This window comes from Pteronotus mesoamericanus, unplaced genomic scaffold, assembly GCF_021234165.1.
Source record: "Pteronotus mesoamericanus isolate MK-2021 breed Mesoamerican mustached bat unplaced genomic scaffold, CSHL_Meso_final scaffold_507, whole genome shotgun sequence".
In the NCBI taxonomy this organism is placed as follows: domain Eukaryota; kingdom Metazoa; phylum Chordata; class Mammalia; order Chiroptera; family Mormoopidae; genus Pteronotus; species Pteronotus mesoamericanus.
In genome coordinates, this window is record NW_026555319.1 from 1,800,533 (window position 1) to 1,941,347 (window position 140,815).

The following is a 140,815-nucleotide window of genomic DNA, read 5'->3' on the forward strand; positions in this document are numbered from 1 at the left end:
TACCGCGTCCCCGCTGGCGATGGCGGCCTTAAAAATAAACGTTATTTTACCAGCCAAAATGGGCTTATTCAGGAAGAGCAAAGAATCGCAACTGGAACACGTGAACTAAGGCAAAACCGGGCACGTCCAGAGAACGAAGGAGAAGGATGCTCTTTCTCGGGGAGAAAGGGGGCGCTGGGGGGAGCTGTCGTCGACCGAGAGCCCTGGGAGGAAGCTGGGCGTTCCCGGCCGCCTGGCTCTGCGCTGGCTGGGCTGTTGGCGGCGGAGGAGGAAATCTTCCTCCCTCGCGCCGGGTGAGCGGAAGGGCGTGAGAGAGCCTGGGCAGACCCTCCGGCTCCGGTCTGGGTCGAGGGCTCCTTTATTACTGATTTTCACGACGCTCAAAGCCTTCCCCCAGGGCCCCTGTGGGGTGAGGGCAGAGGCCGGGGGTCCTGGGGCCCCACGGGCCCTTGTCACCTGGAAAGGCCACCCGAACCGATGAGTCATCGGCGTGGCCGGCCTGGCTTCGGAGTCAGAGGACTGAGGCTCGCTGCTGCCACTGACCCTCCCCGGGGAAAGGCATGTGAGGGCGCTCCCGTCTGGGCGGAGGTGACAGCACCGCCCTGTGGGAGGACCGGTGGCCACGGGGCCACGAGCACCGCCGCGTCCCTGAAGTGCGCGTCTCAAAATGGTACAAAATGGCAGCATTAGAGTGTTCACACAGTGAGAGTTATCACCGGAGGCCGCCCGCCCCGCGCGCCGGCCGCTGGTGTCTGCGGGTGAGGCCGCCGCCCTGTCCACCCCCAGGCCTGGCACGCGCTCCCCACGGCGGCGGGTCGGCCAGGGCTGGGGACTGGGATCAGGGAGCAGAACATCACAGTGCGCCCTCCGCCGTGCAGCCGTAAAAATAGTCACATGGCAAAAAATCTTACCTTCCTCGAATCAAAATGTGCACAAAAACACTAGTGTCTCCCCGCCCCAAGCTGAACCGGTGCAGCCGTCACGACCGGCTACGGCACTGGGACGGGATTATTTCCTTATCGAACACAATGCGTCTACAGTCTTCCCCTTGCTCTCTCTCAGGCTCGGGTCTTGCCACAGACCAAGGAAGCCGCGGGCTGCGCGAGGGTTCCCGGGGCCCCTGACAGGGGCCTGGGGGCCGTGGCGCGGGGTTTCTAAGCACTAATAGTCAGGACCCCCGAATGTACTCATTCCTGGAGGCCAGGAGTTTCAGCCGCCCCCTGGGGCGCTGGGGAGCCAGCCTGCTGTGCGCGAGGACTGGGCGCCCGAGACGCAGGAGCCTGGGCCATTCCCGGGGCTTCGGCAGCCGCCCCCGACCTCCGGGGCAGCTCCGCTCTCAGTGGCGGGGGTGCACGCTGCCTGGGCCCGGGACTATCGAGCCGGGAGGGGAACTAACTTGCTGGCTTGTGCAAGGGGAACGGGGGCCGGTAAGGGCGAAGGTGAGAGGTCAGGGAGGTGCCACCGTGGTGGCTGAGTTCCAGACAACTCTCGCCTCACCCAAGGGAGCACCAGGGGCACGAGGGAGTCGGGAGCTGAATTCAAAGGGAGTGTCTGTGGGACCAGGGAAGCCAGTGGTAGCCCGTGTGACTGTGGCTCGGTAGTGGTTCCACGGGTTGGGACTCGGCGTGTCCGTAGGAGACACAATCTGATGCCCAGGATGAGGGCACACGCCCCGCCCCCCCGCCCAGCTAGAGACGAGCCTGAGCTGCAGACCACACCGGCCGACGGCCGCGGTCCAGGCGGCCCAGGCGCGCGCTGGCACGTGACGCGGGCGCAGGAGAAACAGAAGAAGAAACCCTCTAAAATATCCAGGGAGTTGACTTTGTGATGGGAGAGAAGCCTATGGATACTTTTTTAAACATGAGTCTGTTGGAGTTCATTAGTTCATTGTTTGTTTGTTTGTTTGTTTGTTTTTAAGTCTGGGAATGGTGCCAACGTTGAGGAGAATGATCCCAGAATGGAGAAGGAGAAAGTGAACGTACTCTGGGCTTTCTGTTCATTACAAAGCCTCGTGAACAAAATCGAGTCTATTTTTCCAGTGCCTGCACTCAACGCGCAGAAGAAACCCCAGGGGATGCGTGGTTGACTGAGTCCAACAGCGCTCCGCGCTCAGGTTCTTGTTTGTAGCAGAGAACGCGCGGGCTGAAAACGCTGGAAGGTGGAAAAATAAAAGGTAAATTGTGGTGTTTGGGCTTTTACTAGGCTCAAATGTATTTATTAAATGGAAAAGAAGTGTCCGGCTCCTGCTAACAACCAGCGCGGTCACGTCGGCTTCCGGTGCGCCCCGCGGTGAGTGGCGATTAATCGCACAGCAATAACTTTCCTGTCGGAACGAAGTGGAGATGTAGGCGGATGTTCTCACGGAGACAAGCGCCGCCAACATGATGACCAACGAGCAGAAAGGAGGTAAAATGCCCCGGGTCTGTGCCAGACGGGTGACGGATCCCCGTCCATCACGGAAACAGGCTCACCCCCGAGAGGGGACAGGCGAGAGCCAGGTTGTGAGCTCCGGGGGGACGGGCCCCCGTGGGGCGCTCGGGAGGTGCCTTTCCAGCTTCCCCCCTTAACTCTCCCTGCCGCCTTTGGTAGAATTACTCTCTACTCCTCAAACCGCCTTGCAGCAGACCCTGAGCTGGAGGCCCGCCACTGCGAGCTCCCTTGCCTTCGGGGGACGTCCAGAGGCCTCGGAGAGGCGGGCTCTGCCCCCGCGGCGGCAGCTGCCACCATCGCAGTAAGACACACGCACACACGCGCGTGTGCAAACTTGGGTGCGCACACACAATGCTCACACGTGGGCACACACATGCACGCACACTCACACAACAGGCGCCCCGTGCCCCTGTGCCTGGCGGGACCTAACGCTGCGCGCCCTGGTATCGGTCCACTCCCGAACACGCTCTTGGTTCGACCTGACTGTGTGCACCACGGGGGACTGTGGGTGACCCAGAGCGCGGGGCGGGTCCCGTCTCAGCTCCTGGGGAACACACAGCCCGAAACACACAAATGGGTCTCTCTGTCCCTGCCGGACTCTGACCGCCGGCATCGGGCCGTCCCTCCCCCCAGACCGGCCGGACTGGAGGCGGGGCGACGGCTGCCGCGTCCGTCGCCGAGGGCGCCGCGGAGGCCCGGCGGGCCAGGCGCGCGGTCAGCTCAGGGCCGAGCTGCACAGGGTCCGGAGGCGGCACGAGCCCGGAGCGCGGGGTCCGACTCCCCTCCCCTCCCGCCGGCCGGGAGCCGAGGCGCGTGCAGACACGTGACGCCAGCATCGCTGAGGCCAGCCCTCGGGAAGACAGAGTTAGGCAGCGATGGAAGTGCGGTCATCATCCTGTGAGGGTGGCTCTTGCTCTCCGCCTGCCTGGCGCCTCTTCGAGGGCCCCGTGTCCCCGCTCCCCACAGAGCGAGCCTGTGCGCCGGGAGGAGCGGGCGAGCCCCCGGGGTGTGACCGGAACGTCGGTCCTTCTCTCCCTCCCCTGCCCGTCCTCACCACCCCCGCTTCTGACCCGGGGTCACGGGGCGGCCCCTAAGACAGCCGACTACATTGAGTTTTCACAGAAATTACACCTCTTTAGAATAAGCACGTCTCAACTATGGCTTTGGTTGTGCTTTTATTAAAGTTATTGATTATTTATGTGACATTTAAACGTATTGATTCCTTATCTGACATTTACTTTCACGAGGCCCCTGCATGTGAGTCCGGGAAACCTACCAGCCCCCCCCCCGCGCCCCCCGCTTCCGCGAGGTGAGAGCCCGGTGTCCCTGCGGTCGTCCCTGTCTCACGCTCCCGTAAGAGTGGCGTGCGGGGGAGGTTTGAAATAATTTCTTCCTACAAGTATTATTGTGTCTCTAGTCCCAAAAGGGGAAAAAAAAATCAAACTATAAAGTTAATGCTTATTCCAAATGCCCGATGCGAAATTGTATTCATTTCCTTTAATAAATGCCACTTTGAAGCCTGGAATTTATGAGGAGGTCATATATGTTTTAAAAGCCCTGATGTTCCAATGCAGGGTGTGATGTTTCCAACCTCGAGAATTGAAACTTGGACAGAAAAAGACGAAGGACGGGCCCCTGCGGCGCGCGGGGGCGTCGCCGGCGTTCGGGGAGGGCGTTTTCCGGAGGACCGGGATTTGGGGGAAACAGCGGGACATTTGGGGGCTTTTCCGCACCTTCAGCACCTTGACAGTTTTAAAAGGTTTCTGAAGTTGCAAAATTGTATTGAAAGATACAATCAGATTCATAGCGGGCGAAGCCAGTGCAGGAGGCCCCCCCCCCCCGGCCATGGAAATACAGCCCAGTGTGAGGGACCAGGCTCACATCCATCATGGTATTAAGAGCATGAAAGTGAATTATTTTCCTGCTGAAATGAATAGAATTACAAAGTCTTCCTCTCAACTTCCCCCCTACAACACGGAAGGAAAAGATCGGCGTCCCAGGGGGGCGGAAGGCACGGCGGCCTCTGTGCTTTCTCCTGAGATAAACCCCCCTTGGCCACATCTGCGTCGGCTAATGACCAGGGAAAGGCCACTGGCCCCGCTGAGCGGGGATGTCCTGGGGCCGCGCGCACACGGCGCAGCCCCGCAGGGCTCCAGGAGGGCGGCGGGCAAAGACAGCGCGGGTCCGGGGGGAGTGTGCGGCTGGCCTGTTGGAGGGGCGTGTCCTCGTCGTCCGGCCGCACAGCGGAGCCCTGGGGAGGTGCCCGCCCGGCCCCGGCGTGGGTTGCGGTGAGACGCGTCTTCCAGAGCAGAGGGCGAGCCACCCGCACGACGCCCTGCGCCCCCCGGCGAGAGGCTCCCCGAGCACAGGAGCCCTTCCTCCGACCAGCCCCTCTCAGGCGGCCTTTCCGGGCTCCGTGCCAGCTCAGGTTCATCACGAGTTCGCTCCAAGATAACAATGTGTGACTCGATGATTTGCGCCCACTTTGACAAACCCAATCACCAAACTGCTCCAAATGCTGAAACATCAGTGTCACAGAGACATAAAACAAAGTGCACGGAGGGCAGAGGGTTGACGGCCTCGTCAGGGCGGCCCGCCGCCCCCTGCGCGGAGCCCTGCTGCACCTCGGCGGGCGTCGTCCGGGACACGGCGTTCTCCGACACCAGAGCTGTAAAGATAATTATTATTGGAAATTATTCAAGTGGAAGACCAAGCTGCCTGGCTTCTTCCTATGCCGTAGGACTCCGTAGAGACACTATTGTACAAACAGCCATGCAGCAGTTTAGGTTTAAGCTTTGCACGGCTTATTTGGCGTCCTAAATGGAAGCGTTGTCTCAGAGGAGACAAAGAATGGGTGATGGAGTGAAAGATCTAACCGCTGGCTGCACGAGAGCCAATGCTTTGAGTGACAAGACATCGGGGCCAGGGAGGGCGACTTTCTTTGGAACGCCAATCAGACCAGGAGGACAGCGGACTAAGGTCCTCAAGAACCATCCTGAGACAGGACAGAGTCCGGGCTTCTCTTACGCCGGGGGAGCAGGGAGGCTGGAAGCGGGTCGTGACCGCAGACATCAGGACGCCAGCCCGCGCCAAGGAGGGCGGGGAAACTCCCTTGCTTTCGATCAACAAACTCCCGCAGCTGTGGTCCCGGCCACGAGGCTCCTAGAAATCTTTTCGCAAACACTTATTTTTGTACATGGCTTCCTCATCTCCTTGGCGTGGGGCTTTCGAGCAGAGAGGCGGTTTCCGTCAATCCTGGGCATTGGTGTGGGTCCTCCAGGAATTAGCGGGTCTACATAGAAGACAGAGCAGAAGCCGCGGGACTGGGCAGGCTTAGCGAGAAGGAGTCAGAACTATTGTTGCAAAAATACGTGCACAGGGGCCTTCTGTAAGGCAGCTCTGGAGTCAGCCGCAAGGCCAGGCTTCACCGGCGGGACGGCGGAGAGGAGGAGGAACAGAAGGCGCAGCGACACAGCGAGCACGGGCCTCAGAAGACAGGAGGCCCGCACCTACCAGGAGCTCAGCGGAGCCCGCACGGTGCCCCCGCCCCGAGGGAGGTCGCCCGGCCTCCCGGGGGTCGCGAGTGCCGCAGCGCAGAAGGCAGGCCGTCAGGCAGGAGAAGCCATTCCGGTGGGCCTCCGATTCGCAGGTCCCCCGGCCTGGCTGCCCCCGACGCCTCAGCTACATAACGTGCAGCTGTCTGTTGTTTGCGTTGACCGACCTGAAGGGGGTTTTCTGTTACTTGCAAATGCAAGAGGCCACAGGGACACATTCCATAAACTCAGGACCACGGCTGGCTAGTCTGGGCCTTGCTTCCTTGTAACACCGCGGCCACCGTCGAGCAGACACCAAGGAAGCGGGGGAAGGCGGCAGTTAGAATGCAGCTCGTAGCTGAGAGGCCCGCCTCGGACCCAGGAAAGCTGCCGCTTGGTCTTGTGGTCTTCACACAAAAGCGTGCCTTTGTGACCCAGGTGGTCTCATTCATACCATAAAATGCTCAGTTAGGCTCAGCTGTCCCTCCTGGTGCTTTGTAACTAAATAACCACCTTTAAAATGTTTGGGAAAAAGTAAATGCGGCCACTGTGGCTGGACAGTGACTTGCACGGCCAGCGGACTCTGACCGCTCAGCCCGTGTCTGAGTGGACACGGCAGCCACCGCATTTCCGTGACAGCCCGTGCGCAGCGGGTTGCCGCGTGCCCTGCTTGGGACCCGGGGGTAAAATGACCCCACAAAGATGACCCTCCCTGGGGACCCCAGAAGAGAAGGCCATAGCTCCCACGCCCCTCAGAAAACGAGGCTTCAAGAGGGGTCGGAGGTCCACAAAAGTCACACTCGCAGCTTCCAGAGCTCCTTCTTCCTGGGCGACGGGCCGTTGGTGCCTCTGCGAGGACATGCACACGAGAAACGAAGGGCTCGGCTCAGAGCCCACGGGGCCCGCGTGCCCCGCAGCCACACCCACCAACAAAGGGCGAGGGCTTGGAAGCAGCTCTGCCTTCACGAGACGATGCCACATTGGCAAGACATACTCTACTCCTGGCACCTTAGGGGATGTGCTTCCGTCTCATGCAACTGTGTTCTGTTAATACCCACCGGCACCAGCCCGGGCCGGGGCGGCTCGGTGGCTTGGGCGCCACCCAGCAAAGCGAGAGGCCACTGGTTCTGCCCAGTCCACGGGCCTGGGCTGCGGACTCGGTCCTGGTTGTGGCGTGTGGGAGAAGCAACTGATGGCTGTTTCTCTCTTGCACTGATGTTCGCCTCCTTCCCTCTCTCCCTCCCTGCCCCTCTCTCTAAAAATAAATACTAATATCTTCTTAAAAATAATCCACAAGACTCACCGCCCAAGGCTGGGCCGCGCTGGCTGTTACGGTGAATCGTGTCCACGAAACTCAGATCTTGGCACCTAAGTCCTAAGCGTGGCCCCAATACAATATGACCGGCGCCCTTATAAGGAGAGGGGGGGCCCTCCAGGGTGTGCACGCGCAGAGGAGAGTCCCCGTGAGGACGCAGGAGGGCGGCCGCGATAGCCAAGGAGAGAGGCCTCAAGAGGGGCCGTGCTGCCGCGCCCGGCCCTCGGACTGACAGCCCCCGGAAGTGTGGGAGGCCCCCCATCCGTCCTCCAAGTCCCCGGGGGGGCAGTCGCTGGGGCGGCCTGAGCCGGCAGTCGGCCGACGGGCGCCTGTACCCCCAGCCTGGTGGGGGCTCTGCGCGGTCACTCAGGGCCCCGGGCTCCCTCCGTCCCCTGCCGGGCTCTGCATCCTCCCAGCTGACGCCGGGGTCCACTCCAGCTGCCCACACGAGTAGGGAGACCACGGGGACCGGGGCTAGAGATGCACACGTGCCATTGGCCAGCACTCGGTCTGGGGACGCTGAAAAGGTCCCTGCGCTCGCTGTCCAGGAGATGAGAGCAATGTCCGGGCACCAGGCAGCCCGCCGCGGCCACCGCACGTCCCCGGCGCTGGGGCGCCCGAGGGGGACAGGGTGCGGGCAGCGCTGAGCCCGCCCGGCTCGTGGCCTCTTAGGCGTCCGCTGTTTTTCCAGCAGGCGCACGAGTTCGAACCTGAACGTATCTGCCAGCTCTCGGCACAAGGTCAGAGGCACAATAAGCATTTGTTATCATGATTATCTTTTCATTATTTCAGAAAATGTTTACAGGAGCCCCTTTCTGCAAAGCCAGCGAGCCAGGAGCAGCATGAAAATGTTCCTCCTGGAAAGGAAAATGCCTGTAAAATTGCTCGATGTCATTTTTCTGCAGACAAATGGGTAAGAAAACGTGCCATGTGCGGCGTCCTCCGAACTCACGGAGGGGCTGCCAGCCAGGGCTCCCTCTTTCCCGCAAAGCCCTCGGCGTCTCTGCGGGCTTGGGCGAAACACGCCCTGATTTGCGGAGGACAAAGAATCCCAACCAGGTGCTGGGGGCCTCGGGGTACCAGGGCGCCCCTTCCTCCGGCTCTCAGAGAGGGGAGGGCAGTGACGCTGGCTGTGACCGCCTGGAGCCATCGGCGGACACAGATTAGAAAAACCGCACATTTTGATTCATCAGCTTTGATCCCAGGTCTTTATTACAGCGAACAGTGGTTATTAGATCAAGCTGCCCGCGCGTCTTCAGTAAAGAACGACGGTGCTTTCAACCCATTTGGGCTGCTTCGGCTCTCATGGATTAAAAGCCTTTTAATAACACCTGCTGAGGCGCGTCTCTCTCCCAACACAAAGCAGTAACGAAACGCCATTGTGCGGCCCTTCCTCCACGCGGGGACCAGAAAGAGAACAGCCGCTCTGGGAAGTCAGGGGGCAGACAGGGGGCAGACAGGGGGCACCCTGGAGCGCGGGCGGGGCCCTCTGTCCCAGGTGGTTATCTGGATCCGGGACCGGCAGGGGCGCTCCCGGGGCGCGGCTTCCTTCCCTCTGGGACCCAGGGACACGGCGGGGGGGGGGAGAGGGGTGACGGCCCCCCTTGGGGGACACAGGTGGCAGCAGAGACCAGAGGGTGACGGCCCTGCCTTCAAGTGAGACAAGCCCTCCCACCACAGCACCCCGAGCCGCCCTGTCTCGGGGACGCCGCAGGACACCCGAGTGGATGTTGCCCTGTGTCCCCGGGGCCAGGTGGTCAAGCTCTGCGCGGCTTTGTCCCCTGCCCGGAGCCTGGTCCACAGCCGGGCGCCTGCAGGAACACAGCCCTTCCCCGCCGAATCAGCCTCCACATCATTCGGTGACTTTGCCTTAAAGATTCCTTAAGTAATAACACTCCCAGGGGGCGGGGCCATGGGAGGGGCCCGGGGACCGCTGGGACAGCGGGGAGGGCCGAGAAGACGCAGGGCGGGCCGGGCGCAGAGCCCAAAGCAGAGAGCGTCGCCCGGGCCGCCGGCCTCGCAGGAGCGCTGCCGGGGTCGCCGGGGTCGCCGGGGGCCGGTGCGCACGGGCAGGAGAGGCGGCCGGGGGCGGCCGGCCCGCGGCGGGAGCTGGAAAGGCGAGGGCAGCGTGGGGCTGAGAGCAAGGAGCCAGAGAGCAGCCGGCAGGCTGAAAAGGGGAGGGTCGTCCTCTGTCATTTCCATAGGTTGCTAAGTGACAACGGACCCCGGAAGTCCGCTTCCTCCCCTCCAACCAGCACCTCCTGCCCTGCAGGGCGACCGTCCCGGCCGGGGTGTGTGTGGACAGGCACCGGTGGCTGTGTCACCGGCGAATGCCATGGAGCACGTGCCATCGATCGCCGCCACAGCCCCGTCATCCCTGGAAAGACAAGCTGAAGTACGTGCGGCCGTGAATCAACACGCATGCACTTGTGTCCCAAAATTTAGAATTATAGTGACAGAGGACGCCCCGAGCTGATGTATTTATGTCGGTGCTCTGTGATTTGTCTTCAGATGATGTGTTTGGAGTTAAAGGAAAATGCTAACTTGCACAAATCAGTATGAGCTGGCGGGCAGCGGCGGGTGGGTTTTGAACGCATCACGGGGGGGCGCTGGACCGGTTGACGCCTGGGGAGGGCGGAGCCCCCGGGAGCCCCAGGGCCAAGCAGGGCTCAGTAACGGGCGGTGCTCACCTCGCCTCTCCCGGCTCCATGGGACCCGCCGGGCGCTCCCCGGCGGGTGCAGGGCCTCTTTGGTCCCCGCAGGCCCCCTGGCTCTACAGCGCATCCGGAGGGTGCGGGGAACTTGCCACGGGCGTCCCAAATGAAGCACAATAAGCAGGGAAGCTCGTCTTCTGCGGCCAGAGGGGCCAGCGCGCCCTCAGCTCCCCGTCCACACAACATCTTGTGAGGAGTTTTTGGATCTAAGACCTGAGTTTTTGAGCAGGAGGGGGAGGATGGATTGTTCTGGAAAAGATGACAGATCCCAGGAAAGCAACATGTGACAAGTGCCAGCTCTGTGAAAACAAGTTCCAACTTCCTGTTGTGAATATTCATTTTCTCTTCTTCAAAAGAGACTGTTGGGTGCTGGGAGGAGAGAAACATCAAAACCTCTTCAGTCCTACCCTTGAGTCTGCATTAGTCAGAAGTTTAAGGGATGAGAAATGCGGAAAAGACATACAATGTTATTGCTATCAAATTCATGTGGAGGATACTTTAAATAAAAACACCTAGCCTCGGCCGCGGTGGATAAACAGTAACGAATTGTTTGCACAGTATTGGACGCTTGTAAACTGTGGGCCTGAGAATTTTGTCACTGTGTGGTTTTTTGTTTTTGTTTTTGTTTTTTGCATTTGCATCTGCAATGATCCTGGTCATCGCTCATAGTTACAACAGTAACTTGGGCACTTTTTCTTGGCTCACCAGATGTTTTCTTAATACCCTTTCAAGGGGCTCATTCCGATGACCGTGACTTAGAAGGTCAGGGGGCAGGAGCACGGGGCTCGCGGGGTTCCATGCGGACAGGTCAGCCGCACCGACGGGAAACCACAGAGAGGATTTTCTGAGTTGCATGTCAGGAAAAACGGAACCAGCTCTCAGGCTGCCTCCATTTGTCGTGGAAGAGACAATCACCATCTCGTTTAAAGTCCCCTGGTTCAGCCTCAGTGCCTGTCACTGACCCAAGGTGGCGTTAGAATCCCAAAGAAACGGAGGTTGTATTTGTGAAATGCCGAGACCCACGGTCAGTGTCTGAAGAATGTTTTCTGGGATCAGAGTGTCCCTCCCCAAAGCTCTAACGACATGAAACGCGCCGCCCTGCGTGAGTCTCTTGGGAATGGGACTCCCTGGGGCACACCATCCTGTCCGTTCCAGGAGAGTCCCGATGCTGTTCCCTGCCTCCGCCAGTCTGTCCGGCGCCAAGGGGGGTCCTCGCGCTGCTGCTGGTGGAGACGGCGTCCTCGCCGTGTCCCGAGAACAGCATGGCGGCGACCACGCAGGCCGCGGGCCCGGCCCCACGCCCCGACGCCCACGGAGCCGCCGCCGCTGTGCGGAGACCCTGACGGCCCGTCCTGGTGCAGGACACACAGAGCTCCCCACACACAGGCGCAGGGGCCGCCCATCGCCCGCCCGGCGCTGGGCGGGGAGGCGCAGCCGAAGCTCCCGTCGGGCCGGGTGTGTGTGCTGCAGGGAACAGCATTCACAGGAAGGCTCGGGCCCCACATTCATAACAGTTTTCACATTGCACTTCTAAAGGTTTTGTCCCAAACGCCAGATGGTGTGGCTCAGTGGACTGAGCGCCAGCCTGCAAACCAGAGAGTCCCGGGTTCGATGCCCAGTCAGGGCGCAGGCCCGGGTTGTGGGCCAGGGCCCCAGTAGGGGGCGCAAGAGAGGCAACCACACGGTGATGTTCCTCTCCCTTTCTCCCTCCCCTCACCCCTCTAAAAATAAATAAACATAGTCTTTCAAAAACAAACAAAGGAGTTTTTTCCCCCCAAGAAAGCGGCATGTGTCCACCGCAGAGCCAGGCTTGCGCAAGACACGCCCGCGGCCCTGCCCCCATTCCGGCACCGCCAGGGAGGGCTGTGCCAGCCTCGGAAGCATCCTGCGGGCTGGCCGTTAAAGCCATTTGCTTATTCAGATGCGAGCCCTGAAATCACGCCCCCTGCTTGGGACCGCCGGTGCCGACTTTATATATTTAGATTGAAGGAGTCTGGGGGCGGGAACGAAAGGGCCAGGCTGTCCTCTGCAAGGGCGGCCCTGCCGGGAACGCGGGCCTGGGAGCCGCGGAAACCTGCCACACCTGCGTTCAGTAGAAGGGGCGGGGGAGGGCAGGACAAGAAAAGAAAGAGCGGGAAAGGAAAGGGGCAGACGCGGGCGGGAAGGCCGCGCCGTGAGGCCCGGGCTTGTTTGCAAGCACCCAGGTGCGCCCCACCTGCAGGACCTGGTGCCGCGCGGCGCGCTCTCGCTCACCGGCGCTAGAGGACGCGCCTGCGCATGCGGCCGCCCCGGAGACTGGCGCTGATCCGCAGCCTCCAAGGGCCAGCAGGAGGCGCTGTAACGGGGCGCGGGCGGGGGGGTGGGAGGGCCCAACGCGGCGCTGCCGTTGGGCCACCTGACCCTCAGTCCCATCCAGCCCTAAGGTGGAGATAACGGCCGGGCCAGGTCACAGGGCTGGAAAGAATTAAACGAGGCCCTGCACCAGCAGGTGCCCAGAACACCTGGTGCACACTCGGCGCGCGCCTTGGACGCCTGCGCGAGGGCGCGCAGCGACCCTGTGAACAGGTGCTGCTCCTGGAGAGAAATGTGCGCGTCCCCTTGGAGCGAATAATGGCTTTTACCGTGGCCTGTCAGCCCGAGCCTCGCTCCATTATTTGTTCGTGATTCTATCTGGCCCGCGATCCTATGTCCAGGTGTTTGCAATCACAGGCTCCAGCCCCGAGCTGAGCGGGCGTGTGCTCGGCCGCTCCAACAAGCCGCCCGGCGGCGGCGACCCCTGGCGAGGGCCCGGGCTCCTCGCAGCGGGCCCCAGGCGCGCCAGAAGCTGCAGCCGCGGCGGCGGCAGAGATCCCACCGCCCCCACGCCCTGGGTGACCACCGATGTCATCGCAGCCCGCAGAGTGTGGGCCCAGCGGAATGCGACAGTGGGATTCCAGGCCCACCCGAAAGCTGTCTCTTAAACAGGGCCGGGTACTCGCAGTGTGAATTTCACGATCTCCGAGCACCTTATCATTGTAAATCGACACCTCCACTCAGAATACACGTGCGCGCGGAAAGACTCCACCGCCATCGTCTCTCCGGCGCCGAGGGCTGTTGGTTTGCCATCCAAACGCTGGCGTCCCCTCTCGGGAACAGCAGCGACAGGGCGCGTTTCTGCACCGGAGCTGACACACCCGACACAGAGGCTGGAAGGGCCGGCAGCCCGCGCGCATCCTGCCTCCGCGGACCGCACAGCCTCACCCCTCGGGCGGCCCAGCTTGTCAGCAGCAGGGGGTGGGGGGTCCACACCGGTAGCAGCAGGAGCGCTGAGGACGGCCACCTGAAGGGATGTTCTCAGGTTGGTGGCGCTGTGCTCCTTTTATCTGCATTGTTGTCGGGAAATGCACGTGCGCCCCCATCGCGACCTCAGGATGACGCCACAGGTCACGGAATATTCCGGGTCCCACCCCCGCAATGCGGGCGGCGCATTCGTCCGAGCCGGGGAGAGCGCGGGGCTGGGCGCGCGGGGACGCGCTGGGAAGGGCGGGGATCGGCGAGGGTCCCGGCGCCCAGGGCTCCCTGGCCTCGCGCGAGAGCCGAGCGCCCGGCCAGGCCTCCGCGGGCATCTGCTCGCGCCTCCAGAGTCAGGCTCGCGCCTCCAGCTCAGCGCCGCGCAGTCGCGGCCCCTCCGTCCGGAGCCTCGCTGCTCCCTGCTAGCCCATGGCCTACCCGCCACGGCCCTTAGGTCGCGGTTGGTGGGTCCCTGTCAACTTCCAGCCCCTCCCCTGCTGTTCTCTGCGCTGTTATCCTCCATTTACTTGCGGGTTAGCTCATTGCCTGGCTCCTGCCTCAGAAATGCGACTCCGCTTACCCTCGCACCGCCGACGCCCGCAGCGATGCCCGGCCGGAGCGGGCGCTCCGGGAACACTGGCTGGAAGAAGGAACGAGTCGGTGTCCACCGCGCACACCCAGCCCACGGGCCAGCCGTGACCTGGCCACCTCTGCTCGGCCCAAACCTGTGTTTGGAGTTGCATTCCATTCCCATATTTGCGCGAGAAGCTAGGAAATTTGATTCTTTGAAATGCAAAGCCTAGTTTTTCGCGTTCAGCCATCCACTGTACAGCACACAAACAATCGCGACGAGGCCACACAGCGCTGCCCCAGCCGCTCCCCCCGCCTGTCCCCGCCCAGAGCCGCTTCGCAGAGAGGGTTCCTGGTGAGCGGCATCTGTCATGCTGACAAGGAGGGGGCGAGCCGGTGGGAGGTCTTGTCCCCTGGGCACGGGCCCCGACCTGCGGCCTCACAGCTGAGTCACCCCCAAGCGGGCGGCCACGGTGTGCCTTACACCTGGGATGTCACCTCCGTGAACTTCCATTTCTCTGTCATAAATGAGCATCGCAAACGCCCGCGTGGCTGGCTGGCAGGGCTGCTGACCGGAGCTGCCACTGCTCACAAGACGGGCAGGCAGCTGCGTGGGATAGGCAGGACAGTGGTCGTTCTTGTCTCTCGGCACCCACGGAAGCCCCCGGGCAGGCGTGGGGGCGGGTGTCTTCTGTGCAGGGACCTAGGCTCGCGTCGACGGCCGTCCGCCTGTCGCTGGGGACAGAGGAAGGGCTGGCCGGGGCCTGGGCGCCAGTCCGCGTCTCTCCACCCATTCGAGGCAGCTGCGTTCCCTCCCTGTGCCGGGCACCACCTGGAGCTGGGGAAACAGTGGTGACCGAGACAGGGACCAGCCCTCAGAAGGCTGACAGTCTAGGGGGGGAGACTGAGAACAGACACGTAGGAGGCACATCGAATGGTGTGTGAGGTGACACTGGGCATGAAAGGAGACCAGGGAAGGGGGACGGCCTGCAGGGGGCGCAAGGAACGGGAGCAGCGGCCTCGGGGCTGAGGGGGCCGCGGCGGCAGCGGGGGGTGCGCAGCCGCAGGCGGAGGGAGCGGCGAGCGCAGAGGCCCTGAGGCGACGGGGAGGGCGGTGGCTGAGGGGCAGTGGGCGCGGTGGGCACCGCCAGCCTCGTCCTACCCTTCGTCGCCGCCGCACCGTCATCGCTGAACGTCACCGCCGTCTCCGGCATCACTGTCATCGTCATCATCTCCGCCGCCCGCGCCATCACCTCCCCATTCCTGCGTGACAGGCACCGCAGAGATCGCCGGGGCAGGCACGAACGTGCAGGGCGCAGTCCCTCCCACGGGGCCGGAAAGCCAAGGCGCCACAGGGAAGCCAGCGGCAGTGTGGTTCTGTCCCCTCGGGAAACACAGGGCAGACGTGGCGCGTGCGGGCGAGCGGGCGGGCCGCTGAGGTTGAACCCGGCAGCCACAGGCACGGGGACGGGCCCGCACAGCGCCGGCTTCCTCCCGCAGAGAGTGAATCGCCCTGCAGCCGATAAATATGTATTTCAGATCAAATATCAACGTCACGCAGTCAACAAGTGATAAAACCGGCATCCGGTGCTGGCGTGAGGCGGGGAAACACCTGCGAGTCGCCCTGAGACCGAAGGTGCCGCAGCAGAGCCCGCGAGCCGGCAAGGCCGCCGCCGTCTGTGCCCGGAGCTGCAGGGCGACGCCGCGCTCTCCGTTGCAAGGATTCCTGGGTAATTTAGGGCGAACTCCCCCCTCCTTTTTTCCAGAGGTGAACAGAATTGTCCATTTGTTAAAGCAAATCGATTTTGTTGTTGTTTTGTTTCTTCACTCGTTGTTTCTGGCCTGTTTGGTGCCCCGTGTTTGACCGCACGGATGAGTGACAGCCCACAGCCAGCTGGCGCGGAGCCGGCGCCCAGCCACACGAGTGCGTGGACACCAGCCACGTGCACCTTCCACAAACTGCTGGCCCGTTTCACATCTAGGAGCCTCGCTGGGCAGGGGTTGCCGCACAACACAGAGATAATATACAAACATCTTGCTCTTAAGATGTTAATTTTCCCTGCCCTCAACTCCAACATCAAATAAAAAGGAAATGGCATAAAATAAGTCTACAAATTACTTTCATTCACGATGGCATTTTTCTATTGAGTCTGGGCAGTGCAGGGAGGAAATAAACGTAGTCATTTGCTTGGCCGCAGCTCCTGCTTCAGGACCCTGCTGCGGTCTGTGCGGGGAACGGCGGGGCCGTAAGAACCTTTTGAAGACTTAGACTTAAGTCGCTGCAGCTAACTCTTGGGTGTTGCGTACACGTGTTTTCCCTGAGTCCCCGGGCTTCCTCTCAGGGCACCTGCCCACTCCTGAGCCGTCAGGCCCTCACGTGAACCGGCTGCGGTCGCAGAGAGCACTCCTGCCGCGATTCCTCTCCTGCCAAGGGGTCCGACTGGTTTCCTCCCCCCGCACTCTGGGCAGCTCTTCTCTGACCGCCGCGGTCAGTCTTCCTTGTGTAATTTCCCATGGGGTTTCCTCCTGGGCTGCATTTTAATTTTCTACTGCAGCACAAAGTGTTCGCTTTCGGGCTGCATCTTCCGACTGTGGAGACGTGAGTTCGGTTCAGAGAGTTTAACTGGATGCCGAGTGCTTTGTGCATTTGGTTTTCTTCCAGCAGCTTCTGTTTCCTAACTTCTCCCTGCACTTGGCAGGGCGGCATCGGTCAGTGTCTGCAAAGCAGCTTGGACGTGCAGGTGCAGGGGTCTCCTGGGTCTGGCTCCCTCTCCACGGTCAATTCCCAGGTGCCACTCGCCCTGTGGCTTCTCGGGCCGCGGCGAATCCTCGCTGCCCTGCGGGTTTCCACGGGAGACGCTCCGGGCCCACGCCCACACTGCTCTCTGCCCCCTTCCCCTCCCCGCCCCACCTGCTCCCTGTGAAGCAGGCGCTTTCCTGGAGGCTGGCCCTCCCCACCACCATCCACAGGTGACACGGGAAGCTGTCGTGTCTCATCAAAGGATCTACAGATCTTTGGGGTGGGGGGAGTTTCGCTCACCTGAGGCTGAGGCCGCCTGTGTGTGAGGACGTGCGCTGTCCTGGAATGGGGGCCACGCACGGTCCCAACGGAAGGTCAGTGGGCTTCTCGGTTCCCTGGGAAGGATCGCTCCCTCCTCAGTGGGACGGACTAGATCAGTGAGGGTCTCTCACTCGCTCAAAGCCATCGCTTCAGTCAAAGGAGACCTAGGTCCCCCTCAGCTGTGTCATTGAGCTACGCTTGTTATGAATTTTATGTTTCAACATGCGCAAAAAACCTTTGGGCTACCGTTTTTCCCTCCTGAAAATACTTTGCGTGTTTCGTGTAAAGGCCACCAGCAGCGCTGGCCCCCTGGCTCCCGAGGAAACCGGCCCGCGCTGCTCAGGGCCCCAGAAGCCCCACGGAGCCCCGCCGGCGTCTGCGGCTCCGGCCGGGGCCGCCGTCCCACCCCGACCCCGGCGACGGGTGAACTTATTCCGGGCCACCGAAGGGCGCGCTTTCAATGCATGACGCGTGCAGCACGGGAACTGTGTCTCAGTGCAGCCGTTACAGGCAAACATCGGGGAACGCGGAGCGGCCCAGCCGGCGGGGTTCGGCGGCCAGGCGGGAAGTCCGCCGGTGCCCGGGCAGGGCACGTGCCTGGGCTGCAGGTTTGGGCTCCCGGGCGGGGTGTGTACAACAGGCAGCCGGTCGATGTTTCTCTCTCGCATCCGTGTTTCTCTCCCTCTCTCTTTCCCTCCCCCTCTAAATAAAGAAAATCTTTTTTAAAAAGTGAGGAACAGTAGCTGCCTTCAGTAGCTGACATGTTTGGGACCATGGGAGACGAGGCGGCTCTTTATAAAGCACGTGCCTTGTCACCTCGCTTAGTCTCCGGGCTGAGCAGCCCCCACCGCCCACCTCCCGAGGGTCCGACCAGGCCGGGCCCCGAGCATCACCAACCGCGCACCTGTGTTCATGCACAGCAGGAGACAGGTAGGGGGGCGGGGGGCGCGGCTGGTCCGAGACCCCGCAGCATCCGCTACGCGGCCGCTCCCCTTATCCCCTAAAACACTGCCGGGGTGTCAGCAACGGAGAACACGCCCTCTGGGTGGCATCGAGGGAAAGTCCCCCCCCGCCCCGCCCCCAGTCCTCCGAGTGCGCGATGCCCCTTGTCCGGGCTTTAATCCATTTCAAACAAACATGAGCAACTCACACATCCATGAAGAATTCATTGATTAAAATGGGAAAAATAAACCAAAGACGTGACAATCCTCCCACGGACGGGGGCCTGCCCACCTGGGAGGGGGCGCCGGGGTCCCCTCGGAGCTGCTCCTGCCCACATGCGACGTCACAGGACGCATCGTGACGAGCTACGCTTCGCCCTTTTCATCCTAGGAGCCAGGGCGGCATTTGTCCAAAGGCCCGAGAGGAGGCAGCAGCGTCTGAGGTGCCCCCCACCCCCCGCCCCGGCCGCCTCCAGCGGAGGCGCCACGTCCCCTTCCCGGCCGGAGCCCCATGGCCTGCATTGACCTCGTGTCCCCCAAGCGCTGCCTGCGCTGGGCCCGCGGCGCCCAGGCCTGACCCTCTCCAGCTCCCGGCCCCAAGACAGACACCCGGGTGAGCCACCCACAAGGAGAGACCAGAAAGGACGCAGAGGTCAGGCCCACCACGCCCTCACACCAGCCCTGAGCGCGGCCTGGCCGATCCCAGGGAGGGGGGGGCGCAGCCCTGCCGCCTCCTCGCAAGCCACCCGGTGGGGGGGCACCCCAGCGCTGGGAGGTCCCACGCGACACACAGTCAAGTCGCACACATGCTGCAGGCGAAGGGGAGCCTGCAGCTGCAATAATGAAACAAGCGAAGAGGGTTCATATGTTTTATTTCCAGGTTAAAAAGGACGCGCTACCCTGTGGTTAGAATATATTTTATGCTGGAAAATGAAGTCACTTTATTTCTGAAATATTTCCAGGGAAAAAGAAAAAGAAAAAGGGGGAAAAATTCCAAAGCAACGACGAGTGAGATTAAAACGTCTGGCAGGTTCCCCGTACAACCCCCGCGGCGGGCCGCGCCCCTCCCGCCCCTTCCCGGGCGCGCCGCGCGGTGCCAGGCCCCAGGCCCCAGGTTTCCCGCCGCCGGTGTGGACGCGGAGTGGGACGACTGTACACTGAAAAGCTACAGGTTTTCATGCTTTTATTTTAAACAACGTATTTATCCTGATGCACCGCCCGGTGCTCCAGCATATTGCCTATGTCACATACAAAAATACCTGCGCTCCGTGTGTTAGCACAACTTGGCCACCGCGGTCCTTTCGCACGACACACGGGTCGCAGCACCCATGCGAGTGTCCGACGGGGGCCGGCTGCCGGGGGGCCAGCCGTGGCGTCACAGACAGGGACTGCGATGGAGAACAGAGACAGCTCTTGAGGTGATTGGAGTGGAAGACCCAACGGGGCCCATGACACGGCGGAAGTGGAGGACAGCCCTCGCTGTGGCCGCTGACGACAGACCGCGTGTCCTCCGTGGCAGACGGCGGGCCGCGGTCCCACCAGGCCGACGTGAGGGCACTTTTCTGGAACAGTGGACGAGACGGCTGACCAAGACACACAAGACACCTGTCTACAGACGTGGCCGTGGGACGGACGTCGGCCGTCTTCCCTGCGTTCCTGTTTACGGTGGAGCCTCTGCCCCAGCTGAAGGCCGTTGCCACCTGGGAGCTGGCGCTGGCGGCGCAGGAGGCACGACGCAGCGAGGGGGTTGGGCTGCCTCGCCCGGGCGCGCGTGGCTTTCCGGGGTTTGCTGGGGGCGTTCCTTCGAGGGAAGGTTTGGGGGGATATTGCCTGTGTCTCTTCTTCTCCCTCTCTCTCGTTGCCACCTTCCCGTGCCATCTGGGTCCCCGGGCCCTCCCGGAGCACCTGGCCCCCCCCGCGACCCAGAGCTCGCAGCCTGGAGGCCCCTCCTGGGAGTGCGGGCATCTGCCCGGGGGAGCCGGGGCGCCTCGTGGGCATGCGGGGCCTCCGCCAGCCGTGTTTCTTCCATGTTATCAACCCCAATCACATGGGCTCACTCCTCACTCAGCCGTAAAAGCCTGGACATCCAGGCAAATGCACAGCCCCTGGGATGTTGTGTTTTGAGGCTTAATAATTCATGTCATTCCCCTGTCTTCGGTCCAATATTTCGGGGTGTTACTTTCCGGTTCATTCCAAATGGAGCGGCTGGAAAACGAGCAGGCGTGACCCGCGCTCCCGGCCAACTGCGGGGCTTAGGGCGGCAAGAACCGCGGTGCGTCTCTGTCAGGGCACGCGCTGCCCGCGCCAGCAGGCGCTCACCACTGATTTATTCGTGCTCATTGCTGTGTTCCGTGGCTCTCCGCTGTTCACGCACCCACACACGGGTGCCCGTGCACGTGTGCACATACACGTGTGCCGTGTGGCGCAGGGCCCCTCTGTGACCGGGCGCTTGACCTTAGTCTTGTACTGAGTTTCAGCACAAACCAGGAAGGAAGGTGACTGTGTGGAGGCTGCGTCACCCGGGGTGGCTCTGGTGGATCCGCAGGTGACATCTCCTGGCGGCCGTCCGCCCCCAGCTCGGCTGTGGGACCCGGGCAGCCCCGAGCTCCCCAGCGCGTGCCCAGGCCCCGCCCAGCCCTCTGAGCAGGGGGGTCGGACCTGGATGCCCCCAAGCCCCTGAAAGGCGGCTCGTCCCAGGGCCCCACGAGGTGTCGGCTGTCTCTTCACAAACAGCCGGTGCCTGGGTCCCGCCTCCCCGGCCTTGGTCCCTGACCCCGACGTTAAGGGGGCTCAGACCTGCGTCACCAGTCACGTCTGCGCCACGCGGGATCCGTGGGCCCAACACAGGCAGGACCTGGCGGCTGCCACGTCACGGCTGGGCGACCGTCCCGCGCACACGGGTTCCGTGAGGGAGCGCCCACGGCGCCTCTGTGGGACGCCAGGCTCCGGCCGGCTGGGCCCGGGCCGGCCCGTGACCCCTGCCTGCGGCCGGCGCACCGCCCCGGCCTCCCACGCCCCGTCTCTCCGGACGCCGGGGCCCGGGGAGGCCGGGGCGAGGCGTCGGCCGCCGGCAGCCCAGCCCCACGCACGGAATCGTCGCCGCGGCCCTGAGCGGGGAGTCTCGGTCTGCTCCACACAGGGCACGCTGCTCTTTGAAGAACGCTGGTATTTAAAAATTACGCAGGAGGCGTGCGTCCCTCTCCCCCCTCGCGCCCCCCTTCGATTCTCCAGTAGCTCTGGGTGTCACCACAGCTGCTCCCTGGGCTCTGGAGTAGCCGCTTATTTTTACAAACTTGGGGCTGAAAACTCATTGCCCCGCTCCCTCGGGCCGCATCCTCTGCGGGTGTTATCGCTGCCAGAGCCCTGGCAGGGTGTTCTTGGGGGGTGGGAGGGGCCCGGTGTGGGTGGATTTCCACATATTGCGAAGTTAAACCATCACTCTATTTTTTAAAAATTTGTTGTTCTTGTAAGATGGAAAGTTTGTTCGGATGCTATTCCCTATGGGGTTGCCTCTCTGTGTGTCCGTTTCACATTTAGGTTCCGGTTTGGGTACTGAGCTGGGGGAGCGCGAAGCACTGGTATAAACGCAGCTGTTTGGGGATCCTTTGCCCTGGAAGTGCGTTCCGGGGGTCCCCGCGACCTCCAACACGCAGGAGATCGAACAGGTGCGTGCAGGTCACCACTCTGCTCCAGAGTTGGTAAGTTTCACGTAGAAAACTGTAAAGAAATGCCCCCCTCACAGCATATTCATATTTTAAGTAAAACCCCATGACCCCGTCTGACACGAGACAGTTCAACAACAGAAAGGGGGAAGACGAGTGAGGGGCAGCTTCCGCAACGTCGCCCCGAAAGCGTGAAGCATGTGAGCAAGAGAGAACCGACTTCCCGAAACGACGAGACGCAGAGAACCTCGTGTCCGCCCCACGGGGAAGGACGCAACGCGACCGACACATGTGACAACACGTCGCAGAGGAAAGACGGACACTGCTTGTCTTCACGTTTCCAAGGGGCCGAGAGGTCGGAGGAAGCGGGCACAAACGCGTATAAAAATCAACGAGCAGTTTCGTCCCGAAGGGCGGCTACATTCAGCATCTTCCGTGCATGTCCAGTCTCAGGCCAAGGGCGAGGAACGCCCGCTGTGCTTTAGAAGGTCTAGGAATAGAAAAACCAACACGAGTGTTTTCCAACGCTGCACGGCCGCTTGCCGCGAGGTGGCGCCCGGCGCCTGTGGGGTCAGGTCCACTCTGCTGGGACCAAGCGCACCCTGGGCCGCCGGCCGAACTTGTGTTGGGACGCGCCCGGGGCTGCGGAGAGGCGCTCCCGGCCCGCAAGGCCGCTGAGCCGGTCGAGGACAGGGACCCCGGGCCCCCCGACCCAGGCCTTGTCACGCCACCCCTATTGCTAACCACGCTCGCCGCGCCACCGCTGCGAAAACAGAAGGCATAAAGGTGAATACGAAGGTCGGAAAGCGGCTCACATCTGCTCCTGCAGGCTTCCCATGTAGTCTCTGAAGTCTGGCGAGCCCGCCAGCCCCACGTCCTGGCAGACCCACTTGATGCTGTCGTCACTGTCGAACAGGATGGAGTTGGTATACGGGCCCCCGTCCTCCGGCAGGATGGTGGTGTAGGAGGTGAATTTGACCCTCTTCCGCTTGGGGCCCGACGGCGTGACGGGCTCGTTCTGCATCTCCTTCTCGTAGACGTAGTCGGCCGGCCGGAGCAGGTGGCTGTGGAAGACCTTCTGGGAGCCGCCGCTGAGGAGGAAGTTCCTCTCCTCGAACTGCAGCCCCCGGTCGATCACGGTCGTGCACTCCTCCGATGGCAGCGAGACATCCACGGGGTTCTCCAGGAGCTCCGCCTCGTTCCCGAGCCAAACCCAGTCGTGGGAGTGGGGGACGGGGCCCTGCTCGCTCACGGCGAGCCGCTTGTGCCGGTACTTCCAGGCAAAGGCCACGCAGTTGGAGAGGAAGACCAGGATGGCCAGGCAGAAGACGCCCAGCAGCGCGTACATGCCGATCTCCAGGTCGCTCAGGCCCCGGGGGGCCACGGTGAGGTCCCTCGGGTGCTTGGGCTCCCGGGACTCCCCCCGAGCGGGGAAGCTCGTGAAGGCGTCTGGCCCACCGCTCCTGAGGAGCCCCTTGTCCCTCCTCTCCCCAGGGGGCGGTGGGGCAGTGCTGCCATTGGTCCTTCCGTCCGGGCTGACGGCGGCGCCGCGTGGCGGCCACTCCGGCGCCGCCCTCCCCTGGTGTCCCTCGCGCGCGATGGCATTGCTGAGGGGGTCCATGGAGCCCCGACTTATGCCCTCGATGTCGTTGCTGCCTCCGTGGTGTCGGCCGATGTTTGGGTCGAACTTGACCTTGACGTGTCCCCTGCCCGTGGCGAGCACACTCCTCCTCTTGGTCTTCTGGCAGGGCTCGCTGATCATCATCTCCAGCTTGATCAGGGGCCCCTGGCCCTCGCCCTGTGCAGCCACGACCGGCCACTTGGGCGGAAGGCTCTCCCGGACGGACACCACCATCTCGTCCAGCGAGGAGAGCGACACAGAGAAGTCCTCGGGGTCGTAGATGTCCAAGGGCGTCGCCGAACCATCACTGAACAAAATCCAGGAGCTGATTATGGCTTCCTGAGAGAAACAAACCAAAGTGTTACATTGTGACTGGGTCCCCTCCAACTTGCAAGTGCACAGAGGATTTCCTGCCTGAGGTTCCTCAAATGTGAACATCAAGGCAAAAAAACTTCTACGTCTGACCACCATGAGCAGCTCCTAGCGTGGCCGGAACTGGCCTCCACAATCAACACTGCCCACCGACGTGAGGAACAACTACACTTTAATAAACACATGGGAGTTCATGTCAATGTACCGCACGCCATGCTGCACGCTCGGATGCTGACCTTTCTGAAGGCCCTTTGAAAAGACCAGGCATTTTACTGGATCAAATCCAGGCGCGCCTATTGGCCTTAGGCTGCACGCAGCCTCGCTTGGAGCCTGCTTTCCTGGGACCCCCGTGCCGATGAAGTGAGCAATGCACTGGCGGGAAGGGCGGGGAAGATGCCTCGGGACGCTCACAGAGCCCTGCCGTCCTTATAAATGGCGTGTGACAGTTTAAGGATGGAGGAGAGTTTTAGCAGTGAAAACAAAGACGTAATAAAAAGTAGCCCTTTGGTGCCTGTTAGTCATGCTACCGTGGGATTTCCAAGCATCAAAAGCTTGTGCTTTGGCAAAAGCGAATGTGGGACCCTGAGGTCACGGGCCAGCAGCAGACGGGCACACAGTCGAGGGACAGATGCGCACGAGGACTGTCTCTAAGCCCCTCGGCCCCTGGAGACAGGACAGACGGGGCGAGACGCAGGAACCCCCGCCGCAGCTCGGAGAGCTCCGCCCCCAGCTCTGCAGAGCCTCAGCCAGAGGCCTCCACTGGCCGAGGCCCCAGGACCCCGGAACCTTACCTGCTGCGGGGCCTGGAGGACGTCCTGGGCCGTCACTGTGGACACGATGGCCCTTCTGTCCCCCCCGTGAGGCCTCAGGGAGAGGGACAAGCCGGCCACGAGCTGCACGCCCAGGTCAGCGACGGTGACGCGGTCCTCCAGGACGGTGACCGTCTTCTCAGCCAGGATGGAGTCCGAGAGAGGCGACAGGACCTTCCAAGGAAGCGACAGAGGTCCGGTCTCTGCCCCGCGCACCATCTGGAACTCCTCAGGGCCCCCAGCCCTCCGCCCGCTGAAGGCGTTCGGGAACCTGCGGGGCCCCGCGCCGGCCGCGGCACCCACAGCACCCGGTCCGGGATGACAGCGGCGCGCTTCCCAAGAAGAGCGCGATCGAATTTAGAGGCAACAGCCACGCTCGGGCTGCCTGGGTGCCCGCGCGCCCCGGGGGCGTCTCCCGTCCACCGACCCTCGGGGCGACACGCGTGGGGGCCGCGCGCTCCTCCCGGGGCACTCGGACGCCACTGAGGGTGAGAACGCAGCAGGGAGAGGGAGCCTGAGCGGGGGCGCAGCCACCCCTCCGCCTTCCCCGTCTCGTTTGGACCCTGGGTGGCTAACCAACGGGGAGAACTACCCGGCAGGCAGAGCTCTGGGCGCCGTCCCTCCAGGGTGGGGGTCCCGCCGCCTCCCGCACGCCCATAACTGGGATGAGCAGCCGCTCTTGGGACGATGCTGCACTCCCACGGCACAGGCGGCCTCAACGCCCGGGGCCGTGCCGGGGCCTCCAGGAGCGCCCAGTGCTGGCGCGGGAGCCCACGGAGGCAGAAGGCCCTCCGCGGCCGCAGGTGGGCGCCGGAGAGGTCCCCGGTGCCAGGAGGACCCGGTGAGGCGCGGCGGGCAAAGCCGGGCCCAGTGAGGAGGAGCAGCCTGAGCCGCGGGGAGCTCCCCCGAAGACGCCGCCAGCTGGCCAGCCACCGCCGTGGGTGCAGCCCCGCGGCGCCCTGAGCGCAGAGCCCTGCCACCCAGACCCCTGAGGACCAGCGGCGCCTTACAGCTGCTGAGTCCCTGGTGACCTGTTACACAGCAACAGAAAAGCAATGCATGAACGGACATGTTTAATTCAGCTCTGTCAAAATGTGACTTTGGTAACACCTAAAATGACTGAGCTATGAGCAGTAACATTTGACATCTTTATTAAAACTCGGTGGCGCCATCTCTGCCTAATTACCCTATCAACTGGCTAAAAAATGGTTTTGCTATTACTCTAATAGAGGGCAGCACTTAACTGCAGATGCTTAAACTAGTTTTAATGAGAACACATGCTTTTTAAATAATTTCCCCCCCTATTATTCAAGGTGCAGTGCGTCTGGACAGCCACGCCTCTGGGCCGGGCGAGGGGCACAGAGTCAGCCTTCCGGCCGCGCCCCGGGGCAGCTGGGCTCGGGAAGAGGCCGCTTCCGCTGCGGGTCCGATTTAGCTTGGGCCAAAGAACTTCAGGGTTTTCCCTAAATCTCTCTAAAATGCAAAAACCGACTCGGATTTCGATGCTGAACAGCGGGGTCTCTGCGGATGCAGCCCGTGACCATCGCCGCCGCCCCCCCAGCCCGCCCCGGGCGCCCCGTGTCTCCGCCGCGCCCTCACCGAGGCCCCAGCACCCACAGTACCTGCACAGCGGTGATGCCCGGCTCCCGGCCCACCAGGGTCCGGCCGGCCTCCAGCTGGGCGACCCTCGGCTCCTCCACAGTCACGAACTCCGCCACAAGGTCGGTGATGTCGAGCTGCCAGTCGGGGCCCAGCAGGTAGCTGGGTGGGCCCGCGCCCGGCGCCTCGGCCACAAACTGCGCTAGCACACGCACCGCGGCACGCTGGTACTGCAGGGCGCACCCGCGGCCGCGCCGCTCCTCGTCCTCCTCATCCTCGCTCTCCCGCGTGGGCCTGGGGACAGACAGACCGCACGGGCGTCACTGTCCCGTGGGGAGGCGGCCGCACGCCTTGAGGCCGCCTTGAATCCTGGGCCCCCAACAGCGTGCGGACGGAGCCGGGCCCGTGTGTGTGTGTGTGTGTGTGTGTGTGTGTACGTACACGTGTGTACACACACACACACACACACACACACAGCCCCCCCCCCTTCTCTCTGCTCTGGGCTCTGGAAACCTGCGATTTTAGAACGACACCCAGTCAGGAATGACGCAGACCCTCGGTCGGCTCAGGGGCCAGAGTCTTGGGCAGGAAGTTTGGGGGCCTGTCCCACCCCTCCCTGTTGGCCTTGAGCTTCACCCGCGACAGGCCCTGTCCGCTCGCCTGCACGGCCGCTGCCCGGCACCTCACCTCCTGTTGGGGGCCACGGGGACCCGCCAGCCTTTGACCTGGCTCAGCTCCGTGTCCGAGACCTCGATCTGCAGGGGCAGCCGGGGCGCCCATACGGTGACCTCCAGCTGCGCGGCGAAGTGCTGGTGGGTGAAGCTCACAGTGGTGCCCACTCTGCCCCTCATCTCCTTGCCGTTCACGAACACGGAGTCGCAGCCGTCAGACACCTGGGCGGGGGGCGGGAAGCGCGTGATGTACCAGCTGGAAGGGCGGCGGCGAAGGCCGGCCGCCCGGGCACCCGCATGAGCGGGATCTGAGCGCAAGGCAATTTGCAGGCGCTAATTAGTGACAGATACTGATGAGGACACCCGGGAAGACCATTTCGATTATGGAACACTGGCAAGTAAAACCGTAAACGTAATTTAATGGCATTACATAACCTCCGTTGCCTATTTTTGTGGTTTTTTTCATTACCTTATACTTTTTTATGTACTCAAACCACCACTAATCAAACCCCAGGTGCGATATATTTCACTCAGCGCCGTAGCTGAAGCAGCATAAAGTAACCATACGTTACTAAAAGAAAAAATACAACAATACACACACACACTTTATTCAAGCCATAAAGAGGATCTTATTTGAAAAACCAAGAGAGCTTTGCATTAGATTAAAATCCTGGAAGGAAAATAATCACAAAACTCACTAAGACGTGGATATAATTATTTTTGCCCCATTAACCTCTAATTGTGCAGAATGGGAGTGAGGAAGTCGCACGCTGTGCTGCCTCCAGCGCAGCGCACGCGCGGGGCGGGCGGGGAGCGGAGCCCTTTTAACGTGCAAGCATTAGCCTCTCACGTGTTAGACCATCTGCTCCTCCATTCACTTCACACCTTCCAAATACGCAAGTAAAATATCAGTGACTGTCCCTCCGGGACCATCAGGAAAATGTTCTGTCTGTGTCCACGTGTGGGGGGGACACCAAGGGTCGCTTCGTGCATGGCAGACCCCAAGTCGACAGCCAGCGCACCGCACACTCACACTGCAAGGGGCCCACGGGCCGCCTTCACTGTAGAGCCCGAGGCCCGTGGCGGGCAGACGCTGTGCAGGGGGCCCACAGGGCTGCTGGTGGGGTCCCCACGCCCCAGGGTGCCACCAGGTCGTAAGTGTGGACTGCGGCGGCCCACAAAAATCACCTCACCTAAAGCCCGCCACATAGTAGGTGCTCAAAGACAACACATTTTATACGAACAGCATCACTAACTGTCATGATCAAAGTGGACAAAGCCAGCCACCATGCGACGTCACAGGACCTACCCGGGATGCGCCGCAGTCGGGCAGGGCAGCCAGACAGCGAGTGTCTCTGAGGGCCGACCGCGCATCCAGTGCTTCGTGCCACACACACAAGCGTTCCCAGCGTGAACAACCCGCTGGCCCCACGCCGACGCCAAACTCACCAAACACCCACTATGAGTCGGGATACTGGGGTCTGAGGAGAAAGTAGTTGCCTGTCAATCAAACAAAATCTAGCTTCCTGAATGACCAATGGAAGCCACCGATAGAACACCGCCACCTCCCAACCAAATACCTGGAATGTATCAAGATAGGAAGGAGATGGAAACGGGCCTTCTCTACCGTAAAAGTTACCAAAACAGGCAACAGACAAAACTCAACACAGACAGAAGTGAGTGAACTTAGTGCGAGCAGGCGGGAACGCAGAGCGAAGGCTTTTTCAAAGCAGAAAGGATAATCGGGCGAAGTTTCCCAGGCCCAAGCGGAAGATGAGTGAGGAATTTGCTTACGCACAGGGTGGGCAAAGGCAGGTTTACAGCTGTGAGTACGCAAACCAGTTTGCTCCTGTGTTCCTACTCATATTTATTAATCATTGTATTGTTTTCCCTGCAAACAGCTGCAAACCTACTGTGCCTCGCCCTGTACTTCTGACCTCTCCCCCTGAGACTGCCGGTGGGTGTGGGTGGGAGGCGCAAGTAGGGCAGGTCTTTAAAGATGAAACTTAACACCTACAGCAGCTCACAGCTTAGAAGGCACCTTAGGGTCCCACCCTCCCGGCCGGCCGCTGCCCTGCGGTGGATTTCGAAATGGAACCCCACCCCCTCCCCTTTGCCATGTGACTTTGGCGGCCCCACCCACCCCAGGGTCAAAATATACTTTCTTATTTCAGTAAGGGCGATTCTGGGACAATGACTTGCCTTGTCTAGTAGATTTTCAGGCCAAAAGTGTGATGATAAAACACTTGAGCTGCAGTTAAAGAATCGGGGTTTGCCCACGGCGGGCACGGCTGGCGCCGCTGGTGCTGAGACGCGGGAACGGCGGCCGCGACGCAGGAACGGCTAAGCGGGGTGCTCTGCAACACATGTCTCACCGGTGCCCCGAGTCTCGTCCCATGGCAGGCAGCGCGCCTTGCCTGGTGACCGGTGCGCAAAAAGCGCGCGGGCGGACTCGAGAGCTGCTCGGGAGCGGCCCGAGCGGCGCTGCGTGCGAGTCCCGCTGAACCTTCCGGCCCCTTCCAGGCGCACCCCTTCCATTGCTGTCTCCAAAATGCTGGTGAGATCCCATTAAAAAAAACGGCCCTTAGTTTCAGAAACCCCTGCCCTGAGCCCTGTGGGAAGACGACTCCTCAGCCCGTCTCGCGGGCGAGGACAGTCAGGCCCAGCTCCGAGCCCTGCGCCTCGTGGAGAGCTGGCGTTCCCGGCTGCATGTTCCGACCCATGGCAGCCCCTCCAGGGGGCACGCAGGAGCTGTAGTGACCGCCCCCCTCTCTAGGTTCGGTTCATCATCAGCTTCTCCTGGAAGTGTCCTTCAGATGGGGCGCCGGGGGTCTTCTCGGCCCGATAACGCCCAGAGGCCGAACCTAGTCTGCCGGCTTCCAAGTCGGTCGGCGAGCAGCCAGTGTCCCCCAGCACGTCCGTCCCTCCCTGCACGGGAGAAGCTGCGCTCCTGCCCACGGGAGCGCCAACCGTGCCTGCCGGGCAGCGCACTGCCTGGGGCCGGGGAGGGAGCGGGGCGGGGGGGGGCAGGCCGGCAGGGCCACAGGCATCAGGCACTTGTTTCCCTGGGGTGGAAGCCGCCGGCGGCGGCGGACAAGCCCGCAGGACGGACAGACGCAACCGTTTTCACTGGCTCGCTGATGGCAGAGGCGGCTCGCATGAGAGGCGCCGGGGCAAAGGCTCAGGGTTCTAACGCACTTCCCTGCACCCCACCCCCGCCAAGGCCAAAGGCAAGTCATTTCAGGACCAGCGCCTGCCCGGCTGCCCCTCCTGCAGCCCCGGTCATGGCAGGCGGCTGGGCCGAGGGGGATGTGCGGGGCGTGCGGGGCCAACGAGGGAGGGGGTGTCTGCTCACCGCCCGGCACAGTGACTGGCAGATCTTGGGGCCCCTCTCCTCTGCCCTCCACAAGCCCCTCATCAACACAGGAAGCCCCTCCGAGCCCCTCTCTCCAACGGGGACCCCCTGATCCAGCCAGGCGGCATCTGCTCACGACGCACTGCCCTCGCTCGCTCACGTTCCCAGGGCGTGGCGAGGCGGGCGGCCCGGCCTCTGCGGTCAGACCGTGGCTGTGCCGTTTCTTGTCTCCCCTCCCGTCATGGACGGACCATTCAGGCCTCCCGGCAGTGGCCTTCCAAGTGGCCAGAACAGAGACCACAGGGTCTCTCCCTTCCTGTCTCATCCATGACACACGCCTTCGTCAGATGATCTTTGGGTCTCGGCGCCGACAAACACCTCAGAGGCCGCTGGGGGTGCACCCCCGGGGAGACGCACCCCGCAGGGGGCGGCGCGTGTCTCAAAGACCTGGAGAGGCCACTCGGCCGATGTCCGGGAAGGGGCGGAGCCGAGCCCAGACAGCCCTCTGTATCCAGCTTTGCCTGCAGTCATCATGCATGAGTATGTGTCCCCCCACTTTTTTGGCCTTTAAGGCAGTTGGATTTGTGTTTTTATTACTTGCAACCAAAAGAAAAAAACTCACCAGTTCTGGGTTTCACCGCAGGCCTGCCAGATGCCGTGGCCAGCAGCCCGTCCCGTCCCCTCCCCTCCGCCGGAAGAGTGACATCCACGTATGGGATGCACCCGCCTCCCACGTCACCTTCTCTGTGAAGCCACCGCCATGGAGAAGGTGGGCGTCGCATTTTGCAGGTGCTGCGTAGCCACCCAGGGGCTGCAGCTCCATCAAAGAGCTGCTGGTGGCCTTCGCAGGCGGCGTCGAGCTCTGTTAGGGACGAGCTCCCGACACGGCTCAGAAAGGGGCAGACAACTGTGTGTTTCCTGACATCACCTCCACCGCCTTCCCCTCCCCCTCACAGACCACGCTGGGAAACGGGCCTTCCCGGGGACGGAGTAGATGTTCGAACGTTCATGCCCTTTTACGAGGCCTTTAGCATCTCATTATTGCGAGCCCAGCTGATTCCTGGAGCCTGGAAGCTCAATGAGTGCAGCCACACGGCGCCATTGGCAAGAGCAGCGTGACTCCCGCGGAGTCTTCGACGAGGTGAGCATGTCCCTCCCCTGCTGTCGACGGATGACCGGCTTCCGCGGCGCTGGAGACCACAACTCATTAGCAAGCGGCATAATTACCGACACATAAAGACATGAGGTCTGTCACTTAGTCAGAGAGACACATCCAAGGACTGAATCCTAATTACAACATCAAGACTACGTTTTTCTTCCTTATGCTGAAGACCTTGGAAGAAACTCAGCAAAGAAAATAAAATATGCTGATTAGACCGCATGCAGCCTCCGAAAGATATCCGGAAGTGCGCCGCGCCCCAGGGCCTCCAAACGCGTTCCCTTCCCCGGGTAGTGGGTTGAACTACGGCTCCAAGGCAAGATGCCAGTTTCTGGCCCTGGGACCTGGGCACATGACCTTATTTGGAAGTAGAGTCTTTCCGGACTTTTTGAAGTTAAGGAACTTGAGATGAGATCATTCTGCATGAGGGTGGCCCCTCCTCCCGATGACAAGTGTCCTTGTAAGAGAAGGACACACAGAGACGCACGGGTGGGACCGCGGGAAGATGAAGCAAAGATCAGGGAGACGCGGCCACCAGCCAATGATCCCTGGGGACACCAGGAGCTGGTGGCGGCAGGAAGGCCCCCCAGCTTCCGAGGGACTGTAGCAGGTGCCAACACCTTGACGGCAGGCGCCTGGCCTCCAGCCTGGGGGAGAGTAAATGTTGGTTATTTTCAGCCGCTGAGCGTGTGGTAACGCCCCGCGGAGGAGGCTGCAGGGCCCTAACCCCGTGCGGATGCAACTGAGAGACAGGCCCGAGACGAAAGGCCCACCCCAGCCAGTGGCCTCACGCAGCCACGCGGTCCTCACCAGAGGGGCAGGAGGAGCAGCGTCGGGGGAGTCTAATCATCATTCATGTTAATCCTTATTAACAAAAATATAGTGCGTCAGGCTCACAGGTTGTCCTGTCTCATAATGAAGCTGGATTGGTACTTCAGTTTGAGAAATGGAGGCATTTAAAGAAAACATGCCAAGTAACTCGTGTCCTCCGACCCAGCAGTGCCTGCGAAGGGGACAGGCAGGGGGCCAAAACGTGGGAGCGCTGTCCTGTGAGCGAAGGGAGGGACGGAAGTCGCTTCTGCTCCAGGCGGGGGCAGGGCCCCGGGCTGCACGCTCAGTGGCCCGTTCCTCGGTGGGCCACCCCGGAGTGGGCCCCTCGGGCCTGAGCTGCTGCTCAGGCAGAACCAGACCCGGGGACAGAGGAAGGGGCCCTCAAAAGGGCTGGGCACGCGGGGGACCAGAGTTGAAGCTGCCGTACCTTAATGACGTCTTCATCCGCAGACTTGCATTCCAGGGACTCCGACACGTCCACCACGGAGCCGTCCTCCTGAACGGCCACGACCTTGACGGGGACCGAGACGACCTTCCCAGTGAGCACGGCCGTGTTCAGCATCTCCGTGTCCTGCGCAGGAGGGAAGGGGGTGCGGGTCAATGGCGGGCACACCCCGAGGGCGGCGGACGGCGGCTGGGGAGGCTGACCGGGCACCCCGAGGTCTTGCTCAGCCACGTCCAACCGTCCGCGGGTCCTATGGGCATGTCCTCTCTGAGGCCTGTCAAATCAGGGCCCAACGCCCACGGGGCCAGCAGCTGCCCGTTCTCAGAGCTTATTAACACAGTGACCACAGTCTTCACGCTCGTTTCAAATGAGGACAGACAACAGCCCAGAAGACAGGAGAACGGGCCACAGAACACACACCCCTGCCCTCGTGGGCTGGCCGCCACACCCGCGCTCCCCCGGCCTCCGAGCACCCTGAGGCACCCCGCCAGCCAGGACCTGTGAGACACTGGCGTCCGGCCGGTCCCTGTCTCCCTCTGGCGGCCCCCAGAGTCCCACAGTTCGGCCTTCACCACGTATCTCCGACCTGCCCATCTTCCCGCCGCCGCCTCCACCGAGGGAGCATCCTCTCACCTGGAGGACTACAACTGCCGGGTCGGACACTGGCTAAGCCTCGGGTTCAGGGACAATCACGTGGGTCTGCCGCCACAGAAAACCCGAGTCAAGAGAATAACCCAACAAAGGGTTACGTCCTTCCTGCGCAACCCAAAGTCTGGAGGAGCTCTGGGCCGGGGACTTAGCGCGGTCAGGGCTGTGTCCCTGCGGCCCTCAAGGTAGCAAAGTGGCGGCCAGCACACCAGCCACCTCTCCCACTGTCCAAACGGCAGGGAGGCTCCGGGGGGCGGGGGGAGCACACCTGCCGCACATGCTTCTTTTCACCGAATGTCTGAAGCTCGTTACGTGGCCACGCCACCTGCAAAGCAGGCTGGGAACGTGGCTTCTGTAATGGAGGCAGCCGTGGAGCAGGGGGCTGTAAATGCCTTTTCTAGTCTATTACCAGCATCTACCTCTGCAAGTCACTCCTCCCTGGGCCAGGGTCCCCTGGTCTAGGATATGGGGCTCCTGAGGATACCTGCTGTGTGCGGACTCCACGAACGTCACGGATCGACCTACAAACAAAGCTCAGAACAGAACCAGGACACAGGGAAGGACGAGAGCTGGTGAATACAGCCATTACGGCAGACGCTTCCACGTACAGGCTCGGAGCCTGAGCTGAGGACCTGCTGAGCGGCCGCGGGGCCCCCGGGGGAGGCTGTGCCTGCCCCTGGCCAAGGGGGAAGCACCCCTACCAAAGCTGCAGTCACACGGGCGGCCCAGCTCACCAGGGGGAGCCTCCGAACGCTCCGTAACGGCCCCCCAGAACTGACCAAGGTAATAATTATTTCAGTAGGCGCCACCCTCAACTTTGGAAATCAGCCCCTCGCTCCCCACCCAGACCTGGGAAGGGAAGAGAGAGAGTCAACAAATAATAATGAGGAGGGGGAGGGGAGGGAGGAGGAGAGTTCTATGTACCTTATATGCATTATTAATTAATTGCTTACTCGGTTTTCTCTACAACACTCCCAAGGCGGCTCCTAGTATCATTCCCAGTTTGTAGATTATTTGTTTTGCATTGATTCCAACCATAAAATAATAGCTATTGTCAATAGAAAACATGAACTTTGTAATGAATATTTGAAAACAATGCCAACCCAATCTAAAAAGATAAAAAAGAAGTTTTTGAAAAAAATATCCTTTCCTCGGGGAGATAAATCCAGAAGAGCAGACCACAGCCCACGCCGCGAGCACCCCGTCCTCGCCGGGGCTGAAGCGTGCGCACCTGTGCATTGCCGGCAAGGCGAGGGGGCAGAAAGCACCATGGCAGCGGCGTGGCTGGGGAGTGACCCCGCATGCGCGCAGAGAACAGAGGTCGCTGCACGGCTCCAGGCCAAACCGCTAAGTTCAGCTCATGGCGCAGCTGAAAGACACCCGTGTGGGCGCCTCTGACCACGAGGGGTTGACGCCCATCCTGCCCGGTGAGCCCCCCCGGATGGGGATGCCCATCCCTCGTGCCTCTATTTAGTGACGTGTCGTTTTCCTCAGTGTCATCCACTCTGCTATCAGTGAGTGGCGCTGGCCCCGGGCCACCAATTCAGGTTTCACGGGTGGGCACACAGACCAAAAGTGGCTGCCAAGGCATTCCAGCCTCGCGTCCGCAAGGGCCGACTCAAGGGAAGCCCAGACAGAGGAAGCTGGGGACAAGGACAGGAGAAAGACACACTCCTGGGCAAGTTTCTGGGTCCCTAAACCCAGCTACGTCTGTGTCCGCTATATCTTTGTAAATTTGGGTACATGACACACACCTTTTTTATTTAAGCCAGTTTCAACTGCGTTTTTTGTCACTCGCCACCAAACGTCTTGACTCACATGCATGAGATCAGGCAGCCTGCGAGGCTCTGGGGATGAGAAAGGACTAAGGTAAACCTCGACCTCTGCCCCGGGGGACTTCCTGCCTTCAAAGAAGACGCTGCAGTAACTTTCCCACGTGGAATGTCAACACAGATGACTTCATTTTCTTTTCTTTTTTTAAAGATTTATTTATTTATTTATTTTTAGAGAGGAGAAGGGAGGGAGAGAGGGAGAGAAACATCCACATGTGGTTGCCGCTCATGCGCCCCCTGCTGGGGACCTGGCCTGCAACCCAGGCCTGTGCCTTGACAGGGAATCAAACCTGCGACCCTTTGCAGGCTAGTGTTCAATTCACTGAGCCACACCTGCCAGGGAAAACGACTTCATTTTCCACAACTCACAGCTGATCCAAACTTGTGCTTCTATTTTAAATGCCTTTTTAACCACGTTTCCATGTGTGGCTGGGACTTTTGCAACCATGTTTCCATGCATGGCTGGGACTTGTGCAACCGTGTTTTCCAGCATCCATCCAACAGCCTCTCAAAAACCCCAAAGGCAATATCTACCTGCCTCTGGCACAGTAAGAAAGCAACTTGTCACATTAAAGATTACATTTTAATCATCCGCTGGTGCCAGAAATGGCTAAAACTTCACCATCTAGCAGCACACGAGCCTGTTTATGCTCCTCCTGTCTGTGCCAGCGCTGGGTTTCATGTCTCAAAGGCGTATTTCTACTTCTTTGTGAAGAAGAGACGAGCTTCCTCCAGTGCAGAACCCGCGGTGGCACCAGTGACCTCGGCAGGGCGAGGACATCCAAAATCCTCTTCTCCGTAAAAGCAATGACAGAACTGGCACAAAAAAGTCAAAATAGACTCCTGCAGAATTCCGGAAATAAAACAAAGGTTTGTGCAGCCAAGAGGGCACTTATTCAAGATAAATGGCAGGATCTTGGAAAAACGGAGAACTCCGTGGCGTTTTACCTTGACTTCCTCCCAGCCCGATGCTCCAGCTCCGCATTTGCCTTGAAAAATAATGGCCCACGTTCACAGGACAAACCAACAGGCCGGGAGCCCCCGGGAGGGCAGGTCCGGTTTGGAGAACTTTCCAAACCACATCCCCAAGTATTGCCATCATGTGAGCCACCTGGGAGCCCCTCCAAGATCCCACGTTCATGGCTGTCGGCTCTGGGCCCGACTCCAAGCTCCCCCTACGCGGACAGCTTTCCCCTCGAGGTATTCGTCAAAAGCAATTCCTTCTCGCGTGACCCAAAGACCGCTCCGCTGCGTTCCTTCAAGAGACAGCACCCGCCCGCACAACGGCCTCCACGGCACCGCCTTCCTCACCGCCGACGCAGGAACAGCCCGAGTGGCCGCCAGCGGGTGAAGGAGCAAGCCAACGGCGGGCGCGCCCGTACCACAGAATGTTATTCAGCCATAAAAAGTGGTGGCTCTTTGACACCTGTTACATGAGCGAACCTCGAAACCATGAGGCCGAGCAGAAGAATGCGGTCACAAAAGGGCACGTACTGTAGGGGCCCGTTTCTAGGAAGTGTCCGGACAGGCACCCCCAAGAGACAGGACCAGGGAGGGGCTGGGGGGCTGGGGCGGGGCGGAAGACACCGCGACCGGCACGCGTACACGCCATACACCACGCGACAGGGCGAACTGCGGACTGGGAGCACGTGCTGGTTAATAGGCGGGAGTGCATCCGTCTCCTCACCGGTACAAAGAGGAACTTTTTCAAAGAATTTATAAGGATGACATCAGATTAATAAGGCACATCCTCTTTGGGGACACCTCATTTGGTGGCATTTCACTGTCCCCTTGACCTTGGGTGTGGCCGTGTGACATGACTGGCCAATGAAACGGGAGTGTGATGACGTGCTCGCCTCCGGCCGGAAGCTCTGAGAGGGCAGGGCCCCAGGCTCTCCCCTTGCTGCCACAGTGGCCGGGGCTGCTGCGTGGGCCCCACGCGTCATCCTGGGTCGCGGGGCCAGGCCACAGCGGGCACAAAGCCCCGGGCATGCAGGGCGAGCAGGGACAGGCCTCCGCGGTTTTAAACTGTTAAATGGAGTCACACGTAACGTTTCCACATATTATTTTGACTGTGTGTCTCAGGCTAAAGATAAAAATATCTGGAAACATACTGAATTCGAGCTACGTTTGCGTTTCACAGCCGTACGGGGTTAGCAAGTCCAAAAATACTCCAGCTAATTCTAGGCCCGAGCAGAGAGCGCAGGAGGGGGCGCCAGGTCCGCGGAGAGAAGGGCCGCAGGCACGGGGCTCCCGAGTCGGGATCGGAGGCCTGGGAGCGAACGCGGGGGACGGGGCCGCACGCATGGCTACCTGTGCGTGCCTGTGGCTGCGGACGCGGGTGCGGACAGCCCCGCCCTAGTCCCGTTCGCCCAGAGGGCCCAGACACAGGCCGCGACAGGGCCAGCACCCGGTTTGAGTCCGGACGCCATCCTCCCGGGGGAAGCGGCGAGTCCAGGGCGCCGGTGCAGGGAGCACAGGATAGCAAGTCCCAGTGTGCCCTGAGCCAGGTGACGAGGGGCTGGGGAAAGTGCCACAGGCCCAGGAGCCAGGCTGAGGCAGCCCCCGCTGGCCAATCTGGGACAATTCAACCACTGCAAGCAACCGGTGCGGCCTACTGTAGTGGCAGATTGTGCGCAGGCAATGCATCGTTTGTATGTGGGTCATGTATCATCTGTGGTATCTATTATGTCTATTACACATAAAGTAAGCTCTTGAGTCCATACTGATAGAAACGGGAGAAGGGAAACTGCATCCCCAGAGTAGCATCCCGACAGGTAAAAGCGCACAGAACGACGAAATTAGAACCCACCACTGGTCACACCCCCCGTTTCAGGCGACAGTCCTCACGGCTACCAGTGATTTAAAGTCTGAGAAGAAACAGGGTCCTCATCTGGTGTCGAGGTGTCTTGGCGCAAGAGACTCAGTCGCTCCAAGGGCAGAAACAGCGGCTTTACGGAACCACAGCCCCAGGACACATCGCATTTGCCTCACGACCCAAGGGCGTCACTAGGACTGGGACAAACAGGCACCGCTTGCCCTGCAAAAGGACATAACAACACTTCTGGAAAAAGTGCATCTCCTAGCGAGGACACGCCGGACAAACCCAAGCTACGGGGCCCCCTGCAGAAGAGCGGTCCTGCGCGTTCCCGGCGCATCCCAGGCCGAGAGGCAAAGGCCGGCAAGCTCCCCGACTGGAAAGACTGGGAGACAAAGAAACACGTGTGCGATTCTCAACTGCGTCCTCACACAGGAAAAAAAAAGTTTTCTCTTTTGCTGTTACAAATGTGATGGAATCTGAATGAGGTCTTGGGGTAAGATTATTCCCTGTCACGATACTGGTTTCCTGATATTGGTAAGTTCACTCTACTTACGTAAGCATTTTGAGGAAATCCACATGGACGTTCCTACAGCTAAAGGATCGTCATGGTGTAGCTTTCTCTCAAACATGTGATAAAAATAATAACAATGTGTGTGTGGAGACAGGGCAGGGAATTCTGATGTAGGAATTTGGGAAATGCATTTATTCAGACTCGTAGGAAATTTTAAAATAACACAAGTAATAGGAAGAACCAGCCCTGGCTGGGCCACTCGGCTGGCTGAGCATCATCCCAGCCCGTCAACAGCGCAGGTTCCATCCCTGTCACAGCGCACATAGGCACCACCCAACGACGCAGGGGGAGAGAAACAGCAAACGGGTGTCTCTCTCTCTCTCAAATCAATGTGCAAAGAAAATAATATGAAGAAGCAAAGGAACAAACAAAAATAAAAGCAAATCAATGAATCAACCCATAAAGGTACAGGATGTGGTAAAGACACTTAGCAAAATGCCAGGCGCTGTGCTATGCAATTCACACGCATCGCCTGTTAAGAATGACGCGGATCCATGCCAGCACGCAGGACAGCGTGCACTGACACCTGACAACAGAGACAGCACTGAGGACCAGTGCCCGGTACCTCGTAAGTACTTGGTAAATATTAACAGGTCTTATTAATACCTCAAACATCTCTACTGAACGGTGACTATTTTCAACCTCAGTTCACAAGCGAGGGACCCAAAGCTGCCAAGGGTCCCGCCCCGGGGCCGGCGCCACTGTTGCCCAGGGCTCACCGGGAGGGGACTGGAGGCAGAGGCATGGCCCGCGGCCCTGGCGGGGCCTCCTCCCGGCTCCTCGCCCGGAGCGTGCACCCGGGAACCCACGTCCGCGCCTCGCTCGGGCGCTTCGAGGGAAGCAGGGAGATCTGTTGAGGCTTTGATTTAAAAACCTGGAAACAGATGTGTTACAAGTGAGAAGCTTAAGTTTTAAGCTTTGGGGACAAGGAGCCCAAAGCCCCAAGCCATGGCCCTGCGGGCCTGGGGTCTGCCCATCCCGGCCTCTGCCCCGGCCTGCGATGTCCCGCACCCAGCGGCCCCCACCCTCCGGCCATCTCAGTGCTCGGCCGGGCAGCACAGCCCGGCCCGCGGCAGCCGCCCGGCTGGTCAGGCGCCGCCCTCCGACTCCCCGCACCCCACCTCCCCCGCCGGGGAAGCTGCCCCGCCCGCGCGACATCCCAAGAGGCGTCCTCTGCTGGTTCCCGGAGACTCTCACACCACAGTGCGGGGGTCTCCAGTGAAATTTTAAGGCACAATAAAATTAATAAAATACGGTAATGAGGCCGCTGTCTAGGAGTTTATTCACACCGTCAGGCTAAACCGCTGCCCACAAAGCAGGCACAGTGACTCTCAGGGAGCAGTAAGAATGACATCCTAAGAACGTCCCTAATTTGGTGAAGGAAATAGACATGCACATCCAGGAAGCACAGAGAGTTTCCCAACACGAAGGACGCAGAGGCCCACCCCAACGCACATCACAGTCAAAATGCCAAAGGCTGAAGATAAGGAGAGAACCTTAAAAGCAACAGGAAACAAGTCAGTCACCTACAGGGGAGCTCCCCTAAGACTGTCAGCTGATTTCTCAAAAGAGACTTTACAGGCCCCAAGGGAGCGGCGAGACGTGTTTCAAAGTCAGAAAACGCAGGGACCCACAGCCTAGATCGCGTATCCAGCCAAGCTGCTTTTAGAACCGAAGGGCAGATGCAGAGCTTCCGGGACAAGGAAAGACTACAGGTCATCGCCACCAAAGCATTAGTACATGGAACGTTACGGGGGCTTATTTTAGAGAAAGAACACGAAAACCAGGAACAATAAGATGGCAATAAACACAGGCCTATCGAGAGTTAAATCTGAAGAACAAACTACGCGAACGAGCAGAACAGAGACAGATGAGATCGTGGATGCGGCCGAGAGCGTCTCGAGGGCGGCGCGACGGGAGGGGGAGGGGCGAGGGGACGAGGAGGGGCCCGGAGGCCGCGCGGGAGCGGGGACGGGCGGCCGAAGAACTCCCACGCGGGCCCGTGGCCGGGAACAGGGCGGGGTCGGGGCTGAGCGGGAAGAGCCCGGGCAACTCTAATAGCATAATCGATAACAGATCACTCGAAAAGGGAGCTCCCCAAAACTTCGGAGAACTGTTTCTGGGTACAAAGCCTTTGCCGATGTCACCCACGCCAAGGACGGAGTCCCCTCAGCCCTCCTGGCCCCCCCCCCCGCGGCCCTAACACGTGGGACCTGCGTCCCCGCCCCTCGAGGCCTCCGGGAACGGAGACCCACGGAGGAAGGAGCGGCCTCGGCGACAAGGGACCCCGGCCCAGGCCTGCGGGAGCGGTGCTGGGAGGGAAGCAGCGACGCTCACCGGGAGCCGGCAGGCGGACTGAGGCGGACGCAAAGGCGTCGCAGCCCGGCCCGGACGGCGCAAAACTGCTGCGGGCGACGCCTCGCGGCCGAGCGGCGGAAGAGCCGGAAAGCGCTGTCACCGCCCCGTCCCGGCGGCGCCGCCCGGCGCCCGACGCCCGAGGGGCGGTCCGCGGCGCGAGGACCGTCCGCCCCGCGGGGACCGACCGGAAACCGCATCCCACGTGAACTCGGTTTCAGGTAAACAGACTCGGGGAGCGGCCACGGCACCGGGCAGCTCGGGCGCTGTACCGTCTGACGCCTGGGCCCGTGGTCGCCGAAGCAGCGTCCGCGACGGCCGCGCGAGGGAAGCCGCCCCGACGCGTCAGCGAGCGGACGGACCCGGACGACGCGGTTGGTCAGGAGAAACTCCCGCCGTTCGCACAACACGGACGAGTCTGGAGGACGCGCGACCGCGTGAGGTCGGCCAGACGCAGGGAGGCAAACGCCACAGGGTCTCATCCGGAAGCGGGACCGAAACGGCCCGGCGCTGGGACGGGGGCGGGGCCGGTCCGGGCGGGGCGGGGCCGGGCGGGGGCGGGGCCAGGCGAGGCGGGGGCGGGGCCAGGCGGGGGCGTGTCAAGGGCGCCCGGTTCCCGTTTTGCAGGATGAATGAGTTCAGCGGGGTCTGATGCGCAGCCGGGCGGCCTCAGCGGACAAGCCCGTGCTGCACACCTGGAACCCGAGGACACGTGGGCACTGTCTGCCCCCCTACACACACACACACAGGGGCACAAAACGGTAACTGCGTGAGGTGACGGACACGCCACCTCGCTCAGTTGTGACCATGATCCCACGTCGGCGTCTGTAAACACGGCGCATTGTTCACCCTAAATATAGGCCATTTCTGTTTGTCAATAATACCCCAATAAAGATGGAAAGTCGTTTTAAAGCTATAAAAATCCCCCTTTTTTTAAGAAACGATGGTATACCAACATAAACTGCGGGCATCGAACGACCGAGCTCCGCGGCGGCAGCCACGAGGCCACGTCCGGAATCATCCACACGAGCGGCTCGGCCCTTGACTCGCGTGCACCCCGAACCTCGCCGGGTCGTGCAGAGTGTCCTCAGACCGGCGGCTCTGGCTGCGACTCGTGTTTCCCGACGTCCAGACATTTCGGGCCAGACCTTCGTCTTCTCTGAGCGGAAGTGACAGCGGACGGAAGGCCTAAGGAGCGGCGCGCGGAGCGCGGCCTCGCTGTCGGCCTCAGCGTCCGAGGCCCGTCTGCTCCGTCGGCCCAGCCGTGCGCGTGGCGCCGCTACGCTGGACGGTGGCTCCATGATGTCCCAGAGGTCCTGTCGGGGTGCGGGGAGCTTTGTTTTTCCCTCGGCTGTCTAACATTTTATAATGAACGTGCGTCCTTTGAAATAAAGACGACCGAGCCTTTCAAAGAAAAGAGCCGCGCTCAGGCGCCCATCCAGCCGCAGGGCCGGCGGGGGCCCGCGCTGAGCCGCCGCACCTCTCCAGCCGCCAGGAGCTGCGCGGGCGCTGCGCGGGGCTGCGGGGCCGCCTCCACGCCTCACACCTGGGGAGACCGGGGTCCCAGGTGGACGAAGGGCAGTCCGAGGAGCTGTCCCTTAACTGGGGCCAGGACGGCCGCGGGCAGGCGGCTGTCCAGGGAGCTTCTGGGGGAGGGGCGCGCAGGGCAAGTGCGGCCACAAGCCGGTGTGCGAGCGCCACCTAGTGGGCACCCCGGGGGCCGTCGCCCGGAAGTCCCTGCTCAGGGAAAGGGAAGTTGGAGCCCATCAGAGACTCCGCCTCCGCCTTCGGTAGAACCACAGCTGGTCGAGAAAGGTGCGCCGCCAGGGCAGGGGCATCGCGACCCTTCCTGCGTGTCTCCCAGCGGGGCGGGCGCACAGCTGCTGTGACAGCCGGGGACAGGGGACCGCAATGACTGACAGGCTGCCCGGGCCCCAGCTGCTCGGGGGCCGCCCGCTGTGCAACAGCTTGGATTTCACCTCCACTCGCAGCCGCCTCCCTCCGAAGCTCACCGGCTGCCGCCGAGCCTGAGCCGCGGACACACGTCGCACACGTGCGTGTGACCAGCACGGTGCGCTGCGGCGTCCTTCCGTCTGTCCGCCCGCCACCTCGGCCAGGCCGCTCCAGGGGACCAGGCCGCGCCTTTCGCAGACGGGACGGCCGGAGCGCCCCAGCCGGCCGTGGGGGGCGGGGAGGGGGGGACGCAAAGCTGGAGTGGGCGGCCTGCCGAGGGGACCAGGCGGCTCGGACTTTCTCAGGCCCGCCTGGCGCCTCCCCGGCGCGGACGGGGCTGTGCCTTTCCTGACCAGGACACAGGTGACAACGTCATCGCGCTGGCCAGGACTCTGCGGCACTTGCAGACAGGCGTCTCCGCGGGAGGAGGCACCTGGGGTCTCGGGATCACAGATCAGGTGACGCGCCCCACACAACCAGCGCAGCCCGGGGAAAGGCGGCTGCGCGGGGAGAGAACGGCCATCGGAGAGCCAGGCCGCTGGCGGGCTGGCCGGCCGGGGGCGCAGAAGGGGAGCGCGAAGCCTCAGGCGCTCGGGGCGCATCGCCCCGGAACGCAGACCGTTCTCGGGCCGTGAGCACTCACGGGGGTGACAGCGCCTCGCCCGCCCTGTTCCTGCGGCCGCAGAAACACGGGTCCCCTCACCCTGCTCCTCCGCCCACAGCCGCCGGCTTCTGCCAGGAGCCTGTTTCCTGGGTCTGTGTTTCCCCTTCACCTTCAGAAATTAGGCATCAGCAAAGCACCCCCTCTCCCCAGCAGACACAGGTCAACGAAACACGTTCCCCGTTTTTCACTTTTCCTTTTCCACTCAGCCGACATCAGCTCCCTCTCCAAGGGCAACGCTTTCTAGAGCGTTGCATCTCGAAGGAAAGGGGAAGCGACCCAACGTCTGGGTCCAGAGCCAGGGCCACGGCGGCTCTCAAGAAATGCACGGCTCTAACCTCACCCGACAGAGTCCTCTCTGGTCGCCTGGAAAGTGTGGCCGCCGAACACAGTTCCTGACACCTTCAAACTGCTCCTTTCAGCGCGCGCGGCCGGGTCGATCAGGGGAAGCCGCGAGCGCGTAACCAAGGACACTGAGGGGCGAGGGGCGTCGGGCTCCTTCTCAAACAGGAGAGGACCTGAGAGGCAGAAGTGCACTCGGGCTGTGTGGGACGCCTGTTCGAGGGGCCACGTGCCGTCCCCAGCGGGTGGCTGTGCCGGCAAACGCGCTTGGATGGCAGGGGCGGCTCACGGGCCTTCTGGGCGGACTTGCGAAGTCAGAGTTCAAGTGTAAACCCCCCCAGAGACCCCAGAGCCTCTCTTCGTCCCGCCGAGTCTCGTCGACGGCCAGCGCGGGTCTTCTGTAGCTGCGTCAACGAAGAGCTAAGCCCCGTCGCGCTGTCCTCCGTAGCGTCGGTCTCCCCAGGGTGCGGGGTGTTGCGGGTGTGGGGCGGGCCACATGTGTCACCAACTCCTGCTTCCTGCACCGCGATGGGTGGCACAGTGCCTCCCCCACCCACAGTCCCGTCCACCGGGACCTCCACACGCGACCTTATTTGGAGGCAGGGCCTTTGCACATAGAGTTGGTTAACATGAGGTCGCACCAGATAAGGGTGGGTTCTAAGCCCAATGACTGGTGTCCTCGTAAAGAAAGGACACAAAGACTGACAGACACTCCCTCGTGATGACAGAAGCACGGAGTGGAGGGAGGGGCCACACACGAGCAGATGCTGGGGCCACCAGGGGCCCGCGGGGGCGGGAAGGCCCTGGACCCCCGGAGCCTCCGGAGGGAGCGCGGCCCTGCCGGCACCTCGCTGTCGGACCTCCAGCCTCCGGAGCTGGGCGAGGGTACCTGCCTGCTGTTTCAGGCCTCCCGGTCGGGAGCCCCTGCAAATTGACCCAGCACTCAGAACAGGCCAGCGGCTGGTGGCCGTCCCCGCTGCCGCCGCACACGGCAGAGCTCCCAGGGTGGCTGGGTCCCAAGCCTTCCATCTCCCTGAGAGCCCTCCTACCTACGGGGGCAGATGCCGGGGGCCCCCGGGCCCCCTGCGGACCCTCCTTGGGCGGGAACGCCCTGGCCAGAGCTGGAGGCTCCCGGACAAAGGCTGCCCTGCTCAGTCCCAGCCACACAGAGCAGATGAACAAAGGACAGATGCCAACCAAGGGAAGCGGGGAGAGAGCCCACTGACAGGAAGGAGTTTCCCAAGGTCAAGTCCCCTGGTGGTTCGGGGCCGTCAGGCACAATCATCCCAGGAAATACGGGCCCCGGGGCCCTGGGAGTTTTGCTGTGACAAGGGGGTGACAGCTGCCCGGACACGTGGGGCAAGGGAGGGTGCTGGCATCACAGCGCCAGCACAGCAGCAACAGTGTCACCGGATCAGTTTCTTTGATGTGCAGGAGGAGAAAGGAAAAGACAGAGGCCTTTTGGGGACACAGCGCCTGGCCCCCAGCGAGCGCCTGAGCCCCAGCCGCGCTGTGGCATCTCGGGGTGCGGCGGTCGTCTCCTGCTTTTCCCCAGCTGAGCCCGTGCGCCCCGTCCCCTGGACACTCGCCAAGGGGGCTGGTTTGCAGATCCCTCCCTTGTGGAGGGAAAGGATGAGGTGTTTTCAATCGGCGCGGGCTTTTCGCCCGCAGCACTGGCTTGAACGACCGGCTGCTGCCCTAGGCTCCGCGCCACCATGGAGATCAGCCAGAGCCCAGAGCTCGGCAGCGACACCGGAAATGGCAGAGATGTGGCAGAGGGTGAAGGAACACAGGGCGGGGGACACGGGAAAGCGTGCTTTCACAGAAAAATGGGGGAGAAGAAAAGAAACAACGGCGAGCACTTCTCAGCCACACAAAAGCGCTTGTGGCTGCGGCACAAAAAGCGCTTTTAAATTTTAGAATTTAATCCTCACGTGAGGACATCCATCTAAGAAACATCAATCGGACGCCTTCCGTACCAGTGCCCAGCTGGGGACCGAACCCACAGCCTCTGGTGCGCAGGACGACGCTCCAAGCAGCTGAGCCACTGCCGGCTACGGTCAAACCTCAGGTTTCAGAGGCGATGCAGAATACAGCGCTAGCGCCCTGGGATGCGACCCTCCTCTCGCTCGGCTGCCCTTTCTGAGATGGCGTTTTTGAAGTTCTCACCATCTGTGCTGCTCTGCCAGAAATGGAAACATTAGACACGAGTGGTTTCCGAGGCCCTGCTATTTCAACCGCAAAATTTCCACCAATTCCACTTTCCCCTTTCCATTCACCAAGAAGGAATGGATGTAGCACAATGTGAGCTCCATAGATGTCTGTTGCATAGCAACTGACCAGGCGGGTGGGTGGATGGGTAGATGGACGGCTGAATGGATGGACAGATGGGGACGTGACCGTGGCCCTTCTGCCTGGCCTGCTGCATCAGCCCCCGTGCCTGGGGTCGCCCCCCGTCCTGGCCAGCGTCCCCCGAAGCTGCACGCCGACCTTCACAAAGGAGAGGCCAGTGGCTGCCCACGAGCCACCAGCAGCGCTCAGCCGAGGCCAGAGCCGCCCAACTCGGCAGCCGAGTTCTGAATCTTGGGCCTGTGGTGAATCCCAGGGAACAGGACCCGTTTTCTATTTGTGCGTGTCGCGGGCAGGACACTAGCACCCTCGGCCCGTGCAGAAGTCATCCGGGGCTCATTGCCACGAGGAGGAGGAAAGGAGGGGAGGACGTTCAGGACGGCGCTTCCACTCTAAGCACAGGACACAGGTCCGCCCAAAAGCTACCTTCAGCGGTTACAGGTTGGAAAAGAAGTTATAATGCCTGATTATTAAATAAAGAGAAACTGTGAACTTTGGTTCTGCTGCAAACTCTACTAACAGCTCAGGGCCCTTGGAGCCATTTGAGAGCTTCCCTTCTCAGTGATCCAGGAGTTACATTGTATACACAACTCCATTCAACAAGACCAAGAGTTACATTGTGATACATGACCCCCACTCAACTAAGAGTGACATTGTAACACAAGACTCCTCCCAACCAACCCAAGAGTTTCACTGTGATAAGTGACCCCACTCAAACATCCAACCCCTGCACTTTCCCAGCAACGGGAATTAAAGCCAAATGCAAGAAACCACCCCAAGTGAAGCTCCGCAGCCAAAGAGACACTAACAGTCAGAGGCGCGCGCTGTGCACAACCCAGGTCACCCGCCTTCTAGAGAAGCAAGAGGCTCAGACAGCACAGCGGATCCCGGGGCACAGGGTTTCGTTTGCAACACCCTTAACCCCGGCATCCAACTTGAGTGTGCCTGATAAATGCTCCCACAGGCTGTCCTAGAACGTCTGCACGAGTCAGAACGGTGCAGAGCAGTGCATCTGAGTATCTCCAGTGTGGAAAAGGGCACCAGGCTTATCGCCCCTGGGACCCACCAGCACCCTGCTAAGTCCCAGAATGTTGTCCTGTTCTCCGACGGGGCCCTGGAGACTGGTCGTGAAGGGAGCCACCGCCCCAGCTCCCGTGAGACCCCTGGGCCCTCCAGGCCAACGAAAGAAAAACACAAGGCGGTTTGATGGACTCCGGGACCCCGCCCAGGCCCAGGGGGCCGGTCCCCAGCAAGACTCTGTGGGTCCGTCTGCATTTTGAAGTGCGCCCATCGAAGCTCCCTGGGAACCCTCAGGGCAGAGCTGGTGGCTGGCGGCTGGTCACTCAGCACAGAGAGCCACTGTCCCCTCCATGTGCACTGCCCGCCCCCCTCCCCACCCCCGATGCCTTTCCCTGAAACCATCTTCGCTCGGTGCCGCACTGGGTCTGACACAGACATAGACAAAGACGACGAGAACAGGACCGCCCTGGGAACCAGTTCGGCAATATCCACAAAGAGGGATTCACACCGTTGACCCTAAGCAGTGTCCAAGGAGGCGCACGGAAAGTAGCTAAACCAACGCCATTCAAGTCTGTTTTCCTGTATAAACACAAGTATGGGGCGCACGGGAAGGAGCAGGCTCCAAAACGCCACGTGTTCGCGGACCCGGACCGCACTCCGAAGGGACGCCCCTCCCGGCGCCTTCCCCGCAGCCGGGCCCCTCACCATCGCCAGCGGGACGATGCCCACAAAGCTGGTCTGGCTGACGAAGATCTCGGAGACGGCCAGCTCGCTCATGGACTCCGCCGCCGGGTACTCCACCTGCCACGTGATCGCCTGGGCCCCGGCCAGCTCGCTGCTGTTGTCCACGCCGAAGTCCACTTGCAGGATCTCGGAGACGGAGCCGTTCGCTCTGGAAAACAAACACACATCGAAGGGTAACTTCAAACCCGAGGCTCAGCAGAAGGTCGAGAGCACCGTGAACGGCCACACTCCTCTTTGTCCACCAGAAGGAGCATCGCCAAGCTCGACAGGACCCACGGCAGCGCCGGCACAGCCCAACCCCCAGGCTGCCCGTGCGGGCTGGCGGGAGGCAGGCCGCCTTCTCTGAAGGACGAGGTCGGACGGCGCCTCCCCTCCACGCACCCTGCAGAGCGGTCCCCTTCCCCGTGCGCGCGCAGGCCACCCTCCCGGCGCCACCCCCAGCACTGCCCCTGAGCCCCCACCCCGCTCGGCCGTCACTCCAGCCGTGAGGCGCACCCCGGGTTCCAGCTCCTTCTACTTCTACGGGGGCTGTGCACTGACGGGCCTGTGGGTCAAACTCTCTGACCGTCAGGGTTTGGAGAGAACAGCGCTGACCTCGTGGGCCTCGTGAAACCAAGGACGCCAAGGGACCTCATAAACCATGAGTGACAAGAGAAAGTGTAATACTCGAGTCTTCATTTCGCCAGCTTGGCCCGCAGTGAGACGCAAGGTAAGAACCCCCCGCCTCGGCCCACGGAGCGTGGTCTGCAGGTGGGCCTGAGGGGTCTGAGGTGGGTGGGGCACACGGGGGTGAAAGAAGGCAAGGGTCACCGCTCTCGGGATTTTGACATACCGGGGCCTCTTGCTGTTGACGCAGACTTGGGAACCGAGGCTACCGCGGTGACGGGAGACACTGCAGGGCGTGGACGTAAAGCAAGCAGCCGCCCGGCAGGGGACTTGAGAACCGCCCTGTGCGGTCACCCTGTCTCCGTCACCCTGAACCCGGCTTTCCCCGGGCCCGAGGATTGTCACGGCACATTGACCACGTGGGCCGCGGCTCCCGGGGCCCGGCCGCGCTACCGGGCCTGCGCCCTCACCCCCAGCGGGCAGGTCTGCCTGGTCTGACACGGCACGGAGGCCGGCCCCGCCGCTGGGGCCCGGGCAGGGTCAGCAGTTCTGACCCCCCACTCTCAGCCGCGAGGAAAGAGCTTCGAAAAAGCGCCTGCTGCCTGCCCGACGGCCACGCCCTTCCACGGACAGCTCCCTCCCGCAGGGTCTCAGGGCCGGCGGGCACCCACGCCCGGCTGCCGCCTGGCTTCCGCCAACAGGCGCCCAGACAGCGACGGCGCGGCAGACCTGGCCTCCCGGGACTGAATTCCATGCAAAACAGACCCACGCCGGGCTCCCTACAGAAGCAGCAAGTCCAGCCTTTGCCCGCTTAGTGGAGCTTTTGGGAAACTTAGGTACCACCCGGTCCAATGCAATAGCCCCAAACCCCAAGTGGCTCTTTGCCTTCAAATGACATTTACTAAAAATTAAGTCAAATTAAAACTCAGTTCCTCCGTGGCACCAGCCGCATTTCAAGTGCCCAAGAGCCACACGGCGCTGTGGCAGCCACTTGGAGAGGGCAGGCGGACTGCGGGCTGAACTCACCCCGCGCCAGTCACCGCACCTCTCCCGCCTCGGCCTCCTCACCTGGGAAGCGTGGGCGACCACCTGCCCGCCTTCAGGGCACCGCGAGGATCACGCGAGGGAGCGGGTGTGCGCCTGCTCCACGCGTTGCTGAGAGCTGTGGACACAGGCTGTGACGATGCCGAAATCACGGCTCTGGAATATTCCACGGGCCCCCGCGGGCAAACGCAGCCAGGGGCCACCAGCTCCCGGGTGCGGGGGCGCGGCAGCCCGGCGTCCTCACGGGATGATCTGCGATGCCATTTTGCACGGGAAGAACATGTGTGCCGATAAGGTCCTGGCCTTGTGAGAGGACAGATGGGCGCAGGGGACCCCAACCAGGGGACCCCAGGGAACCTGGGCATCTTCAGTGAAAAGGCCGAGACGAGCTTAAGGGCTGGATGCTGCATTGTGAGGGCATTTCAGGACCGCCCGAGGGGCTTAGGCACTCAGGTCTCAGCTCCGGTCACCCGCTTCCCATCGGGCACCCTCTGAGGGCCCCTGTGTGGTCTCAGGAACCCCCTCACGGCCGCCTGCTGGGTCTCCTACAGAGGGCGCTCTTTCCTGTCAGGTCAGATCCGTGACTTCCCCTCGGGCGGGCGAGGCCCTGAGGGAAGGACGGGCAGCTCCCTCTGGCGTCCGCAGCCGGTCCCGCTCAGTCCGCCCTCTCTCGCGGGCCTAGGGCCGCCCGGTTCGGGGCGGAGGGGGCGGGGCCTGCGTGAAGCCCCTCCCCCCGCCTTCCAGGCCGCGAGCGGGGCCACCTGCAGGGCCTTGCCCAGCGCGGCGGTGGCAGCGGGATAACCGTCACGTCGGTGTCACTTTTATGTGTAAGGTTTTATTTCAAGTCATTTCCCTCAAACTGAGGCTGCGGGCCGTTACGTGTAGGCGGTTGGCATGCGTGCTAATGAGTCCATTTCTATGGAAATGGGCTTATAATCATTAACTCTACTTGTTCTCCATCTATACCTGGTATGCCTTTCAATCTTACAAAAGAGCTTCATTCTCTCGATGTGACAATGACCGAGCGAGGGTCGGGGTTCGGCCATGAGAGGCACGTCACCGCCAGACACCCCCCCAAGGTGGGGAAATGCGTGCGTGTCGCACACGCGTGTGCATGTGTCTGCACATGTGTGTGTGTTAGCAGGTGTCAGCTCGTCCCCTCTCAAGCCAGACACACAGCCTCCTCCCGAAAGGCCCTGCTTCCCGGCAGCCCTGGCCGTTAATCAACGCTGAGCCTCCCTCGGGGCCCCGGGACCCTGGGCCTGGGGCTCCAACGGCTTAGATGTGTCAGCAAGGATGGGGGTCGGAGGGAGGACCCAGCCCAGCGGCTCCTCCCCGGGAGCCACGTCCGGCAGCGTCTTAGGAGGCCGTGGCAGTTAACAGTGGATCTGAGGGATTTGGGGGGGGGGGTGATAGGGAGGGCGGAGGGAGGGAGAAATAAGGGGAAAAGGAGCAGAGAGTCCAAACACGTGGACTGTTCTCCAAGAAGCTGCTCCTTGGACGCAGGTTATTGTTCTCCCCACACGAGTCTCCTTCTAGAAATGAAGCGAGAGAGGCCATCTCCAGCCTCTGTTTTAGTTATGAGCCTATTTCTGGGCATTATTTTCAAAGGGACCGGAAACCAAGGTAAACACTGAGCGATGGTGACATCAGGCAATCGCCCCAGGACAGGACGGCTGGTGGCTCTCGGCAAATACCTGAGGCCGAGCTGGGCCGCGTCCCCGGCCCTGCGCGCTCTGGCAGACATGCTGCGCCTGCGCGGCAGCGGCTGGCACGGAGCCTGGAAAATGCCGAGCACAACGCGCATTTGCTGAACTCACTGACCCTGCTCCAGAGGGCGAGCCGGGCACCCTGCAAATTCGGGGCTGCTGTCCGCATTCTGGGAGACAAGAAGCCTGGCAGCTGAGCTGCGAGCCGCACCCTTCCATCCGGCTGCTGGGTGCCCGCCCTTGCTTTCTGCTCTGAGGAGGCGTTATCTGTCTCCGTACCAGACGGCCGTTCCGTTCTTTTTTGTAAAGGTTTCATTTTCCAGGGCGTTTTGGGTTCGCAGCAGAACTGAGGGGGAGGTGCGGAGGTGTCCCCGTCCCCGGGCTCCCCCCGCCCTCCGCGCAGCCCCCGCCGCCAGCGTCCCCACCGGACGGTGCACGTGGTGCCGCCGAGGCGCCCTCACGCACACGTCAGCGTCACGCAGGGCCCGCGGCGGACGCGGCGGCCCGGGCCTGGTGCCGGCCCCCTGCGCGCTGGCCGCACGGAGCGCGGCGGCCGTCCGTCGCCACGGCCCCCCCGGGAGAGCTCTCACTGCGCCAGGCCGCCTCTGCGCTCCGCCGGCGCGCCCCCCACCCCGCGCCCCGGCAACCCCGGAGCTCTGTGCTGGCCCCATAGCTCTGCCTGTTCCCGGTCGTCCCGCAGCCGGAGCCAGCCGCACGCGGCCACGCCGGGTGGCGTCCTTCGCGGGGCGGTGCGCGTCGACGGCCCCCCGCGCCCCTTCGTGGCTCGGTAGCTCGTTGCCGTCTAGCGCCCGATCACAAACGCTCCGTGGTCGGAGGGGACGGCGGCTCCTTTGTCCCTCACCTGCTGAAGGGCGTCTGGGTGTGTGGGAATAAGTGTTCAATTCCTCTGGGCAAGTGCCAGGGGGTACGACTGCTGGATAGGGGAACCTGAGCCCTTCAAAGGCCAAGGGCCGCTCAGCCCCATGGGGCGACTGTCCCCAAGACTCTCGGTGAGGCGTGGCGTCTACTGGGCGTCGTCAGGTGCTGGGCACGGAGAGTTCATGAGCGGTCACGGCAGAGGAGACCCTCTCCAGTCAGTCAGGCAAATAAGGTAGGTAGGTCCCGGTCAAGACCAAACTACCCTAGAAGTGAGAGAGAGGGATTATGTTTCTCTTTAAAAAGCTGAATAAACTTTTTCAATTTTTAAAAGTTGAAAAACAGTCTCCGGCTATTGCACCCTGAACAAGCCCGATCTAGTCTAAAAATTAAAAAACTATGTCTAAAATTTCAAATTGTCAATTCCAATTTGAAATAGGACATGAGTTGCCATGGAGACCGGGAAAGGGAGTGGAGGCGGCTGCAAGGAGCTGGCCTCTGGGCTGAGCCCTGAAGGCGCAGGAAGCCAGCAGGTCCCCCGCCAACATCTGTTTGCCTGTTTGCCGTGACAGGAGCCCATCTACCTGAAGCTTTAGAAAGACTCCCACGAGAGGTTTGCCCCAGGCCACCAGCAGGAACACAAGGTGCTCGGGACAAGAGCATTCACCCAGCGAGCGTCCTCTGCCCTCCCCGCTCAGAGTCCCCCCACTGAGAGCCCCCCCCACCCCGGGGCAGCGCTCTGACCAGGGCCCCGCCCGAGGTTTCCAGAGCTTTCTCCCGCTGACCGCGGAGGGAGGGGTGATGGCGGTGATCTTCGCCGGCCCTCCCTCCCTCCCTCCCTCCCTCTCTCCAGAAAGGAAGGCGGGGCCTCCACCGGTTTTGTTCACTACTGCGTGCCCAGCACTTACAACACTGTCTAGGACGGAGTTGTTTTTGTTGAATTTCTGTCGAACGGATCCATGAGCATCGGACAACAGTCCGAGCGAGGTCCCGGATGAACCCGGGCTTCGGGAAGCCCGCGGCCACGGCGCGCGTGCGGAGGAGGGAGAAACCGGCACCCCAGGGCGCCAGCGGATGGGAAGGGAGAGTCCAGACGTAAGCCCCACATTCACGATGAATCGACTGTCAACGAGGATGCCCCGACAGTTCAATGGGGGAAAACGTCTTTTCAACAAATGGTGTTGGAACAATTGAACATCCACAGAAAAAGAGTGACTTTGGAACCCTACGTCCTGTACGAAAATTATCCTGCAGTGGGTCAGAGACCTCAGAGCACGAGCTAAAGTTGCGAACGTCTTAGGAAGTTCGTGCCGCGGCCTTGGTTAGGCAGCGGCCCCTCACGCAGAGCTCCGCAAGCGCACGCACACGCGCACGCGGGGAAGGGACTGGGTCTCCGCAACACGCAAAGTCTCGGCGCCTCAAAGGACAGCACCAATAATATAAAAAAGACAAACCACAGAATGGAAGAAAAGATTTGCAAAGCGTATGTCCAATAAAAGATGAGCATCCAGAATACACAAAGAACTTTTATAACAATGACAAAACTATTAAAATTAGGCTATTTGAATAGACACTAAGGAAATGCACATCTAGACCACAATTAGATACTTCAGAACATTAGGGTGGCTATAATTAAAACAAAAAAAACACGCTGTCAAGGAAGGAACTGCGACCCCCGTGCACAGCTGGAGAAAATGGGAAGCAGCACAGCCGGTGCGGGGGCAGCGGGGGCAGAGAGCACATGCAGCATTGCCGTGTGACCCCGAAATGTCCCTCAAGAGACGCGACAGCATGTGTCCCCATAAAAAGCTGTGCACAAAGGTCCACGGCAGCACGCTTCGTAACAGCCGAAAAGTCAAACCACCCAAGTGGCCATCAGTGGATGAACTGATACACAAAACGCATCTCTACACAATAGGACATTATTTGCCATTTAAAAACAAAAAAACAAACAAACAAAAAACAAGGCACTGATCACATAGATGAGCCTTAAAGACCTGATGCTGAGGGAGGGAAGCCAGATGCGAAAGACGGTACAATGTACAATTCCGTTCAAAGGAAGCGCCCAAGACGGGCAGACCCCCGCAGGCCGGGGCAGGTCGCGGCTGCTCGGACCGGGAGCGGGGGTCATGGGCCGTGGACACCGGGTCCTGGAATTAGAGAACGGAGACGATTCCACGACTTCATGAAGACATGAAAAACACCTTAAAAGGGTGAATTTTATGGTATGGTCATTTTATCTCAGTTTTTTTAACACACAAAGGAGACTATGCATGATGCGACCCTTTTTACAGGAGCGGTAGCCACACGTGCCACCGTTCTTTGTGCCATTACTATAGAAATTACAAAGGCAGGCGTGGCGATGGGGTCGACCTCACAGAGTGGAGGGAACGGAACAGCAGGAGGCATGGAAGGGCTCCCGTCACACCTGGAATTTTTTTTTTTTATTTGCTGAAAATAAAGCCAGGTATTACGAGTTAAAGTTGAGGGTGGGTGAAGGAATGTGTGTCATACTATTTTTCATATTTTTTTCCTAATCCAGAAACATTTTCCTTCAAGGTAGAAAGCTGCCATTGCGAACCCTCTCCTGCTTGGTTTTCCACCACAAAGCCTCCCAGGAGCCCTCGTCTGGCGCCCGAACCGGCTGGTGAGGCACAGCCGACCCACTGCCCCGCTTCCCAGCCACAGGGAAAGGGTACGGTCTTCCTCTTTGTCCGTTTTTAAATATTCCAAGCACCTGGCAGACGGTCCGCATGACCTCCTTTTCGATGACCAGCGCTTTCCCGGAGCCGGAAAGGACCCACCCCGGCGACAAGGGAGCGTGTCGGGCGCCCCCGCCTGCCCGGCGGCCGTGCCCGCGGCTGCGTGGCGCTCCAGCAGCTCACCCTCACTTGCAGCTTAACTCGATTTCCCCAGTGTCGCACCGACGAGCCCGAGACGATGAAGACAACTGCCACAATTACCTGCTCTTCCCGTCTGCCTCGGCCCTTCTGGCAACGTCCCAGAGGCCCTTCCAGGAAATGGCCCAGAAACCACCTTGCACCCGCTCCCTCGATGTAACTCTCGGGGTGGCCCCTCTGTCCCTCCCCTGTGGCCAGCCCTTGTTCTGCACAAGAACCCTGGGCTCCTCCGCTGGCTAGTGTTCTCACAGAGGGAAGGCAAAGCCCCGCTGAAGGCCAGAGACACGACGTGAAAAACAGCCGCCATGAGGTCGGGACTGGCATCGTGCTGGCTGCCCGCAGGCCTCCCGGGCCGACGTCCAGGGCACGGGACGGAAGCCGGCCTCCGCACGCCAACTTCGGACGTTAATGGGGTAGTGTCGAGTTCTGGGTGAGTCATACGTTCCCAGGATTCAACACTCAGGAGGTACAGAAGGTGACAGTGAAACATCGTCCCCCCCAGTGGCCCCAGACCCCCTTCCCTCCCCGCAGCCAACCCGAGGGCTCCCGCATTTTCTGACTGGCCCCCCAGAGGCGTCTGAGCAAGAACACGCGAGGACTCTGCCTCGTCGCCCAGTGCGCCGCGCGCCCTGCACCCTCTGCTCTGCCCCAGAGGAAGGGAGGGCTCTGGCCGTGGTCCTCCCCGAAATGCGACGGCCGGGAAGCGAGGCCAGGACGGGCGACGGGTCCCGGACCCCATCTGACCCCAGGGACCAGCAAGGACAGCCCTCCTGCACGCCCAGCAGGGGAGAGCAAGCCACAATGGTGACCAGAGTACCGGGGGACCCCAGCTGAGGCTGGTCACCCGGCGGTGAGGGGGCTGCCAGGAGCCGCCACGTGCGACCCCAGAGCCGATGCTGGAGACACAATGTCACACTCCCTCGCGCCTGCTCGCTTGTTGGGAGGGGCTGCGTCCCCAGCTCCGTGCGGGGCCCAGGGCACATACAAAGCGAGGTGAAGGGCAGAGTCACACACAGCGAACTCGAATTACTTCCCGGAGAGCCTGCTTCTAACAGAGACCCTTTCTCCGGCCATGTAGTGCGGGGCTGCTCGGTCCCCGCTCTGGCCAGGGCCTCATTAAATGGGGTCCTGCCACACCCCCACGGGCTTCTTGGGCCCCCCGATGAGAGCAGCCGCTAATGACGCCAGGGTCCCGGGGTCGCCCTTGTGCGTGCCGGTCGGCCGGGCTCCTCTGGGCAGCCACAGCAGCCTGCAGGCCAGCCAGGTCACCAGGGGCCAGCTGACGCCAGCCATCAGCGCCAATTTATTCCCTGCCCTGTGTCTCCCTGCTGAGACACAGGAGCAAACCCCGCGCCCAGGAACACAGCGGCCGCTCAGTGAGGGCTGGGACACTGCGAGGGCGGGGCTGCCTGCCAGGCGCAGAGCTCCCCGCAGCAGAGCGTGAGGCCCCGGACGTCTGGGTGGGGTGGGGGGGCGAGGGGGGCGAGGGGGTCGCTGCCCGCAAAGGGGGCTGCTACAAAGGTGCAGAGACCATGCCATTTCTCCCAATTCCAGGCTTATCCAACAGCCCCCTCAGGTGTCAAAAGGCGCCTCCCGTGGGACGTGGCCCTTCTGCTCTCCCCCAAGACCACCGCCCGCCATGCGCCCCGCCCCTCACTCCCTCCGGCCTCATTCGGGTGGAAACCTCGGTCGTCCTGCGCTCTCCTCTGGCCTTCACGGCCCACTTCTGGCCTGTCCAGAAAGCCAGCCGGTTCCAGCTGGGAGATACACATTTTTTAAAATGCCCTCACCCACCCCACGTCTACGACACGGCTCTGGTCCGAGCCAGCGTCCCCTCCTACGTGGCCGCTCGCTGCCACCTGCCCCAGCCCCTGCCATTTCCCGTCCGCAGCAGCCGCATTCTCCTGGGGGATCAGGAGCCGGGCGTTTCTGCTCTGCTGTTAAAGCCCTCGGGGGGTCCTCGTCTCGTTCACGGAGAAGCCCAAGGCCCTGCACGAGCAGCCCTCCTGCCCTGGTGCCCGCGGCTCCCTCCGCGCCTCCGCTGCCACGGTCCCTGTCGCCCTGTGCCAGCCGCACGGGTCCCCACTGTTCCCCCAGGACCAGGCCTCCGGTCCTCACCCGCAATGCTACCTCCTGAGCAGGGGCTTCTTGATGCCATCGCTGAAAGGCCTGTCCCCAGCACTGCCTGTCCTGACCCCCTCCCGGCCCCGTCTCTATAGCTCCGAACACCTCCAAACACTGTGTTTCACTTACTTGCCTTTTCCGTGGCCGTTCTGTGGACCCATGGGCAGGGGCTCCTCTTCCCGTTTCCCGCGACACCATCAATGCCTAGGAGGGCGCCCGGCCCACAGGTGGCACCCTGTGGACCCTCCACGGATGGGGGGTGGCGGGCGGGGAGCCCGGGGGCACCCACCATGACGCCAGCTCCAAGCGCGCCACCCCGACCGCAAGCCTGAGGTCGCTGCTGGCCACCCCAGGCGGGGCCCATGCATGCAACGCGCACTCCCATCTCCCTGCGCATGAAGGTCCATCACAGCATCTAGCGCCCCCCGCCCCGGGCTCCGCCCCACTCCTCGGGCCAGCTGCGTTGCACACCAGGAAGCGCACGCACTGCCCTGCACGCTCTACGGCGTCCCGGGCTGACGGCTGTGGGGGCACTCGTGTGACAACAGCCCTTCGGCTGTCCCGAGACTGGCCATCGCCGGCGCTAGCCTGCCAGCTGTGGTGAGGACATCTACCAGGAGGTCCGCCCTCGTAATGGATTTTGAACGTGCGACACAGCGCGTTAACGGCAGGCACGGCATCGTGCAGCATCTAGAACATGTTTGTCTCACGTTCGATGCCAGCGTTTGGAAGGCAGGTCCTGTTACGGTGAACTCAACGAGACCGCTCTTCCCAGGCGTGTCACCCGTGACGACGACTACCCGTTTTCTGTAAGAAGGCACCTGTTGACCTTGACCTGACCACTCCCAGGCACCTCCAAATCCCCGGGAATCATTTCAATACCCCAGACACAAGTGAGAAAAAAAAAAAAAAAGAATTAAAGACAAGAGGCAGACAGACACTCTGGGTCATTCCAGAGCAAACCCAGCCAGAATCTTTAACCTCACTGACCTAGGAACTGAGCGGAATTAAGAGCAGCCCACGAACAGAATGAAATTCGGGACGCCACTTGGGCCCACAGCCCACTCCCAGGTCTTGCAACCTCCGCTTTACCTGGCGGCTTTCCGACAAGCGCGGAGCTGGACAGGGTGAGGCCGCGTGCGCCTGCGATCCCAGACGTGCAACCCTCCCTGCGCCGGGCGCTCTCCTCCCGAAGGCGGGACTCTCCCCTCACGGGTGAACGGGAACCCCACGGCCCCTCCACCCCCTCCCCGGCCCTCTGTGCTCAGGGCGGCGGCCTCCACACCTGCCCCGGGGGCAGCTGCTCTGCAGCAGTTAGGTCTTAAGTCGGCCACGGTCAGAGAGGGCTGCGTGCCCGTGGCTCCCCCGGCTGCCCCTCCGCGGACGGAATCTGCCCAGCAGACAGAAGAGAATTTCACTGTTCAAGTCCTTTCCGTGCACTTGAGCCGTGCTGGGATTAAGGGAGGCTAATCTGGTCCAGAGGAGCAAGTCCGAACCAGAATCGTGCACGAAACAGGAAACGGAGTCAGAAAACCGGTTTGTGTTTTTTGGGGTTTTTTTTTAATCTCACGAAGCTGCTCCTGCAACCACTGACAAGATGCCAAAGTTAAATGGTCGAGGGCCCACGTGCAGGTCCAGGGACACGGCCGGCACCCCGTACGGGCCCAGCGCTCACCACGCCGCAGTCCCCCGGCTACCACCGGGTCCGCCTGCGCACGTTCTCAGGACGGAAATGGCTCCGGGTAAGGACGCGGTCCGATGGGAGTCCACACCAGGTCAGGCCCTCAGAGGAAAAAGGCCACGAATGGCCCAAGACGCTGGAATGAAAGTTGGCAGCTGCTGGGCAGCCGCGCTGGCTGTGGTAACAAGGGGCGCTCTGGCTGTGGGACAGCCACTCGGCACCCTGACCTCTGGCATTGTGAGCGTGTCCCCGCACCCCCTCACTGCGGCTGGGCACGAGCACAGGGAGACGCACAGCTTGGGGCGTGGAGGGGGCTCCCGCACCCTGCACACTCACCCGTTCCAATGCAGATGCCCACACCCTGCACACGCACCCCTGTACCCTCCCATGCAGACGCCCGCACCCTGCACGCGCACCCCTGTTCCAACGCAGACGCCCGCACCCTGCACGCGCACCCCTGTTCCCTCCCATGCAGACGCCCGCACCCTGCACGCGCACCCCTGTTCCCTCCCATGCAGACGCCCGCACCCTGCGCGCGCACCCCTGTTCCAACGCAGACGCCCGCACCCTGCACACGCACCCCTGTTCCAATGCAGACGCCCGCACCCTGCACGCGCACCCCTGTTCCCTCCCATGCAGACGCCCGCACCCTGCACGCGCACCCCTGTTCCAATGCAGATGCCCGCACCCTGCACGCGCAGCCCTGTTCCCTCCCATGCAGACGCCCGCACCCTGCACGCGCACCCCTGTTCCCTCCCATGCAGACGCCCGCACCCTGCACGCGCACCCCTGTTCCAATGCAGATGCCCGCACCCTGCACACGCACCCCTGTTCCAATGCAGACGCCCGCACCCTGCACACTCACCCGTTCCAATGCAGATGCCCACACCCTGCACACGCACCCCTGTACCCTCCCATGCAGACGCCCGCACCCTGCACGCGCACCCCTGTTCATCCCCCACCCTGCACGCGCACCCCTGTACCCTCCCATGCAGACGCCCGCACCCTGCACGCGCACCCCTGTTCCCTCCCATGCAGACGCCCGCACCCTGCACGCGCACCCCTGTTCCCTCCCATGCAGACGCCCGCACCCTGCACGCGCACCCCTGTACCCTCCAATGCAGACGCCCGCACCCTGCACGCGCACCCCTGTTCCCTCCCATGCAGACGCCCGCACCCTGCACGCGCACCCCTGTTCCCTCCCATGCAGACGCCCGCACCCTGCACGCGCACCCCTGTACCCTCCCATGCAGACGCCTGCACTCTGCACACCACACAGGCTCCAGCACAAAGTCACAGTGGGAGTGGCAAGCAGGCATCAGAGGGTGAGCGGCTGTTAGCCCCGCAGTCCACCTGCAGACGCTTGGCTGGACCAGTGTCCAGCCCTGAGAACGGTCATCTCAGCACGCGCCCCTCCCATAAACCCTCACACCTCCCAGCGAGGGGTGGGGCTTTTCCGAGCCCTGCCCCGCCCCACCCCACCTCACCCCACCCCACCCCACAAGACCTAACCCTGGCAAGTTCTCTCTCTGCATAAATTGTGTCGAAAGTTGAAGCCACTGAGGCCACCGGAGAAGTGAGCGGTGTGGGGATTCCACAGTCGAGCAGACGTTGCGCCGAGCCTGGGGCTCCCGGCACACACACAGCACAGGCCGGGGGCCTCTCCCACAGAGGCCTCGCCACAGCCCTCGGAGACGGGCTCTGCCACCCCCAAGGGACACGTGGAAGGACAGCCCCCGAAAGGCTGAGGGCCGTGCCCGCGGTGTCACAATGACGGAGTCACGGCAGCAGGGCTCCAACCACTGTCTGGCTCTGAAGTCACAGCCAGAATACGCTTGTTACGCAAAGAGCTGAGACCGCGTCGCTTACACTGACTGCGCCTTCTAGAGAGTCTCGCGCACGCCGACAGCAGCAGGGCAGCGGCCCAGCGGCCCGCGTCCTCCGTGTCGCGGATTCTGGGCTGGAGAGCGAAGCTCCGGCGGTGAGAAGCGCCGCCCGAGAAGGCAGGTGGGGAAACACAGAAGAAGGAACGGGGCGCGAGCCAGGGAGGGGATTACACGGCGCAGGTCCCGGGTCCAGCCCCGAGCCAGCCTCAGCCCCCACGGCCCCGCTGCTCTGAGCCAAAGCCTCTCTCTGATACTTAGCTCAGTGGATTTAAGCTCCTTCTGCCTATGACTGAAAAAAAAAAAAACAGCAGAGCCCGGGCTGGTGTGGCTCAGCTGGTTGGAGCATTGCGCTATAAACCGAAAGGTCGTGGGTTTGATTCCTGGTCAGGGCACGTGCCTGGGTTGTGGTCCCATCCCCTGGTTGGTCGGGGCGTGTGCAAGAGGCAACTGATCGATGTTTTGCCCTCGCCTCCACATTTCTCTCCCTCTCCCTCCCTCCCTTCCCCTCTCTAAAATCAATGAGTACGTCCTTGGGTGAGGATTTTATTTTTTTAAAGGATAACATGACAGAGTTAAAGTCTACGGTGACGTGGGGAGGCTGTATTTTACTACACACACATGGCCTTGCCCCATCATTTCAACGGCAGCGACTTTCACTGGCGTTTCGCTACATTTCACCTGATGGGTGGAGTGAGCCAGAGGGAGCAGTAAATCAGGGCTGAGAGCCTGCAAAACACCTCATTTCTTAAAGCCCAGCACTTCCCTCCCCGGGCAGCCTCATCTTTCCAGAAAACGGACCCCAGAGCCAATACGGCGCCTCCCTGAAGTGCCTGAATTACAAACACTTACAATGACAAACCTCCCGGGCACCTTCTAGAAGCTCATCTTGCTACCCGGGGAGATGGTTTCCCGTTCTCTTCCATTTCAAAGTCAGAGCTAAGTGATGTATGAATCCCCTCACGGTTCAAACAAGGGAAGGAGCCCCAGAGTCAAAGGCAAGGCAATTTCCGGTGGACGGGACATCGCGTCGCTACCCCTTGAACAGACCAGAAGGGATGCAGTGCCTTGAGCAGCCTCTGAACCTGCTTTCCCTTTCAACGTTCAGAGAAATCTCTCAAGCAGCTGCAGTGAAGTATTACATTTTTTTAAAGGATTTTATATTAAAAGAGCGAGACACATATGTGAACTGCCACCACAGGAAGGCTTGCTGTCCTTCCTGCCCCAACAGAACCGGAAACGCGCTAATCCCTGCGCACAGGCGCCACCGCGGCGGACATCTGTTGTTTCACAGTTCCCGGGTCAGTGCTGGGCGCGGCTGAGCTGAGCTGTTCTTTCTCAGGGCTGCTTCTGAGGCCACCAGGAGGCTGACGGCCAGGGCAGCGGCCACTGAGGGCCGGTCTGGAGTTGGGGGGCGCCCAGTCCGGGGCGGTTCACTCACCCACAGTCACTGTTGGCAGAGGACGGTTCCTCACCTCGCGGGCCCCTCCCAGGAGCTGTGGGGCAGGACCCAAGAGCACAGGGAGGAGGGAGCGAGGCTTCTACCGCCTGGTCCCTGAAGTCACACCCCTGCCCAACTGAGTCTTGTGGGGGTGAGTCACTAAGTCCTGCCCACGTGCAATGGTAGGGGGAGCTAAGCCCCGCCTCTCAAAGTGGGAGTGTCCTAAGAATGTGTGTGGCTGCTTTATAGCTTCACAGGCCTGCTGAACAAGCGCCTGCAGGCGCTGAACTCAAGCCCAGGCTGGCGCGGCTCCGTGGGCTGGGCATCGACCCTCCAAGCAAAAGGTCGCCAGTTTGTTCCCTGGTCAGGGCACGGGCCTGGGTTGCGGGTTCGGTCCCGGTCAGTGAGTGTATGAGAAGCAACTGATCGATGTTTCTCTCCCTCTCTTCCTTCCTTCCTTCCTTCCCCCTCACTCTAAAAATAAATTTTAAAAATCTTTTTAAAAAATAAAGAATTGGACTCAGAGCTTGGAGGCTGGACAGACGCGGGTGTGCGTCCCCCACGGTCTCTTAGCTGCCTTCAGCCTTGACCGCTTCGCCCGTGCGTGAGCGGCAGTGACCACGTGGCCTGGCCGCTGTGAGGACCCAGCTGGAGGGCACGCGCAAGGCGGCCAACACAGCGCCCGGCACGCGGGAAGAGCCCGGCTCGTCAGGATCGACAGCCTCACTGCTGCGCCGTGCGGCCGTGGCCAGGCGCCCTCTCCGAGCCTGCGCTGCCTCGGCCGCCAGAGAAGCCCCCGCACACCCGATGCCTCCCGTTCCGTCCAATTCTAACCGCCTCTGACTTCTCGGAGCAGATCTGGGGGCGATTTCAGAGGCTGGATAACAAGAAAGCACAGGCAGACAAACCCAGAGGCGATGACAAGAACGGGCACAGATGGGAACAGTAACGATGCATGTATCGTTTCAGGAAAAAGTCTCTTGGGACCAACGTCTGGCCAAAACAACAAAACAAAACAAAACAAAAGTACGCTGAATGGTACATTTAAATACACGCTGACATGTGATAAACCAACGTCTTCAATTCAGTCCTGCTCCGAACACCGAGGCCTACTTCGCAGACTGGACTATCACACCTGCGAATCCTGCGCGGGTCCCCCGTCCCCTGCGGCATCGGCCAGGTTTCTCTGTGAAAGGAAGAACCCCACGCTCAGCAGCGGGCGTGACAAGCTCTCCAGCAGGCGGTCCCGGCGCAAGCCAAGTCCAGGAGGGCACTGCCCCCTGAGCCCGACCAGCCCGGGCGACACAGACCACCGTGTACAAAGCACGTGGCCGTCAGATGACTCCGCGTTCGGCTCAGTGGCTCTGCAGCGACAACAGACACAGTACCGCGATGACCTGCTTCTTCCCCACACCGTGCGGCCCGGGCTGGACGCTCAGTGTGAGGTCGGAGCGGTGGCCCACCGTCCTGCCCCGCCTTCTATCTCGCCTTCGATTTCCTCTCAGACACGGTGTTTTCGTTGGAGCTCTGAAAGTCACTGTCCGTCCCAGTGAGACGGTTCCTTTCCATTCCCGCTGCGCTAAGACAGTTTACGTAAATCGAGAGCTAAGAGAGAAACTGCTCTCACTCTGTGAGCACCGAGTAGCCCTTCCCAGACAGGCAAACGGACAGCTTCTCCCAGCAGACGCCCTCGGGAACGTGCTGACCGGCTTACCGGGGAACAGACCAGGCTGGGACGCAGAAAACACTTTAAGACCGGACGACATACGGGCCAGTGAGGAATGGAAAAGGGGTGAGCTCAGGTTCAGTACAGGCTCAGAGGAGGGTCGGTGAGCTCAGCCTTTTCAAAAAATAGAAGTAGGAAACGAGCGTTTCGGTGAGAGCGGAGCCAGAAGACGCAGCATGAGGGTCGAAACAGGCTCGGCGAGTGCGTCCAAGCAGCGCCGCACGGCCACCGTGCCATGTCTCCCTCCCGGGCACGCACGGAGGCCACATTCACCGATCTCCCTAGGGCCGCGTCTCCACACACTGACCGGCGAAATGTGCGGAGAGGTCAGGTAAGCCGCTTCCAGGCTTGGCTTTGAAAACACCCTGGGAGCTCTCCCAGGGTTTCCATGGCAACTTCAAGGACGGCACGGCCGCAAGCATAGCGTCCAGATGGCAGGCGAGCAGGGCAGAGCCGCCAGGACCCCGGCCCACTGCCTGGGCCTGGCTGTGGCTCAGAAACTCCATCCAGGCCCCGTCGGACCGCGTTAAGCTGTAAGAGATAAGGCTATTTGTTACAGCAGCTAGCTTTAATTATCCTAATTAACACAAAGAGCTAGACAGGGTAGAGCTCAGCGGATCCAGTGGCTGGAATGGCACCGCGGCTCCGCCAGCGCCAGGCCTGTAGCCCGCAACCCCCGTTCCGACCTCCCGTTTGCAAAGCCAGCCTCCGCTCTGGCGCGCAGGGAGGAGGAGCCTCACGCACTTCCCTCGCAGAGCGGCGCAACTGCCGCAGTCACCCGCCCGGACGGAGGCGGGTGGACACATGGGGCCACAGAAGATGCGCTAAGTAGCGCTTCCGAGTCCACGGGAAGAGCAGGCTGAGGCCTCCGTCTCAGGCCGACCAGAGAGCCGGCAGCCTGCGTAACAGGGCTCAGGCTTCCTCAGCCTCGGCGCAAATCCCGACCCAGCAGCAACGAGGCAGTGAGGGGGCAGCGGAGGGAGGAGGCTCACCGGGGTCGCGCGCCTTCCTGGGGGATCTGCAGCTTGTCCGGCTCCCACTCGACGCTCTTCACCTCAGCCGGGAGGACAGCAGAGAGAAGACCCCAAGACACAGGCCCCACACAAGGGAAGATGGCCATGAACTCCGGCGAGGACATGACGTCCATCAAAGCAGAAAGATGAGGACCACCAGCACTGAGCCCATCCCTCCTGACACCAGGCAACGGAAGCGGCGCCCACAGCGTCAGAGGCCGCCAGAGCCGGGCCCTTCCGACGCACCAGACGACATCCCTCCACAGCCAAGAACGTCCTGGCAGGAGCAGGGCATGAGGATGGACGGCCGTGGCCGCCGGGCCTCCCACATCCCTCCCCTGGGCCTTCGACATGAACCTGGAACACACTCAGGGCCCGCGAGCCTTCAGACGTTTTTCGCATCGGCCACAGACGGGTGGAAGGCACCCGGTTCTAACAGATCCTCGAGAACGGCTTTCTCGGCCCCACCATCCTGGCTAACACACAGCCGCACAGCCAGCGAATGGCACGATCAGGCTCGACTCGAAGCAGTTCAGCGCCCGCCACTCCCTCTGCAACGAACACCCCGTAACACAGCACAGCGACACACTCCCTCTTGGCGCACTAGGCGTAAGACACAGTGTCGTAGCACACGGGACTTTCCCGCCACGCCATCCTCCCTGAGACGTGGCTCCAAGGGTCTCTTCGCCAGCGTCCTCTTGCTCACATACACGGTTTTGTAACCGGACAGGTCTCACAATGTGGAGAAATGGAGCGTAAGCAGCCATAAATGATACTTTTTCCAGTAGTAACTTTACGATTCCCTGGACCACCACTACTCTTCCCATAAACGTGCACACGCACGCACACGCGGTTTTCCTAGTCCCAGGCAACTCTAATATTCTTGCCAATGCTTGACAAATTGAATGACAAGTAGATTCTTCAACTGCAAGTAACAGGGAAAGGCGTGAGAGCAAGGCCGGCACGGACGGCCACGGGCTCGCGTCGGAGCCGGGAGGACCAGGGGCTTGGCGCAGGCCCACGTGCGGGGGGCAGGCCGAGTCGGGGCCGCAGGGGGCCGCGGGGAGCCTTCGCTGCCGGCCCAACTCCCCAGCCTGGCCACGTTTACTGCCTGAAGTCGAGGTTCCACAGCGCTCCCAGGGGGGAGACCGGGGCTCTGACCTCGCTCGGCGGACGGAGCTCCAGTGGCTTCAAAGGGCTCTGAAGCGGGACCTCGGGTCCACTTCCCGGCGAAGGGACGCAAAGATGAAGGAAGGAAGGAAGAAACAATGAGGAAACTGAGTTGCCCCAGGTCAGAAGACTAGTAAGTGGAAGGCACTTATTTCTCTACACAGATCCTCTGGGCAGTTTTTAAAGACCAGACATTGGCCTGAACAAACAAGCAAATTAAAGCTACACCGTAGCCTTGGTGGCGCCAACATGTTCACAGAACATGGGCCACCGGAAGGACAGGGCCCTTCAGGGGGCACTGAAGCCTGAAATTAGGGCCAAGATGAGGTCATTCAGATTTCAGAGGACACCAAGAAAACTCGATGATCAAGATAAAGCACTGTGTGGGAGACGGGTTGACCAGATGCCCCTCTGGGATGGCGCATGCATTAGACAAGCCACTGAGCAGCTGGCCCGAGAAGATCACAAAAACGTAGGAACGGTAGCGCTCAGGGGAAGTGGGGCAAAGGGCCTGGGCCTGTCCATCCAGGTGGGACTCCGCAGGCCTCGTGGTGGTGGGAAGCCAGGCCCAGGCCCACCTAGAATGGTGTGGACCAAACTCCAAGACCTTCCTGCGTGTTGAGTTGCACAGGATACTGCTACTGGTTAGTTCATTCCTAGATACGAGGTAGACATACAAGGACAGAAGGTAGCCACTGGGAGAGTTAGTGCCTTACCTGCTGAGACATGATCTGCGCGGTCACCGCCTTGCTCTCCTCATTGGCTTCAACAAGGAGAACACTACGCACACTAGCCAGGAGTGCCAGCACGTTTCCTCACGAGACCTCGCTCAAAATACAGGTCACTGACGTCCCTCGGTGACGGGCTTGTCCCGTCAGCCCCCTGAGCTCAGCTCTGAGCGGAGCCCTCCGTTTCCAAGACAGCGTTTGCCGCTTGTCCTTTCTGGTTTGCAACACGCTTCCCTCCCCGATCTCTCCCCCTCGCCACCAGGTCATTCTTCTCGCTCCTTCCATCCCTTCAATTTCCTTGACGCTCCCCGCCCCGTCCCACTCCTGAAACAGGCAGTGGCCGCCCCATCCCCCACCCCCCAAGTAGGAGTCACTCCAGGTCCCCTGGACTCATCAATGGCTATTTGTTGCATCCTATTGAACGCAAACGGCTCATTCCTGCTTTTAATACATAGAGCGCCTTCTGTTCAAATGGCTGGAGGGCCTCGCATGGTGAGACGTATTTTAAGTTTTTAATGAGTCCAATTTGGCGTAAATGCGTGTTAAGTTCTACATTGCGAGTTCTCTTGTTTGCCTCACAGACTCGGGGGGTGGCGGGGGCGGGGGAAAGAGTATCAGCGCACGGCATTTAAAACCCCATTTCTTAACCTAGAGGCAGATCGCAGTTTCTGTCGGGTTGAACATAAGCACGAAGGAGACGCCACGTCGTTAGAGAGAAAACCGGCGAGGGAAAGAGGAACGGGCTCGATGCAGGCTGAGAAGTGTCACAAGATCACCTGGGACGCTCCGTCTCCACCTCCTGGGAACTGCATTCATAAATGGGTCCCTGGGAGACAGAAAAGCACATTTCCAGGGGACGGGAACGTGTCCTTTTTATGCTGGAGGCAAGATGTTTGCTGTCCCAGCTCTGTCTCTGTGGTGCCCGCAGGAGAGGCCTGAGCTGCAGACAGACCATGCGCGCGGCTGGGACTCGGTTTCAGGGGGCTGCCGGGGACAACGCACGCAGACACAGCGGCCTGCGCAGGCCTCTCAGCCTCCCGCGCGCCCGTGCCCGCTGCCTGACCAGGCTCAGGGGGGAAACCGAGCTGAGGAGAGAGAGGCGATGAATTCCACGCAGGGCCCTTTCCGCCACCTGCTACTTTGTTTTAGGCGCCAGGTCAAGGTTAGGCCGTGGGCCTTTGTAACCGGAACGCGGTTGCCGACCCTTGGCTGCTGGTCTCTGAAGACGGAACTCTGGCATTCACAAGGGCGCTTGCTGGCGAGGCGGGTCGCGGCCGGGCCCCGGACTCCGTGCTCACACGAGCCCTGCCTGAAAGCGCCATTCAGCTCTCCAGAGCCATGTGCGGCCGCCGGACAATGGTAAATTCAGCGGGGACAAGAGACGCCTTCTGTCGTGCCTGGCCCCGTTCCGAGGGCAGGGCGTGAGGACAAGCTGCCCAAACAGCGATTAACAAGACCGGGACGACCCAGAGGGGCCGTGTGATTGGCCGTGGCCCCGCGACAAGCGGGGCTGGCCGCATCCTCTGGGGTTGGGTGACGGTCCCCTGCCCCCACAGACTGGCAGAGTTTAAGAAGCTAATGTGCCCTTGGAGCCTCCGAGAGTGGGCTGAACGGAGGACACAATGGAAAGGGTCCCCCGCGCGCACCCGGCCACCGAGCCTGCGCGCCGTTTCCGGGAAAGTCTCCAAACGGACGAGCCCGCTGTACAGGGCCGCTGGGAAATAACTGTATGCTCGGGAGGCTCTCGGTAACTTCTTTTGCTCCTGGTGTTGGATGTATAATTTACTCTCAGGCCAAAGGTCTTCCGCAACACTGATATGAACCTTTTAAAAGATTAAATTTCATCACGATGGTATTATAAAAATATGAGAGCTGGAGAAAACTCTCAGAGGTTGCAAATAAAGGCTCTCGCTTCAAGGTGGAGGGAAGAGGGAAGCATCTGTGTGAGGACAGACACGCCCCAAGCGGGGGGCGGCCGGGGGCCCCCAGCATCCCCGGCACTAACCCAGGGCTCTGTCCCCGTGTCACGCTGAGGCTTCTCCCTGTCATCGTGGGGGAGAAAACCGGGAAGATGGAGGAGAGAAGCAACTCCTCCTGCCATCTACAAAAAGGTCACCGAATACACTCATTTAAAATGCATCCCACAAAATTTGAAAGTAAAATGCAAGCTGCAAGGGCTCATGAAATGTGAGAGAACCAAAAAAAATCTAGTGTTGGATTGTCTACCTACGCAAGTCATTAAGCTGCACAAAAAAGTAAACAGGGTTATTAGGAAAATTACAGGAGATGCTGTTTAAGAAAGATTTTGGTGTAAGAGAGAAGAGTCAGAGAATTTCAGGTTGATCACTGGACTACCAAACAATTCTAAACACGTGTTAAGAGAAAAGACCCCACGAGAGGGAAGGAAAGTGACCAACTAAAGAATATTGGATTCAGAAATAAAATACTCATATCCAAAACACATGAAGAACATCTACAAAGCAATAAGGAAATAGCAATTCATAGCCCAATGATATGAAAAGTGTTTTCACAGAAAAGAAAATCCAAATGGCCCATCAACATATGAGTACATGTTCAAAGATGCTAACGGTTCCCGAAGTGAAATCAAAACAAGAAGGAAATGTTAGCATCACTCGTCAAACCGACCGCATTTGAAGCTCAGGACACATCGAGCCCCGAGAAGGATGCAGAGCTCTTCCACAGCCGGGAGGGTTGTGTTAGCAAAGCCATTTCGGAGAACAATTCCCTGCTTCAAAATATTCAAAACATGCAAATCCTGGGCCTTAGCATTTCCATTGTCTGGAAACTTTTCTAGAAAAGCACTTACATGTGTTCACAAGGCAGCACGCAAATACAATTAACTCACCATACAGCAAACAGTAAAAAGGCGTCAGCAAACCAAAGGACCATCAATGCAGAAATTGTTAAATAAGCCGTGATACATCCCTGCTGTTGACTCTTTTACCGCACTTAAAGAATCAAACTGAAGATACACGCGCCCCACTCGTGTGGGGCTGCCCATTTCAGCCTCATTCACACCCGCCCAGCCGTGGGAGCGCCCCGCGCCCACCGGCGCATGAGCGGGAACCCGCGTGGGCCTCTGCACAGCGGGGCATGACTCCGCCGCACGAAGGCGGGCGGCCTCGGCGTCTGCGACAGCGCGGACGGACGCTGAGGGCACCGCGCAGAGCGAGGGAAGTCAGGCAGAGAAAGACAAGCACCGCATGAGCTCGCTTCCATGCGGAACCTACAAACCAGCCATGGCCGCCCTCACAGACCCCGAGAGCGGACCGGCGGGTGCCGGACGCGGGGTGGGACGGCTGGCGCGGGGTACGGCGGGTCAAAGGCGCCGACTCCCAGTCATAAAGTCAGCCGTAGACACTGCGGCCAACGATAGAGTAAGTGGGGAGAGTGCGCACCTGCCCACGAGGCGAGGGTCTCAACAACGGGGCAAGAAAAGAGGAGGGCAGACCCCCGACTGGACAAGGCGGGAACCGTCTCTACCGTCCGGCAACACGGCCAATGGGCGTCCGCACCCAAGTTCTGAGGAATCCGCCAAAAAAAGGGTTGGAACTACTAAATCACGGAATATAACACCAATATAAAAGTCACGTATATTTCTAAGTTAATAGTTGGATATTAACATTTTAAACAGGAATACCATTTGCAATAGCATCCAAAAGCAGGAAATAGTTAGGGATAGATTCAACAAAGTATTTGCGATATCCATACACGAGAAACTATGAAACATTGCTCAGCAAAATTTTAAAAGACCTAAATAAATCGACAGCTATTACCTATTCATGCATCAGAATGCTCAACACTGTTAGAATGCCTATTAATCCTCCCCCAAGTAGATCTACGGGTTCAACGTAATCTCAATCAAAATCCCAGCAGGCTGCTTCTCTAGAAATTGGTAAGCTGAGTCTAAAACTTATTTTGAAATTCCAAAGACTCGGAATAGCAAGACCACTTTGAAAGAGGAGATAAAACGTAAAGAAACTACACTACCTCGTCCCCAAATGATGAAGGTGACATGGACAAACAGACCTCTCCCTACGTGGGACAGGACAGAGTCCAGAAACAGACTTGCAAACGTATGTGCGGTCGACTAATTTTCCACAGGGGTATCAAGGTACGTCAGTGGGGAATTTCTTCTCAAAAAAATATGCTGGAAACTTAGCCAAAAAAAAAAATTTATAGGAAAGAAGGGAGAAAGGGACAGAGAGGAGGGAAGGATGGATGGAGGGGAGACAGAGCGAGAGACCAAAGAAAAGGAAAAAGAAATAAAAGGAACCTGGATTCTTACCTCCTGCCACAAACACACACAAAGCGGGAGGGGGCGGGGGGTGGGGCTGGGGCGCAGTGAATTACAGACCCAAGCATAAGAGCTAGAACTACAAAACTCCTACAAGGAAATACAGCACCAAATCTTTACGACTTTGGGTAGGGTAAGAAATAGGACCCAAAGGTCACGAACCATAAAATTAAAAATTGATAAACTTACTAAGTTTAAATTAAATTTTGATGCAGAAGGCTACTGTACCAAAATGTAAAACTTTTGTTCCTTAAAAGGCAGAAAATAAAGAAGGAAATAAAATTAAAAGGGGAAGCCAGACTAGAAGAAAATGTTTCCAAATATTTATTTAATAAGAATCTAGTGTCCAGAACATAAAAACAGCTCTTACAATTTAATAATTAGAACAGTCAACCCGATTATTTTAAGTGGACAAAAGATTTGAATGGACAAATCCACAAAGAGGCTCTATGAATAGCAAATAAGCACAGAAAAAGATGCTCAAAATATTTAGTTCTTAGGGAGATGTAAATAAAACCACAACGTGATAAGTCTGTATACTGACCAGAATGGCTAAAATTAAAGTCTGACACTGTGAAATGTTGACAAGGGCGAGGAGCCACTGAAACTCTCCCACACTGTCACAGGCAGGGTACGATGATGCGGTCGCTTGGAAACACAGTTTGTAAGTTTCTTACAAAATGAAACATAGGCTCCCCTGTGACCCAGTGACCCACTCCTGGAATGTTTAACCACGAGAAATGTTAACATCCTTCCACACAAGGATATGTTACATGAATGTTTGTGGCAACTGTATCCAGAATAGCGCAAACCTGGAAACACTGGAAAGGAACAGGCCAGCAGGTAACAAAGTGTATGGAAGGCGACTGAGGGGGGAGGAGGGACGAAGTGCCCATACCCCCCGCACCACGGAGACGCCCCAAAGCAGCAGGCCGAGTGGAAGACGCCAGCGCCTCTCCAGCCCTGTTAAATCCAGAGTAAGCCAATCCGCTCCGCAGAGATGGAAAGTGGGTCAGCGGTTGCCTGGGAACAAGGGTGGGGAGGTTGACGGGGATACGGCACAGGAACACCTCCCGTTGTCATGGCAACGGTAGGCATCTTGCTGGTGGTGTTGATTGGTCAGGTGCACACCTTTGTCAAAACACGTCAGATGTACACTGAGAGTGTTGTGTTTTATTGTATCCAAATGATATCTCAAGAACTCCTGATTTTTTAAAAAGCAGCCATAGGAAGGAAAGACGACCTTGGAAGTAGAAATAGTCAGGCTGACGGCAACTGCTTGACACAAACCACACACGTGCACCAGGAGACGATCTAATGATCTCTTCAAAGTGCTGAGAAGACAAGTGCCAACTTCCATCTCTGCTACCAGGAAGGTATTCTTCCGAAACAAAATGAAGCAAAGGCATTTTCAGCAAAAACTGGTAACATTTACCTACAGCAAACACTGTTACATAAAACACTAATGAAGGCAGAATAGAAGTCATCCCAGGTGGAAGAAGAGAAATGCCAGAAGGAATAGAAGAGCAAAGAAAAAGGCAAATACATGGGTGATGAAGTGAATATTGACCGTGTAAAATAACACTGATAGAGTATCGATCTACACCATAACAATGACATATAATTAGGGAACGTGATCAATGGAATTAAAGTATAGTCAGGAACTGTCTGGAAATATGGCATAGTTACCAATAATACTAGACTTCAATAAATAAAAGTGAAACGTGGGATTCTCTAGAGTAGCTCTAACACAGCGAGCGTGCAGCTCTGCAGCTACCTGAGAATGCGTGTATTGTCCATCCTTTCCCTTCACCAATCAACGAGAAGGCAAGGAAGGAATGCAGAAGGAGACCGGTAAAGGGAAGCCACTCAGCAAACCGCAGATAAAAACAGGGGCGACGCCAGCAACCGGAACACTCACGGGGCCCTCGTCCCTCACAGGCCAGCCGCGCCAGCCGCCCCGTGAAGCCCTCGCCGCACTGCGAGGGAAGGGGCCACTCGGGGTCCGCACGGTCATTTGAACAAGCAAATTTCAATACAAATAGCTATTAGCTATAACGGGGGGAGGAACCAAAGTAAAAAGAGAGCCCAAGGAGCGGGCGTGGAGACTGCCCCACGCGGGGCCCCGCAGCCGGGCTGCAGGGCGGGCGCAGGCTGAGGCTCCCAGGCGCCCGCAGCCCCCGGAGGCAGACACCACTGGGCGGCCCCACCCAGAGCCCGTCCACCATCGGGGCCGGCAGGCGCACCCAGAGGCCCGTGGACACACAGAGCAGGTCGTCCTGTCCGGAGCCCACTCCCCAGCAGGGGGCGCCAGGGGTGCGGCCACAGGAGTCCAGTCTCCGGGGCCGAGGAGGACCAGGGTGGGCAGGCAGGCACACCGTCCAACTCGGGAAGGCCCCAGACAAGGGGTCCCCAGGCCAGGCGGGGACGGTGCGCTCACTGAGGGCTCTGCAGGCTCGGGCGCACAGCTGGGGAGGGGCACACGATGGCCCCCACAGTCACCGCTGCAGCCAGAGAGTTGCAGGACAGAGACAAGACCAGGGTTCCAGGAGGAGGAGGAGGAGGAGGAGGTAGAGGAGGCCCTTCCTCCTGCCACGTCCCTGCAGCGCCCTCTCCTGACGAAGCTGAGCACCGCTGCAAAGTGGGAAGCTCAGTCTCAGGGCGGAAGCCAACATCCCAGCCCGGCCAAGGCAGGCGCCATCGGCCCCCACTTCACAAGGGAGGAAGCGGCGCACACCGAGGTCACCAGAGGAACAAGTGACCCCCGAGATGCACACACAGGCCCAGGGCTGCCCCCTGCGCCTGGCATGGGAAGCCCACGGCCAAACACGGACAGGCCGCGGGCCCTGGGGGTGGCTCGTGCCCGAAAGGCCTGGACGGGCGGCGGGGTGCACGGCCGGACACATCCAGCTGACCCCCGCGAGCACGGCAGACACTTGCGGAGGAGATTTGCCTGAGCGTGTGATGAGCCTTTAAAAACATCAGCGACCGGCACCATCACGTCTGGAAACGGACCTGAGGAAATCACCTCAAAGGCGAAAATTCAAGCATTAGTTAGCACAGAAAATATTCAGAAACCCCTAACTGGCCTCAACAGGGACATTAAGTCAGCGTGGCGGCACTCATCCGGAGAGATGCTGAAGGGCTCCAGAGGGCTCTCGGGGAGTCTGCAGCCACCTCCGAGGGGCCTGGGAAAGAACACGAAGCCCCGAAAGGCGAGAATGCGCTGAGCTCGGGGCACAGGACACCAACAGCGGCCGGAAGCGGCGCGAACTGGGTTCTTTACACTCCGTGTGCCATTTTCCGGCAACGACCTTGCGTTCCTTTTTAAAGTGCACAAAGCGAAATAAAGAAAAATGTTCCGCACAGACGGGGGAGCAGGCATGACAGCTAGGCTTCGCGCCAACATCGGGAGGGCCCTGCCTGCCGCAGACCCCAGCAGCGAGGACGGACGGTGGAAAAGCCACACGTCCCTCCCGCCGGCCGACGCGCCACACAGGTGTGACGTTCCCGACCCCGGAGAGCCAACGCTAATAAATGACCAGTGGAAAAAATACACTTCCCCTGGCCTTGCCCTGCCCGATTCAGCTCAATTTCACGGTGCACGGCTCTCTTCTATATTATTGTCACTCAGGCGCCAGAAAAAACAAATAGAAGCAAGACTATCGTTGTTAACAGATGTTTTAAGGGGAAAAAAAAACCAACCCAGACATTTTTCATACAGTTTCAATGGGTTGTTTAGCGTCAGTGGCACCTGCTTTGGTGGAAAACGCTTAATTATACTGCTTCTGCCTTGAGTTCAGGTGAATTCACTTTCTCTCCTGAGGAAGGACCGTCAGCAAGAAGCAGCGCAGGGAAACGTCCCCGGCAAGGACTGTCCCCCGCTGCCCAGGACGCGCTCCGAGCCAGGGTCCAGTGGGCTCTTCCCAGCGGGGGCCCAGAGAGCCCCTCAGGGGTCGCCGAGGGACCTGCAGGCAGCGACGGAGGCGGCCAAGCAGCCCGCGCTGCCCCGCCCCCACCAGGGCCACGGAGGAGGTGGTCGCCTGCCACCACTCCGCGCACGGAGCAAGGGGCGCCGCCAGCTGCAGCCGGGACCCCCAGACACAGCCCCCCACGGGCCCCGGCCCCGGCCGCAGACCGCTGAACGGAAGCAGTCTGGGGGGCGACCAGCCGTGCCCGGGAGAAAAGCACCCTGGGCCTCCCCGCTCCTGGCCCTCCTTAACGCTCCCCCTCCGCTCGCCTAGCTGTGTGTTTGGAGTTAGGGAATCTGGTTTTAGAGGGAGAAATCTTCACAAAACTCTGCAAGGAAGAACCACGGAGAACATCTCCAGCATCTGCGCTGCTTTTCACACTCCACCTCGCTCCGGCCCTCGGGGGGCGGGCCAGGAAAGCCCGCGTTACAGACCGTCGGAGCGCATGTCCCTGGGCTCGATTCCACGGCTGGTCGGAGATATGGGGGGGCAGGGACCCCGGCGCTCCGCCGCCACACCCCGGGCTGCGCTGGCTCCGGAAAGCCCCCTTCTCCTGGGTCCAGGGACTCTTTCCGCGTCACCCTGGGGGGCTTGTGCCACAGCCCAGAGGTGGGGGGGCCGTGCGGGGCCTCAGAGGCGGGAGGCGCAGCCGGCGGCCCAGCCAGGGACACGCCCGCGGGAGCAGCGCCCGGCTCAGCTGCATTAGAAAGGCCCCGGAAACCTCAGCCCTCTTATCGGTTCAACACGGTTCTCCCCGTGCATCTTTTCCGTGTATGTGTCCCAGAGGTACAAGGCTTATTCCTAATGAGTGTCTCACCTTGTTCCTGTAAACATGTTAATGTGCTGTTTGCATATTAATCATATAGGGATATGCTTTGTTACAAAGAAACGAGCTTTATTGTTTATCTCAAAACACAGCCCTCTCTTTGCGCATCTGCTACGTGGGTGGATACTAAGGACGTTAACGCGGCCGACACTCACCGGTCACCGACTCCGAGCCAGCCTCTGCTGTAAGCGCTTCACGTAAACCAACTAGTTCCCTCCACGGCGGGCCGCGGGGTGGCACGGAGGTCTCCCCAGTTTCAAGTGGAGGGAATAGAGGCGTGAGGACGCTAAGTGACTCGCTCGAGGTCGTACAGCTAACCAGCAATGATACCAAGAAACGCTTCTCTCCTGTAAGAAAAGCCCCACTGTGTGCTTAGTGACCACGGCCACCCAACAGCCGACCCCAGGGCGCAGTGTGATTAATAATTAAAAACCACATTGGGCCTGGTCCCTGTTTCTGGCAGAGAGCTCCTAAGGCCTCGGGGGTCTTAGGGGATGCAGCCTCAGAGGGGTCTTCTTCTGTCAATAGTAATGAGGTGACTTTTGTGCGTCCCTGGGGGTGGGAGCTGGACAGGAGGGCAGCCACGTGATTAGCGGGTTGGACCTCAATCCCGCCCCCGACCCCCCACCTGCAGGGAGGGAGCGGGGAGGGCAAATCAGTCTGCACTGACCAGCGGCTTTTCACTGGTCACACTACGTAACGGAAGCCCCGTGAACACCTGAAAGGACAGGTTCGGAGGGCGTCTGGTGGGGAGCAGGTGGGGGCCGGGGGGAGCGGTGCCGGCAAGGGCCCAGAAGCTCCACGCCCCTCTCTGCCCCCCGCCCCCCGCCCCTCGCCCCCCGCCCCCTGCCCCCCGGCCGCGCCCAAGTTCTGTCCTTTCGTAACAAACCGCCGATCCAGGAAGCCGGCTGCTTTCCCAAGTCCGTGGGCGACTCCAGCAAATTAACCAAACTGACGAGGGGTCGTGGGGACCTCGCTCCGCCGCCAGTCAGGAGCCCAGGCGACGACCGGGACTTGGCACGGCACCAGCGGCGGGGGCCTGTCCTGCGGTCGCAGCCTTCCCTGGGACCCCGAGGCACCTCCGGGGGACGGCGTCGGGACTGGGTGGACTGCAGGACACCCCGCTGGTGGCAGGGCAGCGCGCGAATGCGCTGGAATCGGGGTCAGAATTTCCACCCGGCGCTGGGGTGGGATCCTGCGGCAAACGGGGCGGGGCCCCTTCTAACTTCAACGCCTGCCGTCAGCCCCAGCTCCGCTTTCTCCAGAAAGGCCTCAAATGTGCACTTTTAACACAAATCTCCTGATGTGCTCAATGTTGGCCCCCACTGAAGGGAAAAATACAATCTATGAGTCACACAAAACAGGCCTGTGGACCCCCAATTTGCTGCCTGGACACAGGTGCTGCCGCCACCTCGGTGCCAGATGGCAACTGCCCCCGCGACCGCGCAGCCCAGCAGACCTGGTGAGCTCCCGGGACGGGAACTTCTCCCTGGGTCACGAGGGGGCGGGGCCGGGGCCCCCCTCCCCAGAGTCCGAGGGGGCCCCCATGAGTCACTCGGCATCACAGCTCCAACTCATCACTGCTGCCTTTACTTTTTGAAAACAATTAAACACCATTTTCTCTCCCTTTCAAGCGAGATCCAAGTGACAGCCGATCCATCAGCTTGTCTGCCGCTGTTTAACTCCAGCCCTTTGCATTCGTTGCTGCCGACGTAAATCGCTCTTTTCAAAGGAGGGATAACTTAATTCCGCCTCCTGAGAGCAGGGAAATTAAATGGCGGGTGTTGAAGGCGCACGTTCTCCTGACGGGACGTCCACAGACAGCCCGCGACGTTGAGCCAGGAGGACGTCAGCCCCAGAGGCAGCGCACCGGGACCCGGGCCTGGCCCCGCACCCCAGCCGCCCGCCGGTGCGGGCCTTTCTGAGGCTGACGTGGCAACAGTGACGAAGCTGAAGATGCGGTTCACCCAAGAGCGCGGCGACCCACGGTGACGACAGACCCCGGAGCCTGGGCTTCCCAGTGGCCCCCCAGCCCCCAGCCAGGGCAGGCTTTGCAGGGCAACTCAGAAAAGCCACACACGTAACACACACTGAAGTGTCACGTCCCAGTTTTCCCTACCACGTGCGGGGGGCTCCGGCCTTTTCTAGTCGATGATGATCTGCTCAACCCCCGCTTTTACGCATGTCCTGACTCATCAGTGGTTTGCGACTTCCACGGGAGCACCGCTACCCCAGGGGGTCAGTGCCGACAGGCGGGCACTGCGGTCCACGGGAGCGGAAATTTCAAATACTACCCATCCAGGGGCAGGAGAATGAGTAAATAAACTATGAACTGTCTGTAGTGTGGAATACTCTTCATTGGGGGGAATAAAAAATTAGAGCTACATGTAGGGACAGGGCTTAACTCAGGAACTATTGCGCGGAGCCAGAACAGCAGGTTCCGGAACGAATCTTTGAGCACAGAGCCTGCTGGTCACAAGGTCTGAAAGAGGCCGACTCAGCGTCTGCAGGATGCGCCTCAGCCGGCGCCGTTAGGGCAACACAGACTGGGGGCTTACAGACAGCAGACGGCTCTCCAGTCTGGAGGCTGCACGTCCACGGTCCAGGGGCGGGCAGGTCCGGGGTCCGGGAGACCCGCTTCTTGCCCGCGGTCCCGGAAGGAGCTGGTACCTGCTGACAGCAGGTCCGGGCACGGCCACGGAACTGGATAAAACCAAATAAAACACCTTTCGGAAGACACGGGGGTTCTTCTCGGGCAGAAAGGGAGAACAAAGTGGCTAATGCCTTCCATGCCGGTTTAAAGGCTCGGTGCTGGGACGGAGGCATCGCGGCAGGTGGCGGCAAACGAAGACCGAAACCACAAAGGATGTCCTCCAGGAAGCGGTGAGCCCTGGGGACAGGGACGCGGGGGGCACCTCAGCAGAGGTGCGTCTGGCAGCCCCAGCGAGGCCGACGCCGGACCAGAGGAAGATGTCGTAGTTTCAGTGGCCGATTTGGTCAATGACACAATGTGATACAAATAAATACGTCCCCAAAAGGTAAATAAATACGTCAAAATAATGATGTGAAAATGATTCCAGAGGGGCTGGGGTTCCTAACAAAGAAATACCAACATTAAGGGCCAAATTAAGAGGCTTCCCATCGGTCCCAACTTTGCCAGTTACTACCCTCAGTTGGTTTCCTCAACCCCCCGAACCCCAGTCGGAAATTGCCCACAAAGGCTCCAGCTTCGAACCCCGCGCTGGCCGATCTCTGGAGAGAAAGCCTCGCTCCCCTCTGGCCCCGCCTCTGCCTGCTGAGGGGCTTGGCGCGCCAGAACCTGAGCGGCCGGAGCCCCGCCAAGGACGCGCCTCTGCTGCTGCGTCCGCTCCACACGCGGCCAGGCCTGGGCTCAGCAAAGCGGCCGATTCAAAAACTCTCTTAGTTATATTTGCAGAGATGCTTTTCCAAATACAATCACACTCACAAGTTCAAGGGACTAGGACACATCTTTTGAGGGGTCCCCCTCCCCGCACCGACTCCAGCTCAATGTGCACGGGCCGCGTGGCCTCCCCAGACTGTGGGTGCGGCTCTGCTCCGGGTTTCTGGCCCGCCGGGGACAGAGAGCTGAAAGGCCAGGGAAAGGAGCGTGCCCAGAGCACGCCCCGCGGCACCTCCCGGCACCGGGTGCCCATCGGGGGAGTGGCTTAGCGGGGCTCTAAAGCCAGGCTACTTTGGCTCCTCCTGGGTCCGCGCCGCAGGGAGCCACGGGAAGTGCGCCTCAGTGTGTGCATCGGTTAAGTGGGAACAACGGCAGCTACCTGCCTCACAGGGCTCTCGTACTTCCGATTTTTAAAAGTTCGTGTTCCTAAAAGGTTTATCGCAGCATCTGGCATAGAACCAGCATTACCTGGTTTTCATTTTTTTTAAAAAAATAAGGAATAAACAACAGAATCACAAGAAATCATCCTCAAAGTCATACGTTCCGCATATTCTTTCACCTCTCAATACAAGCCTTTACAGAAGGAAAGAATCCAACATAAATTGAGTCTGATAGGAAAAAAACTTCTCAGAACAGAGGCAGCTGTTACTATCACTGAACTGCCTTCGTTCTTTGTCTTTTCTATTTTTTCCCAATCACAAGAGGTCTATATTTTATTGTTTTGTGTGTCCCCTCTCCCCACCCCTCCTCTGACAACCGTCGGCTGCTGTCCGTATCTGTGGGCCTCCTTCACGCCCGCCTTGTTTATTCGGGGGTGGGGGGGGCGGTTCTTTAGATTCCACACACGAGTGAAAACACATGGTCCTGGTCTCTGTCTGACTTACATCACTGAGCACAACATCCTGGGTCCATCCATGCGGTCACCAACGGCAAACTTTCATTTTTTCATTGCTGAATAGTATAGTCCACTGCCGTACCTGTGACTGTAGATAAGATAGAGGATGTTTTCCTTTTTTTTCAAACTTGAGTAAGGATTCGTAAGTGCAACGAAAGATCTAGCCTGTTGACGTTTCACAAATCCACACAATGACCCAGGACACGAGGACTCCCTTCTGTTAACACTTGGTGGCTGAACGTTTGTTTCACAGAAGGGCAAGGAGCTGGTCAAGTTGCTGAAAGCGGTGACCACCCCCAGCCCAGCTCGGCGGGCTGTCCTTCCCGGATTTCTGCTTAGGCCCCGGACTGCCCAGCGCGGTCAACGTGGGACTCTGCCCTTGACTTCACCCTGAGCGGGGTTACAATGACGCAGGGTGTTGCGAGTCTGTAGAGAAATCTGTTTAAGGTTTCGTGAGCCTTCCTAGCGACGGAGAGGAGGGAACTCCTTCCGTGAGTGCCGCCGAGCCTCCCCCCACTGCTGTGCTGCCTTCAGAGGCGAGCGAGCTTCGTACGGTGGACACCGACATCCGACATCCGACATCCTCTCAAGTCGCGGCTCGTTCCTGAGGCTCGGGTCCCGCCGGCCGGGCAGAAAGCCTCCGGGGCAGCCCTGCCCCCCCCCCCCCCCGCCTGCCGGCCTGGCGCGGTCCCCATGGGGCGGCCTATGCCCTCGCTTCCGGGCTCTTCGGTCCTGCGTTATCTGCTCTGAACACTTTCCAAGGTGCTTATTTGTCTCCTCTCTTCTCTCCCCTTCTGGCAACGCTGGTCTTTATCTGCGGGTTTTCATCTTCATGCCTCACATTTCCTCACAATGAGCCTTCATTAAAATATTCCGAATGAAGACCCTCCCCGCCTCGCCGGCGGAGGGCCTCGGCTCTCCCTGTACGGCGCACTTCTAACTCTTATCGCAGAGGTTCAGGCGGTTTTCACATTACATTCTATTAAAAACTCTGTCCCACCCAAGGCTGTCACAATCCAGGGACCCCGGCTTTCCGTGGGGGGCCTGGTGAGGGACACAATCGCACGCTGCCTTTGTCGGCCGGCGACGCATCCATGAGCCTGTATTTCACACCTCATTTGATATTCCAATTCCACAAAAAAGTACAAACAGCCGCAATTATTTATTCCAATGAGGGAGCGGGTTTTCACAGGACATGAGAGGAGCCGTGTGCTCCTCCCGCCCCGGGAGGCCGAAACCGCAGGGGACAGAGAACATGCTGGAAGGCGGGCAGTCCGACAATTCCACCCCTGCTTATGGAACGACGCTGCTGCTTCTGTGACCGTTCGCCTCTTCCAAAAAGAATGCAAAACCGATTCTCACAAAACCAAAGGTGATTTCCACAGCCTGTGTTTTTCCTTGAATTTAAAACACCGCCGCTAGGTCGGTCCAATGTCCCCACAAAACTGCTTTCCTGTGCACAGGCCACAGAACCGCCAGGGGCCCCGGCTCGCGACTCCTGAGGGCGCGGGCCCGAGCATCCGTGAGGACGCCCCGCACGACAGGAGGCTGGGGCGGCGATGGGCCGGCCACCCCGGCCGCCCCCCAGCACCCACACCCCGCGGAGCCCTCCCCGCTCTAAGCCCCTGTCGTTCAGGCGGGTCCCTTCAGCCTCCGAAGTCATCTCTATGTTGCCCATTTTGTTCTTCAACTCTTCACTGCAAATAATAATAATAATAATAATAATAATAAATTCTTAAAGCAGGTGTCTCAGACCCGGCCCTTTGACAAATGAGCCCAGTCCGGCTGAGACCACTGAGCCAATCTGCTCTGCGCGTACCTGCTCTGCGGGTCCAGGTGCCGGCCCACGCAGGTGAGGGCGGCCGTGGTCTGAGCGCCACCGTTGTCGATTTCTTCCCGGACGGCCCAGTGGTCTTCGCTGCTGACCCTCACCGCCACGACCTTCACGCCGGCTGCCGCCTTGATCCTGCGGGGAGGGGGGGAGACGTAGAACCACGTTAGTTCAAAACAGGCGGTGAGAGCGCGTCGCCCTTCCTCCGGGAGACACCAGGGACACTGGCTGTAAGTGGCCTTCCTTTGGAAACCAAGCGCCCTGTTATTTCCCCGCGCGCCCGGGGCAGGAGGCCAGCGTGCTGCCGGGCGGTGGTCTTCTGGCCTCAGCGCAAGGGAGGCAGGGCGCACCCCACTTCGGGGGCCCCGTGATGGGAAGGCAAGACGTTCCTGGGCCGGAGCGGGCAGAATCGCGGGGCCCGCTCTCTGCCCGGAGACAGGGAGAGGCCCCGGGGCAGCAGGGCCCAGGGGTTGCCCAGCCGGGGGACTGAGCAGGAGGACGGCCGCAGCGGCCACACCGTGAGAGGGAACAGTGGGGACACACGGCCCTTGGAGGAGAATGAGCCCGCACTCAGGCCAGATGCCGCGCCGGATCCTGCCTGGCGCAGCGTGTGCAGAGCTCAGCGCCCGACCCCAGGCGCGAGGACCCCGGTGCGCGGCTGGTGGGAAGGCAAACTGGGGGAGGCCGCCGCGGACGGCGGGCTGGCAGGCACTCAGATGTGACACACAGAAATGCCACCCGACTCAGAAGTTCCACCCTGAGATCCAGACCCCACAGCACTGTGCACAGGTCCTCAAACACCTGAACATGCTGCTCACGGCAGCAGTGCCTGTAACAAACAGCCAGAAGGCGGGGCCGACCCACGCGCCCGTTGTTTGACAGACAGACAGAGAAAACGTGGTCCGTCCCTGCAGGGGCTGGGGCTCAGCCACGGAAAGGAACAAAGAGGCACTGGCACCTGCTGCCGCGTGGATGAGCCCCGAGGACACAGCGCTGCGTGGCAGGCGCCCGGCACAAAAGACCACCCGGTGTGCGATCTCACTGAGAGGAAGTGTCCGGAAGGTGAAGGCCCAGAGGCGGGAGGCGGGCTGGCGGCCGCCGGGAGCAGAGGAGGGTGGAGGGGACAGAGGGAAACCGATGAACTAACAGGTGCGGGGTTTCCTTCTGGGGTGACAGAGATGTTTGGGTGGCGCTTGCACAACCTTGTGCACGTTCTCAATGCCCCTCAATTATTCGTTTGGAAATGGCTCGTTTTATGTTACATGAATTTCACCTTAATTTAAGAAAATAAGAGGGAGAAAAAGAAAGGAAGAAAAAGGGAAGAAAAAACAGATGACTGGCCCTTCCCAGGAGTGGCTGAACCTTCAGAAAAGATTTATGAAAATCAAAACATCTTCAAGATGCAAAGAAGGGACCCGGCGTGCAGACCGAGCCTCCAGTGCCGGGCGGGGAGCTCAGAGCCAGGGGTGGCCTGGGGGCCCCGGTCTCCCCCTGAGGGCCCGGGAGCAGGGGGTCCAGGAGCCCAAACACCTGCTGTCTCCTAAATACAACCGTCCCTGCTGCCTCACCGCCCTCCCGACAGGCCTGCTCACAGCACAAGGACACCCCCACCCGCTGGTGCGACGGCAGCTCCTGAGAAACCCCCGCCCTGCGGCGTTTCCCCCCAGAGACTCTCGGTGCCTCTCCCCGCCGCGCCGCGCTCTCCCTGCCCGCCACATTCTACTGGCGGCACCTGCTTCTTCTCAAAGCAGCCTCTCGCCAGCACGATGCCCCAGGAACTCATTCATGCGAATCACGAACACAGGCGTCCTCTCTGGCCATGCCTTCAGCCACCCCATCCTGCGCCAAACGGGGCCGTTGGCGAGAAGGTTCCAGAACGTGCGCCTCGATGAGCAGAGCCCTGCGCCCCGTGGACCGCACGGCCTCGTCACGCCCCGCACCTGCTGTTTGAACAGCTTGTCACATCCTTCCCGTCCGCGCGAGTGCTCACAGAGAGCTCTCACCAGGCAGCCCGGGGTCGGAGCCGTCACTGCAGTCCTCGACACCCAGATGCGCACATGGCGCCCCGCGCACCCCCTCAGCGAGCAGCCAGCTGGAGGTCCCAGGGCCGGTCACCGCAGAGCCAGGATTGGGGCCCGAACCCGCCCCGCCCCCGCCCATGCAGAGCTGCCTTGTGAGCCACGCTGGTGCCGTTCCCTGCCTGGCTCAGGGGTCACGTCTCGTGACCAAGGCCTCGCATGTTCATTCTCTGACTGAGCCCTCATTACCAGCCCTCTGTCCCCTTCGGTCCTGGAGGTGCCGGTACGACATGTCCCAGAGCAAGGCACAGGCCCCCCTGTCCTCGGGGGCTTCGTCACGCAGCCTCTCTGACCCCCCCCCCCCGCCTTCCTTTGCTGCTCATCTCATCCTTCCCGACAGAGAGCTTCGTGGCCGGGGAGCTCGCCCTGGGAGCCTGAGAAGCAGATGTCCGGCCAGGAGTGACAGCAAAGTGCTGAACGGCAGGGACAGGGCCTGCGCGGGCCAGGAGGCCACCCAGGGTGCTCGCCGCTGTCGCTGGACTCGCTGACCCGAAAGAGACCCAGGGGTCCCGAGAAGGGCAGGGACAGACTCGGGACAGTGACCTTCAACGAGCAGAGGTCAATGTTCTTCGCTATTTCAGCCTCTGTGTGGTCACACCAGCCCCTAGGGCTGTGTCCCCATGTCACCCGAGTGAAGCGACTACACTGGAAGTGGGGCGGGCGCAGACAAAGTGGCCCCGCAGGGTGCCTCTCGGTGGGACTATGGACCCCAGACACCGTGACTGTTCGTCTCAGGCTCTTAGAGCCCAGGTGGGCACCCCCACCGGACGACGTGACGCGCCAGCTGCCACGGATGAGCGACGAGGAAGAGCCCTGGACTCCAGCTGGCCCCCCGCCCCCCCAGGTGGGGACGGGGACAGGGCAGAGACCCCCCCAGGCCCTCCGCCTCGACCCCCTCCGCCTCCCCGGAACCACGCAGCCATCGCCTCGCTGGGCACAAGAGAACTCGCCGGGTGAGCGCTCCGAGTCCTGGGTGTCAGCCCACCTGCCTCGGAACTAAAATGCCCCGGCCCCGCAGGGCTTTGGGTCTGCCCGCCAGCAAGTCGGGTGTGCGGGGCAGGGTTCCTCTCGCGCAGAGAACGCTGGTCCCGCCCTCAGAGCCAGGAGCTGACCTCCACGGCCCCGGCCGAGCTCACTGACGAGTGTCTGTTCAGCCAGGGGCCCCGGGCCGCACGGCACCAACGCGGCCTCCGCGGGGACGGGCCACCAAGGGCAGCCACGGGGGCGCTCGGCTTTGTCCACGTGCCCGAGCCCTACCGAACTGTTCCTGAACTCCAGCTCTAGGGCCAAATCCTTCCCAATTTTAGATCACATTTGCTAGAACAATTTAAGCCCAGAAAAATCCATGCCTTGAATATTCATTGCGTGTTTTAGGGAGGTATTTTTAGGCCTGGCGATATTCTCGACGCTGGTTATTCAGAAGCCCCGGCGTCTAAAACCGTGCGGAAGTGACGGACACGCCCAGCACTGGGAGGCACCGCTGGGGCCTGGGGGCTGGTCAAGGAGGAAGGCGTGACCACAAGGTGGCGGTGGCCCACAACCGGCGGGCTCCAGGCCAGGAGGACTGGCGGTTTCGCTGGTTGGGGGAGCCCCTCCCTGCGGGAGACCCCGGAATGAACGGGCGGGGGTAGGGGGGCCAGCACCCAGAAGGGGGAGGGGAGGGAGCCCTGGGGAAGAGAAGGAACGGGGTGGGGGACACACAGCGGGGCTTGGGTGTCTAGAAGCTGTGCCGGTGGGCAGTGCCAGGGTCGGAGGGCTCCGCAGAGCGGCCAGGCATGGGGCCCTGGAGCCCGGGGCGCAGCTGTGTCGGGTACGCAGCGGGTGAGGCCCACGGAGCTGGAAAGACGCTAATTTAGGGTACAATTAGAACAATTAGATGCGTAACAATTTAAGTTTGGCGCTGGCCGGCCTCTGCGCTACCAGACACCAACGCGCAGTGAAGAGCAGAGGGGCCTGTGCACAGGAACCGCCTTTGGTTCATTTATAGAACAACGACTTCCACACACACACACACACACACACACACACACACACCCTCACGTGTATAGTCCCACGCGGTCTCCCTTAGACAAATGTTTGCTGAGTTCCTGAGGTTTGGGGCACAGGGCGCAGGGCCCGCCGGCCAATGACAGGGACGAATAGGAAATGTTCGCTGGTGAGCTGAGCATTTGGAAGGGACTCCCGGGGACGATGGCCGTGCGGACCCCGCTGTCGCCGCCGGCGCCCCTGCCCTCGGGGCTGGCCGGCTGCGTTGGCTGCGGGCGGGAAACACGCGCACACGCAGCGCAAGCCCCTCACAAAGGGACGCTGCCAGCCCTGTCGCACCGGAGGGCTGACAGGTGCCGGTCAGGCTGCCGAGAAACGGAGCGCGGTCCCCGCCGGCCCGCCCCTCAGGACGGTCTGCTCGCAGCCCACAGGCACTCCCAGGGAGGAGCTCCGAGAGCCAGGTCTAGGGGGCTCTTGGGGAACTGGGGAGGCCCCCAAGTATTTCTGCTAAACTGGCCCTTTCGGGGCCCCTACGGGCAATGTCAAGTGTGACGTGAACAACGTGACGTTGCACAGTGACGTACAAACGGAGGAAGCAGCGAGCTGCCAACAGGCAACGCGCCCTCGGCTCGCGCGGCTCCGAGTGGGACGCGCTGGACCAAGCTCAGTCCTAACGTGAGAGGAGGTCGAGCTGTCGCCCTCGCCTTCCTCTGACCCCTCACAGCAGAGGGCAAACTCCCGAGCGCTTTTTGACTCGCCGCTGTCCCTGAGATTGCACGTCCTCGCTTTCCACGGTTCCTTTCCATGGGCCAAACGTTCTCAGGCTGAAGAAAGGCTCCCCAGGTCGCCCGTAGGCCTGACGGGCAACGCGTAGGAAGGCCTATTTCTCGGATTTGAAAATGCGCTCACTTCTGCGTTCGCAGGGAACCGGCTTCCTTGCGGTTCTGCAAACAGCGCGTGGCGTTCCCCGCCTTGGACCCTTGGACAGCGCTGTGCCCTGCGCCTGGAAGGGGCGCGTGCGGGGGCCCCCTGCCTGACCTCGCCCACGCCGGGGCAGGCGGCCCCTCCGCCTGGGCTGAAATAGGGCCCCGACGCCCACAGGCCCTCCTCCCCTTGTTTACCACCTGCCTCCCCCACGGGCCTACACACCAAGAAAGCAAGGGTTTTACGTGTTTTGTTCAGTGGTTACCACAAATGGGAGGCATTTAATGGATGTTGGTGGAATGCGGGGTCTCTGCCTAGGGTGTCATCTGTCCCTGGTGCTCCCCGAATATTCAACGGGGAGGGTGGAGGAGGCGCAGGGAGAGGCGAGAGCTGCCGGGCCAGGGGCGGGAGTGCCAGCGGGGAGCCCCCGGGGCAGAGGTGCCGCAGGCACGGGTCTTAGGAGCCGACCTCCACAGACCGCGACCCACCAGGTCAGGTTGGGGCCCGGCAGCGCTGCGTTTCTAAACTGGCAGCCATTCCGGGGCGGGGGATCCCCGAGTGCTGCTTGGCTAAGCGGGATCGGGGCAGGTGTCAGACGACCACCTTCTGTCCAGGAGAGCCGTGCCGGGCACGCTGGCGCGGGACACGCTTTCCGAGGCAAGCGGGCGCTGGGCCCAGGGCTTGTCAAGGGCGGCCGGGAAAGCCGCCGACGCTCTCCTGCGCTTCTCCCCGCGGACTACGGCTCTGCGGCAAGGCAGCCGGCAGAGGTGCGCGGTCTCCCGCTGCGCCCGGGGGCAGGCGCCGCCACGCTCTGCCAAGAGTGGCTTCAGCCTGTGACCGAAACTGGCAGAGACTGCAGGGCAGGGAGGGGTCAGAGAGGAGCCCGCGCTGGACCTGCTGAGAGGACCACAGTGGGGGGCCCCTGCGGCCCCAGGGGCTGAAAAGCTGAGCGCTGGGGAGAACTCAGCGCTCCCCAACGCTCCCCAATGGGAGCGTCCCAACGAGAGCAGGAGCCACGAGAACAGCCCTCCGAGCTGGAAGCGGAGCTCCAAGAACAGGAATGTGCAGAGGAATTTCTCCATGCGGGAGAACTTTCTGGAAGCAACGTGTGCCGCGTTCTGTGGGGCTGTCTCCCCTCTCTTGTCTCGTCTTCCACCTAAGAAAGTCAGTTACTCAGCAAACTGTAAGGATCACTTTGACAAATCATAAATTAACGCTTTATAAACAAAAGAATTGTTTTAATTATTCCTCTGTTTCCAGCACAGCAGGTGCCTTGATGTTGCTGTTTGGCGTGTTTGTTTCGACCTCCTGGGAGACAGCTAGTTAGCAGCCGAGTTGATTTGCAAAGCCAGGGGGTCTCTTGAAGCCCGAGAAAACCACAGGCAAGAATGAGCTGTGAGGCTATTTCTACTGTAAGTCTAGACATTTCCACGCCCCTTGGGCCAGCGCAGCTCTGAGTGCAGACCGGCCTGCAGGGTCCCGCCTGCGGGGAGCCCCCGTTAGCCCGAGCAGCCGGTTGGTCCCCAGCCTGCTGTCCTGTGCCTCCGCAAGACTGTCATTACGTTGTTCCCCAACCAAATGACAGCTTCTCCACGCAACCATTGCCTCCTGCCTCCCGGTTCAGGGACCCTTGGTCAGGCTCAAGCGCAATGCCTCCCACAGGCAAACTATCAGAGCTAGCGTACCCCAAAACTCCCTGCTGGGCCTCCCAGCCTACGCTGGACTCGCCGTGCAGGGCTGTTGTAACAAACGGCCACCAACCGGGAGGCTTCGAATGGCAGGAGGCCACCCCCTCCCCGCCTGGGGCCAGAAAGCCGGGTCACGGTGTCGGCTGGGTTGGTCCACGCCCAAGGTTCTGAGGGGAACGCGCTCCACACTGCTCCCCCGGCCCCTGCTGGCTCCGCCGACCCCCGGCCTGTAGGTGCCCCTGCCCCGTGACCTGCCGCTGTCAGCGCCTGGTCTCTCTCCTCTTCTTAGAAGGGCACCGGTCGCTGGATTCAGGGACCCCTACTCCCGCAGGACCTCATCTCAACTGATTACATCGGCGAAGACCCTGGTTCCAAACAGGGTCGCATTCGATGGCTTAGGAAGGACGCTGCACCTTCTCCACAGGCACGAAGACCAAACATAAAAAGAAGAAGAAAACCAATGGCGAGGAGGGGAAAGGGCCCCGGCTTTGCGCCGCGGAAAGCCCAGGGCCTGGCTCTCACCCCCTCCCAGGGCTGGTCCACGCTGCGTGGCACACACGCGCAAGGGTGGCCCACAATGACCCCGACGCCAGGTGATCCCTCTTAGTTGCCTCCTTTCCCCTTGAGGGCGGGTCGGACCTGGCATATGCATGTAACCAGCAGAATGTGGCCGCGGTGATGGCGTGTCACGCGGTGACTGCAGAGCCTTTGATGAGACCCCGCCTTGCGAGCAGACCCCTCTGGAGACCACCCCTCCCCCGCCCCAGTGTCTCTGAAGCGCGAACAGGGAGGCCGAGTGGCGGGGAGCCAGCGGCGGCCTCCGGGAGCTCAGGGCACCTCCAGCCCCCAGCCAGTGAGAGCCCAGGGCCCTCTGCCCTGGGACAGCAAGGGAACAGACGGCCGGCCCCACGAGAGAGCCTGGAAGCAGCTTTGTGCCCGGTAAGGCCTCGGGATGGGAACAAGCCCCACTGACCCCGCGACGGGGCCACTGAGACCCTCGGCAGGGCCCCGGCCACGCGTGCCAGGGCTCCTGACCCAGCGAGACTGCAAGGAAATTCGCGGGTGTTGCTGCGAGCCCCTGAGCGTGTGCTAGTGTCACGGGTCACCATCACGCCCTGTTTGAAGGCTCCCGAGCCGGTGGCCACACTGAAGCATCCCAGGGGGCCCGAAATCATCTCCCCGCACTCATCGCTCCCAAAATGTAAGGCACAGAGCGAGGTGGGTGGAACCTCAGACAAACTTAAAGGCAAAAGTCACCGAGACCCAACTCACTGGGCCACAGAAGGTGGCTGCACGTGTGCGCAGGTCTCACCGGAGGGGGCCTGCGTCCAGCGTTCTCTGGGCTCCGCTCACACCGCCACGGGGACGTGACGCGGAGCAGGGGCAAGCCCAGCTTCCACCCCGGCGCCCCGGAGTGCGCCGTTTGCTCCCCGGAGACGGCCCCAGGAGCCCCCGCTCACCTGCCCCAGGACGCTCGCACTGCGACACCCACGCTCCCGCGCCCCCGTTGAATTTCTCTGCGTCAGCTGAGTTTCTTTCAGGATCAAAAGCAAAGAGGTGTTCCTCTCGTCCCTGACTAGCTATAATTAACTCCAAAAATACGTGTCCCTTAGCCGAGAAATGGTCTCTGTATGGCCGCCCGAGGAGTTATGAAAGGACAGATTGGCAGCGGGTCTGGGAACTAAGGACAGGGCCAGGCCGGGGCACTTCTTTTCCTGGGACAGCTCGGCCCCGCCTCCTGTGTTTGAGTGACTGCTGTATATTTAAGTATGTAAATGAGCCCAGCCGCTGAGACCACAGGTTAGATTCCGCGTCTGAGACCGAGTTGCTTCCAGAAAGCAACAATAAGCTGGCTTATTTATGTGCACAGACCCCCACGGCAGGGCCTTTTTTCTTTTGTAACTTAGCTCAAATATTACAGTACATGGTGTGCTCTCTGGTTGCAGTCCAATATCTGACACGATTTCCATAATGGCAGAATTTACATACAGATGGCAAATAAATAAAAGCTCCCTGTCACTTGGTCTGTGGCTCTGATGGTCAGCAAATCCTATTAGGGGCTTTATTAACCTGCTCGGTGATGGAAGCGTTCTATCTGATCTCACGGATCCCGGCCGTGCGAGGCAGCCCCGCCGCAGAAGGAAATTCAGCTCTCGACATTTTTCCGCAACATGAACCTACCAAAATTGAGTTTCTTTCCATCCGCAGTGTCGGAAATATACATTCCTTCTGGCGTCTCATTTGCGCCGCAATGGCCTCTCTTTTCTCTCCACTTTTTGTAACGGGCGCGTAATTGCAATTAGCTGGCGAGCGCCAAGAGCGAGTTCACCGACACGGGCGGTGGCCTCGCAGGAGACAAGGCCCCGGCCCGCGAGGGGGAAAGAGAAGCCTGGGCGGGGAGGGGCCGGGGTGTCTGGGGTGGGGGGCGCGCCAGGAAGCCTGGCTGAACCCAGAGACACCCCGAGGGGGGTCTGCGCGGTGCCCCGGGTCAGGTCAGCCCTGGCGAGGAGCACCCGGAACCCCAGGAACTGACCGATGACTGGTTCAAACCAGCCACCTCCTATTGCCAACAAGAACAAGCAGGTGACTGTGAGTGAGCGAGTGAGCAGCGGCACCTGTGTGTGAGCCCTCCCGAGAACCCGGCGGATGCTGTGGGGTCTCCGGGGCCCGGAAGGGAAGCGGGGACATGACCTTAGATCCGAGGAGGAGGAGACTGCGCGCGAGGGCGTCGGGGAACGAGAGCCCGGCGATACCTCTCCTTCCACGTCAGCAACATTCTCTGTGCCCAGAGTCCCGGGTAAGAGCCTTGTGGACCATCCGCGTGCCGAGCGGTGGACCCCATGGACCAATCCATGCCACACGCCAGAGCCTGTGCGCTTCGGGATCCCGAACCGAAACAGAAACGGGGTGCGCGTGGGAGCCCTGAAGGACAGCACAGGATCCAGGGCGGAAAGAAACAACGGAGTTACCAGCCGAGGGCTTTAAGGGTGATCGCAGTCCTTCCCGAGACAGAGCCGTGGCCTCGCCTGCCTGGGCGGCCATGACGGGGGACCCCAGGCTGGGCGCCCCACAGCCCGACGTGCGTCTCACGGGGCTGGAGGCCGGCGTCTGAGGTCACGGCGCCGGCAGGGCTGGTTCTCCTGAGGCCTCTCGGCTTATCAGGGGCTCCCGTGGGCTCCCGTGGTGCCCTCCTCCAAAGGCGTCGGTGACCTCAGCCCCCCTTCTCGGCAGACACTGGTCCTAGTGGGTCAGAGCCCACGCTGCTCTCTCACTCTTTTAAGGCCCCGTATCTCAGTGCGATCACCTCCTGAAGGATCGGGGGCAAGGCTTCGACAGAGGGATTTCGGAGGGTGCAAGTCAGCCCGGAACAAGCATCAGCCGCAGGTCCCGCGCCACATCCCGCACACGCAGCCGTGTCCGCGCCCGCCCGCCCGCCCGCCGATGTCTGACCGCACACCGGGCGCGGTGAGCGGAGGGCGGCACGGGGACACGCGGTGGGGCCCGACTCAGCGTCCTTTGGTTCAACTCTGTTCCTCTGGAAAAGCACCTCCAAAGGCTGATGTGGGGGTCCCACACCGAGGACACGCAGAAGGCTCCTCCGGCTACCCCCGGGGCAGGGGCCAACAGCCGATGGCGGCCGATGGCGGCCGATGGCGGCCGATGGCGGCCGATGGCCGCTCAGAGGGGAAGCGCCCGGGGAGTCATTAAGTAGCAGGTGCAACATTGTTGCTGTGACTGGAAAAAAAAAAATCCCTGCTTGGGCCCCAGAGGCAAGTGGCAGGTTTTCTTACTCTGGGTTTCAACTTCAGCTCCGCTCCAGAGACACACCAGGAGCCCTGACGGGCTGCCAGTCCTGACTGGGGACGCGGACGCTGCCAAGCCAGCTGCCCCCGTGCGCCAAGGCTCACGGCCAAAGCCACTCACATGCCCGCAGGCCCTTGTAATGAGCCAGGGGACCGTGAACCAGGAGTGGGAACAAAGTGCCCCAGCCGCAGAGAGGGGCGGTGTTGGATTCCCGGCACAAGGTTTTGTGGATTCACCCCGCCCAAGAGAAGGAGGCACAATTAAAAATTCTGTCTAACCTTAAAATTACAGGTTACCATACCGCATTAGAGGACGCATTATCGCCCTCCTTTCTAGGAACACGTCTGAATGACAGCGAGTGATCGTCAGCCTGAACACAACGGAGACAGAGACTCCGATTGCACTTTGAATGGAGCCAACGGAGCGGTGAATAGCACACTACACTTTTATTGGAAATCTGATGAAACTGGCATCAAACAGCGCCCCACCGATAGGAGGAGAAGACCCCAGAGCGCGGCTTGCATCTCTGATCAGGACTGGCTCTTTAAGTCTCTCTAAAACTATTTCTCCGCCCAGGCCGGGGGCAGGCGCCTACCAACAACGTTGGAAGAGCAAACTGAACACACTCCACGTTGGCTAAGCCCGGGAAGCAGCCCCCCTGTGCCCACGACCACTCATCTTTCTTTTAAGTGAAATTCCCTACCACTCTCGCACGGGTGGTGAGAATGAGGCTTGGAAAACCGCGCAGGGCACGGAGCACATTGCCACCGGGATTTGGAGCTTGCTTTGGCTTTTAAACATGCGCAGGCCCCCTCAGCTCTAAAGCAAAGGGTTCCTGATGCCCCGCGCCCCAGTTTACTCCCCCCCCACCCATCCTGTTCCCAGATGAACACTGGAAGCAACAGTGAAAGGCACTGTTCTCCCTGTATCCATCCCATCGTGGGTGGCAGGAAAGATGCGTCCTCCAATTCTTCCTCATCCAGGGCACCCTGGTTTGGGGTGAGGAGCCTGGTACTGCGCCCAGGGGAGCACCTACGATTCCCTACTTGCTCGCTCTGGATGGACTTGATCTTGACAGAGCCCCAAACACTGAACAATGACTGATGCTCTGAGAAGGCTCCTTAAAGAGGGGCACACACATGACTTTCTGCCTCTCTTTCCTTCCTTCTGCATGAAACATAGATGTGATGACCGCCACTCAGCAGCCTCCTTGTGTCGATGAGGGCAAGGCCAATGGAATCACACAACCCTGATGCTATGACGTCCTCGATCCACCAGCCCAGCTCCTACCTACAGACATTCTTGCCTTTCCCTAAATCTACCCGCCTTGGTGAGGCCAGTGCTCTTGGTGGCCTCCGCCACATGCAGCTGCATGTAATTCCCTAACGAATATACCTTACAGATCGCTCACCCCCAAACCCCTTCAATGTGACTTTTATCCCCCAAAATCCATTGACCATCTTATAACAGTCACCAGTGGCCTCCATCCGTAAAACATGAAGGTAATTTCCATTTCCTGGCCTGGCCTCCGACTCCGGACTCCCTCGCTTCCGCCTCTCCTCTCGGTCCGCGCGACGCCGCGTCCTCCTGGGGCCTCCCCGTCTCTGCCGCCTCCGAGGGCTCGCCGTCGCCGTGGCCCGGCTGTCAGATGCCGCCGTCCTCCAGGGCCCCTCACAAGCCCTCTTTTCTTTGCATGGCTTTTACCGAGGAAATCTGCCTTCCCAAGGCTTTGATTATCGTATCAAACGGCCAGAGGCTCCTAGACCTGGGCCTCCAGGAAAAACATCTATTCTAAGTTTCAAAGCCCATGTCTCTTACCTGACCGTGCCCCCTCCGTTCAGTGCCCACGGGCACCACCAGCGCGTCACGTCCAAACCTGGGATGAGGACCGCGCTGCGGTCTGTACCACCGGGGGCCAGCCGGGGAAAGAGAAGCGACTCTTTCTGCGCCGGCAGAGCGGGTGCAATGCGGAGAACTGTGTATGGGCCGCACACTGGCCCCGCTCTGGGCCTGGGAGGAGCCGGGCCGCACAGCAGGCGGTGAGCGTGAACGCGACGCCCTTGAATCATCCTGAAGCCCTGCCCCCACCCCCGGTCCATCGAAAAGCTGTCTCCACGAATCCGGTCCCTGGGGCCAGACAGGTTGGGGCCGCTGATGCAGGATATGAAAGTGAAGGCCTAAGCGGGGGAGGGCGATGCTACCAGACCGTGGGGACAGCAAGGAGCAACTCCCTCCCCTAGGACAGGGCGGTGCCGGGAGGCGGGGTGAGGGTAAACCCCCAGCCCTGGGCCACCGCGGGGCCGAGAGCCTGGCAAGGTCAACTCCAGGGGGCGCGCGTCCGACGTGGGGGGGCGTGCAGCCTCCCTCCGCGACCCGTCAGGGAGCAGGACAAGAGGAGGTGCCCACCCTGGTTTCTCCAGCTCTCTCCAACCCCCAGTCTCGGTGCCGCCCCCCACTGGGGGCAAACCCATTCCAATCGCAACTCCGTACAGATGGGAAGGAGCCCTTCTGTGTATTTAGAAAGTGCAGACACCTGCCCCCCCAATGCCTGCCTGGCCACGCCGTCTCACGTGGCCTCCAGCTCACATCTGTAAGAGGCCCCCTGCCCCAGGCCCCCAGCACACGGCCAGCACCCACTTGGTGGCTGAGAGCCTGCCGACTGCCCAAGGGCGGCCCACCCCCCGCCCGCCCCGCAAAGACCCTCACCTGAGAGTGAAGTGGTCCGCCACGGAGCCGCCGGCCAGAGACACCAAGAAGGTGGCCGCGCCCCCTTCGCGGATGAGGTTCAGGGGGACAGAGATGACAACGTTCTCGTCCAGGCTCAGCAGCGACCACTTGAGGTCGTCCTGGGTCGGGTAGACCACCACGCTGCCGATCCGCTCCCGGGCCGGCGGCGCAGGCGGCGGCCCCTCGGGGCCCGCGTGGATGTTGTTGGCCCACTTGCCGTCCTCCTCCAGGGGACAGCGGCCGGCCGAGTCTGCGGGGAAGAGTGAGAAGAACAGCTCCATGGCCGTGCCCCCGAGCAGGGCGGGGATCTCCTCCTCCGGCTCCAGGTCCAGCCCCGAGCTGAACCACTCGGGCAGCAGCTCCAGCTCGGCCACGCACAGCCCTGGGGCCCCTTGCAGGCGGCAGCTGGCCGCCACCTCCCTGGCCTCCGGGAAGGCGAACATCTTGACACAGGGCAGGCTCTCCCCGGGGTCGCTGTCGTCCCAGTCCATGCCGGTGACGTAAAACAGGGTCTGCACTTTGGGTCTGTTGGAGTAGATGGAGCTGTCGAGCACATGGGACTTCAGCTTCCAGTTGAAGGGAAACCTGCCCACGCTCGCGAAGGCTGCGGAGGCCGGCAGCAGCTCCTGCGGGACGGTCTTCTCGGTGGAGAAGGGGCCGTAGCTGGCATTGACCGCCGGGGCCGTCCGGGCCCGGTACACGAAAAACGGCTCCGCGCGGGCCCGCAGGCTGGAGTTCCCGGTGACGTCCTGGTTGGCTTCTTTAAGGAAGAAGGACTCGTCTGCGTCCGCGACGTGGAGGCTCGCAGGGAGGTAGGCAGGCAGTGAGGAGAACCTCTGCAGGCTGTCGGCGACTCCGCGACTCTCCGCCGCTGCACAAGGGACAGCAAAGGAGGAATGAAAGCCACGTCCCGCCGGGCAGGAAGCACAGACGGTGCCGTCTCCCCCGCCGCCCCGCTCCCAGCATAGCGCACGGCCTGGACGGACGGAATCCGGGCCCCCGACAGCACCAGGGCGGAGGGGAAGGAGCCCCACTTACCAGCGACCCCAAGGTCCTGGGGCTGGACAGCTGTCCCCTAAGGGGGGAAAGCCACCGCCTCCCATTCTCTCGGGGCCCCGAGCCCGAGGACCACGGCCCTCCGAGGATCTCTGTTGTGAGCAGGCAGAGCCGCTGACCCGCCCGCCTGCCCCCGAGCAGCTGGCGCCGCCCCAGGGCGCACGGCGTGTCCCGACTCCGTCCCCGACGCGGGCCTCTTCCCATCACTCCTGGACGTCCCACCTACTTGGACAGTCCCACCTACTCGGGGCCTCCCCATGATTCTTCCTGCGGGGGGTGGGGGAGCGATGGCTCACATCCCCACTTCTAGAAATTTCTGCTTCCAAAAGGCGAGTGGGAATGCACAAGGAGGGACGTTCACTGCAGCGGCTCTGAACTGCAGGCAAACCTGCAGGCAGGTCGCTGCACATGAAGGAGTAAAAACCAGTGACAAAAACGTAAGCACAGCGCGTGGGGGGCGGGGTGCAGTCAACGCAGCCGTGACTTTGGGACGCGTCTGAACTGAAGCGACCATCGCCTTACCACAGGCTGCCCTCCCAGAGCCTGTCCGCACGCAGCCCGGGGGACCACAGCCAACAACAGACACAGGACACACGGAGACGAAGGCCAGGCCCAGCACCACCCACAGCCGCCCGCGGACACGGGGCACCGGACGCGCTCATTAGCTCGGTGTGGCGACCATTTCCCTGCGCGCCTGTATCCAAACATCCGTGCACCCCGTACGTGTGTGCCCTTCTGACGTGACAGTGATGTCTCAATAAAGCGGGAAAAAAAAGATAAAGGAAAGCAAGTTCTCCCGCAGGCCCGTCCGTACAGCGAGTCCGTGTTGGATTAATGACTGAAGGACGCGGCTAATTATCTACTCTCTCCTCCGATTAGTTAACTAACTGTGTTGACCGCTCATTTACCCCGTTGGCAGCACCATGGCAGGCAGGCAGGGAGTCCCAGGGGCAGGACAGGTGTGGTCCTGCCACGCGAGGAGCAGGGGGCCACTGTCGCCGCCCAGCCGTCGCGACACGGAGCGTCTCGGCGCCGAGAAAGGCCCCGCCCGGGGGGCTCGATGCAGGGCTTCGTGCTAAGGAATAATCAGGGGCTGGGACAAACACCGACGGGCAAGGAAGCGCGTGACAGCCCCCGCGCGGAGGCCGCCCGAAGTCCCATTGGGAGGGAAACGGTGAAACAAACGATCAAAGCTGTGCGGCGTGAGAGAGGCCAGGCGGCCGCCCACACCGTCACCGCAACCGCAGGCCGTGGCGGGAGAACACGCACCGCGCGCTCAGTGACCAGGCAGGCGCAGCCCCTCAGCGGTCCCAAATCTGTTTAAAACATACACTGCCCGTGTGCCCTGCAGACACGAACAGGCCGACCATGGATTTGCTTTCGTAGTTTGGGCCTGTGGATCCCAATGGATCCCAATGGATCCCGTGGACCAGGCAGGGCTTACTCCAAAGTGGCAGAGGTGACTCTAAGGATCAGCCTCATCCAAAGAAAAGGTTTACCTGTCATGCTGCCACCAAGAAGCGGTCTGGCCAAGCCCAGCCAGGCAGGCGCCCTGTTCCAGAGCACACTGAAGTTGGTTTTCCTGTGGGGTTAGTTCCCCTTCTCCACGCCAGGAGGTTCGGATCCGGGCGAGTCCGCCCGGGAATTGACTGGCGGAGTAGGAGGCAGCCGCCAGGTACGGCCTGGCACAGGCCCCGGCGGGGCCAGGCGTGCCCACGGCCAGCCAGACCTGGAAGGGACAAGTTCAAATCCACCCTCGCCTCAAAGCCACAGGAAGCCCAAAGCAAGGTTTAAGTTCTGACTTACTTACAGATGCGGAAAAGGAAATTAAAATAAATGCAACGTGTAATGTGCTGTTTTCATTACGGGTTGGGTTTTTTTCCCAATCATTTGCGTTGATACTTTATACTGCCCGAAAACTGATTTACGAGAAATTCAAAGCTGTGCCTCCTCTCTCCTTTCTCGTGGCCAGAGCCTCACAGCGAGGTTTACAACCCCGTCCCTCCATAACTCAGGCGGAAAGCAATACAAATTTCGTCTGAAAGCTTATATGGGAAGCCATAAATCTCAGCTGCCAGGGCCTCATTTTGTCCTCAAACCAGATTGCAGCAAAATCTGATATCCGAATCGAGGCGCAGTTTATGAAGCCGCGGGGCTGTGCCCTGAGAACTATATCCATGGCTGGGAAGGAAACTTACACACCCCTCCTTTTAATCCCCAAACCTCGCCAGGGGGCACCATCCCGCCCCCCCGCACCTGCCCCCGCACTGGCGGGGAGACCAGGGGGCCGGAGTTCTGAATGGGACCTGGGACGCTATTTAGTCTGCTGATTTTTCAAAGGGCTTTTCACCCTCAGACTGAGTGAGATGGGTCCTGAGGCAGGAAATGAGGGGGTCACAGTGGGGCTCAGCTGGGCGGGGCTCCTCGTCCCCGCTGGCCCCCTCTGAGCCAGGGACACGATCACATTCGGGCTCGCAGGGGAGCACCAAGAGCGCCAGCCAGAGGCTCTGCGGCGGAGGGACGCTCTGCTCGCAGCACCGACGGTGCGCGGCTCCCGGGGAGCCCCAGGGGAGCTCCGGGGGGACACGGACAACCTCCTAGAAGGAAGCCCCTCGGGGGGCACTGGGCATGCTGGCAGGGGCCCTGTGACCCGCAGTGCCGGACGGGCATCTCTCCTGTGCTTGGCGCCCAAAACGCATTCCCGGGCCTGCGTCTGGGGCAGGACTGGTGGCACCTGCAGCCCCGAGCCCCAGGCCGGTTCATGGTGCCCCGCGGCCCCCACAGAGTCTCTGCAGCGAGCGTCCCTCGGTGCCCTCTCGGTGCTCTTCTCCTTGCACTGTGCACTTGCTGGGAAGCTCACCACCCACAGGTGCGCAGAGCGGACGCCTTCGCGTCAGGATCCCTCAGCTCGGGGGGAGCTTCCCGCACCGGGGCTCTGGCCCTGCCCCCGCCGCTGCACGATGGAGAACCACATGCCCACGCTCCCTGCACTCTGGGCGGGGCCGGCCTCGGGAGGCTCTGGTGGAAGCCCGAGGGCAGGAGGAGGGCAGAAGCCGGGGAAGAAACCCCGTCTCCTCTGGGACACCCCCCCCCAGGCACAGCGCCCCACAGCGGCAGCTCCAGCCTCTGGGCCTGACGGCCCCTCCCCTGCTCTGTCCCTGCAGCCCAGGGGCGGCACCCGCCTCCTGCTACTACGGGTCCTGGAACAGCAACCTGGCGGTCCCTGGCCGAGCCCAGCTGGGTTTCCCGGGTCTCTCGTCCCCGCAAGGACTGTGTGCCTCTGTTCAGTCCCCTCTGTGGAAACGACGGAAGCGGCCGCTGTCTCACTGACCGAAGCCCAATCCATCCGGTCACCAATCGCCTCATCCCTGAGACATGTCCTCAAAGCCACCACCGCCCCGAAAGGAGCTTTTGGGTTTTCACTTGTTGACGTATTTACTCTCCATTTTCTCTACTGACATGCACACTCCATGAGAGCAGAGACTCTGTGTCCGGTTCAATGCTGAAGCTCCCGGACCCAGCAGAAGAAACCAAATAAATATTAGCTGAGTGAATGTCCCTCCATTAAGAGTGCCTCGGTTTAATGCTTCAGAGGATAAATCTCTCCGTGGTCCTTTTCAGTCGGTCTCTGGCTCCTTCCCAGGGCTGTTAACAGACACCATTAATATTGACAAGTCATCTATCTGCCCATCACGCCATCACCCATCCGTTTCCTCCTCAAGTGTCACACCGCCGCGCTCACTGGCCAGCGGCCGCTCTGCCGAGCCTGGACCTGCACTTGCGGGGAGGAGAAAAGGCCACTTCGAGGGGAACACACCATCCACAGGCACATGCCGGGCGTCACGCACCAGGGCCCAGAACCAGCTGCGTCACGTGCCTATTAGAGCCGCCGTCAGACGGGTCGTCTTGGTTCCGTTTGAAAAAAAGGAAACGGAGGCGCGGAGAGGTTAAGCGATAGGAACACAGGCGCGGTGCGGGTCGAGCAGCCCCGCGCCCTCCACAGCCTCTCCGCCTCGGCGCGCCAGAGGGCCGGCCGCCTGGCCGCTCCGCACGGAGGCGGGGTCAGCTCAGGGCTCGCGAGGCCAGGTTTACGGACACGATCCGGGTCCGCCCAGCGCGGTCCCCACCACTCCGCGGCCGCAGGGACGGTGTCTCCCATCCCGGGTGCAGCCGCATTCCTACGGAGAACCAGCAGCAGGCGCGGCTGGGCCAGGGCATCTCAGCCCGGCTCCCGCCCGAACAGCTGAGGCCCACACCTTCTCGGCAGTGACAAGTAGGGAACGAATAGGATCGTCACCACCACCACCGTCGTCGTCATCACCATCAACATCGCCACCGCCACCATCGCCACCGCCATTGTCACCACCATCATCACCATTGTCACCACCACCACCATTGTCACCACCACCACCATTGTCACCATCACCATCACCGCCATTGTCACCACCACCACCATTGTCACCATCACCGCCATTGTCACCATCACCATCACCATCACCGCCATTGTCACCATCACCACCATTGTCACCACCACCGCTATTGTCACCATCACCACCATTGTCACCATCACCATCACCGCCATTGTCACCATCACCGCCATTGTCACCACCACCACCATTGTCACCATCACCACCATTGTCACCATCACCATCACCATCACCGCCATTGTCACCATCACCGCCATTGTCACCATCACCATCACCGCCATTGTCACCATCACCACCATTGTCACCATCACCACCATTGTCACCATCACCATCACCATCACCGCCATTGTCACCATCACCGCCATTGTCACCATCACCACCATTGTCACCATCACCACTATTGTCACCATCACCATCACCGCCATTGTCACCATCACCGCCATTGTCACCATCACCACCATTGTCACCATCACCATCACCACCACCGCCATTGTCACCATCACCATCACCACCATTGTCACCATCACCACCATTGTCACCATCACCATCACCACCATTGTCACCATCACCACCACTGTCACCACCATTGTCACCATCACCGCTATTGTCACCATCACCATCACCATCACCGCCATTGTCACCATCACCACCATTGTCACCATCACCATCACCACCATTGTCACCATCACCACCATTGTCACCATCACCATCACCACCACCGCCATTGTCACCATCACCATCACCACCATTGTCACCATCACCACCATTGTCACCATCACCGCCATTGTCACCATCACCACCACTGTCACCATTACATCACCATCACCGCCATTGTCACCATCACCACCACTGTCACCATCACCATTGTCACCATCACCATCACCGCCATTGTCACCATCACCACCACTGTCACCATCACCGCTATTGTCACCATCACCATCACCGCCATTGTCACCATCACCACCATTGTCACCATCACCACCATTGTCACCATCACCGCTATTGTCACCATCACCATCACCGCCATTGTCACCATCACCGCCATTGTCACCATCACCGCCATTGTCACCATCACCGCTATTGTCACCATCACCATCACTGCCATTGTCACCATCACCACCATTGTCACCATCACCACCATTGTCACCATCACCATCACCACCACCGCCATTGTCACCATCACCATCACCACCATTGTCACCATCACCGCCATTGTCACCACTACCACATTGTCACCATCACCACCACCACCATTGTCACCATCACCACCATTGTCACCATCACCATCAACAGCACCATCATCATCATCGTCACCACCACCATTGTCACCGTCACCATCAACACCATCACCATTTCTATAACCCTATGATACCCCCAGCACTGTTTTAAGCATTTCACAGGCATTACTGAGCGCTTTTATTCGTCAGAATATCTTACAAAGACCTGATTATCACCACTCACAGATGGGCAAACTGAGGCACAGATGGGCGAGGCTCGGGGATGGCCTCCGATCCCACGGCTCGGAGGAGGCAAGGGTGGGATTCCGCCGGGCAGTCCAGCTCGGGGCCACAGCCCCCGGCCGCCAGCGGAAGACTCGGCCAGCAGAGCGTCAGGCGTCAGGGCTCCAGCTACGACCGAGGAGAATGTGCCTCGGGGAGGCCCGGCACTCCCAGCACAGGCGAGGTCACCGGCTGGACACCTTCCATGAGACAAAGCCAGACACAGACGCTTCTCCTGACTCTGAGAGGGGGTCCCCCAGCGGGGGCTCCCGAGGGCTCCCAGGGTACAACAGCCTGCTCCCTGGCGCACCCGCCCTGCAAGGCGGGCCACGCGGCCACGAGCAACAGGCGAGAGCCGTCCTGCCGAGGACAAAGGAGAGGGAGCCCGGACGGCTGGCAGCCCTCGGAAGGTCTGGTCCGATGGGAAAATACAATCCGGACGGCGGCCCAGGAGAAGGCCGCCCCTCCCGGCCCTCCGGGGACGCAGCGTGCTTTCCCACGGAGCCGGCCCAGGCCGCAGCACGCTGAGCGGGACCCCCTGGGGAAGCCGTTCTCCAGCCGGACTGGCCCGAACGCTCTCCACACGCAACCGCGGCCACAGCACAGGACTCAAAACGCGACGAGAACATTGATCCCGACCTCCACCGCCCACCGCTGCTTTCATGCCGAGAAGGTCCTCCCTCAGCACCCCAGGGTCAAACACCTGGATGCGTTTTTTTACTTAGGTATCGAGGCAATCAAAGTTGCATGGACCGATACACGTACACATTGTGAAACAGTCACATCAATCAAATTAACACTGTGTGAATTAACTTGATTTTTTTTTTCCATAGTGAGAATACCAGGCCCTCTTAGCAAATCTCTAGTGTTACACTGAATTCGTAAATCTGTCTGAGGCGTTTTGGTGTAGAATGCGATGCCTGAGTCAGCCGGTGACCGTGTTTATTTGACTTCACAGTTTACAGGGCTTTTATTGAAAAAAAAGTGACAGTACTTGGGGGCAGAGCCGTTAAAGACACAGTTAAAACAAGGGCCCTGGGATGGGCCCCACCCCCACGTGGCTGGTGTCCTGGCAAGAAGAGACCAGGACACAGACACTCACCGAGGGGCAACCGTGCGACGCACACAGGGCAGGCACGGAGAGGCCTCGGAAGACGCCGACCCGGGAGGCACTGCGATCCTGGACCGCTGGCCTCCCGAACCGTGCGCCGGTGAGTCCCTGCTGTTGACGTCGCCCCGTCTGCCGAACTCCACGACCCTCGGGAACGTACACAGAAGGACCGCCGTTCTTCATCAAAACTCTGGCGTGTTAGCCTTGCCTTGCTTGTCTGCAAGGCAACAGCAGGATCATTTTGTCAAGCTGCCCAAGGCTCCAAAACCCCCTGGACTTGTCACTGAAGACAAAGGTTCTGGACGCCTTCGGACTTTCCGCTATATTTTTCTATGTGTTTTCAACTTCTCCAGAATAAATGTGTCTTGCGTATTCAATCTAAGAGAAATATTGCCGTTTTCCCCTAAGAAGAAAGACGCGGAGTCTGATTTTAAGCGCCGGGCCGATGGCCCCCACTTCCTCGCACCTCGGCCGAAGCCCCGCAGAAATAAACGCGTGGGGCTCAGGGAGCAGTAACGTTGTCCAGACGCGGCAGAGGCCGCCGGGGGCAGAGCACCTGAGCACACTTACGAAGGCAACAGGGGCGCAAGGGCGTCAATGGGCGAGACAGCGGGGGAAGCCCTGGCAGGGAGCATTCTGGGTGTGCCCCGCGGGGGCCCGGGGCCGCCCTGCCCATGGGGACCCAGACAGGCTCAGCCCAACGCCAGCTCGTCAGGGGGGGACGGCAGTGGAAGGCAGGGCTGAGAGCCACGCGAGCGACTGGGTCCTGCAGGGGACACCTCCCCCAGGCGGACCTTCTCCCCACGTCTCTGCTCTGAGTTAAGGGCGGAATCCTTGCTATCGTGCCCCCTCCCCAAACTCAGCTCTCCTCTGGGAACCTGACTTTCCCCGGGGAAATGCCAGGGGCGCCGGCGCGGGGGCGGTTCTACCTCCCAAGCTGGGGGGTCGCGGGGGCCCAAGTCACACACTGGGAAAGGGATGCAGGAGGTCCGCAGGAGCTGGCCACCGTGGGATTAAAGAATAAATGAGATAAAATAAGCTCCTACGGCCTGGAGCTACTGTGCGCGGACTCGCCCTCGGCGGCTCATGGCCAGGCGCGAGAGCAGCTGGCACGGACGGACGTAGGAGGGCGCACAAATGGACTCGGACCTCACCTTCCCCAGAGAGGCGCTGCTGCCTGAATGTGTGAACTCCAAAGGGAGAGGCGGGGATTGCAGAAAGAAGTCTAGAAATAAGCCCGAGGGGAACAGAATGTCGACGCGGCTGGGCAAGGCTGACGCTGGGGCGGAAGGCGCCCGCCTCTCTGTGGCAGACATCACTCACGTCCCGTGTCATTTTCTCTGTACACACCTACAACTGAGGAGATGAGTAACACTCTACCCAACGCAAAACCGGCCAGGCCGGGAGGAGAGCCCTGAGCAGCGTCAGGGAACAGCGTGCAGGATGGGGCGGCAGCCGGAATCCGGACGAGGCGGCGCCGCATCGTGGGACAGAGCGCTGGCTGCCTGCCGGACACCAACAAAGACCTATCCGGCCATAGGACCGCATGTGGCCGCCCAGCCAGCGGCCATCCCAGCCGCACCTGCTTCAGGGGTGGCCGTGTGACAGGTCTGGCCGATGCACCATGGGCATGAGCATTGCCTGTCACTCGGAAGCAAACACTGACATCGTTACCTCCCGCCGCTGACGGGCAGGGGGCTCCGAGGCCCCCGGGACATGGCAGAGTCCTACACCGGAAGAGACCGGGGCAGCCCCCGCGGCTCCTCCTGGAGGGGCGGTGCCCACGAACATGAACACGCACACAGGCCCGAGCGAGAAACCTGCTCGTAGTGCGGAGTCGCTGCCGGGCTTGCCCACGGCAGCGGCTGGTCGCACCCATGCGAGCGATGGTGTGCAGGCTAACCCCTCGGAACACGGGGATCCCCTCCCCTCCCAAAAGGCGAAACGAACCGCACAGCTCTCCCGAGCGTGCACGGAGCCCGTGTGAGCAAGGAGGGGGGGAGACACTCGGGGAAGCAGGAGCGCGGGCCACTCGCGACCTGGAGCGGCTGCCGCGGGCGCCGGGTGCAGGGAGGGCGCCGTTAAATGGATTATATAGATCTTCGTGACAGTAATTCTGACCTCCTATAGGCACCGGCAGCTGTTAAGCAGCAGGAAACGTTGATGACCTTGTTCTAATTTCCATTTATATTTATTCCAAATTGGACACCTCAGAGATTGTTTAAATAGAGATGGAAATGCACTAAGCCAGCTGACAACTCGGCCTCCGCCCGGCGAAGCCAGCCGTGGGCGCGAGGGGCTCAGGACCCGGCTGGCCTCCCCCGTCTGCCCTCAGCTCAGCTCATGGACGGAGACGGGCATCCCCCTGAGAGTCCGTTCCCACCGGTGTCAAACGGGGTCACACCTGACCACCCGTCGGGGGCACGTCCCGAGGGAAGCCGGTGACAGGAGCGTCACAGGTGGGAGGGTTTCCTTGGGGTTCCCCACTTTGTCAGATGAGCCTTCACTGCCTGTGTCATTGCTCAGGCCAGAAATGCTCCTCCCAATTCACGGGGAACCCACATCTAAACAAAATCAGAACTTAATGGCGGGCGGAGCTGGAGAGTCGCCAGGGGTCTCCAACCTCTGGGCGTCTCTGGGCCACTCTGGAAGAAGAAGAGTGGTCCTGGGCCACACGTTAAATACACCGTGACATGTAATCACAAAAAGAACCTCAGCACGTTTTAAGTAAATTTCTGATTTTGCGCTGGGCCACGTGTATGGCCACCCTGGGCCGCATGCGTCCTGCAGGCCACGGGTTGGACACCCTGGTTCTAGACGTGGTCCAGCTTCAGGGCCGGCTGGGATAAGCATGCACGCAATGTCTTCAACGTGCGTCTTCGTAGATGTCATTCACCCAAGCGAACGGAGAAGCACACGGCGGACATCCACGAATGGAACACTACCCAGCAAGGAAGCAACGACAGACACACAGCTACGCGGACAAACCCCAACTACGTCATGCTGCTTGGAAGAAGCAACCTCGAATGAGTCCACGTATGTGACATTCTAGAGGAGCCAAAATCGGAGGGACAGGGAACAGAGGGGCGACTGCCAAGGACTCGGGGCAGTGGAGGGTTTGACCACAAATGTTCAAAGCAAAGGCTCCGGGGTGGGGGCGGTGGAACCCCCAGTTGTGGAGTTGGCTGCATGACCCTCGTCATCAGCATTCAAAGAGCCAGACACCAAAAAGGGGGCACTGCAGTGCAAGTAGACTCTGTGCGTTTTCGTGACGGCCCTTTTCACCTCTCGCTCAGCTGGCTCTCTTCAGTGGACCTGGCTCCACTCTCGACTCCACGCCGTGGCGAGGCTCCTGTCACCGAGACTCACGGTTTCCTTCCTTCAAAGCCAACAGGTACCCCGAGGGCCTCTTTCCCAAAGCTGCAGGGAAAAGGCTCCGTGTGCATCCTCGCGGTCCCTCACGGGTCACGTGCCCACCCCCGAACCAGTCGCCATGGCCAGGGGAACAGCCTGTGCCGATTGGCTCAGCCATGGTCACGTGACCCTCCCAGGAGCCTGGAGACAGGTGAACTTTAGCTGAAGAATGAATTCGGAGCAGGGTCCCCAGAGCATCCTGAGGGCACCATTTTGACAAAAAGATCAAAGATGTTCTTTGTAGGAAGCGACACAAAAATCTGCTCTCCTACCCAAATGAAATGATCCACACCAGGTCAGGGAGGATTCGTTTCCTGCCAGGACCAGTGACTGATGTGGAAAACGAAAATCAGGAATGTGCCCGGGGTCCCAAAGCGGGTATTTTGGCAATGACACTGCAGCAGGGGGTCACCTCTCGGGTTTGACATGGGACATCTGAAACACAGGTGGGAGAATCCGAACCCAGGGCCCGAAACAAGCCGCCGTCCCCGGCAGAGCTCCCACGTCTCCTTGAGGAACCGCGGCGTCACAGTGACCTCCGCAGGCAGCGCCACACGGAGGAGCACACAGAGCCGGCCAGGGCGAGGCCCACGCAGTAGCAAAGGGCCGTGCCCTTCACCTTGACCTTGAGTTCTGCCCCTGACCTCGTGCTTCGGAAGGGGTCCAGCGGAACAACGAGGCCTGCCAGGAGCAGCGGCGACGTGTGCGCTGTGCGCGTCTGCTGGTCCGCGCTGCCCCGTCCGCTTGTCGTGCTCTGGGAGCCCACGAGCACAGAGCCCCAGCAGTCCCAGGACGCGTGGCGGCTCAGCGGGACTGGAAGCCAGGACAGGTAAGAGTGGCAGGTGCGGCAAGGAAGCAGCGACACTGACCGCTTGGCAGAAACAGACCTTCTGCTCAAACCAGAGCTCCCCTCGAAGGCAGGAGGACTCAGGACGATCTACGAAGCTCAACCAGCCAAGAAACCCGGTCCCGCCCCCGCCCCCTCTTCCTCCCGCGGTCGTCCTGAGAGCCGGGATGGACACCGAGCGTGGGGGGCTCCGCGGGAAGGGGGAGACAGCGCCGCTCCTCCCTGTCCTTCCGTCCCCAGCCGTGGGCCAGAGCCGGGGCAGGCTGGTCACATGTGTGCCTGTCGAGAAGTGAAATAAAAGCGGCAGAGTTCGTCCGTGCAGCCCGCCGTTGCGTGGGAACCCGACACAGCGGCACGCGAGGGCCACGAACCATGAGCGGCACCGTTCCGAGGGCTCTGCCTACAGGTGTGCGGCTCTCCCGCTTGCATCAGCAGCTGGCATCGCACCATCAAAAGACAAGCGGCACGCCCCGTTAGCAGGCGGGGCACGAAGGCCGCGCGGCCATCTCTGCTGACCCAGAAAACGCCTCTGACAAAGGCAGGGCAGCCCCGCCAGCGCAGGCCGCCGGGTGGTCGGGAGCCCCAGCTGGCTCACCGCACGCCCCCTCCTTCCCTCCCTCCGTCTCTGACACAGCCCACTGCTTTCAAACACACGAAGCCACGCGGGGAAGGGACCCAGACACCCCGTTCTGGCGGCCGCTCCCTCCAGAGGCTGCTGTTGTGAAGCTTCAAGGCTGAGGTCAGGGTTAGGAGTTTGAAGAGGGCGCGATCTCGAGGCCCCCCCAGGCCCCGCCCCCGATCCTGCAGACGATCTCATTGCTCAAAACCCCCTTTCCCCTATTGCCAAAAACCCACTTCAGCGTATTTTCTGCGTGAATCGATTTCTCGGGCAACCGCGTCGGTGGTGCGGCCCTGGGGGTGGGGCCGGCAGGGCTGGGACGGGAGCGGCCGCGGGCACCCAGCCGGCTTCTAAGACACTGGAGGTTTCCAGTGAGAGCAGGTGGCAAATCTACATGTAAAAAAAAAAAAAAAGATCGTAATAAAAGAAAGTAAAATGTGAACTGTTAGCTCGCCTGACAGAAGTTGCATGTGTTGCGCAGTTTCAGAGAGAAGAAGAGATCGATATTGGCGGGGAAGTGCCACCAGCGTCTCAGGAGTGAAACCCCGGGGGTGCCCGCTGCTGTTCCGCTTCGCACAGTAGCGAGAGGGGGCATCATCCTTGTGTGGTCCTCTTACTGTTACGTAATTATATAATTACAGAAGCAACGTTGTGACGTCCACTTCACAGAGTAAACATCGAAGGCTCGCAGACGTCGAGACAAGCCCGGGTCCCAAAGCGGGGCGGGGCAGGGCCCAGGCTGGGCCCGGAGTCCTGCCTCCGACCACCGCTCCCCGCGGGCTCCTGTCTGCGCCGCCTCGGCCCACTGTCCTCTGCGTGGTCCTGCGGCGGTGGCGGCCACCACCCCGTTTCACCTGGAGTGAGGAAGGGCTGCAGAGTGGCCCCCACTGACGCCTGGCCAGCAGCTGCAGGACGCAGGCCGCAGAGGGGATGCGGGGAGGGAGGCGGAGCCGGCCTTGTCCGGCCGCCCGGCTCTGCCAGGGACCTGCCTCCCACAGCTCAGGGGACACCCATCCCCTTTCTCCCCCGTTTCAGGTGGAGCTGCCTCTAGGTGGGGCAGAGCGCCCGAGGATGAAAGGACGCAGAGGGGAGGCGGCCTTTGGCAGAAGGAGACAGGTCCCTGGGGATGCTGCGGTGTCAGCCCCTGGCCCAGCCTGGGACACGCAGGGCCAGGCGCTGGGTCCCCCCCAGCTGCCCCCTGACCCCAGTCCCCTCTCCTGTCGCGTCTGCAGGAGCCGTGGCCTCGGGCATGGCAGCACTGCCACCTAGTGGCTGAGGCCATCATCACCACGTGAGAGCCAGGGGGTTTGCTGGCGGGGGCGGGGGGGGGGCAATTAATGGAGATTTGGGGACTTTAACTCAGACACTCTGCCGCTTTTGAGAGGAAACCATTAGGCCGTGCGTAATGACTTCACGTGGCAGGTTCTCTGTGGCAAGGAATGGGAACCGCACCCGGGACCCGCTGTCACCTCCCGCGACCTCAACCGGAGCAGCGCAGGGCGGTGTGGGGAGCACCCGCCACAACCAGGTCCCCTGTCGCTGGAAGGACATGCCAGGCACCCAGAAGGGAGGCCACACCGCGGCTCTGGCCCGGGACCTGGAGAAGCAGCTGACAGCTGGCCGCGCCTCGTGCTGAGCTGTGAGCTCAGGCACCCGCCCGCAGCCCCCCAAGGCTGGAGGGCCCCATCCCCCACCGGGGCCCCCAAGAAGCCTCCCGGCAGGGGAGGTGGGTTTGCCAGCACCCCTCACTTTCCGTCCAGGCCAATCCGGCGGTTTGGTGACGGGCTCCTCTTCCCCGTCCCAGCTGCGTTCTCTCCGGGAACTGCCCCGCGTCTGACTGAAAACTGCCCCGGTCCTGCCTCGCAGAGACGGCCCGGGCGCGGAGCAGCCGCACAAGGCCAGCCCTGGCAGGGACAAAGCAGCCTGCGTGGTGACAGAGGGTGGCCAGGGGACAGAGCCGCCCAGCTCTGCGGCGTCTCTCGGGAGCCGTGCCGTGGAGGCAGCCAGCCCACCACCTGCTGGGCCCGGCTCAGGTGCCCTGCTTCCTCGAGCCCCCGGCCCCCAGGGCGGCAGCAGTCTGGGCAGGAGAATCGGCCGCCTCTGCACCAGCGGGTCGTCGCGGCGAGCACCCCAGCCCGCGGGACGTGGGACTTCAGGGAGGGCGACCAGGCAGTGCTCTGCCTCCCGGGCCCTGCGGGTGTTCGGGGACGGGGCACACCTGCCCGCCTCAGCCACACGGGCCGCCATGACAAAGCACCACAGACGGAGCGGCGCAGACCCCGGCAGTTTCCTTCCTCCTAGTTCTGGGGGCTGAGGGGTCCAAGATCGGCGCCCTCTGTGGCGCAGAGGCGGCCACGAGAGGCACATCGGTGGCGGCGAGGAGTGAGCAGCACGCAAGGGAGGGAAGACTCGGAAGGGAAGACCCTTTCCAGAAGAGCGGCCGCAAAGAAAGGATCCGAACGGGACATGGAGGACCCCACCCCCTGGGTCTGGTCCTGAACCCTCTCCCGGCGGCTCCAACCCATCCCCTTTTAAAGCGCCCTGCGGGACACAGAGCTGGTGCCCTGGCAGACGCCCCACTGAGTGTGCCCTGCAGAGCGGAGCGGAAGCCGGGGCGCCAAGTCTTCAGCTTTACTCAGACCCCCCCAGCGCCCCGGCCCTGCAGCCCCCTTCAAACGCATCCAGCTGATGTTTACCACCTGGGTTGCTATGACGACGGAATGTCAGCGCGTGCTCCATTGTGAGCTCATACCATCTTCACTGAAAGCAGGTCAACGAGGAGGGCGGGCCGCTTTTCAGCAGAATATAAAATACTGAAATAGAGACTGTTGAGCTCAGGGCCTGTCGGGAAGGAACCAGGACTTCTCCCCAAAAGCGATGGGCAGATCACAGACCGATTCTTCTCCAGTCCAGAGGCGCAGGGGCAGGCCCCGCTGCGGGGCTGTTGGGAGTCTTTTTCATGTTATTAGGCATCTGGTAGGTGCCTCCCCAACGTCCCCCCCCCCTCCTCTCCCCGCAGGGAGAACGTTGGTGACTAGGTCACGAACGGACTCTGACAGAAGGGAGACAGAAGGCCTCTGGACGTGCAGGGAGGCTCCTCGGAGACCTGGCCGCGTCCCAGGCATGAGTGCCGTGGGGTGGGGCCCTGGGGACCGCGGGGGCCGTTACCACGCCCAGTGGGGGCTCAGAGCTGCGGCGGCCAGAACCATGGACAGCCTGCCGGAGTCCCAGGGTCCGCGAAACCACAGGCTGAGCCACGGGGGCGCGCGCAGTTCCTGTGTGCAGGTGCGGGAAAGACAAATCTACACCCCCGCGAGATTCCTTGACTTTTGCATAGAAGAGAAACTCCCATCAGAAGCCAGAAAGTTCTGTCTGAATAACTGGAAACAAACAACAGAAGGTCCTTAAAAACCAAACAAAAGCCAAAAGGGACGAGGGAAAGGACACCAGAAGTCAACGCCTCTTTTGCATCATCAAAATGAGTCAGTTTCAAATCGGACGACGGAGGCCCCAAGTTTCTGGGATCCTTTGAAAAAATGCCAACTCTCTGATCCATGACCCCCCAACCCCAACAACCCCAATCCCTGCGTTCAAATAACAATGCTTTGAATGCTTAGTGACTAGCTCTATTGACAAACAGATTACGAGGCTCTAATCATCTCCCCAAGGTCCCCCTTCTTCCCAAGGGTGCAAGTCCATGACAAGCTGTCTCTGCTGGAAAACCACTCCGTTCCCACAGAGCAGGCGCTTTTAACGCCCTTCCCTCTGGCCTGGTTTGAAAACACTTCTCGCACAGCCACGCATGCAATGGTGCATCAAAAGGTTCAGGTTTCGATGAGAATTCAAAAGGCTCCTTGTGGGCTGGCAGGGCGGGCTCTTCCCGGGGTTTCACGTGCTGGTGCCTCGCCGCACCCCTGTGTTTCTGGGATGTGAACGTGTCGGCCACCGGCGGCTGCGTCCTGAGAGCCCTTTGCGTGACTTGCTCCATCTGCAAAAACTGGCAGTGCTGGCGCCTCAGACTCCGTGTCTTCCCTCATCACCCGCCGTCTCTGCGGAAAAGGCCCAGAACTGCTCTCCGCCTTGCGTTTCCAGCAGACAGGGGTCTAAGGCGACGGCCCAGGGCAGGAAGGGCCCAAGAGTTGTGTGGCCCCCCCACCAAAGCCGGGGGAGGGTTTCCTCAGCACCAGGAGATTCCACGTCTCCGCTCTTTGGGTGGCAAACGCCTGAAAGACCGGGCGTCTACACAGGGCCCGACGCCGTCCTGTGACCCTCGGAGGATGCGATCCCATCCACTGCTCCGGGGAGTCCAACTGGTCATCAGGCAGGATCCGCCCAGAATTACTCCGCACACGCCCTTCGACTGATTCCGCTTCTGAGAACTCACCCTCGGACGACCCCGGCACACAGGGGGGCTGCCACGCGCCCCAGGCTCCCGGGAGAGGCCACTGTGGGCGCCGACACGCCGCACCCAGCGTCCGCGAGCACTGTGCATGGGGGAGCTCGCTTCACGCTCACACCGGCTCCGCGGCTGGGGGCGTGGCGGGGGAGGGGCCACCTTTAGCTCCCCGGAAAGACGGGGAGGCCGACGTGAAGGGGACGCAGCCTGCCACCTGCAGCGACACAGACGGCCTTAGAGTAGCCGCTACGTCCAACGGGAAAGGACAGGAGCCACGCGACTTAACACGTGGGATGTGAAACAGAGGGCCACGAACAAAGAAACGAACTCACACACAATAGCACAGTGGCCACCGGAGGAAGTGGGTTGGGGGAGAAGAAGGTAATGGGGTCGAACACACGGCGGCGGAAGGAGACGCGACGCAGCGTGCAGAGGGCGCATCGCCGAACGGCACGCTTGAAACTTCTGTAATTATTAACCAACGTGGCCCCCATGCGTTTTTTTAAAAGAGGAGGCGGCCTGGTGAGGGCAGGTCCGCGGCCGAGCACGTCTGTCGCAGCCGGTGCCCAGCATCCGTCCACGGAGCAGAGGCGACGGGCGTCAGTCACCAACAGCCACATGCGAGAAGTGAAAGGACAGGCAGCGCGGGAGGACACGGCTCCCCAGCCAGGAGGGCCAAGCACCGCGTGTGACGCACAGAGAGATGGATTTACACGCCTTCCCACATGTGATCTGCCCCTGAACACACTGAGGACAAGTTCATAATATTGGTTGCTTGTGGCAAAGGAAACTGGTCAGCTCGGATAGGAGTTTTTCATTATAATCATTACGATCACTTTTTTTCGTTATGGTCATCTGTGTATTTTTTGAAATGTGAACCCCGTGAAGCATTTTGCCTTCAGGTACTTTAGCAGCTTCACTGAGGTGCTCGTCGCAGACCACAGACGCTCTCGTCTTGGGGGCCGCTGGGTGTGGCTCCACACCCCTGGGCGCCCCCCCCTCCCGCCTCAGAGCCGCTCCTCACCCCCGAGCGCCCTCTGCGCTGGCCCCCAGCGGGCCCACAGCCCGGCCACCGCCAAGCAGCTGCCCACCCCACAGCGCTGCCCGCTCTTGAGGTTCGCGCACACGGGCAGCCACCCAAAATGCAGACATTCGTGGCGGCTGCTTTCACTCGGCGCAACGGCCGGACCGCCACCCACGTTGTCGCGTGTGTCTGACTCATCTCTTGTCGTTCCTTTGTACAAGGTCCGCCCGGGAAACGTGCAGCCACTGTCAGTACCCGAGAGCAGCTTGCACCTGTCGCTGTAACCCGGCAGCCAAGGAGCAGGGGGGACGGGGGCGCGCACGTGTGGGCAATGACTTCACTGCACCAGTCAGCGGGGGCGGCAGACGCTGCTGAGTGAGCGTGTGCACTGTGTGGCCGTCACATTCAAAGCGCCTGCGCGAGCAGAGCAACAAATCTGCCTCAATTTCGCGTGAGGCTTGAACACCCCTCTGCGGAAGCCGTCGGGATGACTCAGAAGGCTTGCGGGGACGAGGCAAGCAGCACAGCGCAAATCGAAGTGTGGCGCAAACGCCTCCAAGGCGGTCCAAAAGCTGCCTGAAAGTGGCCCACGTTCTGGAAGGCCGGCCACAAGCAGGACCCCTGAGAATGCGGAACGTGTACGGGCTGCCATCAACAAAGATCGGAGAACTGTGTGAGGTCCCCGGGTGCCTACTTTTAGGAGACTGAGGCGTCATTGTCCTATGTACAATGTTTCTTGTATCTTGGATCTTCTTCAGTAAATTTGTCTCTATTTGTCACAGTACGTAGCTGGGTACTTCTGGACACGCCACGGTGTTCACGCACCCACCGGCGCATGGACAGGGGGACTGTCCCCAATTTGGGGAAATGGTGAATAAAGCTGTTAGGAACGTTTACAACCAAGTCCTTCCTTTCTCTCAGGTGGATTCCTAGGAGTGGAACAGCTGAGTCATTCGGGAGGCTGATGTTTCAGTGTTTAAAAAACTGCCAAATTGGCCACCAAGGCTCCGGCGCCGTTTTGCGCCCCCACCAGCCACGGAGCGGCCGCCGCCTTCCCCACACCCTTGCCAGCCCTGGACGGCGCCTCCCCCGGCCCCGCGGTCACACACCTGCCCCCCCCCGCCCCGCCCCATGGTCGACGCCCCCAACCCCGCGGTCTCAGCGGCACCTCGCTACGACCTTAATCTGCATTTCCTGACAGCGAATGATGTTTGGGGGATCTTTTCTGTCTTCAACAAATTAGATGTACAAGTTTGAACCCGTAACTAACATAGAGAAATGGAGAAATTTCACCTAAAAATCAGGACTCTGCTTTCTCTCCCTGAAATCAGAAAACCTGACAACACAGGGTCTGCTTTTCCAGAACGCTTGGTTTCTCCTTTTTCTGACTCAGACTGGCAGCGCCACACGAATGGTGTGGTCGGTCACAGCTTCCGTGGGGGCCGGAGCAGCAGCCTGTCATCAAACACATCACTGGTCCTGACGTCAGGGCCGCGAGCACTCATCCCAAGCACAGCAAAGCCACCAGTGAACTCAGCTGAGGGGCTGTCACCGCAGAGCCTGCGGAAAGTTTGCCGGCAACGTTTTCAGGGCTTGGAACAGCCAACCAGAGACGACCGGGCTGAAGCGCCTGGCCCCTCCGCGGGAGGTGTGCGCCCTCGAGATCCCCTGGGGCCCCGAGCTCACGAGCGGCCTAACCCAGAGGCCGCGTCCCCATCTCCCCACAGAGCATGGGGCCCAGGCGGGCTCAGGGTTCATTTCAGTGGATTTGCTTCCACTTAAGTCGGCCAAAGACGCGGAGATCGGCCCCCCACTGCCGGCAGCTCCCAGGTGCCCATGGACGGGAGGGAAGCAGCTGAACCCATCACAGAGCAAACACATCTGCCCCTGCCCTGGCCCCGCCCACTCTGCCGTCCCCCGGGGACCCCTCAGCCCTCTCCGGCAGGCGGGCGGGCTCTGTGAACTAATAAAAGCTGACGGTTTCAAAGCCTCCTGGCAAATCTGATTAAAGCGGTCCCCTCCCTGAACCCAGATTATTGCCGCCACCTTTATGGTAGAATAAAAATTAATTTTCTCAGCTATAATAAGAACGATAAGAATGAATCACCTGGGAGCAAATAAAGATTACAATTAACTCCAACAGAATAAATCTAAATTTCACACCGGCCAGCGGTTTCTCTGCTCCGACGGCCCCTCTCCGGTGCCCGGGTGAGCGAGGCCCCGGGGTCAGGCTCCCTCTCCAGCTGGGCCGCGGCTGTCGCAGCTCCGGCAAGAGCTCCTAGGAGGAGGGCGGGGAGCCAAGCCAGGGCCCCGGAGTCCGGAGACTGAGTTCAGGGCTCAGAGACATTACAAGGGAGGCCTGGTCCTTGTCGGAAGCCGTGGCCGATGGCCCGGACACCCGCGGCTGCCTCTGGTCGCCCACTGCGGACACCTGGGCTCACGCCGCCACTCGGCGACCCCTACCTCCTGGTGACGGCACTTCAGTTTTCCTTGGGGGACTACCTGCTCCCTCAACCCCCGTTTCAGGCCGAGGCCGCTCTCATTTCCAGGAACGCACACAGGCCCGGCCCCTCGGAGGCCAGCGCCGGCCACAACGACGAGGCATAGGGTCTGTGTTTGGCTGAAACTCTTCCCTCTGCGCTGGACGGAGGGGCCATCTCGTGCCCACGTGGATGCACAGAATTAAATCAAATCCTCCAGGGAAATCCAAGATAAGGAGAGATATTGGGTCCTGCCCTGGGTGGAGCGGCTCGGTGGGTTGGGTGTCGTCCCTCAAACTGAAAGGTCGCCGGTTCGATTCCCGTTGGGGCACCTGCCTGGGTTGTGGGCCAGGTCCCCAGCTGGAAGCGTGTGAGGGGCAACTGATCAATGTTTCTCTCGCACGTTGGTGTTCCCCTCCCTTTCTTTCTCCCTCCCGCTCCCTCGCTCTAAAAACAAATAAAATCCTTGAAACGGGTCTGCATGTAAGAGCAGAAGGGGCATCTGGGTCCTCAGGGCGCTGCAGAAGACAGGGCTCCACCTCCAAGAACCTAACACCCCAGGGTGCAGGTCCCAGGTAAAAGAGAAAGCCGTGGGGGTGGCGATGCAAGGGGCGCAGCCGTCCCGCCCAGACCGCAGCCGGGCTGCCCGCAGGGCCGGGGCTTTGCTCTCCGGCAGCTGCGGCCCGAGCGTCCCAGGCAGGGCAGCTGGCACCCCCGACAATTCTGACAAATTACTGGAGCGCGAAGTGCACACGGCCTGGTGCCCACGAGCCTGCGAGCCCCCCCTCCCGCGGCAGCTCCTCTGGCTCGCTCGTCACTAAGTAAGAGAGCCTGGGTGGCGTCGATCGGGGCAACGCCCCTCCACCCCGCACCACGGGATGGCCGGGACCCCGCACGTCCCCCACGGGGCCGCTGGAAACCTGGGGCCTGCTCTTTCTCCCGTTTCCTCCTCTCCGGCTTTAAGTTTCCCCAACCCCCAATAAAGCCTGTTCCCTGGGACCCTGTGGAACTCATCCTCCACCCTGGTGCACAGCAGGCAGCCGCCGGGCAGAGTGGCCTGCGTGACAAAGAGGAGCACACGCAGTCCTCAGTTTGAACAGCGTCCCTGCCCTCTGGGGTCCCCCCAGGCTCCGGCCTGTCCACCACCAGAGAGGAAGGCCCCGGACCTCGCCATTGGAAAGGGCACCCGGGTGACTGGAGAGCAGGAGCCGCCCACGCCCGTCCAAGTCGGGCCAGGCAGGTGGCACAGAGCGCCGTGGGCCGGCGGACAGTGGAGGGGGCCCTGCAGGGAGCCGGCCGCTCACGCTCAGGACCGGCCTGCAGGCATGTGCCGTCCCCGGCACAGTGTCCCCGCCGCGGCGCGGCGCTGCGGCTCCCCCGCGGCCCCTCGCCCGGTCTCTGTGTGCGTGCCGGCTGGGCCCCGCCGCCGGGCAAGCTGGCCACCCCAGGAGGGCACCGTCCTCAGAGAGGCAGCAGAACCCAGAACCGGGCGCCAAATAACCCAACCCATACGACGGCCGACCCCGCCTGCCAGTCCAGCGCCGCCCATCCCCGCTGCCGGCCACCTCCCGTCCAGCCGGCGGCACCGACCTCCCGAGCAGCCACAAGGCGGAAGGTCTGCACACAGGGGCTGTCGATTCTAATCTGTGAAAGAACAGCCAGGGCCTGGTCATTAGCACCAAAGAAAGAGAAACCTGACCCAACTCCTAACCCCTGGGACGTGGCCGGAGAGTGACAACAGCCTCCGGCGATGTCACTGACTTGGGCAGGAAGAAAGCTCTTTGTGCCTCTTTCGCCAGGGTTCATGGCCTCGCTGTTCCCAGCTCAGAGGGTTTGCCGGGTTCCCTGGCCCAGTCCCGCTGGCAGACGTGGCTGGGCCCCCCGGCCCCCGACTCCCCGCGCGGCCCCCGCCAGCTGGTGTGCAGGAGGCGCCTGCCTCCGAGAGCAGGACGCCGCAGGAAGCCCGGGGGCCCTGCCCGCCTCTGGGCGCCGGTGTCAGGCCGTCGAGTGCCACCTGTCCCAGTCCCCAACCACGCCCAGGGCAGAAGGCAGGGCCCGCCCCGCTGCCTGGAGCTGACACCAAGTCTCAGCGAAACCAGACTCCAGAGGGGGCACGGCTCACTCCTCCTGTCCGAGCGCCCAGGTCCCAGGGGAGCGGGGCCTCGTCCGTGCGCCCTGCCCCCCGCTGGCACAGCCAGGCGGGCTCACACGGCCCTGGAGGCTGCGACGCCGCTGGGCGCCCGAACCGGAGCGGGGCTCTGAGAAACAGAGCCGTACCGAGTCCGCCCCTCACGTGCCCGGCCAGAGGTTCCCTGCACGATCACACGCGCTCACACCTGCCACCTGGGCAGGGGCGGGGCGCCGAGGCCAGATGCGCGGGACCGGGCGCTGCGCGGGCCTGGTGCAAGGCGAGAACGCAGGAGCCGCTGCTCAAAAACGGTCAAGGATCTGAAGACAGACTCCTGCCACAGCCCCTCCGCCCCGCAAAGCGCCCGGCCGCCCGAGCTCCTCCCGCCACAGGCTCGGTCGGCAGCCCTCCCAGCCGCTGAGCCAGGTGCCGTGCGAGGCGCCCCCAAGAGGGACGGAGGCGGGGACGGGAGACGGCCTCAGCGGGGTGGCAGCCCCGCGCCCCGTGACCTCACTTGTTTCTAGCCGCAGCTTCCGAACCAGCCCTATTTCAAGGGACGGTGACAGGGGAGCTGGGTTCACGGGCGTGGGGGCGGGAGGCAGCCTGGGGGTGCGCGCGGGGGCAGCGCCTGGGGGCCAGGAGCCCTGCTCGGAGGCGGCAGCCCGCCTTCCTCCGCGCCCAGCGGGGCTCTGCCCCTCAGGGGCCGGCGCTCTGTGGCCCGAGGGCGGCCCTTCTCGCCCTCCAAGCCGTGTGCAGGGGCCGTGCCCGCCTCCCTGGTTCCTTCTCCTTGTCCCGTGTCTGGTCTGCCCTGTGGGTTCCTTTCCCTATGCGCACCCTCCCGCCCCCAGCAGCCTGGGGACAGTGGTTGGCTCAGGGTTTGACAGAGAAAGACAAATACTGTATTAATAATTAAAAAAACAGAACTTCAAGATAGAGGCAACAAAGCTTTAAACAGAGCAGGACCCCTCTCTGGCCCACACCCAGGCGGCCAAACCAAAGGCGGGGGAGGGACAGCGAGCCAGGACCGTCTGCGCCCGCCCGACGCGGAGACGCACACAGCCCTAAGCATCGACGCTCCCCGGGCCTCTCGGGGTTTTCCCCGCGTCCTGGCAGGTTTGCGTGTATTAACTCACTCACTTGTGACGGCCTCTGAGGTGGACACTCCTGCTGCCTCCCGTTTTAAGATGAGGAAACTGAGGCACAGGGAGGTTGAGGAGCTGACCCCTCGTTCCCGCCTGGTCCGGGCCGGGCCAGGGTTGGCGCCCGGGCCCTCTGCCTGCCGGCTCCGGCCGCGGGTGAGGGGGTCGGAGAGCGCCGTGCCCTGGGCGTGGCGGTCTCGGAAAGGGCCACGGGCAGCACCCCGAGGCCCGCAGGGCAGGGCGTGGGCAGCGGGTGCCAGTGGAGGTTCAAAAGGAGGCTCGCCGTCAGCTACGGTCGTTGCCGTGGGGACTACCCATCGCAGACACCGCCCCCGCCCTGGGTCCCGCCGCAGCCGGGGGGGGGGGGGGGCGATGGACGAGCACGGGGTGGGGGGGACGGTGCTCATCCCCAGACGGGGGGCGTCCCTCTGAAGCCACATCTGAGTCTCGACGGGCTTCCGCAAGGGGACGCCTGTCAGGGCAGCTCCCTGAGAAACTGCAGTTTAGACACTTCTGGGCGGCAGCCCCCACCTCCGCCGGCCCCACGGCCCCAGGAGCCGAGGCCACCCCCCAGGGTTGGTGGCTCTCAGCCCAGCGCCCGCCCAACGGTGCCCACACACCCTCGGGGGCCCCCGAAGCCACCCCAGGCACAGAGCAGGCTGTGGTGGCACCTTCCTTCTGAACGGGCGTTCAGTGCCCCACCTTTGAACACAGAGCTCAAAACCCAGGCCGCTCAGAGAAGCGGTTGGTTCCACGTCTGGAGCAGGAAACGGGGCAGATGCACCTGGTGCCGCTGCTGCCAGGAAACGCTCCGGAGACGGCAGGGTCGCGCCAGAGGACACGTGAGGCGGCTGGGGGGCCTGATGACTGAGAGTCCCCGCGCACGACTCAAACACAGGGACAGGGCGCATCGCCAGGCTGGGGGCCCCTGGCTTCTCCTCAAGAAACAAACAAGCTGGGAGAGCAGGCAGCTTCCGACCCACACCCTGTGGGCCAGCAGGCTCGGGCCGGGCAGGCTCCCGCAGGAAGAGCGTGTGGCCCCCACATTTTGCCGCAGTTCCCACCACGCCCTATTACTGAGCCAGGGGACAGCGCCTCCCTCCCACCCACCGTGGCCCATCCCTCGGGTCGGAAACACCCTCCCCTCGGGCACAGCCCTTACCCAGCCCTCCTCGGAGGCCCCTGCTGGCCTGACCCATGAGAGGAGGCTTCTCTCCAGCTTCTGCAGGCGGCTTCTCGGGCAAGTCCTCACCAGGCAGGACACGTCCGGTGCGTCATGTTCCCCCGCCTCCAGCGTCCCCGCCCTCTGGCCTGCCACTCCTGTTGGGGTTTCGTGTGGAGGGGGCGCAGCGCGGCTCACGTTTTCCATGGCCCGGGCCGGCTCCTTGGCGGAGAGGGGTGTAAACGGACCGGCATGAGGGCAGGAGGCGTGCCAGGGGCCGGGGTGGCCTCCAGGGAGGCTACGACGGCGCGGGGACCAGGCAGAGCGTGAGGCGCCGTCAGACCTGGCCGTGCGCAGCCGGAGGCGACACGGCCGCCGCGGCCGGAGGTAACACGGAGGAACGGCGCCGCCTTCGGGGTGTGCTCTGCCTACGCAGCGCGTTCTATCCATTTCGATTCATTCGCGTCCCGATCAACTTAGATTTTAAATCGCCCTTCCTGGGCGGCAGCCGCCACCCCTCACACCCAAGATCAGAAAGGTCCCCTGTGACCAGTAATAAACAGAGATTCCCCCTGGGGCAAGTGCCAACAGCCAGGAAGGGAACATCCCCACGGGGAACCCCGCCCCGGCTACACAGCTCCTCTGCGCACACCAACACTCACGCACTCACCTCACCTGTCGCGCTCAATTACGCCAGGAGCCCGGGCAGAGGGTCGCATCCCGGCTTCCCAAGAGCCCAGCAGGCAGCAGGAAAGCCTCTTCCTCCAAAAGGCCTTTCATGGCAGAGCCACGACGCCCTGCACCAGCAGCGGGTAACAGAGCCGCCCAGACGCCAGACGTGGCCATGGGCCCCAGACGTGACATCCTAGTTCATCTCTGTAACGCTCGGGCTCTGTCCTGAGTCGGGGAGACGGCCGGGGACCGCGTCTCAAAGCAGCAAGCCCGTCGGCGGCTGGAGCGCGGTGCCCTCGCTGTTCGGTGAGAGCCAGAAGCCCTGAGGGGCTTTGGGGGAGATGAAAGGCCAAAGTGTCTCTCTGCGCGGCTGGCCACTGTTTCCATGGAAACCAGACCAAGTGGCTACTGAGAGGCAGCCAGCAGCCCGACAGACTCCCGAGTCCGGGAGCTCTCAGCACTCAGAGAAGCCGCCCCTCCTGGGCAGGGCAGGGCAGGTCCGTCACCTGACAGAGGGGGTCGCACCGCCGCACCCCGTTCCCACCCAGGCAGCCCCGCTGCAGGACATCGGAAACGCCCAACAACCGTGGCTACCGCTGCAGATTCAGTGGGGAGAGGGCGGGGCTGGGTAGGCACTAACGCTGGATGTAGTGGTTTCATTTCCACACAGAAAAATAATTGAGCAGCAACAAGGACACTACAAATGTTTTTAAGACGTGTCCTCTCTGCCGGACACTGTTCCGCGTGCTCTTCACGCACTAGCCTGCGTGACCCAACCACAGCCCCGCCTCCCAGGGAGGACCCCAAGGCACGGAGAGGTCCAGAAGCCCCCCTAAATCACAAGAGCAACAGCTCTAATACACGGAGCCATTTTAACGACATCTGCGTCCCCGGGTTCGCAGCAAGAGCGTGCAAGGCCTTCCTGAACCAGCACCACGCGTTCACCCCCTTGGAATGAGCCCCTCTGGGCGCCGGGAAGACACCCCGGCCTCGTGGAGCTGAAAGGCAGTCCCCAGGCCGATGAAGAGCACGCACAGTGTGCCACGCAGTACCGAGTGCCACAAAGCAACATGAAGAGGGGACGGGGGATGAAGGACACTGGCGGGGGCGGTGTGGGGCGGTCGCAGCGCCGGACAGGGAGGCGGGGACCATCTCCGTGCGAGAGCCCCCGACATACACGCTGAGGAGGGGCGGGCGGGAGAGGAAGAGGACACAGCAGGCGCACTGTCCCGAGGCACAGGCGCGCGGAAGGTGGCCCGTGGCCGGCTGCCCGCCCCCTCCGCTCTGGTCCCTGGCTTCGCCCAAGGGGCCTGGGAGGCCCTGGGGCCCGGCAAACGCCCGGTCCTGACGCTGCGAGAGGGCCTGTCTGGGAAGACGCCTGGCAGCCGGCACGCCCGTGTGCTCGTCCAGTCCGCAAAGCGCGAGGGGTGCCTGCGGCCGGCCAGGCTCTCTGCGGTGGGCGCACAGGGGGCGGCCGGGAACAAGACCCCGGGCCCCTGACCGCACGGGAGAGACAGACAACAAACCCTGAACTCAACAAGTCAGTCGCGGAGCGTGTCAGACAGGGCGTGGGTCACGAGAGAACGGGGCGGGGTCAGGAAGGGCTGGCGCGTGGGGGTCAGACTGCGTGTCAGCGCGAAGACAGAGGTCCTCAAAGGCCACGCTGGGGGTGGCGGATCTGCAGGGAGGTGAGGGGGCTGGCCAAACGGAGACCAGGGAAGAGCAGGGCAGAGCTCGGCGGCGGGAGGGCGGTGGGTTTGAGGAAAAGCAAGAAGAGGCCCGGGCCCCAGGGCAAGGCCCAGCGGCGCCTGTGGGAGGGAGGCCGGGGGAGGCGCCCTTGCGGGTTGCGAGCAGGAGGAGGAACTGTGACGCAGGCTGTGGAAGGCCCACTCCGAGTGGGAGCACTTGCCAACTACACTGCAGGCTCAAGAGCAACCACTAAACAAAGTGCAGAAGAGGTATAACTGATGCTCCAAGAGAGGAGAAACACTGCAATCGGATAGAATGTGTCACGCAGACCAGGGAAGCCGGGAAAGAGGGGAAGGCCAACACAACAAGCAACGAACCAAAGCGACGAAGAGAACTGAAACCAAGGGGCAGGCAGCGCCGAAAGGCGGAAGCAGCCAAGGCGTCCTCCAGCAGGTGAACGGGTCTAACTGCAGGGCGCCCGTACGGGGGAGCCCGCTCGTCAGTGAAAAGCAGAGAGAGAGGCAGGAGGCCTGAAGGCACCGCAGCAGGTGAAAGGGCCGGTCTGAGAGGGCCATGCCCCGCCTAACAGCTGAACAGCGCAAGGCCGCAGCGGAGCCCTGAGAAGGTCCGTGGCGGCCGGCAGTGTGGCCTGGAGGGACGGCAGGCAGAGCACACGGGACCTGCGGGGCCGGGAGGCGGCTCCGAGAGACGCTGTGAGGGCAGATCCGTGCCATCCCGGTTTGCCGCCACCCACAGAAGGCACAGCTCAGAGAGGCAGCTCTCACGTACCCACCGGGGGCTTTGGTTAGCAATAATGCGTCAGCGTTGGCTCACCGACTGCAACAACTGTTCCATGCGCACGCAGTCTGTGAGTAACAGGCAACGGGGGGATGCACGGGGACTCTCCGCCTTCCGCTCGTTTTTCCGTAAACTTAAAACTGCTCAAAAAAAATAAAGTCTGTTCATTTTTTCCCAAACACGTGTCCCTCTGGCTACAGTGCTGAGACCAGACTCGCGAGAAGAGAGGGAACAGGGACGAAGCACCCCCGCGGGGTCGGAGGGCAGAATGAGCTGAGCCCAGACACGTCTGAAGGCCCGGCCCAGAGGCCGTAGGGTGAAGGGCCGGGGAAGCCGGGCTGGCTCCAGGGCTTGCAGGACGGAACCGGCTCCAGCGGAGGCCAGACTGTCCGGGGAGCGTGTGGGCCATCGCATGGGCTCCAACACAGACCCACACACGTGACTTCAGCTCCAGAGGCACGGAGTTTCCCCTCTAAGAACCACCATCACACTGGAGTTCACACTGGCTCTTGGATCTGCCTTGGATCTATCACATCCAAACAAGGGCTCTGGGACTCCCAACGCGAATGCCGCCTGGGGCCAGGCAGGTGAGCTAAAGGCGAGACGCGGGCCCGCGGGAGGCAAAAGGGGCAGCGAGGGCTGGGGCCAGCCACTTGGCTCAACCCCTCGGGGTGAGCAGCGCGGAGCTCCAGCCGCTGCTGCCATGTGCGCAGATGCACCCCGGGGGGCTCAAACGCCTTGCTTTTTCGAGAGAGGCTACAAATCTGGATTTTTATCTGAAACCTCTATTTTTAAAGTTTGGCAACGACTCCATTTTTTTTCCCCCAGTGCTCTGCGGGCCAAACAGTAAGCAAGCCAAACAGAGCACGTCCTCAGGCAGGACCAGCCGTTCCACCCGCCTTGACCCTGCTCCCGCAGGTTCCAGCAGGTTCCAGCGGCCCCTGCGGTTCTGAGGGTTCACATTGGAATGAGCAATAGGAATGGGCTCGGAAAACAGCCTTGGGGAACATGTAGCATGAAAAATACAGCAATCACGCACACAAAACCTTCTTGGTAAAAGGCACGGGCAGGCACAGGCAGGCACATTCACTTAAACCCCCCACGACCAAAGAGCCCCGGTTTACGAAGGAAGACGATCGAGGCGCGAGATGCCCTTCCAGGGCCACATGGCCCGTAGCAGCAGGGCCGGGGTCCGAACCCTGAACGGCCAGGTCTGAGCCTGTGCTCTGACCACGAGCCACACTGCCTCCGAGCCGTAGCTGCTGTCCGCCGAGCGATTAGCATCGGCTCGTCTGGTCCTTACAAGCTAAGTCAAAGCTACAGGTCAGCCTGACACATTTTGTGAAGTGCCGGGGGCGGGGGGCGACTGGGTCCTTCCGTGGCCGCGCCGACCCTGGGCCTTTTGGTTCGTTCTCAGAGCTCCGGGAAGCACGGTTACTGATACCGCCCCCACCTTACGGATGGGCTCAGAGAGCTCAAGTCACTCAGCCTCAGCCCCCCAGCTGGAACGCAGAAAAGACTGGAAGCCAGGCAGACAGGCCTGGGAGCCCCCAGGGGTCAGCTCCAGCCCCGCACCCTCCGGCACAGTCATCACACGTCACTCGGGGCTCCTGAGACTTGCAATATGCCTGCTGCAACGAAGGAACTGAAAGTTTGGGGATCTTTTTTTTTAAGGAACAAGCGACCTTAGCCCTTTGTCATGCCAGTGTTTGACGACGCTTGACTATTGCTAACCTCTGTTCACGCCCCTTGTCCTTCTTCCTTCTGCGGCATTTGCTCGTGGAAGAAACACTGGAAACGCAGAGGAGCTTTGGGTGGCTCAGGCGTGCACAACCCTACCACCTACTGCTGACGTTCTGCGTTCTCGCCTTCTCTGCGAGTTGTGCATCTGTTGATATCTGATTGTACAGACGGCGTTCATGCTGCATTTTGCCCTCCCACTTAACCCAGCGCTGACACTTCCTCCTGTTAGTAACACCGCCTCCTACCGCACCGCGGAAGGGCTCCACCACAGGTGTTCTGGGCCACGCTCCTACCCTCAATCAGCAGCAGGTATATTTTAAGCTGCCTGGCTTTGGGGTCAGCAGGCTGGCTACTCTCGACCTCAGGCGAGTGACAAGCTTTCTCAACCTCGCTGTCCACATTCGTAGGGTGGGGAAATCGGGGTCATAGCTCCTACCTCGGAGGCTGCTGGCAGCGCTGGAAGATGGTACAGGGCAGCTCCCCACTGCGCCCGGCACGGTCCAGCCCCCAAAGCAGCTGTAATTATTTCATGAAGGAATCATACCCCATCACTGGAAAACCAGGTGGTGTTCAGTTTCTTACTGTCCCCACAGCACTGTCATGAACATGTCGGTCCATAAAGTGCGATCCATATTTCACATTTGAAATTATTTTGTTTTGCTAGATGTCCGGGAGTAGAATTACGAGGACCAGCAGTACAAGGAACCACTTCGGTCTCCGCCATTTCCGGCCTCCTCTGTCCGCAGCCATCACCCGTGGTGCGGACGTGCCCGTCCCAGTGTCCGCTGCACGTGGCGTGCCCCGCCGCGCGTGTCGTGCGCCCACGGCATCTCGTCACCGCTCGGGGCTCTGCGGGCCAGGGATCCAGACCAAGCGCAGACAGGGGCGCAGCCGGGAGACGGGTGGGGCCAGGCCGACTCGAAGGCTCGGGCCTTGCTTCGTCGGCAGGCTCCTCCACTCGCAGGCCTGGCGCCTGGGCGTGGGAGGCCGGGACGTTCAGCTGTCAACCCGAGCGCCCCTGATGTGGCCTCTCCACTCCACGTGGCTCCGCAACTGGGCTCGGTGTGTCTCAAGGGGCGACGTTCCAAGAGAAGCAAGAGGCACGGCCTCGGAGGGCCTGGCCTTGGGAGGTCACACCGTGTGGCTTCCACTACGTGCAGCGGTTGGAGGGGTCACCAGTCCACCCCAATTCAAAGGGAGGGAACATAGGCCCCACGTCGTTCCGTGGGAGGATATCACCAACCGGTGCCGGGTTTCAGAACCGTGGCCACATCAACTGCGCGGAACTGACTCAGGAAAGGAAGGCCGGGGAAGCCCAGCCTCTCACCCACAACCGGCCGCCCCGAGGAAAGAGCCTGGCGGGCTTTGCCAGCGGTGACGGGCAAATGGGACTGCGTCTCCTACCAGCGCCGCGCTCCACACCACCTCCCTGAGCCACGCGCGGGTCAGCCACGGTCCGGCCCGGGGCCACGGCGCAGAGCTCCCGGGGCCGCAAGGAACCCAAGCTGTGCCCTTGGCTACGTGCCCCTGGCTGGATTAAACACCCATTGTCCCTGTGCCCAGAAACCATTCCCCAGATGTTCATTAACACCTCGGTTTTCCTTAGGGCTGATCGGGCACGTGACCAGACCCAGCCAATCAGCACTGTCCAAACTTCTGGCCACAGTAAGAAGTTTAAGGCAAGTCCATAACCCCAAACAATCCAGGGAGAATCAGTCTTGTCACTTCTACTGAAATGACTGTGACAGAGAAGCTCTCTTTCTATCACCCACCAGAAAGATGGCATGAACAGTGGACAGCCACGGACTGCCCTTGAAGGGGCGGCCTGAGAAAGAGGGAACTAGAGAACCAGGAGATGGGGAGGGACCCAGTCCTGAGGGCGTCATGGCAGCCCCTGGATCCAGCCGCGCCTGACGCTGTCCCTCCCCGGTATTACAGGTTTGTGAGCCAATCTTTCCTTCGGCAGGTCCTGAGTTGCGTGTCTGTCACTTGCAAACAGGAGAGTCCTGGCCACTTCACTGAATGTCTCATCACAGTCCCTTCCTTCAGCATCATCTTTATATGCAATAGCAATCGATAAAACAAAAATAAGTAACTTTTTAATAACCTGAGGACATGCTTATTGAATTTTTAAAAAGCGGGAGAGAGAGAGAAACATCAATGTGAGACAGTAACATCAGTTGGTTGCCTCCTGTATGTGCCCCAACCGGGTACTGAACCAGCAAACTTTTGGTGTACAACGCTCCCACCAGCCAAGCCAGCCGGCCAGGCAAACCAGTAAGTCTTAAAAAAGAAACAAATCTTCCCTTGCTGCAGGCCACCAGTTCCAAAACAAGAGAGAGAAAAACAGTTCATATTTGTTCCAGTTCATAAAACCTTTCAAGCGAACACCTACCGTCTCCCTCCCATTCATTCTGTCACAGCGAGTTAAAAGGTAAAATGGGGAATAAAAGTGTTTCCAAGCAACAAATTATACACGTAACGGGGGAGGGGGAGGAGAAGTGGAGGTTCAATCTGGTTGGAGACCATTTCCCTTCCCCCCGGGAGCTGCCGCCCGCGTGCGCGCTCCGCGGGAGACTGGGACACAGGGCGGGTCCTCGCTCTTCCCGGGTCCGGGGGTGGCACGCGGGGCTCGAGGGGGGGAGCGGGGCCGCTCTGGTGAGACCACTTCTGTGGGAGACGCTGCAGCTGTGGGCACTCTGTCCCTTTTCTACTGCGGTTCCCCACCGGCTGCAGACACGGCCACTGGAAACAACACTCGTTTTAGCTCTTTTTAACGCGACAGCGTTTCCACTCGGGAGTTGAAAAGGTGCTGAGATGGAGGCGGACGAAGGCTGCGCAACCACGGAATGCACCGCAAATGCAGGCCGCAGTTTCCGGCCGTCAGAGGTCCTGGCACGGCGCGTCTGGGTCCTCCGCCCCGGCTCTCGCGCGGGCGGGGTCGCGGCACGGCTGGCGTGTCCTCCTCTGCCTCTCAGGGCCTCTGGCGAGCGCGCCCAGGCTGTCGGCAGCGTCCAGCGCTGCGTGGGTGTAGGGCCGAGGTCCCCGGTCCCCTGGCGGCTGTCAGCGGGAGGCTGCTCTCGGTCTCCGAGGCCGGCTGTGCTCCTTGCCACAATCCCCCTCCACCCGCAGAGCCTGCAAGGGAGCCTCTCCCACAAGGAAAATCCGTCCGACACATTGAATCTTTCCAAATTCTCGGTCTCTGGCCCGCAGCATGTGACTGAAAGGGCTCATCGAGCTGATCCTGCCCACGCGGACGACCTCCCTTCCTTACGGCCCACGGTGCCGTTAAACAGAACCCAGCCTCAGCAGCGACATCCTCCACGTCCGAGAGGGGATCCTCGTCCGAGAGGGGACGTTGATGGCTGTCCTCAACGCGGCCTCCCACACGTGCCCCGACGCCTGGCAGCTCCAACCCTCCGCCGAGGCTCCGGAGGAATTCTCGCCCCGGGACGTGAGCAGGCAGAGGGCGCTCGCCGCAGCGCCGCTCAGCCTCGTGGGAACGGCGGCAGCCGCAGCGCCCGGCTGCAGGACACTGGATGAACAGGCTGCAATGCAGCCACAGGGCAGGATAAGGCGCAGCAGGGAACAAGAACTACAGCTGTGCCTCAGCACGGTCGACGCCACGCTCGCGGCCAGACAGACGCCGAGGAAGGACGTGTGCGGCGAGGTTCCGTTTCTGTTGTTTTTAAACACGTCGAATGTTTTATATAATTGATGATTATGCATGTGGGTAGCAAACTTTTTTAAAAATGCTCAGTGCAGGCAGCCAGTCTCTGGAAGAGGACAGAGGGGATACAGCCCGGGGCCAGGAGACAGAGCGTCCGTGGTGTGTGCCACGTTCCGTTTCCCCAGCTGGGCGGTGGGTGCGTGGCACGTGCGGAAACATTCTCTAGATCTCCTCGTCTGCCTGCAGTGTCTCCTCACGTTCAAGGTAGAGAGGCTTCCTCAGTCAGTAAGGACGGGAAGCTGAAACGGAAACTGAAGGATTGCCTGGTGCCCAGAACTTCAGCAAGGGGGTGATTCTGACGTGCAAAGAGCTCCTTGAGTGAATTAGGGCCCCAAACCAGCGGAGACGCACAGGCGTCTTGCACGGGGTTCCCGTTTGGGGCTTTGAAATACACTTGCCTTTGTAGATTCCAAGGAAGGAGCAGTCACCAGCTAGGAAGCCACGCGGCGCCTTCCGGGCTGCCTCTTGCTCACAGGGCCGAGCCCTGGCGTGTGGGGCACACCGCGCGTGGCGGGTTGCAGCAGCGGACCCAAGAGCACCCAGGTAAGCCAACTGCATGGCTCAGCGGTAAGCTCTCCACGAGCCGGGGGCGCAGTCCCGGCGTGGCTACGGCCGAGGCGGCCGTGGCTTCAGAAATCTCCCTCTCATCTGTCCCGAGGCAGTATGGCCTGCTGGCTGCACCCAGGCCATCTGCGGCCACTTGGGCTCCCATCCACGCTTGGCCACTCCTTAGCTGTACGACCTCAGTCAAGTTCCTTGATCGCTCTGTGCCTTGAACTCTGCAAAATGCGGGTGGAGCAAGCACCTCCGTCACGGGGCTGCTCTGAGGGCGGACGGTTGCCACGTGCTCAGCACCCGAGACAGAGCCCAGCGCGTGGCCTCCGGCATCGCTGTCAACGGTTGCGCCCACCTGTCTGAGTTTCCTTGTAAAACTGCATGAGATGTGGCCCATGACAAGGGACCTGGCCCCCCGAGCCTCCGTTTGCTGCCCTGTAAAATGGGGATAATGCTGCGGCAGGCCAGGTGGTGAGGACTAAAGAGATTAACCTGAGCCAACACACGCAAGGGTGCCTTGGGCCCCTCCTGCAGGGGATCTATTCTACCTCCATTTCAGGGAGGGGAAAACACTCTCGAAGGGCCAGCATGTTCCGTGTCTGTTACGTAAACATAACACAAATACTTCAGGCTCAGAGCAGGGAGTCGGGGGCAGGCCAAGGCATGAGGCGCCAGATTGCGGGACCCACAGAACATTCCAGACAAAGCTCGGACAAATCCTCCTGGGAACAGGCCATGTGCCTGTAGCCGCTGAAATCCCGGTAACAAGGCCTGAGACACTCCCTGTCGCCCACCTGCCGACACCCAGCCACCGTCCTTCTCCAGCCTTCCTGCTGGCTGTGAATGGCCCCCCGCCCTCCAGGCTAAGCCAGGGCCACCGGGCCACCTGCCGTCCGCCGTTCGGGGCAGGCTTCCAAAGCAAACCCCACAGCGAGAAGAGCCCTGAAGGCAGCATGGCTCCCTGAGTGACTGATGTCCCCCCGGGGACACCGGCAATGCCGGGACACGGTCTTGGTTGTGCCAGGTCGGGGAGAGGGGCTCCTGGCATCGAGGGGGCGGACTCCGGGGTGGCTGCGAAGTGTCCCACGGTGCCCAGCACAGGCCCTGCAACAGGCCCCAAATGCCCAGCAACCCACGAGGCTAAAAATGCCGTTGCAGACACGGTCTTAGATGCAGTATTCAAGGAGACCCATCCGGCGCTGTCTGCGAGGCTTCAAGCTGGGAACAACATAACCAACAAGGTGGGGCCCGTTCCAAAAATGAGGGGAGGACGCTTTGACCCTCACAGTGAAACACAGAGAGCCCTTTGCCAAGGACAGGGCCCCCCCCCCCCCGCCCCCGGGGCCAAGGCATCCAAAAGGGAGCGAAGAGTGTGGAGGGAGCAGGGTGCACGCAGGTTAGAAGGGAGGGTGGAAACAGCGCGCGCCGCGGCTCACGCTTCCGCGGTTTTCTGCAGAAGCCTCTCACGCCCCAGAGGCACTGCCTTCAGGGGCAGCGCGGGCGCGCGGCAGCCGCGTTCGCTTTCCACAGGTCTCCTGTCGCTCGCATTCTTTATCTTTCTACGAATAGCACTTGTACTATTTTCTGTTCAAATGTCAGGAGCAGAAACATCATCCCTTGGGGTTGTCCAGCCCGGGAGCAGAAGGCCCTGTTTCGATTTCTCCTGCTACATTTACACGCAGGCACACAGGTGGCTGGCGGTGAAATAATGTAAATTATCTGACAGGTAATGTGACAGACAGCAAACCGCCTCCCCGAAGCCGTCCTCGCCCTAATCCCCAGAACCCAGAGCACACGTGACCCCGTACGGCAAAGGCGGCTCTGCAGGTGCGGTTAAACTCCGCGGGGCTCTTCGGCTGAGGTGCGGAGGCGACCGGAACCGTTCCGTGGGTGCACATGACCAAAGCGTCCTTGTAAGAAAGAGGCAGGGGTGGGGGAGGGCGGCGATCTGACTTCCAACAGATGCCTTTCGAATTTAGAACATGCACATCTGTTCAGGGAAAAAAATAAATAACTAAATAAACAAGACAAAATGCCATCCTTTGGTAGAAGGAAGAATCTCTCATCTCTCCCTAGACCTCCGCGCCCCTTGGAAAATGGGGTTGTTGGCCAAGCTTGGCCTCTGTTCTGGCCTCCTGGGGGCGGGGGGCGGCGGGCGAGGACCACCGCGGGCGCAAGCAAACTGCAGGCAAGAGCCGGAAGCTCAGGAACCAGCCGTGGCCACTGGCTCGCTGGGGGGCTCTGGGGAGCCCCGTCCCCTCCGCCGGGCCGGCCTCCTCAGCTGCACAGCGGGATCTCGGGATCTTCCCTGAAAGTCGGGCCTCTCTCCAGGAGGGCGGGGCAGGCAGAGCGGGAGGAGTCATTTCCAGGTGGCTTGCCCGTCCTCCGGAGCCCCCGCCAAGGCTGCCGCCAGGCCCCACCGGAGGTTAAATCGAGCTCCCGCGGCTCTACCTCGCCCTCCCCGGGCAGTTCGTGCTCCGGCCCTGGCCCCGGGCCGACGCCTCACGACAGAGACCGACACCGCGGTCATCCCCGGCTTCCGCCGCCCGATGAGTCACGCCCAGCGCCGTCCTGGCTCCGGCCGCTCCTGCTCCTCCACAAGGACAGCGGAGCGCCTGCCAGCGACGCCCCGGAGAGTCGGCGCAGGGCGGGAGCAGAGGAGGAACCCTGGTAACTCTGCTGCTCTCACTTAATTTTCATGAGTTGGAAATATCTTTCCGGAACATGATACATATTCAACGAGTTGAAATAAATACCAATTTTGACTGCCGAAGCTCAAAACTTGGCTGGCATGTGAGGAGGAGGTTTCACCGCTAAAATGATACCTGCTCTAAGGAAACCCGACATCCACGAATCCAAAAGTCACAAAGCAGAACACTCTGGTGACCGCCTGTCACCGAAGGGCCTGTCAAACCAGGACCACAGTGTGGGGGCGCCCCGAGGCGCGGTCGCCCTAAGCAGGGAGACACCCCCTCTCCCCTGCGCCCACACTCCACACCCGCCATCCCAGCCCGGGGAGGCCCGGTCAACACCTGGAGGGCCAGCCTGGGGAAGGGTGGAAAGGTCATGCCGCATGGTCGCACAAGAGCAAGACCCAGAAGCAAGGGCAAGGGCAGAGCGAGCGAGGAAGAGGGACCGCAGCCGCTACGCCCTGCGAGGGGCTCCGTGAGCCCAACGTGTCGCCGCGCTGGGCGCCCCCGGCGACTCTCCGAGCACAAGCAGAGGAGGAACCCAGGGCTCAGAGAGGTCAGGGGGTTCGTCTAAGGTCACACAGCCCTGACGTGGCGGCTCTGGGACTCGCGGCCAGACCCTCTGGCCGCCACACCCAGGCCCCGGAGCAGAATGTCCTGCAAGCTGCAAAAACACCCACTTCGCACGCTGCCCGGGAAGGCGGCGTGGAGATCAGGCTCAGCGGGCGGCAGCAACGGAGGCGCAGCCCTCTGGAGCGCACGGGCCAGGGAGGCCAGCACGGGCACAAGGAAGGGACACCGACACCCTGACACCGCAGGGCCGTCAGGGACAGTGTGTCAGGAGCACGGCAGAGGCGGCGGTGCCGCGGGAATCAGAAAGGACGGCATCTCTGGTCCCCGGGTGGCCGGGGCCGCGGCGGGTTGGAGGGGCCTCCCTGAGGGGGGACCGGGCGGGCCTTTGAAGGACGGGACCAAGCCTCGCGGGCCGGGCAGCAAGGGCAGCCGCGGGCCAGGGAAGGCCGAGGCACCACCCCGTCCGGGACGGGTGTCAGCAGCGCCCGCGGCCGGCCACGGAGCTTCAGAATCCCGCTGGACACGGGCCTGGGGGCCATTCCCGGAGGTTCCGGGGGTGCCCTCGTCCCACCTGAAGGGCAGGAGGCACAGGCGCACGACAGGCGGGGCCTGCGGGCGCCGAGCCTCGGGCTGCTCTGCGGCCCCCACTGCCCCACCGACAGGCCCGGGCTGGCTCAGAAACCAGAGCGCGCGAGCTGAAGCTCAAGCACAGAACGCAAGGCGGGAAGCCGCCGCCAAGCCACGAGGGTGGGATCCCAGAGCCTGGCTCCCTTTCGCCACAGCCTGGGGCCTCATTCCCTTCCCCCAAATCTGAACCTCGCTCCTGGGGGGAAGCGTTTCAACACCTATTCTGCACCCCTACCAGCCAACCTGCATTCCCAGGCCACACCCCGAAGCAGAGCAGAGGCCCCTCCCCGGTGGCCGCCCACCGCCCTGCCACCTCTGCCTTCCGGGCAGGCTCGCCCACTCCCTTCCGCCCCCGCGTGCTCAGGTTGGCACAAGCCGCTCCCTGCGCCCGCTGGCCTCCCACCCAAGGGGGCGTATCGGCATCCCCAAGCCACTGGGTGCCCCTGGGTCACTTTCTGTCCCCCTCCCACCCCCCCACCCCGGCCAATCGCCTGCCGCCTGGGCCTGGGGTTCATTGTGGCAGCATTGCTCAGTGTTCCCTCACACGGGAGAACTTCCTGTTGCTCTCTGATTGAATCGTTGTCATGGAAATCACTTCATTCTGAAAGGACTCAGCCACCCGCCCCCCGTTTCTCACTCCTGCCTTCCGCAGTAACAAGTGCCCCCCGACTCGGCTCCTTCCCTGAGCAAGCTTCATCCAAGCCTGCAGTCAAGGAAAACACGCCTCCCCCCAGCCCTCTCTGTAGTATTCCATGTGCTGTTCGCGGAATAGTTTTACTCTCTGCCTTCTGGGCCCACGGCAGGATTCACCTCCTGGCCCCCTGGGGGCGGGGCCGGGGACGCCTCTGGCCAATGGGAGGCCGTGGTCTCGCTGGGCTGGAGAGTCCGCGCTCCGGGGCCCTCCCTCTGCCTGGTGCCCCGGAGGGACAAACACAGTGAGCAGGGGAAAACGCTGTCATCTGAAGCCACTGACACTTTGAGATGACTTATCCCAGCTGGTCCTCACGAATGCACGCTCCATTGGGGAGGGCAAGACGAGAGCCAGCCTCTCGGGACCACAGCCAGTGCCCAGGAGGTGCCAGCCCGTCCCCACGCCGCGGAGAGTCCGGTGACTCAGGAGGAGCCACGCAGTCTGGGGGCTCCACCTCCGGCTCTGCCACCGACGAGCTAGGTGTCGACGCGCAGGCCGCTCCGCCTCCCTGTGCCTCAGTCCCCTCGTCTGTGAAACGGGGAGAGAAGGAACAGCTGCCCCTCAGGGTGGCTGTGAGGACGCTCCGTGGGCTCCTCGCCTGGCGGGTTGGAGTGGCGCCCGGCGCACCGGGGGCCCTGCATGAGTACCACTTACCAACAGCATCGCTGGTGCTCGTACGCACTCTCCGCTTTTTTTTAAGTGCCAGGATTGAGTTGACGTCGAACTATCCCGTCAGGCGGTTCCCGTGCGTTTGCTAATTCGCTAAAGGACTGGAGCTCGGCCCGTAGTTGGGCTTATGGCTAAGATTTGCTACATGGCCAGGTCAGCAAGGGGTCACGTTCCCAGGCCCCGGCAGGGAGGACTTGGACACAGCTCAGCCCACGACACCCTCCAACCCGGCTCCGGATCCTTGCATTCACAACCTGGACGTTAAAATCCAGGGCGGGAGCCAGCGTGACGAAAGGCCGCCTCACGAGGTCCCAGAGCGGCGCCCAGGCCAGACCCCTCGGTCGGCCGCCTGCCCAGACTCAGGCCGCGCCGCGGCTTCGGGAGGCACGCCGCTCCCCGCCCTCCCACAGGCCTCGCCGCACCACACGCCGGCGTGTCTGGTCCTTTGGCGGACAGCACCACCGAGGGTCAGGTCGGGGCCGAGGACGAAGCACGCGCTGCTTAGCACACAGGCAGCTGCCGGGCATGAGGGACGCGCAGCCCCACAAACACACTCTCGAGGCTTCCCCACTGAGAGAGCCCATCTCGTCCCCAGCCCCTGCCCGGCCGCTCCGCCCTGACGGACGCCCCCACACAGCCCTCAGGCGCCAGGGACCACGGTCGGCCCCGCCGGCGCGGCAGACGCCCCGCCCGACGATCGTTACGACGGCCTGGGACGGACGGTCCGTTTCGCCCGATGGCTTTGTTTAATCAGCCAAATGCCCAAAATGACACTGCAATTCCAGCCCCAGCGATCAGAGCAGGTCTGATCGAACTGGTGAAAAGGACTCGGAGAGCACGCTGCGGCGGTGACAGCTGGGCCACCAGCTGGAGCGTCTGACCCCAGCAAGGTCGGAACGGGGGCCGGCGGTCGCTGTCCTTAGGTCACGGTCCTGAGACTGCATCGCGTCGGCCTTGCTTGATCCTCTGTTCAAACAGCCGACAGGTGCACACGTGCGATCACACGAAAGGAGGGACGCGTCAAAGCCACACACCCTCCCCGTGCCGGCGCCCAGTTTTTTCTAGTCACAGGTTACAAAGGACGCAAAATAACAGAACCACAACACTCCCCAAAGCTGGGAGGGCAAGACATGGCAGATTCCTGAAGCTCTTTGGCCACCTGCTCAACTCTTACGCATCCTTCAAAACCCACTTCAGAGCCCCTTTCACCCGGGAAGCGTGACCCAGCTTCTCCAGGTAAAGAAAGCCTCCTTCGCCGCCCGGGGCCTCCTCCTCTCCGAACGTGCGCCACGTCTCTCTGGCTCTTCTTCCCCAGCTGCCCTGCAAAGCGCGTCTGTCCTGGCAGAGGCACACAGCTGGGCTTCCTCATCTCTGCGGCCACCGCCCACAGCCACCGGCCCCGGCCGTCGGGCCCGACCCAGAGGGGCTCTGCCGACGCGTCCTGGAAGAGCGAGCCCAGACCGAACGCAGCGCAGCTCCCTGCGGGCCGGCCACGCGGAGACGGGGAAGTCTGGCCGCTACAGCAGGTGAGGGGAGCGGGCCGCGCACCGCGCAGGGCTCACGGCCGGGACTGAGGAGGGAGGAGGCAGGGCCCACAATGCGCCTCGTGACCTCAGAGGACAGAGTGGGCTCAGTGAGCTGGGGTGAGCTTATGTTAACCCCCCATAAAACCACGCAGAGAGGGCTGGCTGCCAAGGGAGCCAACGCTGCAATCGGGGGGCTGGAAATCCCAGCGCCCCCCATACCCGGCCCCCAGGGACGGGGGAGGGGCTGGAGGTGGAACCAGTCACCAACGGCAACGACCGCACCAGTCATCCTCTGCCAGGAAGGCTCCACGGCAACCCCAGGGGATGGGTGCCAGGAGCTCCCAGGCTGGCGGGCAGGGCGAAGGCTGGGAGGATGGCGCGCCCCAGCAGCCACGGGGGCCCCGCGCCCTTTCCCCACACCTCGCACCGCCCCCCCCCCCGGCTGTTCCTGAGTTGTGTTCTTCCCTAATAAACTGGTGACCTAAGAAGCCAACAGTTTCCCCAAGTTCTGTGAGCTGTTCTAGCAAATTAACCAAACCCGAGGAGGGGGTCATGGGACCTCCCAGCTACAGGCAGTTGGTCAGAAGGTGACAACCTGGACTTGCAACTGGCGTCTGACCTGGGAGCCGACGTGGGACGGAGGCCTTGACCTGTGTTTCGGTCACTGGCTCCCAGGAGGTCGCATGAGAGCCGAGCTCCACTGTGGGACGCCCAGCCGGTGCCCCAGAGCGGCCTGGCGGGAGGAAACCCCACCCACCGCCGGGGGCGGGGGCTGTCTGGAATGACAGCTGGGAAAGTGGGGGGAAACACAGGGGTTTCCTTTCTCGTCACCCTTACATGGGTGGCAGCAATTAAAATGGACAAAGAAGCCCTGGCCCAGTGCCCCCTGGGTTGGAGCATCATCCTGAACACCAGTGCCCCAAAGGCTGCAGGTTCAATCCCAGGTCGGGGCACGTATGGGGGACAACCCATTGGTCTCTCTGTCTCTCTCTCTCTCTTTCCCTCTCTCTCCCCCCTTCCTGCCCCTTCCTCTCTCTCTAAAGTCAATAAGCACATCCTCGGGTGAGAACTAAAAGGAATTTTTTAAGTAATAATAAAATAAAATAGACAAAGAAGGCTGACACACATCCCAGGATCAACTCGACTACTGCGGAGTTAACAACGTTGGCGCGCAGAGCCTGGCCTTGATTTGTGGGGGGCAGACGTCCTCGTGCTGACCCCCAGCGCTGGGCAGGCTGGCGACCATCCCAGGCAGCACCGGAATGTGATGCACAGTGAGATGTCACGGGCACCCACCGGAGGGGCGACACCTGCGGCCTGGCGCGAGCGTCAGCGAGGAGGCGGAGCCCCCGGGCCACCTCCACGCGGCTGGAGGCGCACGTGCCTGGCCCACCACTTAGAAAACACGCTGGCATCGCCGGTGGAGTCGAGGACACAGGGAGCACGTGACCCAACGACCACAGACGCAGAGTCCAGAGCGGGCACGCGTGTACATGTCGGGACACACACAGAGAACGTGTGGAGCGGCCTGCTCATTCGGGCAAACGGCGGAAGCCGCCCCGAACATCTGCCGGCAGCAAAGCGGACCGGCTGCGACACGTGCGTCCCTCCCATGGACCAGTGCGCCGCCGTGCAGAGGAACGGGTTTCCGCGACCCAGAGCCACCGGGCTGGCGCTCCCCACGCCACGCTCAGCAACGAGGCCGTTCAGGGGGCCGCTTCCCTCCCCCACAGGCCACCACAGGCCAAAGTCAGGTGCCATTCTGGGGCGCCAGTGCCACTCAGGGCACCTGAAAAGAGGGGAGCCCCGCTCTGGAGAGAGGCCCCTTCTGGGGGAGGCACCCGGAGGGGCCTCCCAGGCAAAGCAGACACACAATTTCTCATCCGAACCCAAACGTGCCATCGAGAGCAGCGAGGGGTGCCACTCCGGGTGTGGCCTAATAACGGGAAAGCAGGGCTGTCTGGGGACATCGAGGCAGGGAAACACCCCGAGTGCGGCGGCTGGCAGCCCGGTGCGGTCGGGGTGCGGGCGTTCACCGTACAGCTGCAGTTCTCACCATGCAGTTCCCTCAGGTGATTCCGTGTGCATCCAAGTCCATTAAAAAATACAGATGCAGATACACACATGTGTCTATGCATCTAAGTCCGCTGAAAGTAATTATGTACATGACTTTGTACGTATCCAATTGTTTTTGCAAAGCTATACACAGACGTGTGTATACAGATGTATCCATGTGCGCACACAGAGGTACAAACTGACCTTGAAACCAGCATCTTCCTGGATGCTCGGCGGCCCAACAGCGCCTCCCCACGAGGCCGCCGGCGGCCCTCCAGACCCCCGCCACCCGGCTGCATCTGAGCAAAGCATGACATTCACACACACACACACAGATGGGCCACACTCTGTTCCGATCACCCTGGAAATGGAAATACCAACATCTGTGGCAGGGGCGGCTAATGACCCGCCAGGCAAGGCCACAATGTTAAATTAATCCTTAATGTGTTCGAGAGCTTTTTCCTTTCGCCGGGTCATTTAATAATGCCACGACGCACTTCTTCCTTCCGCCTTCAGCTCCCCCATCGCCATGGCGACGGCTGTGAATCAGCGATCATAAATAAAAATAATCCGACTGCACGCGCACGCACCACATGCCGCTTGGGTGGGGTGCCAGCTCGGCTCGGTTCTCTTTGTGCCTGCGAGCAGCACGGGACAGGTGCCGTCAGCACCTGCTGAAAGGCAGGCGTGGGTCCATCGGGCCGCTAACCCTGGGCCAGAGGGGAGGACTCTGCCTAAACGGGAACACCCCACCGGGGGCAAGGAGGCTCTGTGCATCAACACGTCTGCTACGGAAGGAACTGCTCCTGCGCCCCCAGGCAGCCCCAACCCCCCAATGTGCCCGGAAGCTTCCCCGCCCGGGCACCAGCCTCTTCTGGCCGGACGACCCATGGCCCCCAGCGCTGCCCTCGCTGGCCCCCACTCAGGTCCCTCTGCCGGGGAGGGGGGTGGGAACCCATGGCCGAAGGTTCTCGGAAGGTCGGTTAGAAAGCCACCCGCTCCCCACTTCTCCAGCGACCCTGCTCCTGAAGAGGGGCGGCCCCGCTCCGCGCTCGCAGCTGACGCGCAGCCGGTCGCCTCTGCGAACCTAGAGGCAGCAATGCTGCTGAGCTGGGGCTCAAGGCCCTTGTTTTGTTCTCTCTGTCCTTATTTTGAAGGTTTCCGTCCCTCTGTGGCAAGGATACTGGCTTTCCGTCTGATAGAGATGTTTTTAAAATAAACATTTAAGTAAAATCAACAAGCCAATTTTAAAAGTATGGATTAAACATAAAATGGCACAAAAATACCCCAGGTGGGGCAAAAAAAAAAATTATGAAGGTACTACGACAAAAATCTGAGTTGGGGAAACACAGCCCTTTGCTCTAGTCTGTCTTTCCAGGTGCCAGCTGTGCACACAGTAGGTCTGCAGCTCAAGACCACTAAAACTGTAAAGGCAGGCAGGCCAGAGAGCAGAAAAGCAGGGCGGCGCCAGGAAGCTGAGCCATCTCCAGAGGCGGGGCTCTTACCACTTCTCTCCGACCAGTTTTTTAAACTTCTTTCACTCAAAGCTGAACTGTGTTTGCACACCACGGGGGTCCGGGGGCAGCCGCCGGTCAACACGAACCCCGCCTCGGCCCCGCCGCCCCCACGGCAGACACCGCCAGCCTATCGCGGAACTGTCCCCTTCGATGCAGGCACCCGCGGCGCCCACCCAGATGCCAGAGTCTCTGGCACAGGGGAGCGCTGATGGAAGGTGAAGCGGCAACAGCTGCTTGTAACGGCTGTGCGGCGTGTGTGCAGCCTTTGCCGTGGGCTACTGCACAGCCTGTTCAGGAACAGGCGGCGTGCAAACATTTTAATAAGGAGAGCAAGCTGTCTTATTTGCACAGGAATCAGAATTACATAACAACTCACCGTGTCCTGGAAGTTCAGGAAGTAAGTTGGGGACCATCAAGTCGGCGTTTTTAACTGATAATAATCACAGTTGTTGCAGGTGCAAAAAAAAAAAAAAACTCACATAGTGTTGGTGGAGACGGTGACAGATAATCTTTCTAAAAACTAATTGGCAACATGAACTGAAAGTCTGGAAAATAAATATATCCTTAACCCAGGAGTTGTGTTCCTAAGAATCATAAAAAATAATAAGTTATGCGATCACAAGGCTTAAGATAATTAAATACAAAATCACAGATCAAAAAGAAAAAAAGAAATACTCAGCGGGACAAGAAAATTCATTTCAGCAAGCCCATGGCAGTAAAAAATCGCAGCCACCTAATTGCTCAAAAATATAAGGGACTGGTTAAATTCTGAAAGGCGTGCCCTCACACAGCAGTATCATGCCGTCTTCAAAAATCAGTCTTTTAAAAAATGTTATACTTATTAATTTTTTTATCATTTATGCTATTACAGTTGTCCCAATTTTCCCCTTCTGCCCCCTAAAAATCATTCTTGAAGGATACCTAAAGACAGAGGAACATGCTCGACATATCATG

At 61.1% G+C, this 140,815-nt stretch overlaps 1 protein-coding gene across 1 annotated transcript; it reads right to left on the bottom strand.

The window, feature by feature from the left end:
- Positions 1-22,172: 22,172 nt before the first annotated feature.
- Positions 22,173-101,456, bottom strand: TMEM132B (transmembrane protein 132B). The gene is made up of 10 exons (XM_054594010.1): positions 101,328-101,456; positions 98,479-98,677; positions 95,004-95,895; positions 81,806-81,952; positions 47,616-47,802; positions 32,341-32,484; positions 26,585-26,790; positions 25,921-26,191; positions 24,281-24,472; positions 22,173-23,456 (listed from the first exon to the last, which is right to left on the bottom strand). The coding sequence occupies exons 1-10, from the start codon at positions 101,454-101,456 to the stop codon at positions 22,308-22,310; spliced, it is 3,516 nt and encodes a 1,171-aa protein (XP_054449985.1). The 3' UTR covers positions 22,173-22,307.
- Between the last annotated feature and the right edge of the window lie 39,359 nt (positions 101,457-140,815).

What these genes read in the sequence shown, in the direction of transcription:
- TMEM132B (XM_054594010.1), bottom strand. Translation starts at nt 101,456, where the DNA reads ATGGCGGTGATGGTGATGGTGACAATAGCGGTGATGGTGACAGTGGTG. An exon ending in CACCTGGACCCGCAGAGCAG is followed by an intron (nt 47,803 to 81,805) that starts GTACGCGCAGAG and finishes TTTGTTTTCCAG; the next exon opens with AGCGAACGGCTCCGTCTCCG. An exon ending in TCCTCCAGGCCCCGCAGCAG is followed by an intron (nt 23,457 to 24,280) that starts GTAAGGTTCCGG and finishes TGTTTCTCTCAG; the next exon opens with GAAGCCATAATCAGCTCCTG.